The sequence below is a fragment of the Hypanus sabinus genome, chromosome 15, assembly GCF_030144855.1.
Source record: "Hypanus sabinus isolate sHypSab1 chromosome 15, sHypSab1.hap1, whole genome shotgun sequence".
Classification (NCBI taxonomy): domain Eukaryota; kingdom Metazoa; phylum Chordata; class Chondrichthyes; order Myliobatiformes; family Dasyatidae; genus Hypanus; species Hypanus sabinus.
Genome location: NC_082720.1, coordinates 48,393,059 through 48,523,556, shown reverse-complemented (window position 1 = coordinate 48,523,556; position 130,498 = coordinate 48,393,059). Strand labels below are relative to the sequence as shown.

Below are 130,498 nucleotides of genomic sequence, written 5' to 3'. Positions count from 1 at the left end.
GCTTAAAAGTGAGGCTGAAGATTTCGAATAAAGTTTTTTTCCTTCGACTGCAATTACCGACTCCGTGTCGTAATTTTAGCGCTGCGTGTAGCACACCGCTACAATAAGATTAGCTCTGTTTGTCACGTCTACATTGAAACCTGCAGTGCAATGCGTCAAAACAAAGCATCAGGATTTTGCTGGACAACCTGCAAGTGTCACCACACTTCCAGTGCCAACGTTGCATCTTAACTTTATGTCTTTGGAAAGTGGGAGGAAACCCTTGCAGTCACAAGGAGAATGTACAAGCTCCTTACAGACAGTGGTGGGAATTGAACCCTGATCTTACTGCTGGCACAGTAAATCATTGCACCAACTGTTATGCTGCCAATGCAGCCCACTGGATCCACAAGACAACATCCACTGCCCTAATCTCATCTCCCCTCCTGGTTACTTCTTCAGAAAACTCCAAGGGATTGGTCAGGCATGATTTCCCATTGCAAAGCAGTGCTGATTGTCCTGAATCAGATTCTGTTTCTCCAAATGTTGTTAGACCATGCCCATTAGTACCCCCTCTAGAAATTCACCAATATCAGACTCACTGATTTGTAGCTTTATGTTTTGTGTTTGCCACCCTTTTTAAATAAATGCTACTACATTAACTGTTTTCTCGTTCTTCAATACTTCACCTGTAGTTAGAGATGAAGCAAAAACCTCTGTAAGGGCCTCTTTTAGTTTCTTCTCTTGCTTCCCAAAAGATACAAGAATAAACCAAGTCCTGGGGATTTATCAACTTTAATGCATTTTAAATTATCCAATGCCTTGTCCCTGCTCATTTTATGTGATCCAAGACAACAGCACTCATTTTCCCCATTTCCTCAGCTTCCATTGTTTTCCACACAGTAAAAACTGAAGAGAAATGTTCATCAAAAATCTAACCTATTTCCTTTGGACCTTACATTGGTGGTCATGCTGATTTGTAAGGGGATCTATTCTCTCTCTGGTCACCCTTTTAACATACTTACAGAACCTCGTGGGATTTTGCCTTGCTTTGCATGCCTTCTCATGTCCTCTTTTTACTCTCCTAACTTCTCTCTCCAGTGCACTCCTGCACTTCTTGTAGTCGTCAAAAGGCTGATAGGTTCCCCATTGTTTCTGTGCGGTGTATGTCTTCCTCTTTTTCTTAACCAGAATCTCAATATCCTTCATCAACCAGTCTTCCTGAAACCTGCATCTTAACTGGAACATGTAGAACATGAGCTCTTGACATCATGCTTTAACACTCTCATTTGGTAGATACTCCTCTCCCAGCAAAGAACCCCACCACAAGATCCTACCTAGTGACTCCAAAATATGCTCTACCCCAGTTCAGGGTCTTACCAGTCATATAATTCTCCATGTCTATTTAAAAACTAATAGAATTATGGTCACTGGACCAAAAGTGCTCACTGACAATTCTATTTCAATTTAAACATAAAACATAGAACAGTATATTAGAGTAAAGTCAAGGCCTGTTACCTACCTTTTAACCTACTCCAAGATCAATCCACCCTTCCCCCTTACATAGTCCATCACTTTTCTGTCTCAAATGTCCCTAACGTATCTGCCTCTACCACTACCCCTTGCAGTGCGTTCCATGCACTTACCACTCTCTGTGTAAAAAAAACTGCCTCCAACATCCCCAATGTACTTCCTTCCAATCACCTTAGTTCTCTCATACTAGCTATTGCCACCCTAGAAAAAAGGCACTGGCTGTCCCTCTATCTTATACATCTCTGTCAAGTCTCATTCATCTTTCTTCATTACATAGAGAAAAACTCTTGCTTGTTCAATCTTTCCTCATAAGACATGTTCTCTATTCCAGACAGTATCCCAGTAAACCTCCCCTGCACTCTTTAAAGTTTTGATATCCTTTCTATAATGAGCCAACCAGAACTGAACACAATACTCCAAGTGTAGACTAACCACAGTTTTATAGAGCTGCAACATTAGCTTGAGGCTTTTGAACTCAATCCCCTTGACTAAGAAAGGCCATGCATTAGGGTTAGGGTGAGAGTTAACACCTTAACCACCCTAGCATCTTGAATGGCTACTTTGAAGGATCTATTGTTGGCCATGAAGAAATTAAAATATGGGAAAAAATACATCGAACACGGCCGTGGTGGGTCTCATCAGCAAGAATGACAAGTCAGCAATACAGAGAGGAGGTGCAGCGGCTGACGGACTGGTGCAGAGCCAACAGCCTGTCTCTGAGTGTGAACAAAAGAGATGGCTGTTGACTTCAGGAGGGCACGGAATGACCACTCTCTGCTGAACATCGACGGCTCCTCAGTAGAGATCGTTAAGAGTGCCAAATATCTTGGTGTTCACTTGGCGGAGAATCTCACCTGGTCCCTCAACACCAGCTCCATATCAAAGAAAGCCCGGCAGTGTCTCTACTTTCTGCCAAGGCTGAGTAAAGTCCATCTCCCACCCCCCATCCTCACCACATTCTACAGGGGTTGTATTGAGAGCATCCTGAGCAACTGCATCACGCCTGGTTTGGAAATTGCACCATCTTGGATCGCAAGACTCTGCAGTGGATAGTGAGGTCAGCTGAGAAGATCATCGAGGTCTCTCTTCCCGCCATTACAGACATTTACACTACACACTGCTCTGCAAAGCAAACAGCATTATGAAGGACCTCAAGCACCCCTGATACAAACTCTTCTCCCTCCTGCCATCTGGGAAAAGGCACTGAAGCATTCGGGCTCTCACGACCAGACTTTGTAACAGTTTCTTCCCCCAAGCTATCAGACTCCTCAATACCCAGAACCTAGACTGACACCAACTTACTACCCTCTACTGTGCCTATTGTCTTGCTTATTATTTATTGTTATGCCTGCACTGTTTTGTGCACTTTATGAAGGAGTAGATCTGTAGTCTAGTGTAGTTTTTTTTTGTCTGTGTTGTTTTCACGTAGTTCAATGTAGTTTTTCTACTGTTTCATGTAGCACCATGGTCCTGAAAAACATTGTCTTGTTTTTACTGTGTACTGTAAGAGCAGTCATGGTCGAAATGACAATAAAAAATGACTTGACTTGAATGATCAAGGACAGTGGAAGTAGACAAACTAATTGCCTTTGTTCTTGCCATGTGGTTAAAGGAATGGACGCTGCCATTTTGTGAAGCTGCTCCATAATGCTGCATTTTATGAGCTGTCTTGTGAACTGGTTTTGCTCAGGAATAGCTTTATCAAAGTGCCAATGGGAAGCTGACAGATCAGAGCCAATGAGATCGAAGCACAGAATTTACACTGATAAGGATAGAGTATACAAATGACGGTATCCAAATGCAAAGCAACAAAAAATCCATAGACTAACTATCACAAGGAAGACAACCCCCACCTCCCCTCACTCCACCCGGAGGCTAGGAGAAGAACCATCAATCATCTGGACAATAGGCGATCCCCTATTTGCGCTATAAATTGGAAAAATAGTCTGAGTGAGAATTGGTACGGGGGAGCTGTCAGATACATGTTTTAATTTGTTGACCCAGGGTCAACATAGCTAAGTTAATGTTTGAGCAGAGGTAAGGAAGTGTAAGCTTTGATCAATTAGTGAACTGCCTAACCTACTGTAGATCAATTGACAGAAATCAACACTATAGACTTTAAGATTACTCGGTTCCTCCACTCTGCTAAGAATCCTTCCGTTAACTTTGTACTCTGCAATCAAGTTTGACCTTTCAAAGAATACCTCTTTGCTCTCTTTTGTTTAGAATTGATCTAAAACTGATGTATTTTAGTGTCAGCAGTTTATTTAGTGGAGTAGAAACTCAGCAGACTGTTCTAACAATACAGTGGTTCAAATTGCACCGGGGCAGCTGTGGAATGTTAAATTCAGTTAATAATGACTTATCTGATGTATTAATGTGCTTCAGGAGAGAAAATCAGCTGTCCTTTCCCAGTGTTGCATATATATAACTTCAGAGCCTCAACAATGTGACCCTAGCAGTTCACTCAGCTTGATAACTATGACACATAGAACCTGTCCCAAACCAAAAGAAAGAAATTAATTTCCTCAACATTGATTCTGGTTTATTGTCACATGTACCAAGATGCAGTGGAAAACTTGCCTTACATACTATTTATGCAGATCAAATCATTACACTGCATTGAGCTAGGATAAGATAAAACAGTAACAATACAGAATAAAGTATAAAGGTCACCAGAGAAGTATAGTCCAGGTAAACAATAAAGTTCAAGATAACGAGGTAGATTGTGAGACCAAGAGTGTATCTTCTCATGCAAGAAGTCATTATAATATCCAATTATATGAAATGTACGTTATAATATCCAAAGTGCTTTTTCTTGTTAATGCTGTTTTTATATGTTTAGCATCAATTCTTCAATCCTTCTCTTGCAGAAATTTCATCATCTGTGTTAAAACTCTGAAATTTTTATTTTGGTTTGACAAAACTCAGATATTGTGTGAGAGAAACTCAAATATGGAGCAAGTCCAAACAGCTGCTGGATTCTTACTCCCTTTGTGTCTGCAGCTTATAAAGAGCTGTGACTTTGTGTGGATTACGTACATTCTCTTCTTGTGAATGCATGTCCTACAAATGGAACATAAACCCAATGACATTTTATTTAATTGAATACTAGTACACAATTGTTGCGTTGGTGTAGGAACATGCACTGAAGTTGTTACCATTTGTGTACAACCCACTTTCACAGAAGCATCTGAAATGACCAGTCTTCCATAACATCCTTCTAAAAACTTGTATAATTTTTACTGGCTGATGCTGAATGGCACAGATTTTCAGAAGTATTGTCCAAGAAATGTGACAGATGTTAGATTGCAATGTCTACCTACTCTTGGAGATTACTTTCAAAATTAATTTCTAATTTCTCAGATCCTGTAGGCTTATATAACCACATCTTCAGTTGTTAGAGCATATGAATTTGGAGTGGGAATAGGCCACTCCATCTCCCAAGCCAGCTATATCATTTAATACATTTATGGATGATGATATTGTAACCTCTAATCTTCTATTACTTATGGTAACATTTTTTTGTACTAACTACCAATTTATCATAGCTTTAAAAATATTTCAAGAACTTCTGCTTCCGCCATCCCTAGTTCTACATTCTTTCATGAGGAAGCATCTCTCCACATCCACATTGTCACGAATCCATAAGAGGTTTTAATCAAGGCCTTTCTCACTCTTAAATACTCCAGCGGATACAAGCATAGCTCACTTTAAGCACTCTTTATCTTGTTATTTCATATTTGTATTATTTATTTCTATTTATTTATAGTTGCTTTTCAACAGTTTGTTTTCTATGCTCTTGTTCTTTCATTGATCCTGTTTACAATTACTATTCCACAGAATATGCTCACAAGAGAAAGAATCTTAGTGTTATATGTACTGACATGTATGTACTGTGATAATAAATTTTATTTTGAACGTTGATCTCCCCACTAGTGAATTCTATTCCCCTTGCGATAAACAATAACATTCTGTAAGCTTTCATAATTCTTTGCAGTTCCCACCTACTATGTTTTTGCAAATCATGTACTAAACCACCCAGAGCCCTCAGATCTCAGAGCACTATTATCTTTCACCACAAAGATAACTTGCTTTTGTTTTATTTTTCTTGTCAATGATAATTTCACATTTTCCAATATTAAACTCAATTTGTCAGTTCCTTGGCCATTCACTGAAAGAGGGCCCAAAGGTTGATAGGTAGGTTAAGTCCTCTTCACAGGTTACTTCTCTTTTCTTCATGTCTTCCGTAAGTTAGCAAAGGATCAACATTTAATTATACAGCACAAATCCCCATGGCACAGCATTCTTTACATGTTGTCCATTCATACCACTTCATATCAATTCTGTTTCCTATTAGCCAATCAATCTTCTCTCAATATTACTATAAGGGATGGCAAAATTCTTTGTAACTATACAGGTTGCTAATGAGACTGTGCTTGGAGTACCTGGTCTCCATATTTAAAGATGAATAATTTGCTTTGCAAGGAAGGTTCATGCCATTGAGTCCAAGAATGAAAGGGCTGATGCACCATCAATAACTCACTCTGAGTAAGGCGAGATATCGGCTTTTATTGACTGGAAGAAGGAACCAGGAGTGAGTGTCCATCATACTATGACCTGGAGACTGAGGCCGAGCATAGGCCTCAGATCGCCTTTATACAGGGGCCTGTGGGAGGAGCCACAGGAGCAGTCAGCAGGGGGCATGTCCAGACAGGCACATAGTTCACCACAAGGGCTGACCTATAAAGGGACATTGAGCAGCTTGGCTCTTCACACGCTGGAAGTGAGGAGAGTGAAAGGTGATTTTATTGAAACACATAATTCTGGGGAGACTGATAGGATGGACGCTGATAGGCTTTTTCACTTAATGGGGTTATATTGAACTAGGGGACATAGTTTCAGAATAAGGGTGGCCAATTTCAGATGGAAGTGAGGAGGAATTTCGATCCCCAGAGGGTTATTGTAGAAATTCCACCTTGCAAACATCTGGGGATAGAAGGAAACATGAAATATATTCTAGGTGGAGAATGGGACATTTGAACCACAAGGAAGTTGTGGGGTGTGGGGAGGGAGTAGAAGAGTAATGGTGAGGCTAAGATAAGGTTAGTAATTGTTTTGTTGAATTGCTGAGAAAGTTTGAGGGGCTGATTGGCATATTGTTGCTTCTGTTCCTTATATTACCTTCGCCCACGTCAACCTTGATTCAGCTCTTTCATTCAACTTATCCTACATCATCACTGAATTACAAAAAACACTATAGTTATTGGATAGATTAAATATCTGGGAGATAATGTAACATCTATTTAAAAAAAAAATCATTCTATCAAATAGTATTTTTACCAGGAAGAAGTCTGTCCTGATTAGAAGAGAATCAAAAAGTTGCTGTAGTGTATGCTATACTATTTAATAATGTCATGACTTCCCATGAAAGGAAACATTCTCTCATCATTTGGCCTGTCAAACCCCTGAATAACATTGTATATTTTATTAGGATCACCTCCCTTTCTTCTGAACATCAAAGAACACAAACCCAATGTGTCAATCATTCCTTATGAGGTAATTATTCCATACTTGCAGTTATCTTAGTGAATTTTCTTCTGTAATAACATATCATTCCTCAGATAGGGAGACAAAAACTGCATATGCTATTCTAGATATCACCTCACTAGTGCCTTGTAAAACTGTAGCAAGATCTTCCTATTTTCCGATCTCTTGAAATAAAGGACTTTGTGATTATGTGCTGCACCTCTGTGCCAGTATTATGTTTGATGCGTGAAGATCCTGATATACCTATAGTATGCAGGGCAGCAACTGGCAGTCTTTCTCTATTAGAATGATATATTTTGTCATCTGTTCCTTCTGTGTGAAGAAACTTACACTTTGTCCTTATCAGCACTTCATTTGCCAACCTTTTGATCACTCAGCCTAGCGATACAAATCTGTAAAATATTTATTATCCTGATCACAGCTTGCCTCTCCCTACACCTAATTTTGGCTACGGTGCTGTATCTTTCATCTTTCTTCCTCCAAATCTTTAACATAGTTTGTAAATGGCTGCAGTCCCAGTACAGACCCCGTGGCACCCCGAGTTTGCTCATCTGAAAATGACACCCTTATCCTGTTTAACATTTATTGCTACTTAGCTCTTCATGCTAAGTATTACCTCCAAAACACGAGCTCTTTCCTTGTGAGATTATCTTTTGTGTGGTACCTTTATAAAACAACTGACAATCCAGATGAACTACAGTACCCCAATTTGCATTTAGTTATGCATCCACAAAGAACTCCAATTAGTCAGAAATAATTTTCCTTAATGAAGTAATTCTGACTTTGCTTAATTAGTTTTTGATTTTCCAAATGTTGTGTTTTAGTTTTCTTAATAATTGATTAAATATTTTGCAACAATAGACATTAAACTAATTGGTGTATAGTTATCTCTTTTATAAATAATGTTATCACATTGGAAGTTTTCCAATCCATTTACCTCTCCATAATTTAAGAATTTTGGAAAGATTATGAATAATGTATCCACCATCTCCTTTACCACTCTGTCTCTGATCTCAGAATGCAAAATGGCCCCCATTAGGGCCAGGAGTCTTACCAACCTGTTGGTTTGCCTTGTATTAACTCTCAAGTGATGGTGCTCATATTTAAGTCTTCTATTGCTTTTTATTTGTATTAAGGGTATGTATGTAATGTATGTTTCCATTGAGACTTAACAGATACTTAACAGTAATTTTCCACTGCTCTGTTTCAGTCTGATGTTATCTGCCGAGCTTCATTCTCTAAGGGTCCTAAGTTCACTTGGACTTCTCTTCACTATGCACATAAAGAAGTTCATTGTGAGGATTTGTACTTCTTGCCAGCCTGCCTTTTTGGTTTATTTTTGCCTTCTCAAACTTTTTAATCTTACTTTGCTCAATTCTGAATTTATACTAATCTTTGTCACTGTGAGTTTTCTCCATAATGCCCTCCTGATTTACTTGGTTACACCGCTTGGTTCATTTTCTTCCCCTTATCTCCTTACACCCCCTCCCAAAAGAACAATTACAGGAATTGCTGGATTTGAATAAGAAGCATTAGGAGGACATGGTGACGTAGAGCAGATGTTTCAACAGCTCCAGGGCCGACTTCTGTTGCCTGCATGCCCTTCCAGTGCTCCCATCTCATGCATCTGTTTTGCCTGTGAGAGGACATACTGAAGGACTGTGATGATGACCTCTGATAGATTGAGATACAATTCTGCTCATCATCCTCACCATTTTAGATGTATATATTTTGGGATATATTGTTTGATGTCAATTTGGATTATCTATTCAACTGTCTGCCATTGCTTGTCCATTGTCTTAACTTCATATTTTAGAAATCTCTATATTCAGTCCTTTGTAATTCATCTAACTTTATGCTTAATAGAGTTGTTACGGATATAAGCTTCTCACTCTCTCAAACCAAATGATGAATTCTAGCATACTGTGTCATTACTTCCAAAGGATCTTTTGCTCTGAGATTATTCATTAAGTCAATTTTACAGGCTCTGGGCCTGTATTCTCTGGAGTTTAGACAAATGAGAGGGGATCACATTGAATCCTACTAAATATTGAAAAGCCTAAATAGAGTGTACATGATGTATCCAATAGCAGGGAGTCTAGGACCAGAAGGCACAGCGGTAGAATTGAGGGATGTCCCTTTATAACAGATGAAGAGGCATTTCTTTAGCTAGAAGATGACAAATCTGTGAAATTCATTGCTACAGAAGGCTGTGGAGGCCAAATCATTGGGTACATTCAAAGCAGAGGTTGATAGATAGATTCTTGATTAATAAGGAAGTCAAAGGTTATGGTGAGAAGGCAGGAGAATGGGGTTGAGAGGGATAGTAAATCAGCCATGATTGAATGGTGGAGCAGAATCAATGGGCCAAATGGCCTAATTGTACTCTTATGTCTTATGGTCTTAGGGTTACACACTATCAGATCCAAAATATCCTGTTCCTTGGTTGACTCTGTAACAGCTTCTGAATTTACTTTATAGATTCATTCTTGTAGTTAGCATTTCCATTTGGATTAATTGAATCTGAGTGAGGATTAAAGAAACCTATAATTAATGCACTGCTCTTTTTACAACCCCTTGTACACTCATCATTATTTCTTGATTTATATTCTTTCCTTCATTGTGGCTACTGTTTGGGGATCTATGCGAATTCAGTTTTTTTGGCTTCTTTTTTTTTATTTCCACCCAAATGGATTCACGTCTTCCAAGCATAGAATACTTCTCACATCTTTTATTGGCAGAGGTACATCAGCATCTTCCCAGCCTGTCCTTTCTAAAAGCCAAATATCCCTGTCAATTAACTTGACAGTACTGATCTTCTGCTAACCATATCTCGGCAATGACAATCAGATCATACCCATTTACTTCCATATATGTATTGCTGATTCACTTAGTTTCTTTCAGACTCTGTTCACATTTAGATATAGAGCTCTTCAACTTTTCTTTTTACTATCTTTCCTTGCATTACCTCATCTGTTGGGCCTATTGTACTTTGCTTGTTGCCGCTTTTCCCTTCCTTTTGCTTTTTATTTTTCTGTCTTTCATGTCTATCCTTGTTTCCTTTTCCTCTATATTCCATCCACTGTTGTACTAATTTAAACCCTCCCCTAAAGGAATGGCAGGCACCCTCATGAGGGGAGCTTCCACGTTTCTCCCAGTCTCCCAATCTCCTATTGACCATAGCAATGGGCTAACTGGCTACAGAGTTTCCCGATTCCTCCTTTCACCTGCTAAATCCCGACTCAGGACTGACTCCTGGGTGCTACATTTTAAATCAAAAAACATGCATCGAGGGGGACCAATATCCTAGCGGGAAGGTTTGTTAAAACTGCATGGTGGGGTTTAAATTGGAGTTGCAGGGGGATGGGAACCAGAGCGACAGAACAGTTAGTGGAGAGGTTGTGGAAGTAGATGTTGGTAAGACCTCAGACAAAGTTAGGAATCAAAAGGTTGAGCACGGCGAGACCAGTGTCTGAGCTGCGTAGATTTCAATGCAAGAGTATTGTATGATAGTGCTGAAGATGAGGTAGCTGGTTTACAAACAGAGGCAATATGTAGTGAGGAGAGACTGAAGAAAGGAAACTATAGGCCGGTTAGTCTGATCTCAGTGGCTGGTAAGATGTTGAAATCGATTTTTAAGGACAAAGTCTCATGTTATTTGGATTATCAGAAGGCCTTTGACAGGGTGCCACACATGAGGCTGCTTAACAAGCTACGAGTCCATGGTATTACCGGAAAGATTCTAGCATGGATAAACCAGTAGCTGATTGGCAGGAGACGAAGAGTGGGGAATAAAGGGAGTTTTTTCTGGTTTGCGGCCAATGACTTATGGTGTTACATAGGGGTCTGTGTTGGGACTAATTTTTATGTTATACGTCAGTGATTTGGATGATGGAATTGATGGCTTTGTTGCAAAGTTTGCAGGTGATATGAAGATAGGTGGAGGGGCAGGTGATTTAGGAAGTAGAGAGGCTACAGAAGGACTTAGACAGTTTAGGAGAATTGGCAAAGAAATGATGATGAAAACAGTGTTGGGAAGTGTATGGTCATGCACTTTGGTAGAAGAAATGTAAGGGTTAACTATTTTCTAAATAGAGAGAAAATACAAAAAAAACTGAGGTGCAACATGACATGGGAGTCCTTGTGCAGGATTCCCTAAAGGTCAATTTGCAGGCTGAGACTGTAATGAGGAAGACAAATGTAATTTTAGCATTCATTTCAAGAGGACTAGAATATAAAAGCAAGGATGTGATGTTGATATTTTATAAGTCACTGGTGAGGCCCTGTCTTAGAAAGGATGTGCTAAAACTGGAGAAGGTTCTAAGGAGGTTCATGAAAATAATTCCAGGATTGAACGGCTTGTTGCATGAAGAGCATTTGATGGCTCTGGCCTGTATTCATTAGAATTCAGCAGAATGAGGAATGACCTCATTGAAACCAATTGAGTGGTTTAAGGCCTTGAGAAAGTGGATATGGAGAGGATGTTTCCTATGATGGTAGAGTCTAAGATCAGAGGACAATAGAGGGGCATCTTTTTAGAGTGGAGATGATGAAGAATTTCTTTAACCAGAGAATGGTGAATTTGTGGAATTCGTTGTCACAAGCAGCTGTGGAGGCCAAGTCTTTATGTACATTTGAGGCAGACGTTGATAGATTCTTGACTGGTCAGAGCATGGAGGGATACAGGGAGAAGGCAGGAGATTGGGGCTGAGAAGGAAATTGGATCAGCCATGATGAAATGGCAGAGCAGACTCGATGGGCCAAATGGCCTAATTCTGCTCCTATATCTTATGGTCTAATGGAATTGTCCTAGTGGCAAGGGCAGCATGGTAGCGTAGCAGTGCCAATGACCTGGGTCTGTAAGGAGTTCGTATGTTCTTCCTGTGATTGGTTTCCTCCTACATTCCCAAGTGATGCAGGTTACCAGGTTAATTGGTCACATGGATGCATTTGGGAGGCATGGGCTCAATGGGACAGAAGGACCTGTTGTTGTGCTGTAACTCTAAATTAAAACTCCAAACTTGAAATTTCTGGGAAATGGTTAATGGTTCATCCCACTACAATACCCTCAGTCTCCATACAGAATCTCGGTTCCTCTCATTCCTGAAAGGGTCAGCTTTATTTACAATGGGCTCAATTAAAGCCAGCACTGTGCAATTATCGAGGGAAATTTCTTTCTGATTCGCAGTACTTGAAAGCAAAATGGAGAACATTTTTTGAAAATGGAATAATTGCAGTTGGCTAAGTGGAACATCTCATCAAACCACTTGAAAATTTGTGATAAATGTTTTGAAGTAGGAATAAATTGCTAAGTTTGGCAGTGCTGAGGATTCAGTGAGCTGAGGAACTGATGGATTTGGGATGATTTGCACAACATTGGCAGGCAGTGCCGCAGGTAATTGGGAAAGCGCGTAGAATGTAAGAACAATTGAGTACACAAAGCAACTTCAATTACCTCAGCATCGAAAAGGCCACTGTCTGGAGTTTCTCACTATCCCGTAAGGAGTACAATATGTTGTTGGAAGCAGTGTAGAGGGAACTTGCTACAACAATATTTGGAACGAGTAGATTCTCATGAAGTAAGTTTGGATAGGGTAAACTTATATCCACTGGAGTTTGCAAGTGTGGGTGGGGTCTTAAGCCAACCCCAATAATCCTGAGGACTCTCAGTGCGATGGTTGTAGAAAGGATGTTTCCTCCTTTGTTGGAACCTCCTTAACATAGATAATTCTGTCTTGTCTAAGAAAGTATATTTCAAAGACTGATAAGAATCTTGAAAGCAGAGTCTTTGATGTTGTCCAGTTCCAGTACTGTCTGTAAAGAGTTTATACACTCTCCCTTGACTGTGTTTGTTTCCTCTGGGAGCTCCTGCTTCTTCCCACAGTCCAAAGACATACTGGCTGGTTGGTCAATTGGTCATTGTAAACTGTCCTGTGATTGGGCCTATGTTAAATAGGTGGGCTGCTGGACAACACTGCTCATTGGACCAAAAGTGCCTGTTCCATGCTGTATGTCCATAAATAAATAGCTATTAAAGGAGGGGCAAAGGATTACTGTAGGTAGATGGGAATGTAGAAATGAGCTTGCAATCGTGTCAGTCAAGACCACCTTAAATAGTGGAACAAGCTCCAGGCCAGTTGTTGGCTCCCACTCCTAATCCATATACCAGCATGCAAAATAGACTGGATGCAACAAAATGTTCCCAATTGTTTCATGATTATAATGACTCACTTCATTTATTAGAAGAATTTAAAACATTCACAACTATGGGTACAAAAATTAGAAATTGATAACCATTCAGCCAGACTGTTAGAACACAGTATAAATCACATATAAATTCTATGCACAGATAAATTAGCCGGTATATTATGAACAATATTTCCATTAATAATCTCATACAGCAGTATAAAAACAAACAAATTTCAATTACCACCGCTGCAACTTTATTTATTTTCACCAAATAAAGAATACAGCTACAAAACTGTGGAAGGAAACATGCTCTTTAGACTAATTACAGGGACTATTTTACAATAGATTTTCAAGTGTGGAATGTAGTAATGAAACATTAGAATGTCAAGTATGACCAAGCACAAAAATTGTGCACATTAAATTTCAATAACACATGTGTCTAACAGTAGACAGTAGTTTGGCCACATTTACCGCTACTTTGAGGCTAATAGATATGAGTTGCATTGATTTGGGTGATCTTGGTAATTCTAGTTTAATAAAATAATGAAAACAAATTATTTAAAAAACTGTAAAACAATTAGATGCAAGACAAAGAAGATCAGAATATGTATGCACTTTTCAGTAATCAGTGTGATGACATTATAATTCCATTTACATTAACATACTAATAAAAATATCCATTTAAATTACTTTGATCAAATGCCATTTTTATACATATACACTACAAAGTGTATTATGAATGGCTTCAATTCCTAGACATTTAAGTAACACTGTAGTATAATCATACACAGCAGACTTTTTTGTAATACAGTATTCTTTATCAACATGTTTGTTCAGATGATAGCTAACAGTACTTACCAGTATTTCATTGTTTTGTGAATTATAAAGGTTACTGGATGTGAAAAATATATTTTTTTAAAAATATCACTACATGGCATGCTTCTGTCCCACTTAAATCTCAATGGTAGACTGTTTATGGAAATTTTATAGTCATTGTGTATTTGCAGTCAGCTAAGTCTCCATGACTTACTATAATCAGTTTTCAATGTGTTGTATTAAACAGTGATTGTAATGTGGATTTGATATACTGATAGATGATATTTTACAATCTCACAAGTGAAATAAGATAGAACTTGATCAGATTTATATATTCATTGTGCATGTTTTTCTTGTTTTAACAGTGTTAGTGATGAATTATTTCATCTTGTCCTGCTAAACAGCAAGGTTAAAAATGACACAGTAATTTAAACTTTTTAAGTGAGACATTTAACTTCATGCATATGAGCAGGTCATGTACGCACTGAGTAAAACATTACAACACAGTAGAGTTAACAAGTAATGTACACAACTGAATATCAGTCTAGTCGAATCTCCCTCCCTGCATATGGAAGTGTTCCATTCCAGTTAAGATAAAGATCACAGTGAACCCACTGTTTTTTGAACATAGCTCATATATTCAAACCCAATTCAAGTAGAGTTTAAACATGAGAAATCCAGTGCCCAGATTATAAAATCAATATTTACTAACATACTAGAGTTGATTGACACAAAGAAGATTTGTGTGCAGGCTGTTGTTTTGACTAAATCAATGGCAGACTTATAACTGAAGTATTTATGTTTTCAGTTTCTTCTGTAATTCAATATTATCCCGCTTTCCTTCAACAGCAGCTGCACAACTTAAATACTGCTTTTGTTCAAAGAGGAGTTTGCAATGTGGGAATTATTCCCTTTGCATCAATATAATTTCAATTGATGAATCCTGCTCATCAAAGTTCATAAGAAAACCCACGACTTTGCTGGTTCTATGAAGTCAATAGTGCAAGCTATACTACTGGAAGAAAAGAATCTTCCTGTTTTCAGATCATCATGTCTTTCCCAACAGAGTTGATCTGAAATAGAAAAATCAGAAAATCTATAATAGGAAAATCCAAACAAATAAATAGAATTAATTCAAATTGCTCGAGTTATCTATAAGCATTGGAAGCATATTACTATGAAATGAATATTCAAAAACTTAATTCATTTGCTAATTCAGTTGTTTAGAATCATAATTATACTTAAAAGACATGTCCTTTACATCTGTGGTAAAAACAGACTTTTTTCTGTTTTGTTGGAGTTCAACCCACTGAATCCTTGCTTTCCACAATAAAACTTAGATAAACAAGAACTTCGGATTTTGGTGCTGCACTGGCAGATTTTCTGGACTAACAGATAAACAAAAGTTTTAATCACTTAAAAAAAATGGCACACTGGTATAATACATTTTCCAGTGAACCCGTAAGCTTAAAGCTGTGGAGACAAACTCATCAGGATCCTAAAGGTACAGCAAATGATGCACAATTGTGCCAGATGCTGAATCCTCTCAGATTTTACCGTGATTCTGGAGTTATCAAACTTCAAACATTGAACTGGTCCCTTACTTTGATACTTATATTCTACATTTATACTCTGTGAAATTTGGGCACCACCTGATGACATCTGTTCCTGGCCAAAGGTCACAGTTAACTCAGCAGGTAACTGAAAAGAGCACTTTTATGTATGATGCAAGTGACATCTGGCTTGCCAATTACTTCCAGGTAAGACTGGATGGCAACCGAGAAAGGTCGGAGACAATGGAAAGACAGCTGACCTCCAGGAAAGACTGGCATGGGCACAGAAGCCTAGCAACCTTGTGTGCAGCACTCACAAGAGGGAACCATGCCAGCTATGGATGAACTAAATACATAATGCCCAAGTCTCCTGAGGGGAGTGGGGAGGATGAGAGACACAACAGGATGGACATAACGGCAATGACCAGGACTGGAGATATGATAACACGAAGGCTCATGCAAACAGCACTGACCAGGAAGACAATCATTGCCAAGTGCCATTGTGGCAAAATTTGCAAAAACATCAAAGGCCTCACGATACCCCAAAATAGGTCGAGCTGTGGAACAAAGGCGAATCCAGTGTAAGGCACAGACTCAACATCTGGTGAGCTGATGGAGAACTCCAGCCAGGGAGCACCCCACACAGCTGAAGATCTTTCCAAGCCTGAGTCACCCCAGTGCCAAAGAAGGGACCAAGTGAGTGCCCCCTTTGATGCCCTAACTCATTCCTCAAGGAAAGAGAAGATCAGTGGTCCCCAACCACTGGGCTGCAAATCATGTGCTACCGGGCCGCGAGGAAATGATATGAGTCAGCTGCACCTTTCCTCATTCCCTGTCACTGTTGAACTTGAATGCACATGAGGTCATCAATGGCCTGAACGCAGTGATACCCTCGCGCCAGGGGTCACTGGTTGGCCTCGGGTAACCAGCCACCTCGCGCGGCTGGCGAGAAGTGCCGTTGCTACCGGCCTGGAGTGCCTGCCGCCTCTAAACCTGTTTACCACACCGAACGTTTGTGGGGAACCCAGTGCTAAAACATTCGTAGACTACCTAATTTGGGCTCAGGGTTTCGTATGTAGCAGAGCAGCTACCTCGCTGCGATCTACTGAAAGTCAACCCTCCAGCCAAACTTTTGTCGGCCGATAGATCCTACCTACCTATAAAGGAGGGTGGGCACGTGCCCTGTCGCACTCCTCGCTCGGACTGCGACCGCCGCGGCCCTGGCATGGGGACTTCTGGCCCTGACCTTGTCCTCTCACTGGTGTGTTGCAATGATTTTATATGTTCATATGAGGAAAATATGCGCTGTGTGTTTAATATCCAAACATTACTTAAAATGTTATGATGCTATTGAATATAAATGACTTATTATTGACTTATCACTATATTCATGCGAGGAAAATATGAGCTGTGTGTTTAATATTAAATGTGTTAGATAAATCCTTTTAGAAATGAAATTGAGTGTATTAGCCACTTATAAGTGACTTATAGTTGGCTTATCACCTATACTCTAGTCGTGATTAAAACCACCCCACTCCCCCCCCCCCCCCGTCAGCTGGTCCGCAAGAATATTGTCAATATAAAACTGGTCCGCGGTGCAAAAGAGGTTGGTGACCTCTGGCCTAGATCACCAGAAAATGTATTGTGGAAGCCGTTTGATGATGACTTGGATTGCATCTTGGAAGCTACATTGGCAGGACTTGTCTACAGGAAATGTGGCTCCCTCACAACCATTGTGTTCAATTTTGCTAAAGGGTGATTCGGCCCAATGGAGAAGAAAGGGGACTTTAAACCATCTCAGCAAACAAACAGGAGGGAAAGGGAGATTCACCAGGGTCTTTATCTCACTCTCAGGTGGTGAATCTCCCTTTCCCTCCTGTTTGTTTGCTGAGATGGTTTAAAGTCCCCTTTCTTCTCCATTGGGCCGAATCACCCTTTAGCAAAATTGAACACAATGGTTGTGAGGGAGCCACATTTCCTGCAGACAAGTCCTGCCAATGTAGCTTCCAAGATGCAATCCAGGTCAAAGATCTAACCAGCAAACTGCGGCAACCGCCATGTAAGTTCAGGAGGGTTGGGCAGCTGTGAAAGCGAAGAAGGGAGAAAGAGAGAAGGAGAGTGGTTTGTTAAAAACCCATCTGGTTCAGCAGGGCTCTTCTCTACCAGCAAACATCTGACACCCCAGCCAGCTCAAAGCAAGAGATGGAAGAATTTCTGTAAGAATCACACAGAGATCCCCATAGGACTCAGGGACTAGAATTCAATCCAAAAGTCCCCCAGCTGATTGTGGCAGAGCCCACGCGGCAGGAGATCCAGGATTTCATCAAGAGAGCAAAATCATCTGCTGCCGCAGGACCAAGTGGTATACCCTACAAGGTATATAAGAAATGCCCAAAATTCCTTTGGAGGATGTGGAAGATAATGATGAAGATTTGGACCAGTCCCACCATGCCTGAAACTGTTCCCAAGGAAGAAGATTGCTCTACAATCACCCATTTTATGACAATCTACCTCCTTAGTGTGGAGCACAAGATATTCTTCTCAGTGCTTGAGAGAAGGCTGACCTCTTACTTAATGGAGAACCACTACATTAACACATCCATCCAGAAAAGTGGCATCCCAGGTTTTTCTGGGTGCCTTGAACACATCTCAATAATCAGCCAATTTATCTGTAAGGCCAGGCAGTTGAAAGATGACCTAACAGTCATCTGGTTAGACCTAGCCAACACTTACAGATCAATTCTACATGTCCTTATCCAGCCAGGCCTGGACCACTACCGTATCCCACCAAGACATGATCACCAGCTACCTAGGAAGATTCAAGCTATGCTACACTTCAGCCCTCTTTACAACCCAGGTGGCATGACCCCCCAAAATAGACTCCAACTGGCTGTACCATCTCCCTCATCTTGTTTGTCGTGGGTATGAACCTCATCATATCAGCAGCAGCAGGCTTAACCGAAGGTCCAGCATTGGAGCCCAGCATCTGACAACCTGCAGTACGGGGGCTCATGGATGAAATCGCAATAACCACTGTGACCCATATCCAAGCAAGAGGGATACTGGAAACCCTGGACAGTGTGGCTACTTGGGCTAGGATGACCTTCAAGGCCGGTATGTCCAGATGCACGATGATCAAAAAGGGCAAGGTTACTAGCAAGTTCAGTCTGCAAGTATGGGGGAGAAGTCATTCCATCCATAGAGGACAACCCAGTAAAGTGTCTTGGAAAGTGGTTTAATGCAGCAATGATGAACAGCGCCAACATCACCAACACTGTAAAGCAGACTGAAGAGTGGCTGAAGGTTGACAAACCCAGACTCCTTGGTAAATGTAAGACATGGCTGTACCAACATGGTCTTCTACCAAGGCTGCTCTGGCTTTTCACGTTTTACAGGTTCCCCATGACCACTGTAGAAGGCATCGAGAGGAAAGTCAAAAATCACCTGTGGAGATGGCTGAGGACCCCCCCCCCCCCCCACTAAGTTCTCCTTCAGTGGGGCTCCACACAAGATCAGGTCAGCTACAGCTCCCGTTGTCATCGGTAAAATGGGAAAGCGTAGATTTGTGTTAACACTGAGGGGCTCCAAAGACAAATTAATAAATCAAATAGGAGTCACACCAAGATCAGGGCAAAAGTGTCCAGGCAGAGCTACAAAACCATGAGGATGGAAAGGGGTTATCAAAGGCAGTGGAGTTGGGGGGGGGGGGGGGGTCACAGGACACCTGGATGAAATGGGATTTTCCCCAAGTGCAAGATCACTTGAGCAGAGCTTTGGAAACAGGAGCCCTTTCACATTCCTTTCCTTCTGCAGTCCTTGTATGACACTCACCCTACACCATTACAGCTGCCTACATGGGGGCTGAGAGAGGACCTAACTGCAAGCTGTGTGGTCAGGATGCAAAACAGTTTTTTCACAAGGATGGAATAGGTGGTGCCATGACAAGGTCCTGCTGTCCCTTACTGACACACTGGAGCAGGAGAGGTGTTAAAAGAGACCAGCTGGCAGAGAGGCCAACAGGGCAATCATTTCCATCAAGGAGAGGGCCACACCAGTCATATCAAAGAGGCCTAAATCCAATCTGCTGCCAACTGCCAAATCATGGGAGATGGGGGTCAATGTGGGCAGGAAGCTCCAGTTCCTGGAGGTGATGCAAACCACACTTTGACCTGACATTGCTCTATGGTTCATTGAAGACAAGAAAATCTTCCTGGTGGAGCTCACAATACCATGGGAGGAAGGATGTGAGGAGGCTCACCAGACGAAAGCCCTGAGGTACCAATCCTTAGTCCAGGAGTGCAGGCACAAAGGATGGAAAACGTGGCTATTCCTCATGGAGATCAGCTGTAGAGGGTTCCCAGCAAGGAGGTTGCTGTCTGCAATGGGCCTTGATGAAAAGAGCAAGAACCAAACAGCTCGCAGGATGGGAGTGGAAGCAGTAAGAGCTTCTGGCTGGATATTGGGCAGATGAGAAGAGTTGAGCAAGTCCAGAGCAGATGGTCAGTGACTTGGCCACCACTGCTGACTCACCAACTGGAGAGTGTAGTGGTATCAGGGTCCGTGAAGGTTGGGCACCACCTGATATCTGCCCCTGGCCAAAGGCTATGGTTACCTCATCAGGTAACTAAAGAGAACACCCCGGTGTATGATGCAAACACTTTCGGTCAAAAGTTGCTGCAGTTTGAATCATCCAGTTTATGTGAAGTAATAAGTACAACCACAAAGTGCTACTAAACAGAGTCACTAATAAACAGAGAAAAACTAAGAAAAATCTTCTTTGGTCAAAGAATGATAAAAATGGAGAGCGTATTCCCGCCAGGATCAACTGACCAACTAGCAAAGCTACAGCCAGATAAACACAGGAAGAATTTGATGTCCACTATTGTTAAGGAGCATAAACATCAAAGTGGCCATGGTGATCCAAAAGACTTGTTTATCTGCTACAATTACTGTGTAGGTTCTGATTTATACAATTCGCAATGCAAATACAAAATTATATTTTTGTCAGCTGTTGGAACTAATGTTAGACAATTTAAAAAATATATTACAGTTCAAAGATTTGACAGCTTTTGAGCTAGGAAGAAAATAGAATGGGATTTTTACCTTAAAGCTTTCCATCTTTCCTTTTCAACCTGATTTTCGGGACTTTCACTTTCGTATGATGCCAAATACAAGCCTTTAGAGTAGGAATGGAATGAAAGCTCTGTTATTTAATTTCTTTAGAGCTATGCAAAAGAGCTTAATTTAATTTTAATTTAATTTTTCTGTCAATGTAAAATCTAATTTAAAATGAAATAAAGTCCTAGTTAGTATTACACCTAACATGGACCTTATCTTGTCGAGTCTTGAAGGAAATAAATGGACTGAGCCAATTTTAGACTGGTAAAGAACAATATTTAAAATCAAGTTAACTTCAGATTTCAACAGCACTGAAACTGTGTGGAAGTGGTTTTGTTGTGTTTTCTTTTGAAGGCTAAAATTCCACAGTATGAAACACCTTATTCAGCCAATTATAAAGGCCCCAATAAAAATGAGTTAATATTGCAATATTAACCTACTAACTAAATTTCCTTCACAAAAAAAAATCACATTTTTACCATCTAAAGCTTTTGTAAGAGGCCAAGTAATGGCATCTTCTTGCTACTCTGTCCTTGCACTGAAAGCAATCTATAATTTTGGGAGGAGATAGCTAAGGATGTGAAGTAGGATTATTTGTCAATAAGCCGCCACTCCAAGGGTATAAAATTCTTGCAGTTAGCTTTATCAGATAAATGCATGAGGAACAATACATTACTTTCTCAGACAGATTATTGTGAATAGCTTGCTGTTGACACCCCTCCCCCTGTACTACTAAAATTTGTTTCATCGTCTTCGAAGAAGATCGACAAAAGGTACAGTGAAATATTACCAGCTCTACTGAGGATCTAACTTTCAGTTGTTTCATTGAGAAGGACAGAAAAAAGAAATTATGATCTCTACAAAGATCTTGAATAGAAAACTGAGCTTGGGCTGGGGAAGTCTTAGTTTCACTTTCCTTGCTAGATCTACCAATTTATTATATAAGTCTTCATGGCTTAAGAACACCCAGCTTATGGACACATCTACATATGGACAAGCTCCCATCATTTTATTAAATTCTGAAGTCCAACAAGCATACATTAGTTACTATCAACACCAGAACTAGTTTTCCCCCACACACTCTCCACGATCATTGTTCTTTCTTATCTGTCTTCTGCCTTTCAGGCCATCTATTATGATATTGTGGAGGTATGGTTAGTATATTGAATGATTTTTGTGTACATTCCAACCAATGGACAAAGTTGACTTATAGTCATCTGCAAAAGTGGAATCTGTTCAATACCTGGAGATGAGCTATATAGTGATAGATTGTTGGAGCCTAAATATCAGACAGATTGGAATTTAAACTTGGGCCTTACACAAGGAGGTACTTCACCAGATTTTAAATTTTAATAACATAGGATAACAATTATTTGTTGACAGAGTAATGAAACAACTTACCATCCTCGGAGAAGACAGGAGCAGTGTGAAGGTAATGGATGATATTTTGATCATCTTCAAAAGGACATGTCACCTGCTTCCACATCATAAACTCTCCTACTTGTTTGGCCAATTCTAGAAATTTCTACAGAATAAGCTTGTTATTATTCATCTGGTGAATATAACCTTTCTAAATTTATGTATTTTGAAAATAAACTTAAAATACTTTAAGCATAGGAAAAATAATTATTTAACAGTTACAAAGCACGCTAACAATTTTTTTGTTCTGAATGTAGTTTTCATGTGTATAAGGAGTAAAAGAGAGGCAAGAGTGGATATTGGACATCTGGAAAATGGCGCTGGAGAGAAAGTAATGGGGGTCAAAAAAGTGGCATTAGTTTTCACTATGGAAGACACTAGGAGAATGTCAGGAGGCAGAAGTGAGGGCAGTTGCTACTATTAAGGAGAAGGTGCTTGAGAAGCTGAAAGTTCTGAAGGCAGATAAGTTACCTGGACCAGATGGACTACAGTCCAGGGTCTTGAAGGAGGTAGCTGAAAAGATTGTGGAGGCATTAGTACTGATCTTTCAAGAATCACTAAATCCTGGAATTATTCCAGAGGACAGAATAAAGGCATAGACTATTTTCTAAATGGGGAGAAAATTCAAAACTCAGAGGTGCAAAAAGACTTGGGAGTCCTTGTGCAGGATTCCCTAAGGATTAATTTGCAGGTTGAGTTGGTGGTAGGAATGGCAATTGCAGTGTTAGCATTCATTTTCAGAGGACGAGAATATAAGAGCAAGGACGTGATGCTGAGGTTTTATAAGACATTTGTCACACTGTAGTGTGAGTACTGTGAGCAGCCTTGGGCCCTTTATCTAAGGAAAGATGTGCTAGCATTGGAGATGGTCCAGAAGAGGTTCAAAAGAATGATTCCAAGGAAGAAAAGGTTAACATATGAGGAGCATTTAATGGCTCGTCTGAACTGGCTGGAATTTAGAAGAATGGGGGGGGGGGGGCATCTTATTGAAACATAATAAATATTGAAAGGCATAGAGAGAGTGAATGTTGAGTGGATGTTTCCTAAAATGGGTGAGTTTAGGACCAAACAGTGGTCAATCTGTGGAATTCATTGTCACGGATGGCTGTGGAGGCCAAATCACTGAGTATATTTAAAGCAGATATTGATAGGTACTTGGCTAGTCAGGGTGTCAAAGGTTACAAGAAGACACCAGGAGGATGGAGTTGAGAAGTATAATAAATCAGCCACGATGGAATGGTGGAGCAGACTCGATGGGCTGAGTGGCCTCATTCTGCTTCTGAGTCTTATGGTAGTCTTTTGAAAATGTTATCTAATTTTACTTCAGTGGCTGAATCATAGTTCAACAGTTTTTAACAGCATACTTAAGATATGGTGAAATCTACACAAATATATTGGTCAAGATGAAGTTAGTTATTTCTTACAACCCAATTTTTTTCCCAAATGCACATTCAATCCAAGACTTTACTGAGAACTTTCTGACAGGTTTCTATCCACATTGCTTGACATTTGAATGGTGTAAGTGCATGGGGAGAACCTTTCCGCCAAGTAACTTTCTGATATTCTACAAGCTCTCATCCTCATCCTAGTCAGTGTTTTCAATGGATTCTTTACTTTGCGAAGTTCTATTCATATGCAAGGAATACACTATGTGACACCATTTTGTAAAGTATTAAATTAAGTCGGGAACTTTTCACTTGAACTGCTTGCTGATTACCTCAACCAGTGTTTCATAATTATTGGTTATTCCTGTTCTATGCTGATCATACCCATCATCAAGTAATGTCTTAAATTGAATAGCTTTTCTTAAAGTTACTTCACTTGAAGTTTGGCAAATATGTTTTTAAAACATTTAATGCATTTTGTTGATATTTTTCAGCACTTATCCATTAATGGAATATACTGATTTGTTTTAGCTTTTAGACATAGACATAGCATGGCACTTCAAATTCCTATTGGCATTGAGAAGCGCAGAATAACTTCAAAGAATTAGTTACAGGAAGGTCAACAATGAAGTTGGTATCAACATATTAACCAGGTAGGTCCACCTATTCTGTTAGAGCCCATGTGCATCTCGAAAACACGTTCTCTAGGTTGTGATTCTCGAACATGGAACAGTACAGCACAGGAACAGGATGTTCAGCTTGCAATGTTCAAGATTCAAGAGTCAAGATTACAAGTATACAAGTGTAAAGAAGAACAAAATAATAGTTTTTCTGGTTCTAATGCAGCACATAAAAAGAATAAGATAAATAACACAATAACAATAATAAAAACACAATAAATATAAGTACATAAGATAGCTTTTATATATATATATTCATTGTATGTCCATAAAGTGACGCCAGGCACAGGAGTCTGACGGACAGGAAGTGATAAAATGGTAGGGTGTGTTAGTGGGTGGAGGTGTTGATCAGCCTTACTGCTTGTGGAAAGTAACTAATTTTGAGTTTGGTGGACACTACTTAGTCACCTTACTGATGGGAGTGGGACAAGCAGTCCATGTGGAGGTGGATGGGATCCTTCATGATATTGCTGGTCTTTTCCCGGTACCTTTCTGTAGATTGGTGTCAGTGATGCACGGGGCAGTTTTGACTACCTGTTGCAGAGCGTTCCTGTCCACTGCAGTACAGTTTCCATACTGTGCAATGATGCAGCTGGTTAGGATGATCACATAACCGTAAGGTCATAAGTATTGATCTGCATAGTTCAAGGCCCTTCATCCTCCTCAGAAAGTAGAGTCATTGATGAGCTTTCTTGATTATGTAGGTTGTGTTCTGGGACCGAGAGAGATTGTGTGAGATGCGTACACCCAGGAATTTGAAACTGCTGTTTTTTTGACTTTGAGTAAGAGGTTATTTGCCTGGCACTCGGCCATGAGCTCTTCCGCCTCCTTTCTGTAGGCCATCTCATCATTGTTGGTGATAATCCCCACCACTGTCATGTTATTGGTGAACTTGACAATGAAATTACTGGAGTGTTTGGCCGTGCAGTCATGTGTGAGCTGAATGTACAGCCATGGGCTCAGCACACAGCCCTGGGGGGGGGGGGGGTACCTGTGTTGATGATGGGGAGGGAGAAGCAGTTGTGCATCCTACCAGAGATCCGTTGGTTAGGAAGTGCAACACTGCGTTGCACAACGATGTACTTAGACTGAGGAGTAGGAGTTTGTTCACCAGGGTCTGTGGGACAATAGTGTTGAATTCCAAACTGAAATCCAGAAACAATTTTCTGACATAAGTGTCCTTGTTTACTAGGTGTGTCAGGGCCAGTGCATGACAGATACTATAGCGTCTGTCGTAGAGTGGTTCTGTTGGTAAGCACAGTAAAAGAGCACATGAACAGTGACTGATAGATACACAGTTTACACATCAATGTGGACATTGGTAAAGCACTGTAGAGCAATCTATCTTTCTGCCGCAGAATGAGTTGGAGGGTTATGGCTTTGGACATTTCCAGCTTTTCAAATTTAAGGCATTCTAAATGCCTATGTTGGCAAATTACTCAAAACTAGATTTGGAGGTAATATGTTTACATGTTATGGATGAGTACAAATGGAAATGGCAGTAATTGGGAACACATTATAGATTTATCCACAGAATCTATTGTCATGTTTTCTTTCCAAGTTTCTTCCAGCCATCTCTCTTTTACACCTGTTCTTGAGTCCTGAAAGTAACATACTTGTCTTTACTTTCTCGGGAGGTTAAAGAGGCCGAGCTTGTCACCGGATATTCTAACTTCTACCAATGCACGTTGAAACATCCTGACTGGTTGCATCATGGCTTGGCATGGAAATTCCAATGCACAGCAACACAAGAAGCTGCAGAGAGAAGTGGATTCTGCCCAGTACATCATGGGCGTATCCTTTGCTGCCAGTAGCAATAGATACAGGCTGTGCTGTCTCAAGAAGGCAACATCCATCATTAATGACCATTCCCATCCCGACCATGGCACCTTTTTGCAGGAGTATTGAAGCCCGAAGTCCCACCCCACCAGGCTCAAGAACAGCTCACACAAAATGCTGGTGGAATGCAGCAGGTCAGGCAGCATCTATAGGGAGAAGCGCTGTCGATGTTTCGGGCTGAGACCCTTTGTCAGGACTAATGAACGAAGGGCCTCTTACTATCTTGGTCCTATCTTACTACCTGGTCCTATCAACCCACAACTAGACCATAGCTCCCCCCCATATCTGTCCCAAATATGCACTTGTCCAAACTTCTCTTACATGTGGCAATTGAATGCATACCCATCACTTTAGCTGGCAGTTCGTTTCACACTTGCCCCACCCTCTAATTGAACAGGTTTTCCCTCAGGGTTGCCTTAAATATTTCACCTTTCACATTTAACCTATAGCTCTAGCCTCACCCAATCTCAGTGTGAAAGCTTGCTAACATTTACCCTATCTGTACCTCTTATAATTTTGTATAACCCTATCAAATCTCTTCTCATTCTCCTACAGTCAAGGGAAAAATATCCTTACCTATTCAATGTTTCCCTGTAACTCATATTTTCAGGACCTAGCAATATCATTGTAAATTTTTTCTGTACACTTTCCAACATATTGTTATATTGTCTTTAGGTGGGTGACTGAACTGCACTCAATACTCCAAATTTGGCCTCACCAAAGTCTTATACAATGTCAGCATAACATCCCAACTCCTACACACAACACTCTGATTTATGAAGGCCGACGTGCCAGAAGTTCTCTCTTTGACCCTACCTACTTGTGATGCAAGGAATTATGGATCTTTATTCCCAGATCCCTCTGTTCTACTGCACTCCTCGATGTCCTACTGCTCACCATGCAATTCCTATCCTGGTTTGTCCTTGGAAAGTGCAGCACCTCACACTTGTCTGCATTAAATGACTTTGTCAAGGGCCTTGCTAAAGTCCATGTAGACAACATCCACAACCTTTCCTTCATCAGCTTCACTGGTGACCTCCTAGAAAAACTCTATAAATTGGTTCAACATGATCTACTATGCACAAAGTCATGTTGACCATCCTTAATCAGGCCAAATGTGCTTATATCCTATCGCTTGGAATACTCTTCTTTGTTCTAATTATGTTCTTACTAGTAACAATTATGCATAATTGATGTTTAATTTGCTTTCCCAATGAGTGCTGTGTATATATGCCTGTGATGCTGGAAGATTTTGTGCATATGTGTACTTTGACTTTTGATTTTTCTGTGGTTCTATCCATAGATACCATCTCTAGCAAAAGGCAAAACTCTACAGAAGAAAAAGTAATTGTGTTTTAAAATGTATGATTCTCTGTGATCACTGCCACTTATCTGAACAAGTTGTTATTGCTTTGATCAGAATTTTTGCAGCTCAAACTTTTAGTTGGTTGCCTCAACTATGTTGAGGAATTGGATAGCAATCATGCAGCAAACTTCTCCCAGTGCTCTGCCTTGGTGTTACAGTGTCCAGTAATAAGGTAATTGAAGGACACAGCTGAGATAGTGTGTTTAACTTTCTGGTCCCTCAAGTGACCGCAGGCTAGAACAACCACCAATGCAGGATTGTTGCTTATTCAAAGTTATTTTTGAACTACAAAAATGTAAATACTGAATAATTTGACATTGGACTTAAATAGAACAATATTCTAAAGTGATTTGAATTGGCAGAAATTGTTAATGAAATTACTTTGAATGAAGAGTAATCTGTACCTTTGCACAGAATTCATCTATCTTCCATCCCTACATACAGATAATTAAAGACAATCGCCGTCCACCTCACTTCCTCTTCCCACTGGGAAGGAATTAAAATAATCAGCATTTTAGAATCTAAAATGCACATGCCATATACTTTCAAAATGGGGAAACACTGGTAAATAAAATTTGAGTCAAGTCATTGTCAAATAATTCCTGCTAAATGAAATAGATTAAGATCATCCAGAAACAATGCAGTTGCATTTTGAATTGTATATTGTGATTGTGAGAAATGGCAACAGTGGTTCCTTCACTGGAATTGGATACAAATATAAATGTGCTTGTTAACTATGCCGATCTTCAGGAGACATTTTAACAGACCTTGCCAACTGTAGGATGATGGTGGAAAATGGGTTCAATGACTGGGAGGAGAATATCATGTTATAAAATCTCCTGAGATAAATACATTAATTGGTGTTGGCACTCCTCAATGATATGCCTGTAAATTATATTATGTGTCGCTGTTCAGAGTTAGCAGCTACAAAGCTTCAGGCTTTGTAGCCAGGAATGTGATACACCCACTTTGGTACATTATTGTTTAATGTTTGCAAGTGTGGGAAGAATTTATGAGCAATCTTAAACATTTTTGCTACAATCATCACATTGTAAAAACTGAGTGTTTGTCAGCGCAACAGAAGAACCTACCTCAAAATTGACATGTCCATTAGGAAGGCGGTTTGCACAACCCTCATTTAAGAAATAAATGTCTTTTATCAGAAGGCTAAAAAATGGGATAACAATCTGGAAAATAAAATAATTACACATTTTCCATTTTTAAACATAATTGTAGTTTCATGATTAAGGATTATTACAACTGATAATTCAAGACTACTGTTGTTCACAATTCATATTAACTATTTTGAGTCTGGAATCAAAAACACTGCAAATTTTTGAATGGTATTGAACTGTGGATAGTCAATCTCATCTAATGAATTACATTAATAAGCTTGCAAAATGTTTAAGTATTTGGCAAATAAAGCTAAAGACAAATAAACAAGATAGTACATTTTGGTAGGAAGAATAAGACATTACTAATTACTTGGAAGTTGTGAGTCAAAATGGAATCAAAATAAACAACTGATCTAACAGTACAAATAACCATAGTTATTAAAAGTTATACTACTAGTTAGAAAGGTTATATTTTAAAAAAGTCAAGCAAAGGATAGAACTGAAAAGGAGGAATATTTATGATAAATCAGTTCTGAATTTTGGATACACCAAACTTAGAGAACTGCATGCAATCATGTTTGCCATCTTATAAGAATGATGTAGAGGCATAAGAAAGGATGTAGGGACAATGTGAAAGTGCACACATAAGTAAAGGAGCTCTCTTTTCCCTAAGGAAAGGTAGGTAAGTGGTGATCTAAATGAGGTCTTTAAACAGAATATTTCCTGATGGAGAGAATGTTTCCATTGATGAGAAAGAGTACAACTAGACATTTTCAATATAAGATAAACAACAAGATATACAACAGAGAATTGTTAAGAAACTTCTTTTATCCAGTGAATATGTAGCAGAATAGGGAAATTACTACAGCAGGAAATGGTTGAAATGGATAATGTGGTTACATTTAAGGTGAGGCTGGGCAAGCACATGAAGGAGACTATGCTGACACGTTTAGCTGAAGAAATATGGTAGGAGGTTCAAGCAGAACATAAACACCAGCATGGATCAGTTGGGCCACTGGCCTGTTTCTATACTGTACACCCTACGGAATGCATTTCAGGTTGTTGCTCTTTATTTCTTGATTGTAATAAATATAAATATGGCTATCAATAAGAGCAACCAGACAAAACATTTACTGCACATGGAAAAATGTGTATTTACACCCAACCCAACCTGAACCACTGGCTTGTAGAAATAAACTCAATGTTCATATCATGCTGTTGATTTAATCTAATTTAATTAGAATTATCACACATGGTCAAAACAAATCAATGTAGACTTGTTTCCTTTGCTCAGAATGCAGTTTGATAGTTTCGTAACAAGTTGCCAACATTGCTTTGAACTTAATATATTCTGAATTTAATTATGAAAGGGGGACCAGAATCTATGTACTCAATTAAGTTTGGATCTACATAGTTCTGCAGAACCTACTGAAGCAGTTAGGGATTGATTTTGTGCCTCAGTATACAGGTGGAGGAACCTGGAGTTTTCTTTTCCTGTGAGATCAATTGCAAAATTCTCACTTCAGCTTCACAAGGATGAATACATTACATGTAGATGATGGCAAGGAAAAATATAAAAAATAAATTTCCTTTGTTGTGCAGCAGCTCTTTTACTTCAAGTATCTTGCTGGACTTACCTTTTCTTGGTTACTGTGTGCGGTCAGTGACCGATGAGCAGCTCCACGAAGTGCTGTCCTATAGTTGTAGAAGTTTCCTGTAGGATCCATTTGATGCTGAACACAAATTAGAAAAGTTCTGATATTAGGATTTTCAGAGCTGGAATAAGAGTTGATCCACACACTAACCTAATTTTACTGTACTGACCTCAAGAATGAAAAATTTGGCTGTCTTAACTTTGCCCCATGTTTTTTTTAGTCGTGAAACAGGGCTCATGTTCATACCAGCTGTAGAAGGAAACCAAAACACATCACATTTTGGAATCATAGGAATTACTTCCTCAGCTTCCAGAGCAAAACAATGATTATTAAACACAGATTGAGTGATTGTTTCACAAAGCGCATTTATTCACTCAGCAAGAATAATTCTGACCTTCCATTCACCTGCGCTTTAATCTCCATCCCACCCTCACTCTGACTTTTTCACTTGGTTTCCTACACCATTCCAGTGAAGCACAGTATAAACTCAAGAAAGAGCAACTCATCTTCTTTCTAAGCAATATTGCAGCCTCTGAATCTCAATGTTGTATTCAGTAACTTCAGAAAACTGGTCTTTCCTGTTAGTGTCAGAACTGGGTAGGTCTACTACAAGGTCATCTACCAATGACCTTTTAGGTTTTGTGTCATTGTGTTATTCACCTTATACTTTCAGCACAGTTTATCTTCCTCTTTTACTGCTCTCCATTCCTCTCTCCCTATCTAGACAGATCAGTGATGGTTAACCAAATCACACTGAAAGCAAATGGACAACTTGGACAATGTTTGTCTCAACCCTTGGTCCTCCATATCTCTGCAAATCTGCTTGTTTTTTCTCACTTTTCCAGGCACTGACTTGAAATGTTTGCTTGGTTTCTCTCTCTACAGATGCTGCCTATCCTGTGAGGACCCCAAGAATTTGTGTTCAATTACTCTTCAAAACAATTGTTATACTTACATATAATTGCCATCAAGGAATTGAAGTTGCCGATATTAAAGCACTCCCGAGCGACATCAATAAAAAATTCTATTACTTGTGCTCTGTGTTTCTTCTTTGCAGGCTGAAATTTAAAACAAATTTAATAATGTCGTGCTACATATAATTTTATTAATTTTGATTTTATTTAAGGATATTGAGCCAAGTATTATTTAAAAATCTTGGGCAATATATTGTAAAAATAAAGTGCACTCACCATACATATTTCTGTAGCTACCAAATAGCAGAGTCTGTTGAACCATTTAACGTAAGCTTCAAGATTCTCTGTTTTCTTTTGTTCATTGAAGCAAGACTAACGAGAGAAAGAGTAAAGGTTCATTATGCAATGTAAACTATATAGCCAGAACAATAAATTGAACATCCTGAATTTTGGAGTCAATACGAAGTATATGATGTGTAATACACCATGCAGACAGTTTCCCAAGTTCTAGCAACCTTTTGAGCAATTGAGCAACTGCCCTGCACAGGGGATCGGCGCTGTTTGTGAGAAGCACCTCAACCAAATTGAATATTCCTCACTGAGATGTAGTATTGTAGGAAAGGCAAATGTGCTCAGAGCATGGATCAACACAGGAATTATGACATTGTAGCCATTAGTGATACATGGTCGCTGGAGGGGTAGGACTGATAGCTCAGTATTCTGGGGTTCCGTTGTTTTAGACGTGATGGAGCAGGAGGGATTAGTGGTGCTTCCAGTCAGGGAAAATATCATAGCAGTGCTCTGTCAGGTCAGACTAGAGAACTCGACCGTTGAGGCATTATGGGTGGAGATGAGAAATAGGAAAGTTATGATATACGGGGCTATATTACAGGCCACCCAACTGTCCTAGGGACTTAGAGGAACAAATTTATTAAGAGATCACAGACTGCTGCAAGGACCATAAGATTATTATGGTCATCAACTGTATCTGGTAACCCCAAACAGTCCTTCCAGGTGAGGCAACACTTCACCTCTGTTGGGATCATCTACTGTAACTGGTGTTCCCAGTGTGGCCTTCAGTATATCGTTGAGACCCAACATAGATTGGGAGACTGCTTTGCCGAGCACTTATGCTCCATCTGCCAGAACAAGTGGGATCCCCCATTTTAATTCCACTTCCTATTCCCATTCTGATATGTCTATCCATGGCCTCCTTCACTGTCGCAATGAAGCCACACTCAGGTTGGAGGAACAACACCTTATATTTGTCTGGGTAGCCTCCACCCTGACGGCATGAATGTTATAGGCAATAGACAATAGACAATAGGTGCAGATGTAGACCATTCGGCCCCTTGAGTCCGCACCGCCATTCTGAGATCATGGCTGATCATTCACTATCAATACCCAGTCCCTGCCTTGTTCCCATATCCCTTGATTCCCCTATCCATCAGATATCTATCTAGCTCCTTCTTGAAAGCATCCAGAGAATTGGCCTCCACCATCTTCCGGGGCAGTGCATTCCACACCTCCACAACTCTCTGGGAGAAGAAGCTCTTCCTCAACTCTTATTTAAATAACTGACCTCTTATTCTCAATCCATGCCCTCTGGTACTGGACTCTCCCAACATCTGGAACATATTTCCTGCCTCAATCCTATCAAATCCTTTAATTATCTTAAACGTTTCAATCAGATCCCCTCTCAATCTCCTCAATTCCAGCGTGTACGAGCCCAATCTCTCCAATCTCTCTGCGTAAGACAGCCCTGCCATCCCAGGAATCAACCTAGTGAATCTACGCTGCACTTCCTCAATTGCCAGAATGTCCTTCCTTAAACCTGGAGACCAGAACTGTACACAATATTCCAGGTGTGGTCTCACCAGGGCCCTGTACAAATGCAAAAGGACATCCTTGCTCTTGTACTCAATTCCCCTTGTAACAAAGGCCAACATTCCATTTGCCCTCTTCACTACCTGTTGCACTTGCTCATTCAGCTTCATTGACTGATGAACTAGGACTCCGAGGTCTCTTTGCATTTCTCCCTTACCTAACTCTACACCGTTCAGACAATACTCTGCCCTCTTGTTCCTGCTTCCAAAGTGGATAACTTCACATTTATTCACATTGAATGACATCTGCCAAGTATCTGCCCATGTTGATTTCCAAATTTCCGGTAATGCCCCCCCATCACCATTTCCCATTCCTATTTCCCTCTCTCAATTTATCTCCTTACCTGCCCATCACCTCCCTCTGGTGCTCCTCCCCCTTCTCTTTCTTCCATGGCTTCCTGTCCTCTCCTATCAGATTCCCCTTTCTCCAGCCCTGTATCTGTTTCACCAATCAACTTTCCATCTCTTCACTCCTCCCCCACCCCAGTTTCACCTTTCACCTCATGTTTCTTCCTCCCCTCCCCCACCTTCTTACCCTAACTCCTCATCCTTTTTTCTCCAACACTGATGAATTGTCTTGGCCTGAAATGTCCACTGGATTCTTTTCTATAGTTGCTGCCTGGCCTGCTGAGTTCCTCCAGTATTTTACGTGTGTTGCTTGGATTTCCAGCATCTGCAGATTTTCTTTTGTTTGAGGTTGTTATAGTAGGTGATTTTATCTTTCCATATATTGACTTGGAATCTCAAACTGTAAAAGGACTAGATGGGATAGCGTTTGTCAAATGTGTTCAGGGATGTTTCCTTCATCAGAGTGTAGAAGTCCCAACAGAGACCATGCAATACTGGACCTGCTGTTTGGGAATGAGACAGGGCAGGTGACAGAAGTTTGTTTAGGGGAACACTTTGTATCGAGTGATCACAATGCTATTAATTTCAAAGTAAATATGCAAGAAGGTAGGTCTGGTCCATGGGTTCAGATTCTAAACTGGAGAAAGGCAAATTAGATGGCATCAGAAATGACCTGGCAGGTGTGAATTGTGACAGGCTGTTTTCTGGCAAGGATCACCTAGAAACTGGGAGAACTTCAAAAATGAAATTCTGAGAATACAAAATTGTGTATACCTGTCAGAATGTAAGATAAAAATAAGAAGTGTAGGGAACCTTGGTTTTCAAGAGATATTGAGGCCGTGGTTAAGAGAAAAAAGGAGGTGCATAGCAGGTATAGGCAAGCAGGAACAAATGACGTGCTTATGAAGTACAAAAAATGCAAGAGAACGCTTAAGAAAGAAATCAGGAAAGCTAAAAGAAGGCATTAAGTTAAAGAAGACATGAAGTTGCCCTAGCAGACAAGGTTAAGGAGCACCCTAAGGGATTCTACAGGTACGTTAAGAGCAAAGGTATTGCAATGGATAAAATCAGTCCTTTGGAAGACCCAAATGGTAATCCATTTGTGGAGCCAAAACAGATGGGGGAGATGGATACTGAGAACATAGAAGCAAGGCAAAGCGGCATCAACTTCATGGACCTTGTGCAGATTACAAAGGAGGAGGTGTTTGCTACCCTGAGCATGTCAGGGTGAATAAATTCCCAGGGCCTGACAAGGTGTTCCCTCGGACCCTACGGGAGGCAAGCGCAGAAATTGCTGGTGCCCTAACAGAGATACTTAAATCATTCTTAGTGACAAGAGAGGTCGGAGGATAGCCAATGTTGTTTTGATGTTTAAAAAAGGCTCAGAACAGAAACCAGGAAATTATCGGTGGTGAGTCTGACATCAGTTGCGGAAAAGTTATTGGATGGTATTCCAAGGGACTGTTATTTGGATAGACATCGACTGATTAAGGGTAGTCAGCATGGCTTTGTCCATGGAAGTGACCAGGAAAGTGGATGAAGGCAAGGCAGTGGATGTTGTCTGGGCCGGTCAGGAAGGTTCAGCCGTTTGACATTCAAGATGATGTAGTACATTGGATAAGGCATTGACTTTGTGAGGTAGTAGAGGGTTGCCTCTCTGACCGAAGGCCTGTTACTAGCGGGGTACCATAGGGATTGGTGCGGGGTCCTTTGTTGTTTGTCATCTATATCAATGATCTGGGTAATAATATGGTTAACTGGATCAGCACGTTTGCAGATGACACCAAGATTGGAGTTGTAGTGGACAGTGAGGAAGGCTGTCATGGCTTGAAGAGGGATCGGCATCAGCAGGAAAAATGGGCTGAAAACAGATGGAATTTAATGCAGAGAAGTGTAAGCTTTTGCACTTCAGCAGGAGCAGCCAGGGTGGGTCTTACACAGTAAATGGTTGGAGTGCAGTAGAACAAAGGGATCTGGGAATACGGGTCCATAATTTGTGAAAGTGGCATCACAGTTAGATAGGATCATAAAGAAAACTTTTGGCACACTGGCCTTCATAAATCTATGTATTGAGTACAGGAGATGGGATGTTATATTGAAGTTATCTAAGACATTGATCAGGTCTAATTTGGAGTATTGCGTGCAGTTTTGGTCACCCACCTACAGGAAAGATGTAAACAAGATTGAAAGAGTACAGAGAAAATTCACAAGGATGTTGCCAGGTCTGAAGGACCTGAGTTATAAGGAAGGATTGAATAGGTTAGGACAGTATTATTTTGAACGTAGAAGATTGAGAGAAAATTTTAATAGAGGTACACAAAATTATGAGGGGTATAGATAGGCTAAATGTAAGCAAGCTCTTTCCACTGAGGTTGGGCGAGACTACAACCAGAGTTTATGGGTTAAGGGTGAAAGGTGAAGAGTTTAAGGGGAATATGAGGGGAAACTTCTTCACTCAGAGGGTCCTCAGAGTATAGAATGAGCTGCCAGTGCAAGTGGTGCATGCAAGCTCAATGTCAACATTTAAGATAAGTTTGGATAGGCACATAGATAAGTATGGAGGGCAATGTTCCTGGTGCAGGTTGATGGGAGAAGGCAGTTTAAATGGTTTCAGCATGGACTAGATGGGCCAAAGGGCCTGTTTCTGTGCTGTACTTCTCTATGACTCCAGGAGACATGTGGAGTATAAAGAAGAATTATAAATTACACTTAACAAATTTCATGTCACACGCCAGTGATAATAAACCTGATTTTGATTCTGAAACATGAACACAATGTGAAATAAAAATGGAAAAGACACAGGAGTGAGAAATAACAGAGAAATACAGAAAAGCCAACAAAAACATTTGAAAAGCATGTTCAATTGATTAATTGATTAATTTTGAAGGAAAATAGGGTTTACATTTCACCTGAGGATTGTTTGGCAGTAACAATGACAATATCCTGTTGAACAATTGAGCAAGTACTGCCATTATAGAATCAGAATCAGGTTTCATATCACCAGGATATGTTGTGAAATTTGTAAACTTAGCGGCAGCAGTACAATGCAATACATGATGATATAGAAATAGATAAATAAGTAACTGTAAGTTTATATGTATATTAAATAGTAAAATCAAAAATAGTGCAACAATGGAGAAAGGTGAGTTAGTGTTCATGGGTTCAGGAATTGGATGGTGCAGGAGAAGAAGCTGTTCCTGAATCTCTGAGTGTGCACTTTCAGGCTTCTATACCTCCATCCTGGCAGTAACAGTGACAAAGGGGGCATGTCCCGGGTAATGGGGGCCCTTAGTGCTGGACGCTGCCTTTATCTGGCATTGCTCCCTGAAGATGTCCTGGATACTACAGAGGCTAGTACCCATGATGGAGCTGACTAGTTATGCTTCTTTCAATGCTGGATCTGTGGGCAAAGGAATTTTGGAGATCGACCTAAAATGAACAACTTGGAACTGAGCTTCCGGATTTATTTAAGTAGCAGTGCATGCAACTTATCGCAACATAATGACAGCTATTTATCACATCATTGATTCATCCACTGCATGAAGCTGACAATTCAGTGCATTGCAGGCACAAAATACAATCTATTATGTGGAAGATGAATGGCTTAAAATGTACATTGAAATCATGAAGCACTAAGTATATAGAAAATACGGCATTTAGGAATATTATGATCTAAACAATATCCAATTCCCTCAATTTGCCAATACAATTCTTTTATTTTCCTTGCTCAGGAAAGGCACATCAGACTAAAAACCATTGGATCTCTTAGATGTGAACGTAAACATCTTGTGAAGTTACTTACGATTCTCATAAACAATATTACAGGGTTCATTTTTTCTAAATACTCAATGGCCACTTTATTAGGTGCACCTGTACACCTGCTTGTTAATGCAAACATCTAATCAGCCAGTCATGTGGCAGCAACTCAATGCATTAAAAGCATGGTGAAGAGGTTCAGCTGTTGTTTAGCCCAAACATCAGAATGGGGAAGAAATGTGATCTCAGTGACTTTGATTATGGGGAATGAATACTGGTGCCAGACAGGGTGGTTCGAGTATAACAGAGTATATGCTGAACTCCTGGTGTTTTCACATTCAACAGTCTCTAGAGTTTACAGAGAATGACGCAAAAATTTTTTTTAAAAATCCAGTGAGCAGCAGTTTTGTAGGGAAAATTGCCTTGTTAATGAGAGAGAATGGCTGGAATATTTCAAGCTAAGAGGAAAGTTACAGTAACTCAAATAACCATGCATTACATCAGTTATGCGCAGAAGAGCATCTCTGAAAGTTCAACACAGCGGTCCTTAAAGTGGATGGGCTACAGCAGAAGATTACTACAGTGGGTTCCACTTCTGTGGCCACTTTATTAGGAACATTCCTGTACCTAATAAAGTGGCCATTGAGTGTATATGTAAAAATAATTCTTGCTTTCTCAACGAGGCAGTGTAAGATTAGATCATGGAGCTTTTTATAATTGGAATGATGAGATGCTTTAAACATTCAGTTACTGTCTTCAGTTTTAGGCATCTTTCTCACAAATTACAAAGAACAGCATTAAACACTGCATTAATTATGCCGCATCAATGTCAAGCATACGTAAGGCAGTTTCCTTTGCCGGCAAATTTGAATAAGGGATCGTGTGCTGTAGTAGTATTTGAGCAACTCTAGAAAGAATGGTGATTCTATCCTTGACCCAGTTAACTTCAACAACTTTGTTATAATTAAAGAACACCAATTGCACAAAGTATTCTGAGTTTGGCTTTGATAAAATACAGATCAGAAAACAAATCGAAAATGAAATTTGTATTATTCCTCCTTCTTCCCACAAAGGAGTTAATAATGATCTGTCACTTTGCAAAACGCCCACTAGATGGTATAATGCTAAGGCTTGAATTCTAGCACATTTGTAAAAAATCTGTTAGTAGTGAATTATGGTTGTTACACTTTGTAATTCAACAGCATGCAAATGCTGTCTGCCTTTACTTGTCTTAAGCACAGATTATATACAATGATAAAGAATAAGACAAATGCAAATTGATTTAGAAAATATCTTGCATACAACATACCTGCACCTTACTGTCTTCTAAAGCATCTTTATTTACAAATGCTTGCACAAACTCTTCAGGTCCAATAAGGCTCAGTTGTTCCTTAGGAAAATTAAATAAATGTTAACATATTTAAGAAAGAAACTGATCAGTTATTTTTTATTGGCATTTGAAAAGCAAATTATGGTTTAAAAAATCTCACTTTCAATAAAATCTCTTTTCTTTCTTTCTAAATCTTTTTATTAATATTAATAATATGGACAGAATACAAATGATATATTGATAAAGAAATTACCAACATATAAATTCCATTACATATGAAAAAAACATACATAATAGTTACAATATAAATGAGTTTACCAAAACATAAGCCATAAAATATATGTATGAACATAATAAGTCTAAATATTTCATTATATGATATAAAGAAAACAGAAAAAAGAAAAAAAAACCAAAAAAAATATAATGCCAAACTAGCTAATCTAATCTAATAACTAATAACTAATATAGAAGAAAAAAGAAGCAAAAAAAAGAGAGAAAAAAAAGGGGGCTGTTTATAATATCTTACAAAAATAAGTATTCATCAATGCCGTCAGTTCCGGTCCTCTCAAAATACATAAGCTAAAAGCTGGGAAATCAAATGAACTTGGCACAGGGTCATATTACATCATATGAAAATGTTGAATAAATGGTCTCCATAACTTTTCAAATTTAATAGAAGTCTCAAAAGTACCACTTCTAATTTTTTCTAAATTTAAACATAACATAGTTTGAGAGAACCAATTAAATACAGTGGGAGGATCAATTTCTTTCCAATTCAACAATATAGATCTTCTAGCCATCAGAGTTAGAAATGCAATCATTCGACGGGCAGAAGAAGATAAATGCAGTGAGTCTAAGATTGGTAAACCAAAAATTGCGGTAATTGGATGAGGTTGTAAATCGATATTCAAAACCACAGAAATAATATCAAAAATATCTTTCCAATATTTCTCCAAAAATGAACAAGACCAAAACATATGAGTTAAAGACGCAATTTCAGAATGACATCCATCACAAATAGGACTAATATGAGAGTAAAAATGGGCTAATTTATCCTTGGACATATGGGCCCTATGTACAACCTTAAATTGTATTAATGAATGTTTGGCACATAACGATGATGTATTAACTAATTGAAGAATTCTATCCCAATTCTCACTAGAAATACTAAGACTAAGCTCTCTTTCCCAAACCTTTTTAGTCTTATAAAGAGACTCTGAACGTATCTTCATAATTATATTATAAAGTTTTGAAATAAGCCCTTTTTGAAAAGGGTCTAATTCAAATAAACTCTCCAAAATATCTGAAGGCACAAAATTTGGAAACGTAGAGAGTACAGAACTTAAAAAATGTCTAATCTGTAAATATCTAAAAAAATGAAATCTAGGCAAGTTATATTTGTTGGATAATTGCTCAAAAGACATGAAACAATTATCTAAAAATAAATCAGAAAATCTTAATAATCCCTTAGTTTTCCAAGCCGAATAAGCTTGATCTATAATGGAAGGGTGAAAAAAACAATTAGATACAATAGGACTATTTAAAACGAATTGAGTCAACCCAAAAAATCTCCGAAATTGAAACCATATACGCAAAGTATGTTTAACTATCGGGTTGTCAATTCGTTTTGGCAATTTCGAAAGAGCAAAAGGGAGAGAAGTCCCTAAAATAGAACCCAGAGCATAAGCTGATACCGATTTAGTTTCTAAACTCACCCAACAAGGGCCAAAAGATCCACCCCCATCTTTCAACCAACATAACAAATATTTAATATTAACTGCCCAATAGTAAAATCTGAAATTAGGTAATGCTAACCCGCCTTCCTTTTTTGTCTTCTATAAATATGTTTTACCTAACCTGGGATTTTTATTCTGCCATATATATGAAGAAATTTTAGAGTCAACATTAGTAAAAAAAAAGATTTCGGGATAAAAATTGGTATTGCTTGAAAAATATATAAAAACTTAGGTATAATAACCATCTTAATAGCATTAATCCTACCTATTAGGGATAAAGATAAAGGTGACCACTTAGTAAACAAACCTTTACTCTGATCAATTAAGGGTAAAAAATTAAATCTAAATAAATCTTTATGGTTTTTTGTGATTTTGATCCCTAAATAAGTAAAAGAGTCATTAACTAATTTAAAAGGCAAATTTCCATAAATTGGGACCCGTTTATTCAAAGGAAACAATTCACTTTTATTAACTTACACCCAGAAAACTCACTAAATTGAGCCAATAATGATAAAACTGCTGGAATGGATTTCTCCAGGTTAGAAATGAATAGTAATAAATCATCTGCATACAAAGATAACTTATGAATATCTGTCCCATGATTAATACCCAAAATATCCTGTGATTGTCTGATGGCAATTGCCAAAGGTTCTAAGGCAATGTTAAATAGTAATGGACTAAGAGGTCATCCTTGTCTAGTGCCCCGAAATAAGTGAAAAAAGGGAGATCTTTGATTATTGGTAAACACTGAGGCTACTGGAGTATGATAAATCAATTTAACCCATGATATAAATATCAGACTAAAATTAAACTTCTCCAACACATTAAATAAGTAAGGCCATTCAACTCTATCAAATGCTTTCTCCGCATCTAATGAAATCACGCATTCTGAAGTGTCATGTGAGGGAGTATAAACAATATTCAACAATCTCCTAATGTTAAAAAAAGAATAATAATTTTTAACAAAACCAGTTTGATCATCTGAAATAATTTTGGGTAATACCTTCTCCAATCTAGATGCCAGTAACTTGGAAAAAATCTTGGAGTCTACATTCAATAAAGATATAGGTCTATAAGAAGCACAGTTAGTAGGGTCTTTATCTTTCTTCAATATTAAAGAAATGGAAGCTCTATAAAAAGATTGTGGCAAATTCCCCAATCTAATGGCTTCCTCAAAAACCTTACCTAACCAAGGGGAAAGAGTAGCGGAAACATTTTTTAAAAATTCAACTGTATAACCATCTGGACCCGGTGCTTTCCCGGAATTCATTGAGGAAATAGCCCCCTTAATTTCTATATCCGTAATAGGAGTATCCAATATCAAAAGATCATCAGATGATAATCTTGGAAAATTTAATTTCCCAAGAAAATCAGACATGGTATTATGATCTTGAGGAAATTCAGATTGATACAGGGAGGTATAGAAGTCTTGAAATGCCTTATTTATCTCATCATGATTAACTGTCAGACTCCCATTCTGCTGACCAATCTTAGTGATTTGAAGTTTAACCAAAGAATTCTTCAATTGACTAGCTAATAGTTTACCAGATTTATCACTATGTATGTAAAAATCAGATTTAGATTTCAATCGAGGATGTAAGTAATAAACTATGTTCCATTTGAAGTTCAACCCTTTGTTTGTAAAGCTCCTTACTAGGAGCAATCGAATATTTCTTATCAATCTCTTTAATTTTATCAACCAATAAGAGAGTTTCCTTCTTAGTACGTTTCCTCAAACCAACAGAATAAGAAATAATTTGTCCACGTATATACGCTTTAAAAGTGTCCCAAAGTGTTCCGCAGGAAATATCATCTGTAGAATTAGTTGAAAAGCAGAAGTCGATCTGCTCCTCCATAAATTTTATAAAGTCAGAGTCTTGCAACAAGGTAGAGTCAAATCGCCATTGTCTAGCATTAGAAGCTGTATCCGTAAATTTCATAGAAAGTAATAATGGAGCATGATCAGAGATAGCTATAATATCATAGTTACAACCGATTACCAATGGAATAAAACAAGAGTCTACAAAAAAATAATCAATTCTCGAATAAGAGTGATAAACGTGAGAACAAAGAAAACTCTTTGTCATTAGGATGCCGGAATCTCCAAATATCAAAAACTCCACTGTCAGTCAAAAAAGAGTTAATACAAGTGGCCGACTTATTAGGTAAAGTCTGAATAGATAAAGATTTATCCATCAGAGGATTTAAACAACAATTAAAGTCACCACCCATTATTAACTTATATTCGTTTTGATTGGGTAAAGAGGTAAATAAAGACTTAAAAAGTCAGGACAATCCACATTTGGAGTGTAAACATTAACCAAAGCAACCTTTTTATTACAAAGTAAACCCGTAATTAACAAAAATCTGCCATTCGGATCCGAAAAAATATCATGTTGAACAAATGAAATAGAGGAGTCAATAAAAATTGAAACTCCTTTTACTTTAGCATTCAAATTTGCGTGATACTGTTGACCCCGCCAAAATCTAAAAAAACTAAATTTGTCCTCCTTCCTCACATGAGTTTCTTGTACAAAAATGATATGAGCATTAAGTCTTTGGAATACTTTGAAAATCTTCTTTCGTTTAATTGGATGATTTAAACCATTAGTATTCCAAGACACAAAATTAATGGTCTGAGCCATAATTCTAAAATCAACCCTTTGGTATAGAAAGGGTTAACCAACTTATAAACTCATGAACCCGGAAGAGGAACAAAAGTAAAGAGAAGACCCGGAAGTGACGACAACACAGACATATTTGAAGTTCAAAAACAGCCCAAATAAAAAAACTTAACACAAACTGGTACAAAAAAAATAGAATTAGAAAACAGACCATCCCCCCACCCCCCGAGAAAAAGAGAAAAAGCCAAAATATGACTTAAAAAGGGAAAAAAGTAAGACTAATCCTACCCCCATGTCAGCTGAAGAACACTCCATAGATAAAGGATATATATAAAAGAATCACCCCAACTTTAAGAACTAAAATTGCTACAATAAAAACCATATTTCTAAGTATAGTTAGTTGTAAGAAGAATAAAAATACAATCACTAAAAAAAATTATCAATCGGGCTCTAGCCCAGACAAAACAAAAAATATTTAAGCTATGATAAGCGATGCATTGTAGGAAAAGGCGAAAAAAATAAAAACATAACGCCATCTTAAGAAAAACCAAAAATCTTTTTCAAAAAACCACCATCTTAATCAAAGAAAAATTCACCTTCAAAGAATTAAAAATATACCTTCGAAGGAACAAAGTTAATGGACAAGTATGTAGTTAAATGATTAAAGTATATAAGGCAAAACAATTAATATGACGAAAACACACTTTAACTTAAGTATAAAGTATAGGATGAACCTACACCAATAACCAGATTTTAATTCTGGTTTAAGAGATCGAGAACCATCTTACAAGATCAGAATCGTTCATTTATTAGAGACTGGTGTCTGTAGCAGTAGGGAAGTTCTCCTCCAGATATTTTCTCGCTTCTGAAGTTGAAATGAAAACCTGTCGTGGAGCATTCAATGGAGAAATTCGGAGCTTCGCAGGGTATAGAAGCGCAGGTTTCAGATTTTTCTCATAACATTCAGCCATCAACTGTTTAAAAAGAAGCCTTCTTTTTAAAAGGTCAGGACTAAAGTCTTCGACCAGGCGGAAGCAAAATTCTTTGAATTTAATCATTCCTGCTCGACGAGTTGCTCTTATAAGTTGTTCTTTGTCATGTACATAATGAAACCGGACAATTACCACCGAAGGTTTGTCTGTAGCACTCGGTGATTGACGCCAAATTCTATGTGCCCGATCCAATAAAGGAGGGTTATTCGGGAAAATCGTCGGAAACGCTTCTTTTAAAAGTTGAGCAAAATATTTCGAAGAGTCATCTTTTTCTATGCCGTCTGGAAGACCAAGTATACGTAAGTTCTGTCTTCTGGACCGATTCTCAAAATCGTCACTCTTGGCTTTAAGGGCTTCCATCAGCTTAATGGTCGAAATTAAATCCTGTTGCAGTTTTTCAATAGTCAAATCTCGCTTCCGAGCATCTTCTTGCAGAGACGCAATAAGAGCTTGTTGCTGAAAATCTCATGTTTCTTTTGCTGTCATAAGTCAATTCTATAACTGGACACTATCATCAAGTTCAGAAATAAAAAAATACAACAAAAGTAAACCTGTTAAAATTGTCTTTAATTAAATGTGCCGGAAATACTTTTTGGTAGATTTACTTTCTCATGGCAGCTCTCTATCATGACCTACTTACACTGACTGTAACCCTGGTATTTTCCCCCTCTACCCTCCACACCGATCATTTTCAGCATTCTATACTCTCCAACCCAGGGCTTTCAGATCCCAAATCAATCTTGACTGACCTTCCAAGAAGCTGTTTTAATATCTTAGTTAAATGTGTAAGACTTATTCTATTGTTCATGCACCTTGGGCCTCATGCAGAATAAATTTTGCAGCAGCAGGCCCTCAAAAAAGGCACATTTTATGTCATGCCAAGCACTGCCTATCCTGCACCAATGAGATGCTAGACTGCTTTTTTACCCTGAATTTTTTTTTAAATCAGCGGTAATCAAATGTGCAGGATGACAAATCTAGTGGAAGTGAATGCTGGAAAAAAGTACGAGATTTTACATCAACTACTATTCGAAAAACAGGAAGCAAAACATACCTCACACACGAGCGTAATCTAGAAAACATTATATGTGACAGACTATAGAACAATACAGGAACATGCCTTTCGGTCTACTATTTCTGTGCCAAACATGATGCCAGTCTAACTAATCCCATCTGTGTGCACATGGTCTATATCCTGCTGTTATCCTGCCTGTTCATGTGTCTGTCTGAATGCCTTTTACTACATAACTTGCTAATATATCTGCTTCTCCTGGCAGCAGGTTCCTGGTACCAATCAATCTCCATGTAAAAGAAACTTGCCTTGTACATCTCTTTTAAACTTTCCTGCTTTCTCCTTAAACCTAAGCTGCCTAATATTTGACTTTTCCACCATGGGGTAAAAGACTCTGACGACCTACCTCAACTATGCCTGTCATGATATTATATGATTCTATCAGGTCATCCTTCGGCCTTCAATGCTCAAAGAAAACAATCTAAGCTTCTCCAGCCTTTCCTGGTATCTAATATACTCCAATCCAGGCAGCATACTGGTGAACCTCTCCTGCCCCCTCTCCAAAGCCTGACATTTCTCCTATGATGTGCTGACCAGAACTGCACACAGAACTCCAAACATGGCAGAAACAAGGTTTTATACAACTGCAACAAAATGATTTGCTGATTATTTGGCAAATAATACCCAGCCAATGAAGGCAGTATACCATGCACCTTCTTTACTGGCCCACTCAGACAGCATTGGACTTAAATCTCAAGATTCCTCCGTACATTAATGCTCCTAAGGATACATACGTGAATAATATTGCTGAAAATGCTTTATGAAAGTAGTTATCCTACTTACCAGTTCTATACGAGTTAGCTGTTGTGCCAGTGTATAAGGGCCATTGCAGATGCTCAGTATATCTCTTTGAATAGATGGGGGTTTTGTTTTGATAACAACCAATTTATCATTCATGCTAGCATTAACCTTGACTGTATTTTCTTCACCTTTATTTAGGTTTGCCAATTTTTGGTTCAGGGTTTGCAAAAGCTGATTCATTGTCTTCCAATAACTCTGGGAGAGAATAAAAAGTGGCATGTGAAATATGAAAATAACTATATATACCAGCAGGAAAAACATTAATTGCTGGAAATACTCAGTAGGGCAGGCAGCATCAATGGATGTACAACAAAGTCCAAGAACACCAACACTCTACTTGCTTTAAAATACCCAAAAATATCCATCAAAACAATAATGTAATCATTCATAGTTGGTCACTGGATTGCAAGAGAACTTTGGCTGTTTTTCCATCCGAAAACTTGAGTGTGCCACATTATATCCTGTCCCAGTTGAAAGAATAACACATTTTATATCTATTTCAATACAATTTCAGAGTAGAACACTTTAAATGCTATGAACAGTATGAAATATGCTAATTAAACTTCATAATTTTTAGTAGATTGGCGTTACAACCATGTCTGCAGTTCTGTTCTTGTCCTATCATTTTCTACTTGAATTGTTTATCAGATACTGTGAAATAGGTGCTTTGATAGGAGCCAAATTTTTGCACCGTTTTCAGTTGCTTTATTGCTTATTACAGCTACCAATTCCTTTCTGATATACGTAAAGCATTTTATCAGTCATCAGGAGCAAATAAAGCACATGCATTTTAATTGTTCTGTAATCCTCCTCAATGATGTGATAGATATAATTGGATGCCGTCAATTCATACAGCATTGAAAACAGGTAATAAACTCAAAACAGTAAACAAATAAATTTCATTTATATTGTACCATACTATCAATTCAAAAGTGCTTCACCCTTTGAAATGGAGTCATTATTGCTCTGAAGGCCCCCAAGCAATCATTAGAATAACAATTTGATACGTTCTAGATAAACATTTTCTTAAAACATTAATGAGGGCTTGCTGCTCTTTCACTGTTGCCAAGAGATTGTTGACATCATGTGGTGAACTATGTGCCTGTCGGGACACGCCCCTGCTGACTGCTCCTGTGGCTCCTCCCACTGGCCCCTGTATAAAGGAGACCTGCGGCCTGAAGATCGGCCTCAGTCTCCAGGACCTTGTATGATAGACACTCACTCCTGGTTCCTTCTTCCAGTCAATAAAAGCCGATATCTCGCCTACGTCTCAGTGTGAGTTATTGATGGTGCATCACATCAACTTGAAAGGGAGCTTAACATCTCATTGAGCAACAGAGTACTGCATCAAAGTGCATTTTCACCAAGTCTTGGCGAAAGGATGAACACAAAAAAATTGTAACAAAGCAAGCGTGCTATAATGCTATCTGCTGCATATGAACTGTCTTAAACCAATGGCAGAAAATAGATTTAAGACCAAATATGTTTTTTAGATTAGCAAGTACAGTATGAGTCAAATAACCAATTTCTGTACTCTAAATTTCTAGTAATTATGTGATGATAACAGTAACTAACAGGAAGTGTTTCAGGGAAGCTGCAAAACCCGGTAAATGTCAAATACATTCTTTGATAGTTTGCTTTTTCTACCTGATAGTAACAATTTTTTTTCATTCCCTGACAGTCTGTGTGTTTATTCAAGTCTGAAAGCCAATGGACTGCGGTCATAAATCTTTTGCAGTGGCAACTGTAGCCTAGTTAGTAGCTCTCTTGTCTATGCATCAGAGAGTTGCTGGTTCAAGTCTCTTTCTTGGGAAAACAAGACTGACACATCCGTGCACTACAGAGAGAGTTTGCCATTGTGATAAAATGTTATTTTTGGATTAGATGTTAAAACTGAGATACTCGCTGTTTCTCTGTGCTGCATATAAAAGATTTCATTGTAATATTTTAAAAAGCACATTTCTTGCAAAATATTTTAACTTTGCCCAACCTTCAACGTCAGTTTACCAAACCACTGATGCTTGCTGAACCTTACTTTGCATAAATTGATTGGCATTTTCGGATTTGATTTACAATACTTCAGAAGCATTTTATTAACTGTATAGCATTTTGTTATGTGTGTTCTTTCAGAAATGTAGAAAAAATTGTTTTCTTATTCTCACTGCAAAAAGATTTTAGATGCAGATCTCACAAACTATTAGAATTACTGAGGCCATGTTCTTCACCGACTCTGAAATATGCAGTTGCTAGGGTTTTACATCACTTGGGTTGGGAATGTGCACGGTACGCTTCTGATGCAGTGCAGAAACAGTTTTGAAAAGGTGCATGTCCTGGCCACTTTATCAATGCTATGCATTAATATTAATATTATATTAAAACATTAAGCATTTATTTTACAGGACAGATCTATGTGCTCATGTATGAACACTGATACGTAATATTCTCTCCTAGCTTACAGTAGCAAGGGGGGGATCCACAGTAATGTACAGATGATGCCAGCTGTATCTTGCACCACAAAATTCCATCATTTATTGACCTTATTGACTTTATTTCTTACATCCTTCATATACATGAGTAAAAATCTTTATGTTGCGTCTCTGTCTAAACGTGCAATTTATAGTAATTTATAATAAATAGCATGTACAACAGACTAGTCACTATAACATAAAAATACAGTTGGGTCAGCATGAATTAAGCAGTGTGATGGCCTGGTGGAAAAAGCTGTCCTGGAGCCTGTTGGTCCTGGCTTTTATGCTGTGGTACCGTTTCCCAGATGGTAGCAGCTGGAACAGTTTGTGGTTGGGATGACTGGGATCCTTTTTCCACACCTGTCTTTGTAAATAGTGGGGACTGAAGTGTTAAACATTTAGTATTGTGTCTCACCCATTGCTATATTGTACATAGGTGCTGATGTTACAATTGATAGGGTAAGTGGCATTCATCTAGCTGTGAGATTTAATGAAGCACATCCATCGTACACTTCCATGGATTGCTGCAAGTTTAATCTGCTCTCAACAATATTTGCTATGTTCTAAATGCCTTTCTATCTGCTTATATGAATCATGATGCTTGTTTTCCCTTTATAACTTTATTCATGCAAGTGGTAGTTTAAATTTAATAGTTTTTAATTGTTAAAGAGTAGGACCCAAGTATATATTGTAGACTTCTATTAACATAATCATCAATCTTTATTTCACAAGATTTATTACTACTTTTAGTTATAGAGGGTACTAAATATAATTTAACTATTTTGGAAATAATTTCAGATACAGAAAACAAAATTATAGCAGAGGTTGTAATTTTTCCAGAAATGTTACCTCATCACAAGAAGCTATCCTACGGATCATGTCCTTCAGATGACCAATCATTCCTTCATCCCGAAAATCAGAAGGGAAAGTTTCTGTCCATTCTGTCAGCAGCTGCATTATCTTAGGTCCAAATTTTCTAATTCTTCCCTAAACATCATCAAAATAACACAATTAAAGTTCAGTCAGAGGTTCAAGTATCTGCAGGCCTCTGAAGCCACAATTCCCAGAATCCTGGAATAGACACAATTATTGCTTTACTAATGAGGTTAGACTCTTACAATTAATATGCGTTTTTGAATGCCCATATAAAGGAGTAGTAAAGTAATTGATAAATTAAAGGTAGAATCTTACACTCTGGTCACTGACCTCTTTAGAGGGAAAGGGCTGACCTAAACTTCAACTGTTGTGTGGACCAGCTGCCTGGCCAATCTTAGACTTGGGACAAGAAAATTCTCATCCTGGATTTGTTTTTTGTTTTGGCACGAATGCCCATGCCTGAAAAAAAGGAAGTTTGACCTCAAGACGATAGATTATGTAGCAAGCAGTTGGTGCTGCTGCTTTACAGCTCCAAGAATCTGGTTTCAATTCCAACCTTGGGTACTGTGTTTGGGATTTGGATGTTCTCTTTGTGACTACATAGGTTTCCTCTGCATCCCAAATATATGTTGGTAGATTAATAGCTACCATAAATTACCTCTTAGCTCAGGTTACTGGCAAAAAGAGTTGATGGGTTGTGTTCGAGAATGATTTACCAGGGTGCAAGAGGAGAGAGGAGAAGTGAGGAGAAATGGGAACAGCGGGTATGCTCCTCTGGAGAAAGTATGGACCTGATGAGGCGAATGGCCTCTGTACCTTTATAAGAATAATGCCCTATGCCAAACGGCATCACCCGGCCTTCCACTATTCTGATCTGATCAATTCAGAAAACATGCTGAAAGTTCACGACCACAGAATGAGGAAACTGTGTATAGGTTTTAAAATCGTGCTCTGACCATTTGCACTTAACTATTTTCCACTGAGCACACCTACATGGAGCGCTGTCTCAAGAAAGCCGCATTCATTATCAGGGATGGCAACTGTCCAGGCCATGCTCTCTTCTTGCTGCCAGCATCAAGTAGGTACAGAGCCTCAGGACACACGCAGTTATTATCCCTCAGCCATCAGGCTCTTGAACCCATGGGGTTAACTTCACTTGCCCCATCACTGAACTGTTCCCACAACCTATGGACACACTTCCAAGGACTCTTCATCTCAAGTTCTCAATAGTTTTTGCTTATTTCTTTTTCTCTTTTGTTGTTTGTACATTGGTAGTTTTCTGCCCTGTTGGGAGTGGTCTTGCATCGATTTCTTGTGGTTCTTGGACTTACTGAATATGCCTGCATGAAAATGAATCTCAAGGTTGTATATGGTGACATATATGTACTTTGATAAAGAATTTTACTTTAAACTTTTAAAAACTTCACCTCTCTCGCAGACTGCAAACATGCTAAAATTATGCTGCAAAATGGTAGAAGAATGACAAGCATCCCCAACTAACCTATTACTGACCAGACAAAAATTTGGAAGGTCAGCCTCATTAAGCTTTGATCAAGTTTCCCAGTCTTATTTCCAGTTTTGCTCTGAGTCTCCATGAAATGGCCACAGGAATCATGGACAATTTAAATAAGCTCAGTGACCTTGGGATTTTGAAAGATTTTATGATTCAGGTTCATAAAATAATGTATTCTACTGACATAGAACTGCCATTTTATCTTTTTCCATTCCTTTGTGTATTTCATTTGTAGAAAGTCTAAAAATTAATAATTAATAGGATTAGCATTTCAAAGGTAAGAGTTATATTGAAAAGTCAAAGGGAATTTGGGCCAGTAGCAGTGAAGGATGGAGCTTGAAAATATATCAAATACCATAAATTAATTTCAGCTTCTGTGGTCAGTTATTTAACTTACTGAGATAATACGTCACATTTTTCATTTTCCAGCATATTTTATTTGAAAAGATGTTTCAACTATCAATGTTAGATCACTAGCATCAGGCAGCTTTGGTATTTGTAATTAAAAAAATGTTTTGATGTCACTTGTACCACGACAGTTCACTACATCCATCTATTTTTGGCATTACTTTGATATCTCCTGTTCTGATAGAAAATACTTTAACAGAAAATGGTGAATATTCACTGTAATCTCAGTTGTTATCCACATTTCCATCCACTTACATGCCCCATTCAAGTTATTCAACCAACCAGCAGAAAACTATCAATGGCTATCTGACTCCTCTGTTTTCGATCCATCATTCATCTCAAAATAATCCTCAGGCCCCCAGTCCTCGGGGTCATGTTGCTGATGACCATTAGCGGGGGCGTCATAGTGCGCTGGGCAGAGGATGGTGCTCAGAGAAGCTGTGCCGGAGGGGATGGTTGGAGGCTCAAAGTCCGCTGCGGTGGGGGCACTTTCATTGTGTGCTGCATCTGCGAGGCTGAGTCTGGCTGCGCCGCGCAAGTCCATAGCTGGGGGTACTCCTTTCTGCTGCCTGTGTGGGATGATGAGTCTATCGGGACCCTGAGGACTTGTGGAAACTGTGTGGTGGTTTCTTTCAAACTTATAGTCTTTTAACATCTTTGGACTATTTTTACTGTGCCCATGGTCTGTTTTTTTAAAATCAATTATAGTGTTGTCTGCCCTGTTGTAACTATATGTTAACTATAACTATATGTAACTATGTGGTTTTGTGTAGGTCTTGTAGCTTTAGTCTTTGGTTTGCTGGATGGTAGAGTTGGTCTCCTGACTTGGTGTGCCTGGGTAGTCTTGTTTTGTCTGGTGGATTTGGAGCTCCTTTCTGGGGAACGCACTAAGTTGGTAGCACAAAATTAATATGCAGCAGCCTCTTTGGACTCTGGATTTGGGGATTGCCAAACATTATGTGGATTTTCTGGTGTAGTCTGTTTTGTCACGTACTTTTGTGATATTCTGGAGAACATGTCTCATTTTTTAACTGCATTGTGTTTGTGGTTTCTAAGTGACAATATACTGAACTGAATTGAGGAATTCCTCTAGAGTGCAACTCATTTGCAACTTTCCATTTCTCCCTAACAAAAATGGTCAATACAATGGCCTTGAACATAATTGTTACAAACTTTTCTATGATTCTGCTTTTATGTAACTTCCATTATTAAGACTGCCTATTTTCAGATCTACAATATAATCCACCCCACCTGTAATGTAATCATTGCCATTTGTTCTGTGAATTTACTGTGCCAGTAGATGAAGCTGTAAGCAGACATGAAAATCAATAAAAATTACCTTCCTATCTGCAGGTTGATTGATTAGTAACCTTTTTTTACTCATGTACAACAGGCTTTAGACTAATGGAGCTTGTATTGCAGTAGATGCGTAATTGATGAAGCTCGACAATGTTGAAAATACGACAGTGTGAAGGAAACTTTGCTGTCTGATCATCTGTTGCTGCTGCTTGGTGCCAAATTATTTGCATTAGCAGACATGTGATTAATGCCAGTTAAATCATGTGTCAGCTTGTAATGATCATACTAAATTAATTTGTAGTCATTTCAAAGCCCTGAGAAAGGTTGTACATATGGTGAATTATTCCTATAGCTATCATTTATGAGATTCACAAATCGGTAACTATAAACCTAACTAACTGCACACCATGCAATAGGTGCTCTGTAGATTGTCAGATTGTCAGTTGTATCAAATTCAACTCTGAGATCTGCACTGATGCACTAAACATAAATGTTACCACATGTATTTGTTATGCATTATTAACTCTGAAGTACAAGTATCACGTTCAATGGTGGAGTGGAGATTTGAATTTGATGGAAGAGACCAAGATACAAAACTACATATTATTTAAAACATGAAAAAAATCACTAAAGGTTATAGATCTTGGAGAAGACAGTAATTTGTCTGTAACAATGTAAGTTTAATTTAGGTATGGCCATTATGTTCAATTATTTACAGTTCCCTTGCTTCAATACTCTAAAGCAGAGCTACAACTTCTTAATTTATTAACAGCCCAAGACACTGCAGATCATGGTTCCTTCTACACTACACGGGTGTGCAACTGCGCAGTAATTGGAATGCCCCCACACACATAGCCTTTGTTGTTGCACACCTGGAATTTTCTTTTATATATTGTTAATATAATTTTGAAATCTATATTAATATAATTGTGAAATACCCTGTAATTCATTATGTGTTAATAAATATAATCCGTAATTTTTCTAAATAATAAATACACCACAACTTTTACTTTGAAACATTTTAAAGCTTCAATGTATTTATATTGCTAGAGTTTCAAGTTACAAATTGTAACAATAAACACAGAATGGAACTCAGTAGCTCATTGTTAATAAACTGCTGACCCGCTGAACGCTGATAAAAAAAACTCAGCTATTATTACAAACTACTATGAAGGTGTTGCCTCAAAAATATCACAACAATACTGTGATTTCAAATTTGTTGTTTCTGAGAAAATTATTTTGGGTTCAATTATGACGTTACTGATATGTTGAACTACATGCTTAGAAACAACAAATTTGAAGAACTGTCAATTCTGGTTGCCATCATTGGAACATTTCAAACTTCTAATGCTGATAGTGAATGTGGTTTCTGTCTTATGAATTCAATTAAATGTAAATCCAGGAAGAGACTAGAAGTGGAACATTTGGATGATGTAGTGAGGATTATGGTGCATCTTTCATCTTGATATGAAATTAGTCCGGACAGTGTTTATAGGCAATGTATTTGTAATAAAGACAGACAAGAAAAAGACATGTAAGATTTTTTGTTGTACTGTATTTCATTATACCCTTCAATTAATAAATAAAATCAAAAGTGTGTGGTTTTAAAATTTTCATTCTAAATATTCATAGTACGCACGTTACAAAAAGAACCACTTTCAGTGTCATAGAGTGTTCAGGCCACGTAGAAATGTCCTGCTCTGAGCAACGGTTGGTCCATGCAACAGTAAAAAAATTAGAAGGAACATTGCTGCAGATGCTGAAAACTGGAGCAATGACAATTTGTTTAAGGAACACAATGGATCAAAAAGCATCTGTATGGGTAAAAGAACTGCTGATGAATCAGTTGAAAACTCTGTATTGATTTTATTAACTAGTTAGATTCTTAAAACATATTCTTATTTTGACTGCAAATAGGCAGCAATTCTACTTGCATCATATTGCTTCATTTTTTTAAAAAAACTGGGAAAACTGGAAAAATGAAATTAAAAGTGCTTGAAATATTCAAATGAGTTGGCATTTGTGGAAAAAGAAACATTTAACACTCTGGGTCACTGACCCTTCATCAAAGCAGGGTTGGATTAAAATAAATGTTTGCTATAAGGTCCCCCAGGTAAAACAATGTTTTTGGAGCCATTTATGGAAGTTAGAGGAAGAATAAAAAAACAAAAGAACATGCTAAAGCTGTGAGGGGTAAAATGCAAATGTTGGTCACTGTAAATGTGAAAAAAAATTAAGTGCTAAAAATGCCAGGCTCATACATTTGATTGAGCTTTTTTGAAGAGGGGACCCAGAGGACTGACATGGACAGGGCAGTAGTTGTTGCCGACATGGACTTTAGCAAGGCCTTTCACAAGGCACTGAAAAGGAGGCTGATCTGGAAGATTAAATCATATGGAATCCAGACTGAGCAGAGCATTTGTGTATAAAATTGGCTTGGAGGTAGGAGTCAGGAGGGTGGTAGTGAAGGGATGTTTTTTCCAGACCATAGGCTTGCAGCCAATGGTGTGGCACAGGGTTTGACACTGGCCCCATCTATTTTAATGATTTGGGTGAGAATATAATTAGCATGATTGGTAAATTTAGCTGACACCAAAATAGATGCTATAGTGGACATTGAAGAAGGTAATCCAAGACTACAACAGAATCTAGATTGACTGAGAAAGCTGAGCAAGGAATAGAAAATGGAATTTAACTCAGACTAGTGTGAGGTGAAACATTTTAGGTGAATGCACAATGAATACCAGGACTCGAAGGATTGTTGTACAACAGAGAGCAAGGACATAGCTCCCTGAAGGTGTCAAGACAGCCAGACAGGGTGGTGAACAGTGTGCTTAACACACTCGCCTCCATTGACCAAGGCACTGAGTACAAGAAATGGGACATCATGATACAGCTGTACAAGATGCTGGTGGGACCTTACTTGAATACTGTTTGCGGTTCTGGCCTACTAGCTCTAAGAAGGCCGTCATTTAGCTGGAGAGTGTGCAGAAGGGATTCACAAGGATATTGTGGAACTAGGGATCTTGAGTTATAAGGACAGACTGGAGCAATTGATAAAAGGCATAAATCGAGTGGATAGCCATATACTTTTGCCCAGGGCAGAAATAGCTAATACATTCGGGTAGAATTTTTTTTTTCATTTTCTTTTACGCCCCCCCGGCAATAGGGTAGAATTTTAAGGTGATTGGAAGAAAATGTAGAGGGGATGTCAGGAGATAAGTTTTATTTTAAACACAGAAAGTGGTCGGTTTTCTGCCAGAGGTGCTGACACATTAGGGATTTTTATGAAACTCTTAAATAGGCACATGGACGATGGAAAAAAATATAAGAATAAGTAGGAGGAAAGGATTAGATTAATCTTAGAGTAGGTTAAAAGGTCTGCACAACATTGCGGGCTGAAGGGCCTATGGTGCGGTATGTTCTATATCTTCCATTTTCCTTGGAGCATGGGATGCTGAGGGATGACCTTAAAGATGTTTATAAAATAAAGAAAGTGTAGAAATGGTGAATGGATATAGTCTTCATCCCAGAATAGGTGAGTCCAAAACTGGAAGGTGCAGATTTAAGGTGAGAGGGGAAAGATTTAAAAAGGACACGAGAGGCAAGTTACTCACACAAAGCATAGCGGGTATATGGAACAAACTTGAGAGAAAGTGATAGAGACTGAGTCAAATACGATGTTAATCAGACATTTTAGACAAGTATATCAATAGGAAAGCCTTTGCGAATTATTTGCCAAATCCCCGCCAAAATAATTAGCTCAGATGGGCACTTTGGTCAGTGAGGAGGAGTTGGCCTACAGGACCTGTTTCTCTGCTGTATAATTCTGCGATTCAATCTGGTGAGAGGGAAAATTGAATTAATGTTATGGGTGGGTGACGTTACATTCAAACTGGCCAGTTCTGGCACTGACTGGGGAGGCTGATTATCTGAAATTGTTAAATTCAGTCTCGAGTCCCAAGGGCTGGAATATGCCTAGGCAGAAAACAAGGAAATGTTACTTAAACCCACTGTTGACTTCACCAGTAGAGTGTTGAAGGCCAAAGACAAAAGTCAGAGTGGGAGTGGGATGGAGAATTAAAGTGACAGGTAAACTGGTAGCTCACGGACACCCTTACAGAATAAGCAACATGGTTCTGCAAAGTGTTCACGCAACCCATGTTTAGTTTGTCCAGTATAGAGGTAGAGAGATCATATCATAAACCAGAGTGCACTACACCAGACTGGATTCACCTGCACCCTACTCCGATTTTATATTCAGTTCTGTTCATTTCAAATTGGCAAAAGTAAGAACTTATTCTCCAGCCAAGAAGACATATTTGTTAAACTGTTTAGTTAAACAACTCGAAGTATGGTCCCACTTTCTACTTTCATAAAATCCATTCTAGGTAGACTTCTCCTAAAAGCTATTTATCATGTAACTCCCTCCCACCTCAAATCCCGTAGGTAGTTTGGTTTTCTCTCATATTCCAAAGTGTGGTGCGTGGCCAAGTGGTTAAAGCATTGGACTAGCGATCTGAAGGTCGTGAGTTTGAGCCCCAGCCCAGGCAGTGTGTTGTGTCCTTGAGCAAGGCACTTAACCACACATTCCTCCAGTTCACCAAGCTGAAAATGGGTACTGGCAAAATGCTGGGTGTTAACCTTGTGATAGACTGGCATCCTATCAGAGGAGAGGTAGTCTTGTACTCTCAGTGGCTTCACACCATGAAATCGGTATAAGCACTGGCTCGGGACAGATTTTAACAACCATATTCCAAAGCCATATGGGTCAGTAAGTTACCTGGCTACTGTAAACTACACCTAGTACAGAGGTGTGTAGTAAAGTCTGGCATAAATTGATGGGGATGTGGGGAGAATAAAATGAATGAAGGACGTACAGGAGATGGAAGGCACACACTCAGTGATTCAGGAACAGCTTTTTCCTCTTTGCCATCTGATTACTGAATGGGCATTGAACCCATGAACACTACCTCATACTTATTTTTTATTTACTGTAATTCATGTTTCTTCCCCATTATTATGTATTGCATTGTACTGCTGCCACAAAGACAACAAATTTCTTGATCAATACAAAGAGTTGGTTTCCATCATGTATGACCCTGAGATTTATGTGATTCTCTTCCTGTATGAGTTAGGCAAATCAGGCTAACATCAGAAACAATAAAATGGAGTAAGTTAGCGCTGACAAATTAACTGCTGATGGGTGAGTAATCTTATTTAAGGTTAGTTAACATGGAGAACCAAATATCTCTGTGGAATATTAAATTCTCTTTCTGATATGGAAATGGTGCTTTTTGAAAGTGCAAATGTCAATTTTGTTCACTTGGTAACAGTTAACTCTGCGATAGAAGGTTGTAAATTTTGGAATTTGAGCGCTTAATTTAAACTGACATATTAGTGCAAAAATGATGGAAGAACCGCATTGTCAGCAATACTGAACTTTAACTGAGGTTTTAACCTATTGCCATTTCCTCCAACTGGAACTGATGTTAAAAATCACATAACACTGTTTTTCCTGATAATAATTACATATAGTGATTGTAGTTTTCCTCAGTCAATATTCCACCTGCAACAATCATCTACATCAAATTGCCAGTGTCTATTCACATGTAAAATTCTAGCCAACACTCTTGGCATTTGTGCAATCTTGCCATGTGGAAAACGGCTCAGAGGTGCACTTTTGTAACAGTCACTGCCCTTCAGAGTAACTCAGCATTCATAATGGATGCAAGAAGATCACGTGAGCATTCGTATTTAAACAATACAGAATGCAATATTAAGTCGAAAAATTGCCTGATTTACTGGAAGTTATTAACTCACCTCACTAGTGAGTTAAGTAAAATCCACCAAAGTGGAAAATGTTTGGAAGAGACTGGTACAACTTTATCCTCTTTCCTTTATAGAACCAATGATTTGCAGCATGGTCAGACCATGGAATACGACGACAAAAACATGATGAAGTTGCATAATTACTTGATTTTTTGTATAAATTTAACATTTTTCTCCAGACTACAACTCAGAAGCAGGTCTTTTGGCCCATCTAGTTCATGGCAAACTGTTATTATTCCTAGTCCCATCAACCTGAACCTACACAACAGCCCTTCATTTTCCTCCAATCCATGTAGTTGACAAACTTGGCTGTGGGTTAGGGGGTGGAGGAGAGAAAAAAATGACAGGATATAGGAGGAAGCAGACACCCAGTTAGAAGACAGGGTCAACTTAAATGTACTGCAGTGGCTGTTATCTTGCTTCGGCAGGATCTGTATGTGCTGAGACACAGGACACAAACATGCTAAGTTCTACACAAGGTCTGCTGCTGAGGTAAGATGTTATTGGGTTGGGGAACAGACGGTATTGATTGATACACACAGCATGCATTGGGCACTCTGCCTAAAAATCTGCAACTGGTACTGAGGAAGACCAAGGAGCAGGAGGGAATCACCTGAGTATCAGCAGCCTTCTATGAGCAGACTCTGAGACAGCACTGCACAAAAACGCCACGCTAGTCATAGAGAATCAGAATTGAGATCTGATTTTTGAACCGGTTTTGGGCAGGAGAGGGCTTTCCAAGTTGTTACTTTTTTTCTTCTTCTACATCCTTGTGCTCTTCTGATTCCTGTCTGGCATTAAGGGCAGCTCTCTCATAATAGCAAAGTTGTGCAGAAAGAAGTATTCTATTACACATTTTAGACCCTTTCTGCTAATTACTGCAGTGTCTGAACATCTGTCTGGATGGAGCCAGATCCATACATATTTAGAGATTTGGTCACCCTCATAGCCATTTATAAAATTCTCAGAGGCTGGAGATAAGACATCAGTCATAATTGTCCAATCCGCTAGCCTCAAATCATGTCTCCTTAGCCAAGAGAAGCGACCATTTAACATTCACTAATTTCAGGAAATTATATGGTTCAAAGAGATCATGTCTCATTTAGTTAAACTTATCTGAAAATACAGTTAGTTTAACCACTCTTTCTTCATAATACAATCTTTTCATTTCCAGGAATCAATCTGAAACCAAATTCTTCACAGCACTGCCTCCAAAGTAAGTAAATCCATCCTTCCTGAGGTAAGGAGATTAAATTTGTATTCAATACTCCATTGTCAACTTTAGTAACTTTACAAATTTAACACTATTGCATTCAATCTCCATTGATAAGACCATGAAGAGGTATTTCAGGTTTGAACATAAATATTAGACCATAAGACACAGGAGCAGAATTAGGCCATTCAGCCCATCAAGTCTGCTCTACCATTCCATCACTGCTGTTTTATTATTTCAATCCCATTCTCCTGCCTTCTTCCCATAAAAAAACTGAATGTAGTTCTAATGTTACATCTAGCCTCATGAGAGGGGTAAAAAGGTAGGCATTTTTAAAGTTTTCTCCTCAACAAAAAGAGCACTCACTGCCATCTTGCCATCTACATTTGATGTTGATGGTTTTTAAATAAATTGTTGACGCTTCTTGTGGCTGAATCTGGACAAATGGATCTAGTTTAAAAATTATGGTCATGGTAGGCTGAAAATGCCTCTTTTTATCTTGTATAGCTGACTCAAATTAGGCCAAGAAATCATTTAGCTCCCTAATTATGTGCTGCACCTGCATATTAACTTTGCGATTCATATGCGAGCAACTCACATCTGGCCAAGCACCAATATTTAATGGAAGCTCTCAATTAGAAAATTCTTATTAAAGTGAATAATTTCACATCTGCTCACATAACTATCTTCCCACCTTATTATCACTTAGTATGTCCCTTTGCATTCACTTCTCAGCTTGTCTTCTCACTAGGCTTTTTGTTATCAGCAATCTTGGAAGCAGGTCCCCTTAAATTTACTAATGTAGACTGTAAGTACTTGAGACCAAATCATTGATCCCATTAGTTAAAATTCAACCAACCTACTCCATGGTTTTAGCTGGTTGATTGATTAATAATTGTCCAAAATGATAGCGTTCCCATCCTTACGATTTTTTTTTCTCTTCAAAAATAATGTTTTATATGGCAGTCTATCCAACATCTTAGAGAAAATGTAAATATACTATCGTATATCTATTGATTTTATTCTCTTTTACGTACACTGATTGTTAAATCCTCAAGATTACATATTTGTCAAACACCATTTCCTTTTCATAAAGCCAAACTGATGGTTTAACCAGGTTACTTCCTTAATAATAAACTTCAGTATTTACATGACCTTAAAGTCAGGTTAACTGGCTTGTTTTTGGCTCTGTTTCTTCTCCTGTATTGCTTGAATACTGGTGCTGCATTTGCTTGTCTAGAAACTTAAAGCACACAATTCAAGCCTTAGGTGCAGTTAAGCAGACCTTGCACAGTTTCAGCATTAAAACAAATGTATTTGCTGCTTCAGAATAATTGGTAAATAATGTGTTGTGGGCAGGAGGTGGTGATGAGAAGCCAGATCAGGAGGAGGTGGAGTGGAAATAGTGTCTTTGGCTCAGACGAACGTGGGTTTACGGGAAGCCAGATCAGGGGCTTTAAGGACTTTGGCTCAAGCAATCACGAGGAGGGAGGGAGTATGCAAAGAAGTTTAGAGATGTGAGTGGGGTGAAGCTGAAGATAATTAACACACTAGATACAATCTCAGTCTGTCACTGTATTAAGTGTGACATATTGTCCTTAGAGTACCCAATGATAGGTTCTCCAGGAACAACAATCACCCAAATTTCTTATGGTGCTCCAAAACCAATGTTGCATGAGGAATGGGAAAATTTCATGCATTCACAATAGCAAAATTGTTTTAGGAGTGTAGGAGTGACTGACACTATGCCCTGTAAAATTTCTAGCATGGCACAAGATGGCTCAGAATTGTTTATTATATTTCATTCCAGAAAAAAATGAACATTCTTATTCAATTTAGTAAATTGACTCTTTACTCTTTACCAGTTAATTTTTGTTACATGTGAAATCGGTCAACCTGGACCCAAAGTTTTATCTCCTTTAAATCAGATCACAGACATTCATCATTTACAGGTCAGAAATACAAGAGACTTTGCTGATGCTGGAAACCTTGAGCAACACACAAATTGCTGGAGGAACTCAGCAAGTCCAGTCCACTGTCCTCTCCTATTAGGTTCCTTATTCTCCAGCCCTTTACCTCTTCCACCTATCAATGCTTCAGGTTGAAACCATGCATTGGTCTTGATGCAGGGTCTCAACATGAAACGTCAACCAAATCTCTGCCTCCACAGACACACTTTGACTCACTGAGTTTCTCCAGCAGTTTGTTTGGTGCTCCAGGTTCTAATATTGATGGTCTCTCCTGTGTTGATTCTTTAAAAGATCTTCTTTTTGGTAAACCATTGAGGAGAAAGCAGAAGATGAAATCCGATTGGATCTCAATTTTTTTTTAATTTAAAAGAGCAACATTGCTTTGAGTCTGTTGCCACATATGAACTGAATTGACTTTATTTCTTACATCCTTCACATATGTGAGGAGCAAAAATCTTAATGTCGTGTCTCCACCTAAATGTGCAATCATAGTAATTTATAATAATTTATAATAAATAGAACAGTCAATGTAACATAGAGCACACTCAAATCAGTGTGAGTTAATTAGTCTGGTGGCCTGGTGGAAGAAGCTGTCCTGGAGCCTTCTGGTCCTAGCTTTAGTGCTGCGGTACCATTTCCGGAATGGTAGCAGCTGGAATAGATTGTGGGTAGGGTGACTAAGGTCCCCAATCATCCTACGGGCCCTTTTTAAACACCTGTCCTTGTAAATGTCCTGAATCATGGCAAGTTCACAACTACAGGTGCGCTGGGCTGTCTGCACCACTCTCTGCAAAGTCCTGCGATTAAGGGAGGTATAGTTCCCTTACCAGGCAGTGATGCAGCCAGTCAGGCCACTCTCAATTGTGCCCCTGCAGAAAGTTCTTGGGATTTAGGAGCCCATACCAAACTTCCTCAGATGTCTGAGGTGAAAGAGGTGCTGTTGTGCCTTTTTCACCACACAGCTGGTGTGTGCAGACCACGTGAGGTCCTTGGTGATGTGGATGCCAAGGAACTTGAAGCTGTTCACTCTCTCAACACCAGATCCATTGACATCAACAAGGGTTAGCCCATCTCCATTTCTCCTGTAATCCACAACCAGCTCCTTTTAATTACTTTTATTCAATATTGAACCAGGATTATTGTGAAAGCATTAAAGACATGAAGACATCATAGAGCTTCAACAATTTCTTTCAAATTCTACTACAAATCATTAAAGTATAACAGATCATTGTTAACTATATTTTATGTTAAGTTCAAACTAGGAAGAATGGAAATAGAATTGGCAATAAGAAGTATTTTTGTCATGAGAACCGCAGCTGTCCCGTCTCCCCCCCCCATGGTACAATTAGGTTTCAATAGGTACATTTAACGTCAGAGAAATGTATACAATATACATCCTGAAAGTCGTCTTCTTCACAAACATCCACAAAAATAGGGTAGTGCCCCAAAGCATGAATGACAGTTAAATATTAGAACCCCAACCCACCCAGCTCCCCACTCCCACACACAAGAAGCAGCAAGGCAATACACTCCCCCACCACAAAAAAGTATTTGCACCTCACCAAGCACTCAAGCATGCAGAAAAGCACCAAATATGGGTACTGTTAAAATAAATTCTAGACACGTATTTAAATATAACTGACCTTGTCAAGCTCTGGCTCATCTAGACTTTGCTGCTCAATGCATATGTGACAAACTTTTGATAAAAGTTCTTGGGGTTCGATGAATAATCTTGAACTTAGTAGAAATGTAAATATATATGCTTTCTGTAATAAAAAATACACATCATAGCATTATAGAAGTATCTGCGGTGCATGCACGTTCTGTCCCATTGCTAGCTGAAGCACAACAGGGTCTTTTATATAGCAACTTTAACAAGACAAACATCCATATCGTTTCACACCACAGAAACTGTATGAGAGGGAATAAAAGGTTAAGGGATGTTTGGAGGAAAAAAATTGAAAGCCCAAGTTCACAAGCTGCAACAGAGTTTAGAGGGAAGAGCTTAGAAAATTGGGGCAAAGATAGCTGAAGACTCTGGTACTCATGCTGGAGTGCATGGAGAGAAGTAGATGGCAGTTAGAGGTTAGGAGCTGGGGAAGGTTGTAGAGGAGATTTGAAAATGAATTTCTTATACAGTAATATGTTCTATAATTTCTGCCAGCTTGTTGAGATTATGGTGATGATGCAAACAGCATAGAAGCTTCTGTTTCCTTAGTTCATGACTGTATACCCACAAGCTTTTTCCAATATTCTGAGAGCCTTTTATTTGGAGTGTCCAACAACTGCTCTGCCAAGTGGGGAGTGAGACCATGTGATGGGGGGAAGGGAGGAGCTGAAACATTTGTAAAAGGGGTTTCTTCTTTTTTCTTTGTTACTGTGTATGTAATCAAAATGGCTTCTTTGTTTTGTTAAAAGCAGGAATGCTTCTTTGTTGTGAGAGAGTGCTGGAAGCTTGTTTGGGTTAAAATTTACTGATAACGAGAATTGTATTCCTTTGTAAACCAATTGGGATTAATGTTGTTCTTTCTTCTGAGTCTGTAAGCTATTGTTGGCGGGCTTTTGGGGAGATCGGCGCGAGGGGGTGAGAGAGAGAGAGAGAGGACGCGATGCTGTAAGCTGGGCGAGGAACGGACCCCAAGCGGGGGTCCCAGGCCAGGAGGTACTCCGAGGAGAGGAGATGCAGCTAGATGTGCTTGGTTGACCACTCGGAGGGTCCTGAGCTGCGAGTCGAGGAGTTCGGAGGGGATCGAATGGTGGCCAGAAGACTTCAGTAATTGAGCTCCAACAATTGTGCATGAAATGGTTTGGACTTCGATAAGTTTGGCATCTTTTCTTTATTTTTTTTTCCATATATAAACTGTATCGTTATTAATCACTTAGTTATAGTAACCTTTATTAATTGTACTCATTTAATCGCTTATGGTGTACTGTCTGTTTTTGGGTGAGGCGGGGACATCACACAGCATCCACACCAGCTGATTACCCAGTTTGGCAGGGCCGAAGGCTGCTCCCCCTAGACGAGAACGAGCTGAGTGAGCCTGAGGCGACCCGGGGGTTACACATTAATAACTAGTCTTCCTGCTGTCGCAGAAATCTAGATACTTACTTCAGGATAATAATCAGCTGTAGGGATGAGATGCTCAATCAAAGCCTCTAAGGATGCAGAGATAAGGTTACCATCCTGAAATATCAGCCTTCCGTGTTCATTTTCTTTGGTTGGGTGAAGTTGATGGCTAAAGCCACTGGTATTAAACATACTTGTAGAGGTCAATGTTTGTGGCATGCCTTCCTGTGAATGGAGGCAAATCAACAAGAAGAAAGTAAAGTGTTTATTTGCAAATTTCTTTCAATGTACAGAAAGCATTATTTTTCTTCTACATGAAACGGTTTCAAACTGTAAAAGTAAAGTTGTTTCACACTATTCCTTTCTATTTGTTACAATGTCAATTTTCAGCTCCATTTCAAAACACTGTTTCACTTTCAATTGCACAACCATTGAGAGTTAAACAAGCTCCTTCTGTTCTTCCTACTAATAGGCACATCACCAGCATTGAAATGACACAATGAAGGAACTATGCTGATACAATTTTGCTTTTGTCTCTTTTCTGCCATACCAGATATTACTCGAAACAATACAGTTAGTTACTTGTATGCTTATTACCATTAGGGTTGAAGTTTCTTTCGAATATTTGTACATTTGGATATCTCAAGTTAATAAAAGGCATTCCTGCATCATAATCATTCTTTCCCCCTTCCAGATGTACTACTGCTAATCCATATGCCATTTAACATCCAATGAGAATCTTAAGTTGCAGTTAAACAATCCAATGGAATCCCCTTTCAGGGAGAAGAGGCAGGTAAAGTTGCTCTTTGATTCAGTTGATCTACGCTGGTATTTATGCTCCACATTAACCTTCAAGCTCTCTTCCTCCATCACCGTTAGCATGCCCTCTATCATTTCTCTTTGATGGCCTTCTTCAGATACCCCTCTAATCAGAAAAAAATTGTCTTAACTACTCTTTGTAGTAGCAAATTGCTCATTCTTATCAAATTTCTGCTAAATTTCCCACTAGATTTTTGACAATCATGTTTATAGTCCCAATTTGATACACAGTGTTTGGAAGCATCCCTTTAGTTGGAAACGTGTGATGGTTCGGTGACAAGGTTTCTGAAACCTGCTAAATGATTGATACCTATTCTTTGACTGGAAAGGAATCTGGTTAGTTTCTTCAAAAATAATTAAAAATTTCCTTCATTCTTTATATATTATACCAAGTAAATATTGATATTTCTGGTCCTGTATTTTAACTCAAAAAAGCTAATGTTGAAATAAATGTCTGTTTTATGTTATGGTTTTCTTAGAATATTTATCAGGCAAAAATAACAATAAACTGATGGTATGCACCGTTGCAGAGACACACTGTCAGTACAACGTTGGTTTCCTCTGGGTGCTCTGGTTTCCCCTCACATTCCAAAGACGTACCATTTGATGGGTTAATTGTAACTTGTCCTGTGATTATGCTAGGGTTAAATTGGGGGTTGCTGGGTGATGTGGCTTGAAGGGCAGAAGGGCCTACTCTGTACTATAACTCAGTAAATAAACATTGATGCTGAACATTATAAAACACTGGTTTAAAATGGTGTTTGGAGATGTGACCAAAAGAGGCTAGGTTTAAAGGGACCTCTCAGAGGAGGAAGGATGTAGAAAAGTTCAACAAGGGAAGTCCACTGCTCATGATTTTACATAGTTGTAGAAACGATTGCAGGCACTGGCGAGGTGATTAAATACAGAGTTGAACGAATGACTGTAATTAGACAAATGCAGATATCTAGGAGATTATGGAGTTGAAGGAAATTACAGATATAGGGAGATAAGACCCTTGGTGGATTTGTAAACAAGAGCAAGAATTGTAATATCAATCTGTTGTATAACCTGGTGCCAGTGTAGATCAGCAAATTCAGTGGGGTGGGGTGGGGAGGTGGTGAATAGGACTTCAATTACCTCAAGGTTATGAAGTGTGGAACAAGTGGTCAGACAGGAATGTGTTGTAATTGTCTATTCATGGCTCTGACATGAGAACAGATTATTAGGCACAGGAATAGATTTGTGGATGTGCTTTCCAAGCCTCCTTAAAGAAAGGCAGCATCCCCACTTATTCCTGGGAATCTCTGACCCAGAGCTACTGAAAATGAAGAAGGAAGGAGGAGTGATATTGACAACCCCGAAGTCATGTTTAAATGGAAGGTCTGGACAATCTTACAAACCCTGTCAGCCACCGTCTGCATTATGTCTGTGGTTCCCACAATGGTCTCATTAACCACCAGAGAACTTGCCTAGAGACAAAAGTAATACTTATGTCTAGAAGTAACAGTGGGGTTAGAGTGAGACAGCAACACAGGCAGGTGATATTACAGAGGGCGATTAAGGCAGTTTTAGTGACAGAACTAAAACTCAACTCTGAGACAGATATACAGGTACAGACAAAGATCCACACCAAGATACAGACAGCCTGGATCAGTTGCAGATGTGACCATTATAGTTAATGAATAGTTAATTTAATTCTGAATTGTTTTTCTTTTGAAACTTATCACTATCTTCATGAATGAGTCTAAATCTAATGTCCTGACAAAGGGTCTCGGCCCAAAACATCGACAGTGCTTCTCCCTATAGATACTGCCTGGCCTGCTGTGTTCCACCAGCATTTTAAGTGTGTTGCTTCAATCTGCCTTGATTTGGAAAGACATAGATGAACCAGAGAAAACAAGTTTATAAACTGACCTATTTGAAGACAGGTAGGAGTGCAACTCTTACAACTCAAGCTACAGCCAGCCATTACTGTTGAATGCCTCCATCAGTAAACGCTTGGACATTTACACTGCTGCATTTGGCACCATCACTGGAGATGCGGATTGAAGTGATAGTCCTGACCTGCAATGACAAGGACATGATTTTGTTTACTTCTACAAGTTGTTACTGAATTTTTAGACCTAGAAACTCTCCAGATTTGACATGGAATTGCTAGTGATTTTCAAAAACTACAGGTGCTCAAGAGATTTCCTGGGGCTCAGTTTGTTTCACAGATAAAACGGCTCCAAGATGGCGCTGTGCTGTGCTGTCCTGCTGTCAGCAGGGACCACATACAGTAGGCATCATTCCTGACACATTCTAAACATGGGAAATAGAGTCCCTCATGTAGTGCATTACAAGTACCAAAAGAGCAAGGTGTTCTTTTTTAATAGTTCACAAGCTGTCCCTTTCAACTCCGTAATACTTAAATATTCATGCTTAACCTACAATATTATAGAGAATCAAAAGATGAAATCAGCGAATATTGCATTAATATCGATGGAAATGAATGTGTGGAGGTAAGTGTTACTGCGTATACTGTATAAGCAAAGGGAACTTCCTTCCCGTTAACAGGCTGTATTGTGAGATAATTTGGAGATTGCCAAATTTGTGAGGCCAAATTAAATCACAGCTTCAGTTCTTCACTAAAGTACTTCAGATGATCGTAAACTCTGTTGTGTCTGACTTATATAAAGATATTACTGACAATAGCAAACCTGGGAGCACAGGATTATTCATAAAGATGCTTTATAAATGGAACTGATTGTTCTTGTTATAACACAAGTCGAGAGAATGCAAAGTATTATGATCAACCAAATGTAAACATTCCCAATTATACATTTTTTACCAAGGTATTTGACATTTTGATATACATTTTCATAACATTTAAATCAGGAGACCATGAACTCTAGCACTTTGTGTTATAATTCTGTACATTAATATATAAAATTATTTACTTCTTTTTCCACAATGTATTTTTAACATTATCTATTCAACATGTACTCTCTCACAATAAGAACCAAAATAAAAGAAAGAACCCAGATGAAAAAAGTAAGTCTAAGGGAAACACTTGATCGCTGCAACATGTTGACTAGACCGGCAGCTTTGCCATAATCACCAAACCCTCTGAGGTTTGTCCAAGTTGCATGCCATCTTGGACAATGTCTCCCATCCACTCCATTATGTACTGGTTAGGCACAGGAGTATGTTCAGCCAGAAACTCATTCCACCGAGATGCAACACTGAACGTCACAGGAAGTCATTCCTACCTGTGACCATCAAACGTTACAACTCCTCCCTCGGAGTGTCAGACACCCTGAGCCAATAGGCTGGTCCTGGACTTATTTCCACTTGGAATGATTTACTTATTATTATTTAAATATTTATGGCTTTATATTGCTATATTTCTACACTATTCTTGGTTGGCGCGACTGTAATGAAACCCAATTTCCCTCGGGATCAATAAAGTCTGTCTGTCTGTTTCAAATGCTGTTTGCAAGTGGTTCCAGTTTAATGAGTTCTAAATTATATATATATACATAAAATATTTGAGTTTAGATGAATGAGGAATGATATTATTGAAGCCTACAAGATCCTTAATGAACATGACAGTGTAGGTGTGAAGATGTTTCCACTAGTTGGAGACAATCAAATAAAGAAAAAGATTTACAAGATTTAAAACTGAGGTGCATAGGAACTCCTTTAGATGGTGGTGAATCCCTGGAATTCTCTGCCCTAGACAGTCTTGAGGCTAGATCAATGGGAATGTTTAAAGAGAAATTAAAAAAAGCTTTGAAAGGTCAGAGAATTGAGGGCCAATTGGTACAGAAGTGGAGATGAAGCCTTGGGCAGATCAATCATGATCAGAGTGAAGGGAAGGCAGGCTTGAGGGGATGAATAACCTAATCTTGTTATATTAGTGTGTTGACACATTAGCAGACTAACTTGATGTGATCCTCACTATTAGTCTATTAAATGCCAGCAGAATCGCACATAGTACAATTAAGAGACAAGTGCTAATCAGAATCCTGAAGCTGTTTCGGAACAGAACTGATATATTCCATCTTGCTGCAGCAGGTATAACCACCTTTAGCTTCATTTTTAAGCTTGTTTTAGATTTGGTCTAACCTTAAATGGAAATTGTAATTTCCAAAAAAAGTCCCAAGTTCTGCTTATTTATTTGGTACGATTTCAAATCAAGGCCTTTGGAAAAGTTTTTATAAATGTGGACTCATATATATTTCCCAAATATAAGTAAGGTTAATGCATTCTTGCATGTTGAGGGAGTGTAGAGGTAAGGCAGGAAAATACTGTTAAGATAATGATCAACCATGATTTTATTGAAAGATAGAGCTGGCTTGAGGCAGACAGTATCCAAGGAAATGAACAAACAGACAATGTTTTGGGCCGAGACTTCTTCAGGACTGAAAAGGCAGGGGGAAAATAAATAGATGGGAGGTGGGGAAGGAGGATAGCGAACAGAAGACTGGTGGGTCGGAAAGATAAAGGACTAGAGATGAAGGAGTCTGATAGGAGAGGAGAGTGGACCATGGGAAAAAGGAAGGAGTAGGGGACCCAGAGGGAGGTGATAGGCAGGTGAGAAAAGAGGCCAGAGTGGAGATTAGAGGAAGAGGGGAGGGGGAGGGAGAATTGTTTTTCACCAGAAGGAGAGATTGATGCCATCAGTTTGGAAGCTACCCAGACAGAATATAAGGTGTTTCTCCTGCACCCCGAGGGTGGCTTCATCATGGCACATTAGTAGGCATGTTGGAACAGGTATAGAAATCAGAATTAAAATGTTTGGCCATTGGTAAGTTCCATTTTAGGTAGATGGAGCAGAGGTGCTCAACGAAGCGGTCCCCCAATTTATGCCGGCCTCACCAATGTAGAGGAAGCCACATTGGGAGTACTGGATTCAATAGACAACCCCAGTATATTTGCTGGTGAAGTGTTGCCTCATCCTGAAGGGCCCTGAACAGAGAGTTAAGGAGGAGTTGAATTGGCAGGTGTACTACTTTGGCAGCTTGTAAAGATAAATGCCAGGAAGGAGGTTAGTGGGGAAGGACGAACTAACAAGGGATTCCCTGTATAAAGCAGAGGGTTGGGTGGGCGGGGGGGGGGGGGGGAGGTAAAGATGTGTTTGGTTGTAGGATCCCTTCAGAAATGGTGGAAGGTGCAGATAATGATGTGTTGGATGCTAGGTTGATGGGGTAGCAGGTAAGGACAAGAGGAACTCTATCACTGTTGAGGAAGGTGGGGTGAGCGCAGATGTCCCAGAAATGGAGGAGATATGGGTGAGGATAATATCAATGGTGGAGGAAGGGAAACCCTGATCTGTGAAGGAGGAGGACATCTCTGATCCTGGGAACAGAAAGGGTGTAGCATTTTTACAGGAGACAGGATGAGAAGAGGTATAGTCAAGATGGCAGTGGAATCAGTAGGTTTATATAAGATGTTGGTCAGCAGTTTGTCCCCAGAGATGGAAACAAAGAGAGGGGAGAGGGTGTCAGAAATGGACCAAGTTAATTTAAGGGCAGGGTGGAAGTTGGAGGCAAAGTTGATGAAATAGATGAGCTCAGCATGGGTGCAAGAAACAGCACCAATGCAGTTGTCTATGTTGTGTACAAAGAGTTGGAGAGCATTACCAGGGAAGGGTTGGAGCATGGAAGATTCTACATAGCCAAGGAAAAGGCAGGCATAATCCTACTCCTATTTATAATGGATGTTCTTATTTAAGTCTTGTCATTGATGTGAAAATTGTGCAGTTGAAACTGATTATATCACTTTAAGTAGAAGTGCCTTCGGAGCGTACATTAATACTTCCAATAAATATTTATGCCTTAAACCATTAAACACTGAGTCATCTTTTAAAAACAATAAAACTTAAAGAAGCTGATATAAATAATAAAACTGAAAGACAGAGAAAAATGAAAAAGGAGAAAATGCTAGAAGTGTCAAAATGTATTTTAAATGTTCACGTAAAAGTGGAAAGTAGAATTTTGAAAGTAATAGAATTGCTTGAAAATGGATAGAAAAGTGACAAGTTTGTATTTTAAAATAGTCTAATGGTTTTGTTTTCAGAATATAACATGTTGTATATTTCAGAATATACAAAAAACAAATTGTATTGCAATTTGCATTTATTAATAACTGAATCAGCAAACAAATGTACTGATCATTTGTAATACATGCTTTCACAAAACCAATTGTAACTACATGTTTATGAAAAAATAATTTTCCATTTAGCATATTAAATATTACTTTGGGTGGTGTTGAATGCCTTGGCAATACTGTAGTGAAGCACAAGGAATACTTGGCACTAACCAAAGGCCTGACTGCAATGCAGAATACAAGTGGACAAGAACTACAAAATCTTCACAGTGATTGGAGACTGCTGGAAATTTTTGAACTAGATTTTGACCTTAAATTACAAAAATGTGAAGTCCACTCTGTGGAAGTGGCCATGTGTAATCTTACAGAGAATGCATTGGTCACTTAAAAAATTCTCCCCTCCTTGGAAAGACAACTGACCAGTGTGAATTCTCATCCAAATGACAATACATCATACTTTAAGAAATAAAATGTTATATGACCACAACTTTTTCTAGGTTGTCATCCTAAAATGCAGGAACAAATTGATTAAGATTTGAAGAAGTGAGTGTAGATATTTCAGACTGAAAATCCAGTGTGTGTTCATCAAATTAGAACATTGGTAAACAGTTTTTAAAGCTAAACTTATTTACTGGCCCTAAATGACATTACCAACATGAAATCCATAAGTGAATAAATTGTTCATTTACCTCTTCAAAGACAATTGTGGAAAGTGCAAATATCATGGTGAAAACTCACTTCATAGAATCTTGGAAAAATAATGAGAAAATTATGGTAAACAAAAAAATCTGTACAGCTATTAATGTAACAATGCGTTGTTTGTGCGCCTCAGCCTTAAAGCAATCCAACTGGTTGGCTGTAGTTTTGTCATATTGTGGACAGCTCATATAGATTTTACTTTAATTAAGTTAGAATAACCCACATGACCTATCAACTGGTTTTTCCAGTTTGGATTCTACTCCACATCAACATCCTACAAGACAGTATCTTTGAAATGATTATATTGTGCTCTTTCTGCCACACACCCCAAAGAATGAGGAACATTATCCAGAGCATGTTGGCATGAATCATCTGTTGCAGAAATTTCTCATAATCCTAGATGGATTTGTCTGATATATCAGAGTACACGCTAATGGTCAGATCCCTGGTAATCATGTGAAAACAAATAATGAGGAAGGTGCAGCCACGGGGAAAACCTGCTCATTTCTGGAGTATGCAAACTAAATGCCTCCTGTCACCATAGCTACTCCTCTCACTTAAAATACTTGATTCACTTAAAGAAGCATCACATACATCAGCAAGGGAAACTATGTGTACAAGACTTAGTTACTTGTAAATCTCACGTAACCGAAACTGATGCTGTTCTTTCTCCATTGGGTTATATGGCCCGTTAGTGGAATGCCAAACGTACTGTATTTAATCTTTATTCAGTTGTTAATTGGGATGTCCTAGGTAAATCACAAAAAAATCCTTTGAGTATTCCACCGCAAATATTTACTTTTGTCGTGAGAAACTTGCATGATGCTTATCAAAATTTCAAAGAAATAAAAATTGGCCAGGATAAAACAATTTCAACAATTTTTTCCATATTTAAATAAAATGCTCAGGGAACTAACATTTTACTCCCGAGGGAGTACTAACAAATCCCAGCTTGAATCCAGTCAGCTCTCTGAAAATGGGAAGTCCATCAAATCTCATAATAATAAGTTGGCAAAACATAAATTATTTTCCACTTTGATGTGGTTAAAATGGTCCACCAGTCAAATTGTAAACTTCATTACTTAAAAAACCTCCATTCTGAGAATGGTATATAATGAAACAGCATTTAACGAAACCATGCAATTACTCGGCTAAGATGTCCTTTCCGTCCTGCAGTGACCAAAATGTGGTACTCACATGCAACAACTCCACGGCAGGCTCAAGTGGTAGCCCAGATGTTAGGAGTAAAATGGAAAAAAGACTAAATTTCCCCCTCAAATCCTATATTTTTAAGTTAATAAAATAAAATTTCACTTGAAGAATGACTGCAACCTGCATGCTTGGTCAATAACCTCTTTTGGCCAATAAAGTTATTTCTTATCTTGGAATCCTCAAAATCTGGAGTGATGGCATCTTAAAAGAGTTTCTTGCTTGAGTAAATTCAAGCCCTTTGACCTAAATCTCCATAGTGACCATTGACTACTTTCTTTTATGCCACATTTCATCCCTATTGTGCTCGCGTACGCCTTTCCCACAAAGATGCCGATATCTGGGCATTGTGCTATTCTATCAACAAGTGATATTAAAAAAATATATTTCTAATGTTCTCTGGAGGAATGATTACATTCGCTATGAAAATGCCTTTCCGTGAATATCCAGTCCCTCCCCCTTACATTTTGCACATGGTTGCAACAAATACGCCGATCTGAATGAACCACAGAAAGAGGAAGGAATTTTTTAGGATCCAACACGGAGCTCGGTTCAATTGTGAAAAAAACACAACTTGATGCACCGATTCATTACAACAATCTCCACATATAACGCGACAAATATACCAATAATTGCAATATGGACATGTTTTCTCATTCGCTATTTATATAATGTTTCTTTGAACAATTTACTTGAGTAAATTAAACCGAATAGCTTAAACTGATTAGAACCCAAGGCTCTAGTAATTGCTTGGCGAAAGGAAAAATTACACGGATGTGTAGAACTAAAGATACGCAAGGTGCCTTCTTTAAATATAGACTGCTCCGGCAATTGACTGGTTTTACGTCCGCCAATAAATAGTAAAAACAAAAAAAAGCAAGACAACATACAACTTTATCCAGACCGGGGAAAGTAGAAAAGGGGCAGAATATTAAAAGTAATGAAGAAGAGCGCGTCAAACGATTAATCAGTTAGTAAAATGCAGTCACCCAGTGAAGAGAAAACCCATGTTCAAACCACCGAGAAACGCTCTCCTACTTTTCCAGCTTTAGTTGAAACTCCGTCAGAATTTGTTTCTATATTAACAGATCATTGTTGTAAATTAAAAGCCATTACTGCGCCGGCTACTTGCGCATCGTTTCAGCTCCAGTTTAAACTCTTTAACAGTCACACTAATAATGGAAAGAAGTTGAAAAAGCCGGCTTCAGTCGTACCTGTAATCATCAATTCGCACAGATTCGTTTGCTGTTTAATAGAATATTCCAGCTCTAAGTAAGTGACTTTACCTATAAGTCGCTCCTGCCGATTATTGTGCTTTCCGGCAGTCCTTTCGGTCCAAATTCTTCTCCTCGTTGTTGTTCATTCAGCAGTTTAATACATTCTCGCAGCCTTCCAGCAATGGCTCACTAAAATGGCTCACCACTGCAATGGGAGCAGAAGCGGAGCGGCTCAAATTTGCGGAAGGGAAGGAGCAAGCTCACCTCCAGGAGACAGCTCAGCTGCGCGGGCAGCCAGACCTCCGAAACAGGATACTGTGAAGGAGCGCTGAGCCGGAGGCAGATCGCTCAGAAAACGAACACAGCCCAGAAGCAGATGTATTCACATGTGGGCGCTGAAAGGACGAGAGAGAAATCAGCAGGGAGATCGCACCTCCGAGCAGCCCAATGTTTTATGCCGATCACAGTATTTCGAAGGCAGGTGCGATTATTCCTCACAAACATCAGCTGAGAATCCACAAGCACTTCCCTGCGCGCCTGCCCACTCCTGAAACATGCATTCAAATAAGCTCATGCCTTTAGGGCAAAGGTTGCTCCACAATGGCCGTCTCGCACACGCACGGCACAATTACACAGCGAAAGGCAGTTGAAAACTGATTATGTCAGAGTGTTTTTAATGGCTGGGGTAGACTTCCACATAACAGATGAAACCAGGAGCTGTCCACAAAATGGTATCCTGTTTTCTGTGCTAACGCCAGCACTTGTTATGAATAAATCAATATTTCAGCAGTTTTAACACCTTTGTATGCTAGACGCAGAGCATACTGTGAGAGTAGATAAAGTGAAAATACCCGAATTTACCAATTCAAAAATTACTCGAGAACTCTAGATATGTGTTAATAGAAATTTTTTTTTAAAAATTTGGAATTGGATTTGTTTAAGACAGACAAGAATGTTCGCAACGCTTGTGCTTGCAAAAGGCTTAAGATCTGTAAGTAAATCTTAAGCAAATATTTGATTACATTTTAACACTATCATTTCCCTTTCCAGCAAGAGCGCTGCATGTCTCAAACTTCAGCTGAAGTGCAATCAGATTACTCATTTATTTAGTTCCAGTTCATTAAGCATTTACCTCAGACTAAATTTCACTGTTTGTTAGCGGTATATAAAGGGACATCTCTTTGCATTGATTATGGTAACCATAATAAAATTTTTAATATATTGCTCTGCAGGTTATAAATACTGGCCGTGAAACTAAACCACTTATCATTGCTGTTAGATTGTACTAATGAAAATTAATTTTTCCCCTAGAGTGAATAAAAATAGCATGGATCCTGAATCAAATTGCATTATTCACTTCTTGTCCTAAGCTACACATGCAAAATGCTGGAGGAACTCAATGTGTCAGGCAGCATTTTGGGCTCAGAACCTTCATCAAGACTGGAAAGGAAGGGGGCAATAAGAATAAGAAGCTGGCTTCTGCCCCTCCCTTCTTTCCTTCCATAGATGTTGCCTGACTGGCTGAGTTGCTCCAGCACTCTGCTCATGATTTCCAGTATCTGCAGAATCCCCTGTGTCTCTCACTTCCCCATCGTGAAAAGCATTTGCACGGTCTCCACTTCAGAATCATGAGTAATGCAAAAAAAAAGACCAGCCGGTGAAATAAAAGAAAAATTTGCTGGAAACATTCGTTTGTGGACCATGTTCAGTGTTCAGTTTAATCAGGTGACATTAACTTGATTAATTCAGCACAGCAGTGTGGGCCAAAGGTCCTGCTCCTCTGCTGCATGCCAGGTAGCATCTGCTGAAAGAGAAATGAAGTTAAAGTCTCGGGTTGAAGACCTTCTTTAGAACTGACAGGAGATTCTAAACACAAGATATTCTGCAGATGCCTGAAATCCAGAGCAACGCACAGAATGCTGGAGGAACGCAGCAGGTCGGGCAGCATCTATGGAAATTACTAAACAGTCAACGTCTTGGGCCCCTCGTCAGGACTGGAAAAGAAGATGTCACAAAATGGGAATGGCATTCTTACAGGGGACTGGGTGGGAAGGGGTACAGTCTAGCAGGCTGCGGGAATGAGTAGGCATAAAAGATATCAGTAGACAGTTTGTCTCTGGAGAGGGAGACAGAGAGAATGAAAAATGGGAGAGAGGTGTCAGAAATGCACAAAGCGAATTGAAGGGCAGGGTGGAAGTTGGAGGCAAAGTTGATGAAATTGACAAACTCAGCATGGGTCATGAAGCAGTACCAATGCAGTCATCAATGTAATGCAGAAAGAGTTGGGGAGTATTACCAGGGAAGGCTTGGAATATGGACTGTTCCATGTAGCTAATGTAAAGGCAGGCATAGGTGGGGCCCCGGGGAGTCTTCTGTTTGAAACATTATCTCTGTTGCTCTTTCCTCAGATGCTGAATGACCTGCTGGGTAGCTCCAGCATTTTCTGTTTTTGACTCACCACGACCTAGGCAATGTTGCAGTAAAGTCATGCAAGCAATAGATCCTGACAACAGGAAATTCATTCAGGTGAATTCCTTTATTTATCATCTTTGCTTTGGGCTCATTTTCCTCATCCAGGATAACTCCCCTCACTTGATCATCCCTCTCACTGATCAAGTCACCTGCACTAACCCCTCCACACCCATTCACCAATGGTCACCAATACATCCACCTGACTGCCAATGTCAAGCCTCCAATCCACCATCTACCCATCTCATTACACTTTGCAGACGACTGACACCACCTGTGTTCATCCCCCCTACCTGCCCTCACCCCAACACCAGTCGTCTTCCACCAAACTTACAAATCCCCCTAACTCATAGCCCACAGGAACCTCCCTATCCCCTCTTCTGCTCTATGGCCCTCCTCATCCCATGACCTCTTTGAATTGCAATCCATCTTGACATAAAATATAGCTATTTAAATTATTTTCCTTCACGAGCTCTGCGCTGACAAGGTGCGAGAAGAAATGACTTTCTCCTTGTGCAAGACCTTTCCAACAGCATGAATACCACAAGCTTCTGGTGCAGCCGTGGCCCGCTGTGGTAGGATTGTTTAATTCAGGAAGGTAATGATACAGCCCTAGACTAGAGGGTCCTCACAATAAAATGTGACACTTTTACCTTATAACTACAGTGACAAGTACAAGGGAATATCTATATATATATATATATATATATATATATATTTAATTATTATACACATCTTGATAAGAGAAAAGAATGTTTTGTATTAGTTTACCTGCTAATGAGAGAAACACATCGACCCAATTAACATCCATTTCTACCTTAAGGTTCTGACACTTGTCAGAGTCTTAAGGCACTTACAAATACTGATGTCTGAAAATAGTAACATCGACATGCCAAACTGAGTGATGAGGTACAAATACTATATGCTTCTGTGGACTGCAGCACAATTTCCTGCACACCGGCAATCAAAAGTGTTCCACAGTTTTGTTGCTGAAGTCCACTTGTCAGGAGAGTGTTAATTAGAAGCCAAGTCATGCAGAAACCGCACAAAAAAAAAAATCACTGATGGTGGGAAACTGAAACTGAAGCAGAAAATCACAAACAAGAGAAAATCTGCAGATGCTGAAAATCTAAGTAAAACACACAAAATGCTGAAGGAACTCAGCAGCTATGGAAAAGAATATATAGTCGACGTTTCGGGCTGAGACCCTTCAGCAGGACTCTGAAGGATCTTAGCCTGAAATGTCGACTGTAATCTTTTCCATAAATTCTGCCTGGCCTGGTGAGTTCCTCCAGCATTTTGTGTGTGTTATTAAAACAGAAAATGATGGAAGTAACCAACAGACCAAGTCAGCAGATAATTGAGGAAGACAAAAAGTGGTGCTGGGTGTAATGGAACATTTAATACTTCTTTGCTCATTGTCACTCTAAAACAGACTGCTCTAGGCTCTATACAATTTAGGCAATTTCATTTACTTAGTGGCTGCTTTGTTGTCTCCAATTAAACATATAAAGAAATGTTGATATCATGGAATGAATAACAAAGCAAAACATACAAGGATTCAGTCTTAGAATTTACACCAAATCAGTTAAAAGTTTAAAAAACAGTGTGGTGCTGCTGCTTCAAAGCTCCAATAACTTGGATTCGGTCCTGACTTTAAGTGCTGTCAGTAGAGAATTTACACTTTTAACCTGAATTTCCCCTCACTGATTTGATTTCCTTCCACGTCCCAAAGACACCTGGTAGGTTATTAGCCTCTGTAAATTAACTCTAGTGTGGGCAGTTAGTGGGAGAATTATAAAGTTGCAAATGAGAGAGGCTGGGTTACAGGAAGAAAATAAGTAGGAGAATGGGATTGCTCTGAGATACAGCATGGAGTCACCGAGCCGAATGGACTCCTGCGTTGTGAGGAAATAAAATTTAATTGAGGATGTTACAAAGAGAGGTGGAGAAAAATGTTAAAGAATAGAGCTCCCCAGGCAGGCAACATGAACGAGCAAATGGCTTACTTCAATCTAGTCTACAAGATGATGTTCTGTGAATTTGTATAGTTTATATTTGGCTTTACCCACATCAACATACAAGCAACTGAGCAGATGGACAAGTTAAAGGAAAAGGGTCATTTATCTGTTTATTGTTGACTTGTCTGGATTCAATTGCCTTCAGTTTTAAATTCCTTTTCTAAACAAGTAACAAAACCTCCTTAAAGTTGACCTTCCTTCTTTAGGTGAACAGAATGGAGCTTGTGTGCAATTGGGTGTCGGCCAGAATTTTACCTGCGGCCCAAATTAGGAAGTTGTCACTTTCCTTTCTGGTAATGTTAAGCTTTAGACTTAACAAGAGCACTGACCATACAAGAGTTGGTGTTAAGAATCAAGCAACGTTAGTGATAACAAACTGATATTTGGGAAACATACTACATAACAACCATAATTTGATTTAAGAATATTCAGGCAATCTTTGCAGATTATACCAAATTCTTCTAAATCAAACCTCCAATGTTTTGTTATTGAACCAGCAGCAGACCTAGGACTTCTGCTAACGAGTTATCAATTTCAGATGTCTCTGAAAGATTTGGAAATCTGACTCTTGGGTTCACTTTGTGGCAGAACCATCTGAGGGGCTTAGTGGTCAAGCTCTATCGTGATAAGATGCCCCAACACTTTCGTGATGTGAAACTACCGCGTAAATCCTGGTTTAGGAGACAATTAGGAAGGCAAAGTGCCTTCTTAAACTGCTTTGCTTTGGTTCAATTATTTTAATTATCAGCGGTTAGTTTTATATATTTTTTGGTTAGCGTTTAAAAATTGTATTTTTTATATTTAAAATAATTTGTTTTAATTTTAACGTCTGTAAATATCAAAGCTTTTAGAGACAGTTCTGTGTAGGGCAGCTTTTCACAGTGAGGGGAACTGGCTCAGCAAGATATTGAATTTTGAGAGACGAGGGAAAGAGGCAGTTTTTAGTTTATTTGTGCTGTCAAAGGAAACACAGCAAAGGAACTGATTATTGATACTTATGCCAATAATTGATTTTTGGCATAAGTTCAATTCCAACAAAGGCAACTAGTGGATTTAAATAAATTAAATGATCTGAACTTTTCTTTAAATGAAAGTTAGACTTTGTACTTGTGACCAGACTGTCTTTTGACCGTTCTTCCATGTGCTTTAGATAAAGTTATTTGATATGTTTACTCTATCTGATCTATCCTTCTTCTTCGGTTGTCCATTGGAATCTGATGACGACATCCACTCCTTTAACAGTGAGATCTTTGGTGACTATATGGTCCTATTCTGGACCCACAAGTTCTGTTGCAGGTGGGACATGTATATGTGGTAGTGGTGGTAGTGATGGCAACCATGGCTGCATTTCTCCTGGCTCTCTTCTGCTGTCTCCTGGTTGTTCTTTCCATCTCCAGAAGACGATCCCCGTCCCTACACAGCTGTCACCAAGTGTTATGGTCAGCAGCAACATCCTCCAGGTCCTCAGGTCTGATCTTGCCCATCCTTAAAGCATTCTTCATCTGATCCTTATAGCACTTCTTCGGCCCTCCAGCTGAGCATTGACCATGATGTAGCTGGCCGTATAACACTCTGCGGGGTAGCCGACATGGGGGCATCCTTATCACATGCCCCAGCCACTGCAACTGACGCTGGGTGATCACGGCCTCAATACTTCTGCATTTGGTCCTTACAAGTATTTCAGTGTGAGGCGCCCGCTCAAGTCAGGTAATTCCCAGGATACGCTGAAGGCAGCTTATGTGGAAGTGCTCCAAGGACTTGATGTGACAGCTGTAGATTACCCAAGCTTCACAGCCATAAAGGAGGGTGCTGACACAGACCGCTTGGTAGACAGTGATGGTTGTGGAGGGACGAAGACTCCTGTTCTGAAAGACTTTACGCCAAAGTCTCCCAAAGGCAGCTGATGCCTGTTTAATGCAGCTCTGGATGTTGTTGTCAATGTCACTACCCTCAGAGAGAATGCTCCCCAGATATTTGAAAGATGACACCACTGACAGCTTTTCATCACCAACAGTGAAGGCAGGTAGGGTGGATGGGACACTAGTACTCCATCGGCAAGCCACTTCTGTCGGTGGTATTGACTGTCAGCCCCATCCTGCTGTACACTCTCACCGCCACAGCAAGGACAGTCTGAAGATCCTCTGGAGTATGGGCCACAAGAGCACAATCATCTGCATACTGCAGCTCCAGGACCCGTTCTCTACGGAGTTCGGTGGTTGTGTGGAGCCTCCTGATGTTAAAGAGGTTGCCATGTAATCTGACGTCCACTGCCACACCGCTGCTGTCTTCAATCTCATTGTGGAGGAGATTGGTAACACACAAGAGGAAGCTGTTAAAGAGCACTGGTGCTAGCCCACACCCCTGCCTCACCCCTGTGCTTACAAGGAAGGGCTCAGACTCCTGTTCTATGGTCACCCGAGCAGTCATCCCATCATGGAACTGGCGGAGGATGTTAACAAATTTATTGCGACAGCCAAACCTGAGGAGGACATCCCATAAGAGCTCTCTCTGCACAGTGTTGAATGCTTTGGAGAGGTCAACAAAGGCCATGAACAGGTCCTGATGTTGCTCCTGGCACTTTTCCTGAAGCTGCTGGGCTGTGAAGATCATGTAGATCATGAAGATCTGATCTATAAGTGACTCCAGACACACAGCGTTGTGGTTGAATCTAGAATGGCCTCTGTAATGACCTAGCACAGTTCAATGGTTAATTCTGGATGGATAATATTTAGTACTGGATGAACTGCAATTTCCTCTCATTAAAATATTAATGCTGAAGCCATGAATTTCATTTTATAATCAATTACATTCTTAAAATTAAGAGCTTCCTTCTTCCCAAGCATAGTCTCATACAGAATTGGAATCTTCACAGCCTTAATTCCTATTTAATCTCAAAACCAAATACTATATAATCTACATCACCAAGGTCGTCCACTTCCACTTCATGTCTCAATCCACCCAAGACTAATGCTTCTGGCCACACTTTTGTTGTGCCACTTCTCTTCCGCATTTCCTTTCAGCTAAACTCTACTGTGCTCCTGCACTCAGTTTAATTGTATTTCTGGCTTTGGCAGAAGTTTCAGTAGTTGAGGAAGGACATACTGGCTTTGGAGGTAGTGGAGAGGAGGTTCACCAGGTTGATTCCAGATATGAGGGGGTTAAGACTATGAGGAGAGATTGAGTCACCTGGGACTGTATTCACTGAAATTCAGAAGGCTGAGAGGATTTCTTGTAGAAACATATAAAATTATGAAAGGGATAGATAAGATAGAGGCAGGAAAGTTGTTTCCACTGATTGGTGAGACTAGAGCTAGGGGACATAGCCTCAAGATTTGGGGGAGTAGATTTAGGATGGAGATAAAGAGGAACTGCATTTCCCAAAGTGTGGTGAATCTGTGAAATTCTCCGCCCAATGAAGCAATAGAGGCCACCTCAGTAAATATATATGTATAATAGGGAAGGTAAAGGTCATGGGGAAAAGGCAGGTGGGTGGAGATAAGTCCATGATCAGATCAGCCGTAAGCTAATTGACGGCAGAGCAGGCTCGACAGGCCAGATGGTGTACCCCTGCTCCTATTTCTTATGTTCTTACGACATTGGTTGACAACGTTTGCTATTGCTGCCTCTATAATGTCCCATCTGGAATTCTAAGCAGCCTGAGAAATTCATAACTGATTCCTCCGCCCCCCCCCCCAAACAACCAGATTAACCACTTTTTTTTCTCCAATTGCTAAGTTTGGGGCCATGTCACACAATCACTTCCTCAATTGAACTAAACTAAAACTTAAACTAAATAATCTAATTTAATTAAACATAATTAAAGGGATTCATTGGCCATGAAACTGTTTAGCACAATGCAAAGATGTAATGAACACCATTTAAATGAGTTCTTTCTACCTTTTAACTTTACAAATGCTCATAGTCCGCTGTTCTCCATCATTTCACCCACATTCACGTCAGTTGTGATTAAAAATAGCATTTTCTACTGATGCAAAAGGATGCAGGATTGACTGTCTTCCTACCAGAACGGTCAATTTTGGAGTCTACAGTACATCTGATGTCAGGATAAAAGTGTGCATTGCAAGAGCTACTGATGCATACTCATTTTCTAACTATACCCAGAGCTAAAATACATTTTACATTAATACCACAGTGATGAAATATGTCAAAAATATCTTGTCTTAAAAATAACAATTCATAACTTATAAATTGTTATTTCTGACACTTATTGTTAAATTTACAAGTGTGAATTCAATAAATTTTATGATATATATGGTATTATGGTATTTTAATGTACACCAATAAACCTTGTCCCTGATATTTCATCAAACTTAATAAGACGATGGAGACACAGACACTCTGGAGAACAATCGGCTGTAGGGACTCTGCGAATCAAGCCGCATCTGTGGAAGGTAAGGGTTCCTGATACAGGGTTTTGATCCAAAACATCAACAATTCCTTTCTTCCACAGATCATATTTGACCCACTGATTGTAAGTGAGTGGCACAGGGGTAATAAGGGTGGGGGTGTGAGGTAGTCATTCCTAATGGAGAGAAATCTTGAATATTAAAGAGAAAAGGCAAGGAAATGATAGGATGGCGAGTGAGGAAGGCTGGCTCAGAACTTCCATTAATGAGTCCCGATTGCAAAGATGATAATAAGGCAATCCTGGTACAAACTAATGTTAAGATTTTGAAGATACTGTTATATTTAAGATATTTTTTCTTATTATAAGACAGACAACTTAACAATCCAAGTAAAGGTAAAAGGATGTATTTTATTGCTATTATGGAAACTTGGCTACAGAGTGAGCTAGTTTGGAAGTTCAAGTTTAATCGTCAGTCAACCATTCATGGATACTCATGAATACAGCCAATCAAAACAGTGTTTCTTTGGGGTCAAGGTGCAAAACACAGTACCAACTGTCATACACAACACAAGGCACATATAGCATATATAAGATACTGTCACACAAAAAAATATAATATTGTAGCGATGTGCTACACACAGCGCTGAAATAACAACACGCAGTCGGTAAGTCATTTCGAGACTGGTTTATTCAAACTTCGTGGCACTGGCATTTAATCGCTAGCGCCCGCCCTCTCTGGGTGGAAATGACGTCAGAGGTGCATTACCAAAGTCTCTCCCCGCGCGCTGGCTATCTGTGAGCCAGTTCGCCTGCGCAGAAAGTGGGTCGCCACATAACCCCCCCCCCAAGAACCGGCGATACACCCCCCAATGTCCACAGTCTGGATCAGCCTCTGTTGGGGAGGTCTGCCTCTGCGCCGCGGTGCCTAAACCTCGACCAGCTGCACCAAGTCCACGTGGGCTGGTTTGAGTCGGTCCACCGTGAAAACTTTCTCTTTCCCCCCAATGTCCAGAACGTACGTGGACCCAACCTTGAACGGCCCCCCCTATGGCCGCTGTAGCGGTGCCCGGTGTCTGCCCCTTCGTACAAACACAAACTTACAGTTCTGCAGGTCTTTGGGTACATGGGTCGGGGTCCGTCTGTGCTGTGAAGTCGGTACGGGGGCCAGGTTGCTGAGCCTTTTGCGTAGTCTGTCCAGGACAGTTGCGGGTTCTTCCTCTTGCCCCCTTGGGGCTGGTATGAACTCTCCTGGGACGGCCAGGGGTGCGCCGTACACCAACTCGGCCGACGAGGCGGGCAGATCCTCTTTGGGTGCTGTGTGAATTCCAAGCAGGACCCAGGGAAGCTCGTCCACCCAGTTAGGTCCTCTCAGGCGGGCCATGAGAGCCGACTTCAAGTGACGGTGGAAGCGTTCCACCAGTCCGTTCGACTGTGGGTGGTAGGCAGTAGTGTGGTGTAGCTGCGTTCCCAACAGGCTGGCCACAGCCGACCACAGGCTGGAGGTGAACTGGGTGCCTTGGTTAGGGGTAATGTGGGCCGGTACCCCGAAGCGTGCTACCCAGTGCTCGGGCGCAGGAATCGGCAGATGTGTCGGTGAGCGGGACCGCCTCTGGCCATCTCGTCAACCGGTCTACCATAGTTAGGAGGTACCGCGCTCCTCGGGACACTGGTAGGGGGCCCACAATATCCACATGAATGTGGTCAAACCTTTGGTGGGTGGGTTCGAACTGCTGCGGCGGGGCTTTAGTGTGCTGCTGCACCTTGGCTGTTTGGCACTGCGTGTACGTTCTGGCCCATTCACTCACCTGCTTGCGAAGTCCATGCCACGCAAACTTGCTGGAGACCAGCCGGACAGTTGTCCTGATAGATAGGTGCACCAAACCGCGTGTGGAGTCGAAAACTCACTGCCTCCAGGCCGCTAGGACGATGGGGCGAGGTTGGCCGGTAGCCACGTCGCACAGGAGGGTCCTCTCACCTGGGCCTATGAGAAAGTCCTGCAGCTGCAAACCCAAGACTGCGGTCCTGTAGCTGGACATCTCGTCGTCTGCCTGCTGTGCCTCTGCCAGTGCTGCATAGTCCACCCTCAGGGACAGGGCCTGGACAGCTGGTCTGGAGAGTGCGTCCGCCACGACATTGTCCTTTCCCGAGACATGCTGGATGTCTGTCATGTACTTGGAGATGTAGGACAGATGTCGCTGTTGGTGAGCCGACCAGGGGATCGGACACCTTTGTGAACGCGAATGTCAACTGTTTGTGGTCCGTGAACGCAGTGAATGGCCTGCCTTCCAAGAAGTACCTGAAATGCCAGATTGCCAGATACAGTGCCAACAGCTCCTGGTCGAAAGCACTGTACTTAAGTTCGGGTGGTCGTAGGTGCTTGATGAAGAACGCCAAGGGTTGCCAGCGCCCCTCGATGAGCTGCTCCAGCACCCCACTGACTGCTGTGTCGGATGCGTCCACTGTGAGTGTAGTCAGAACGTCCGTTCTGGGGTGCACCAGCATCATGGCATCTGCCAAGGCTTCCTTGGCTTCAACAAAAGAGGCCGCGGCCTCCTCATCCCAAATAATGTCCTTGCCTTTACCCGACATCAGGGTGTACAAAGGGCGCATGATACGGGCTGCTGAGGGGAGGAAACGGTGGTAGAAGTTCACCATACCAACAAACTCATGTAGGCCTTTGACCGTGTTGGGCTGGGCAAAGTGGGAGATCGCGTCTACCTTGGTGGGTTGTCACATAGCCCATTCCCCTGAGTTTCATAGTGTTGTCAAAAAGTACAGCACAGAAACAGGCCCTTCCACCATCCAGTCCATGCCAAAGCCAATTAAACTGCTTACTCCCACCAACCTGTACTAGGACCATAGCCATCCATATCCCTACTATCTAATTACCTATACAAAATGTTAAAACTGAGCTTGCTTTAACCACTTGTGCTGGCAGCTCATTTCACACTCTCAGGACCCTCTGAGTGAAGAAGTTTCCTCTCATGTTCCCCTTAAACTATTCACCTTTCACCCTTAACCCATGACCCCTGGTTGTAGTCCTATCCAACCTTAGTGGAAAAAGCCTGCTTGCACTTACCCTATCTATACCCCTCATAATTTTGTATATCAAATCTCCTCTCAATCTTCTACATTATAAAGAATACAGTCATAACCTATTCAATCTTTCCTTTTAACTCTGGTCCTCTAGACCTGGCAACATCCTTGTAAATTTTCTCTGTACTTTTTCAACATTGGTTACATCTTTCCTCAGGTAGGTGACCAAAACTGCGCACAATACTCCAAATTAGGACACACCAACATCTTATACAATTCAACATAAGATCCCATCTCTTCCTCTCAGTGCATTGATTTATGAAGGCCAATGTGTTAAACACTTTGTCCATGATCCTATCTACCTGTGACAACACTTTCAACGAATTATGAATTTGTATTCCCAGATCCCTTTGTCCCAGCAGTGCCTACTATTCACTGTGTAAGACCTACCTTTGTTGTTCCTAAAGAAGTGCAAAACCTCACACTTGTCTGTATTAAATTCCATCTGCCATTTTTCAGCCAATTTTTCCAGCTGGTGCAGATCCCTCTGCAAACCCTATCCCAGTGTAGAGTGATCTCCTGCTTCAAATTATCCACCATTGTCCCTGTACCAACAAAGACCAAGGTAACATGTTTGAATGACTGGTGTCCTGTTGCGCTCACCTTCATAATAAGCAAATGCTTTGAGAGGCTGGTCAAGGACTACATCTACAGCATTCTACCACCCAGACTGCACCCCCCACAATTTGCCTACTGACACAACTGACTGACAGATGACACAATAGCCACAGCTCTACATACCGTCCTTACACATCTGGAGAAGAAGGATGCTTATGTGAGAATGCTGTTCTTGGACTACAGTTCAGCATTCAACACCATAATTCCCTCCAGGCTCAACAAGAAGCTCAGAGACCTCGGCCTTCACCCTGCCTTGTGCAACTGGATCCTGGACTTCCTGTCAGATCACCAGCAGGTTGTAAGATCACCTCCAACCCTGTTACCCATAATACAGGAGCCCCTCAGGGCTATGTACTGAGCCCTCTCCTCTACTCCCTGTATACCGATGACTGTATCGCCACCCACAGCTCCAATCTGCTAATTAAATTTGCTGATGACACTACATTGATTGGCCTTATCTCAAACAATAACAAGGTGGCCTACAGGGAAGAAGTCATCTCTCTGACACAGTGGTGTCAAGAAAACAACCTCTCCCGTAATGTCGCAAAAACAAAGGATCTGGTTGTGGATTACAGGAGGAATGGAGACGGGCTAACCTCTATTGACATCAGCAGATCTGGAGTTCAGAGGGTAAACAGCTTCAAGTTCCTCAGCATCCACATCACCGAGGACCTCACGTGGTCTGTACACACCAGCTGTGTGGTGAAAAAGGCACAACAGTGCCTCTTTCACCTCAGATGTCTCTGAGGAAGTTTGGTATGGGCCCCCAAATCCTAAAACTTTCTACAGGGGCACAGTTGAGAGCACCCTGACTGGCTACATCACTGCCTGGTATGGGAACTGTACCTTCCTCAATCACAGGATTCTGCAGAGTGGCGCGGACAGCCCAGCGCATCTGTAGTTGTGAACTTCCCATGATTCAGGACATTTTCAAGGACAGGTGTCACCCCAATCACAATCTATTCCAGCTGCTACCATCCAGGAAGTGTTACCACAGCATAAAATCCAGGACCAACAGGCTCCGGGACAGCTTCCTCCACCAGGCCATCAGGCTGATGAACTCATACTGGTTTGAGTGTACTCTATATTACATTGACTGTTCTATTTATTATAAATTACTATGATTGCACATTGCACATTTAGTTGGAGACGTAACATAAAGAATTTTACTCCTCATGTACGTGAAGGATGTAAGCAATAAAGTCAGTTCAATTCAATTCCTTCCTCGCTGTCCACTATACCCTCAATCTTGGCATCATCCACAAATCTGCCGATCCAGTTAATCACATTATCATCAAGATCATTGAAACAGATAACACACAACAAAGGACACAACACCAGTCCCTGCCGCACAGCACTAATCACGGGCCTCCAGTCAGAGAGGCAAACCTGTACTACCTCTCTCTGGCTTCTCCCACAAAGCCCATGTCTAATCCAATTTACCACCTCACACTGATGGCTGAGCAACTGAACCTTCTTGACCAGCCTCCCATGCAGGATCTTGTCAAATGTCTTACTAAAGTCCATGTAAACAACATCCACTGCCTTGCCCCTATCTGCTTTCCTGGTAACTTCCTCAAAAAACTCTATAAGGTTGATTAGGCATGATCTACCATTCATGAAGTCATACTGACTATCCTTAATCATTCCTTGTCTATTCAAATACTCATACTTCCAATCCTTTTGAACACCTTCCAATAACTTTCCCATAACTGATGTCAGACTCATCAGCCTATAATTTCCTAGTTTCTTTTTAGAGCCTTTTTAAAACAGTGGAATAACATTAGCTATTCTCTAATATGTCTCCTGAATAAATACAGCTGCAAAGAATTCATTTAAGATCTCTCCCATCTGTTTTGGCTCCACTCATGGATTACCATTCTGGACTCTAGAGGACCAATTTTGCCCCCTGTAATCCATTTGCTCTTAGCATATCCTTAGAAACCCTTAGGATTCTTCTTCACCTTGTCCTGTAAATAAATGATGCACGGATATTGTCGGCAAGAACAGGTCCTCAGCAATCCTCAAGCGAGCGCATGCATGCATGCACACACTCCAGCTTGTCTTGTACCGATCACACTCTGGAGGGCAGCTGCAACAGGAGGGGCCTGACCCCAATCTAGCATGGATGCACACCATCTCCAGTGTCCCTTCTCCTGGGTGGCTGCAACAGGAGGGGACTGACCCCAATCTAGCATGGATGCACACCACCTCCAGTGTCCCTTCTCCTGGGTGGCTGCAACAGGTGATGCCATGGCACGAAGCCCAGTTCATAGTACAAAAGGCTACACAGCTCCCTCGACATCAGTTTCTCCAATAAATCAGTGAACTGGACTTGCAGTATTCTACGCTGCCAAGGATTATCAAGAAGTTGAATATCCAAGGATATTTCATATTTAGGAAGAACAGGCAGAAAATGAATGGAGTAGGAATTGTATTGTGGGAAGGTTGAAATCAGAAAAATAGTGAAGGAGGATATTGGAGCAGAAGATCATGGTGCAGAATCAATCTGGAGTTAAGAAGCTGTAAGGGGCAGAACACATTGTTGGGAGTTATCTACAGGCTTCCAAACAGTAGTGGCAATGGGGGTGGCAGTGTCAATCACAAAATTAGAAATACATGTAACATGAATATTAAAGAAATCATGAGTGACTTTACTCAAACCAAAAGAGCCATTGTACTGTGAAGTGCAAACTTTTAAGGTTGTGGATACAGAATCTAGCAGTGCATTGACAAGCTAACAAGGTTGCCTATCTGAACAATACAAAGCATGATGTCATGAGGAACTAGTTGGATTTTATAGATGGGCAATTTATTGAAAGGCCAGAAAAAGCAGCAAAGAAATAAAATGTGAAAGCAATTACACAAATACTTTGGTTCCGTCTTTGCGGAAGAGAAGCCAAAAAACTTCTCAAAAATGCTAAGGAACTAGGAGTCTAATGAAACAGAGGAAATAAAGGAAATTAGAACAAGATATTGTTTGGAAGAAATTAATGCCACCAAAGGTTTCTAAATCTCCAGGGTCTGATAATCTACATCTTGGAGAGGGGAAAAGAGGTAGCTATGGAAATAGTGAATGCTTTGGTTGTCACCTTCTAAAATTGATCCCTGCAGATTAGAGAGTGACAAACGTAACCCCACTAGGGAGAGAGAAAAGAGAACTGCAGTCTAGTTAGCTGAACATCAGTATTAGGGAAAATGCTAAAGTCTGGTATTACGGATCTGATAACATAAGAATTAGGAAATATTAATGGGATTAGACAAAATCAGCATGGATTTATCAATGAGTATCATGTTTGACAAACGTACAGCAGGTTTTTGAATATGTAACTAGTAGAACAGATAAAGGAAGAACAGTGAATGTGGTGTATTTCAACATCCAGGTATTTGACAGAACTCCATTCAAGATGTTAATGTGCAAAATTAAGGCTCATGGGTTAAGGATAATATCATATCAAAGAATAAAAGCTGATTAGATAGGAATCAGAAAATAGGAATAAATGAGTCTTTTTTTGGAGTGGTAGGCAAGTACTCTTGACATGCCACGGGAATCAGTGGCTGCAGCTACTCACAATAAATATCAATGATTTGTATGAGGAAACTAAATGTACCATTTTTACATTTGCCACTGATTATAAAGTGGATGGAAAGTGGGCTGTGAGGAGGATGCAATAAGGCCTCAAGGCGACTGAGGCAAGTTGAGTGAGGAGGCAAATTGACAGTGGATGAAGTACAGCATGGATTACTGGGAAGTTAACTCTTTGATTCCCAGAATCATTCTTGTGAACCTCCTCTGGACCCTATCCAATGCCAGCATATAGTTTCTTTGATTAGGGACCCAAAGCTGCTCACAATACTCCAAGTGTGTTCTCATCAATGACTAACAAAGCCTCAGCATCACATCCTTGTTCTTATATCCTAGTTCTCTCAAAATGAAATCTAACATTACATTTGCCTTCCTTACCGCTGACTCAACCTGTAAGTTAACCTTTATGGAATCCTGCACAAGGACTCCCAAGTCCCTTTGCACCTCTGATTTTTGAACTTTCCCCCAATTAAGAAAATAGTGCTCATCTTTATTCCTTCTACCAAAGTGCATGGCCACATCTTCCCTGCACTATATTCCATCTGCCACTTCTTTGACCATTCTCCCAATTTATCTAAGTCCTTCTGCAGACTTCCTACTTCCTCAACCTGCCCTTCCACCTATCTTTATGTTGTCTGCAAACATGGCCACAAAACCATCAATTCCATCATCCAAATCATTGACATGTGACATAAAAAGAGGTGGTACCAATACTGACCCTCATCAGAACACTGTTGATCCCGACAGCCAACTAGAAAAGGTGTACTTTATAGCTGCTCTTTGCATCCTGCCAGTCAGCCAATCTTCTACCCATGCTAGTATCTTTCCTGTAATATCATGGGCTCTTGTTACGCTGTCTCATGAGTGTAACATGACGCTTGTCAAAGGCTTTCTGAAATCCAAGTAAGCAGCATCCACTGACTCTCCTTTGTCTATCCTGCCTTTTACTTTCTCAAAACTTCCAACAGAAGGAAATCATGCTGACTTTGATCTATTTAATCATGTGATTCCCAGAAACCCAGAAACAACTTCTTTAATTTAGACTCCAACATCTTGCCAACCACTGAAGTTAGGGTAGCTGGCCTATAATTTCTTTTCTTCTGCCTCCCTCCTTAAAAAATGGAATCTTCCAGTCCTCCAGAACCATTGCAGAATCTAGTGATTATTGAAAGATCATTACTAATGCTTCCTGAATCAGACCCTGGGGTGTAGTCTATTGGGTCCAGGTGACCTATCTACCTTCAGAACTCTCAGTTTCCCAGCACTTTCCCCTCAGTAATAGCAACCACACTCACTTCTGCCTCCTGACACTCTTGAATTTTTAGCACATTGCCAGTGCCTTCCACAACGAAGTGCGATGCAAAATGCCTGGCCTGCTGAGTTGCTCCTGCATTTTGTTTGTGATTAAATTTGTCTACATTTCTTTGTTTTCCATTATTACGTTCCAGCATAGTTTTCCAGCAGTCTATATCCACTCCTGCCTCATCTTTACATTTCATATATCTGAAAATACTTCTGGTATTGATGCACCATCAATAACTCTCGGAGACGTGAGGCGAGATATAGGCTTTTATTGGCTGGAAGAAAGAACAAGCAGCAAGTGATCACCACACTACATCCTGGAGACTGAGGCCGGGGCTGTGCCTCCAATCTCCTTTATACCGGGGTCCATGGGAGGAGCCACAGGAGCAGTCAGCGGGCGGGGGGGGGGGGGGGGGCGTGTCCAGACAGGTATATGTAGTTCACCACAGGTATCCTCCTTTATATTATTGGCTAGCTTCCCTTCATGTTTCATCTTTTCACATTGTATGGTTTATTTAGTTGTGTTCTGTTAGTTTTTTTAAAGCCTTCCAATCATTTAATTTCCCACTAATTTTTGCTATTTTTATGCCCTCTGTTTTGCTTTTATTCTGTCTTTGACTTCCTTTGTCAGCCACAGTTGCCTCAGAATATTTCTTCACCTTTGGGATGTACAAGTATATCCTGCACCTTCCGAGTTGCCCCCAGAAACTCCAGCCATTGCTGTTCTGCTGTCATCCCGCAGAGTGTTCCCTTCCAATCAACTTTGGCCAGCTCCTCACTTTCGTACCTCTGTAATTCCCTTTACTCCACTGTAATACTAATAATCTGACTTTACCTTTTCCCCCTTTAAACTGCAGGGAGAATTCTATCATATAATGATCACTGACTCCTAAGGGTTCATTTACCTTAAGCTCTCTAATCAAATCAGGTTTATTATACAATACCAAATCAAGAATTACCTTTCTGCTAGTGCGCTCAATCACAAGCTGCTCTGAAATGCCATCTTGTAAGCATTCCATAAATTTCCTCTCTTGGGATCCAGCACCAACCTGGTTTTCCCAGCCTACCTGAATATTGAAATCTTCCATGACGATTGTAACCTTGCTCTTTTTACGTGCCTTTTCTATCTCCCATTGTAATTTATATCCCACATCCTGGCTACTGTTCAGAGGCCTGTATATAATCCCTGTCAGAGTCTTTTTAAACCTGGTTTCTTAACTCTACTCACAAGGATCCTACATCTTCTGATCCTGTGTCACCTCTTCCTAAGGCTTTGATTTCAATTTTTACCAATAGAGCCACCCTACCCTCTCTGCTTATCTACCTGTTCTTTTGATCCAATGTGTATCCTTTACACTTTGTGTGGGATATTATGCTCTCAACTGTGTTTCAGCCATGACTCAGTGATGCAAATTGATTTCTCCTTCAGGTAATAATTTTTCTCTTTTTTTCTCTACACCCCTCCCTTCCCTCTATTCCCCACTCTGGCCTCTTATTTCTTCTCACCTGCCTATCACCTCCTCCTGATACCTCACCTTCTTCCCTTTATCCCATGACTCCCTCTCCTATCAGATTCCTTCCTCTCCAGCCCTTTATCTTTCCCACCCACCTCACTTTACCTATCACCTTCTAGCCTGTCCTTCGTCCCCCTCCCCTCATCTTTTTATTCTGGTATCTTCCCCTTCCCTCCCAATCCTGAAGAAGGGTCTCTGCCTGAAAATTTGACTGTTTATTCATTTCCATAGATGCTGCCTGACCTGCTGAGTTCCTCTAGCATTTTGTGTGTGTAGCTTTGGATTTCCAGCATCTGCAGACTTTCTTGTGTTCCTTGGATGTTAATCTCCCAACAATGTTCCTCTTTCAGCCTCGACTCAGTGATGACCATAATGTCATTCCAAACAATCTCTAACTATGCTACAAGATCATCTACCTTATTCCATATACTCTGTGCATTCAAACATAACACCTTCTGCCCTGTATCCATCACCCTATTTGATTTTGCCCCCACGGTACACTTCAACTCATCCCACTGACTGCAATTTTGCCCTCCCATCTGCCTGTCTTTCCTCACAGTCTTACTACACAATGCAACAACTCAATTGCTTCAGTCTTTGTCTGTTTATAGTTTTTCGTAAAATTAGACTATGTTTGATTTTGTCTAAAAATGCCTTCAAGGAAATGAATCTCAAGGTAGTATATGATACCATGTATGTACTTTGATAATAAATTTATTTTGAACTTTGAAACATTATAGCCATAAATTAAAAATGATGTATACCTGAAAAATACAGTTATTTAAAAATACACGTGTCATATAATTTACAAAAAAATTAATCAAAATAGTCTTTTATTACATATACTCTAAGTGCTTACAAACAATGTATAAATTCAATATTTTCAAATTTTATAAACATTTATCTTAAATTACAAATACAGATTTTAATGTTAACATGGATGTGATAAAATCTGCAATATTAGCATCATATTCTTCCCCATTTATAATGGGATCAATTCTGGATACATGTTATGCAATTTAAGGGAGGAAAGATGCTGAGGTCTTTGATAGGGCACAACAGAGATTTAAGAGAATAACTGTGAGGAATTTCAACTACGTATGTTGATTGACTAGTTGCCTGTTCTAAAAAAAGAGAAGGTTAAGTGAAAAAGTAATGGATACATTAAAGTGGGGTAGTTCCAGATGAATTGTTTTCATTGGCATGAATGTCAATAACAGGCAAAAATCTATGATAGTTTCCAAATAATCAAACATAAATTGAGAAAAGCAGTTTTTCTGCAATAAATTACTCCCACTTGCTTCCTGACAGGGTGGCGGAAGCTGATTCAATAATAATTTCCTGGATTAAAAACTCAAAAAGGTAAATATTACAGGGTACGGTAAATAAAACAAAACAGGAATTGGAATAATTTGGACATTTCTTTCAAACATCTGGTGAAGAGCTTAACAATATTGAAACACAAGGCATGAAAGGCACGTTGAGAGCATGGAGACAAAATGAGTCAACTTCGACAATAGAGGGTCATGGGGAATGGTTGTTTTATGCACTGGAGGAAGACGAACAGTGATGCTCCCGGGAACTGATGAAGAAAAAGGCAAAGGGAGATCTGACAGAAGAATATAAAGTGATAAGGTATCTGGATGAAGCATCCATTTGATGGAGGGGTTAACAACTAGACATCAGGGACTAAAGGTCACAAGTATGAAATAAAGAGAAAGAGGGCTAATAGTCACTTAAGGAAAAATCTTTTATTTTTTCACAGTACGTGGTCTCAGACAGGAATACATTGCCAGCAGCTGTGTGGAGGTGGCTTCAAGAGGGAATTGAATAAATATATGCTGTTATTGAGCTACTGAGAAGGATACAAGAGTTGAACTAATGAGCTGTATGGATACAACGGGCTGAATGCCTCCTGTAACCAGTCTAAGACTCCATAAGTTAAAGTGGGCTGAATGATTCCATTAACTGAATCATCAAAAATAACCTAAGAATTGGTAAGATTGTTGGTTTAAATAGATTGGACATAAATAATTCAAATTGGAGGCAAAATTTCCAACCAATATTTTGACGTCCAGATGCCCAAATTTATCCATTTGATTTCAAACCCTGGTAGCAGAAAGTATAACTCAGACTGTGCTGAGAATATCAATTCCTTGATTTTTTATGGCTAAGAGCTTGCCTCAAAAAATACAAAATTACAAATTACACAAGGTCAAACTAATACACACACCGAGCTTTTTCATATTCTTTGGATACGCTGGCAGTCACATATAGCATCAGTGAGTCATTCTGAGATTAAATGTTAATAGTTATTATTCATCAACTCTGGAAAATCGCAGGTGTGATATCTTTAATCACTTTAGCCACACATGTATGATATTGAGCTTTATTAGAATATTGTCAACCCTCCATTTTGCTATCACATTGGTGCATTGAATCCCCACACTGAAAATAGTTAATGAAATTGATTTTAAGGTGTGATCGTTTTCTCAACAAACTGTCAATTCTGCAAATTATTTTCTCAATTCCGATGGCAGTGAGTTTACTGATTAACAATGGAGTTTTCACTTATTAACTTTTCCTCTCGCCATTAAACAGCCTCTACAATGAATGATTGCTGGCAATGGATGAAATCAGTCTTAACATGAATATTCAAATACTGCTCAACTTCTCTTCCTGCCTCGTTTCGGAGTACAGTCTCTGATGCTTTTAGTATGCAAGACCTGTTACCCCATGAATTATGAAGGAGATGCTACGAACAGATGCAGGGCTATCACAACTGCACTACAATTACTTCTTGATGCGACTATGTTAAAGTGCAGGAAGTTTGAACGTCCAGATATTTTCAGCCACAAATTCTACATAGGATGCAAGATATAGATCATTCATGTACAACACAGCTGATCACCACACTGTATTAAGGTTATGGATAATTAAAGGCTATTTTAGTGTGCAAATTTGACCATTAAAATCATTGTGAGAAAAGATGCAATTTAAAGAGGGTATGATAATGCTCTAAGGAACGGGGGAAAGGAGAGACATTTGCGTGTATATGGAAACATGTATGCATGTCACCGCAAAGAAGGAATAGTAATACCTAGTGTCCACCAACAAAGAGGAACAATGACTGGTACCCTGGCAAACAAGAGGCAAGTTATGCCATTTATCAGATTTTTTTTCCTCCCATGAATAGCCAGTCTGCTGTCTTGATAAGAACAGGCTGTTGCCTTTATTTTTGTTTGAGTGGGGGGCACAAAAGCCATCTGGCCACTATGGAAAGATAGTGCCTTTGTGAAAGAGTGTTTTATTTCCAGTGGCAATAGTTCTACAGACGCCAAACAATAACTGACCTCCCAAATAAAAAGACCTCTTGTGCTAGCAATGAACGCAGTGTGTAACACAATGTATGTCACTGCAGAGACTAAGTGGCGTGTGTGAGCATTGGCTTTTACAATGCACGCAACCGAAAGGGATCAAAAAAAATGATGGATGCGACTTTTTATAGAATACAAAAAAATCCACACATGAATAAGATTAATATTTCAACAGTTTTTCTATCATTTAGAAGATCTTGGGAACTGAAATTAATCACAAAATGTAAACATTTTACAAAATAAAATAAAAGGTAATAAGTCTATGTGAGTCTCACTAACTTACCTGCGAGTTCTACCCTCCTGCTTCTCAGACTGTTTGGCCATTAGGATTATGCTGCTACTATTGGCCTGCTCAGCCTTTTTCTTGTGTCCAACAGTCATGACTTGCTTTTAATTTTACGGTTCTCCGTGGGGACTGTCATTTTCTTCAGTCGCTCAGTAAAGTGTTGTAAAGTGGAGTAAACCTCATGTACAACGATGCTCTTCGTTACCAGATATAGCTTAATCAAATAAAACACAAATATAATCTTCACATTTTCAAGGAGATGGAGGATATCCTTTAATGCATTTTTTCTATCCTCTGGAAATCGCTCACCATCATCACCTGTTAGAGCATGTTGATTGTGATCAGAGCTTCATTGCTGGGGAAGGTAGCATAGGAGATGATGCTGACTTTGCTTTGCCCATCGTGGAACACAGGACATTACAGAACAGGAAGCAGGCTGTTGAGTCCACAATTTGAAAGACATTTATGATTCCAATTTAAACTTTCTCACCTGTTTGCACTCGGTCTGTATCCCTTTGTTTCCTGCCCAGTTCATGTGTCTTTTAAAATGCTTCTTAAAATTTGCAATCATATCTACTTCCACCACCTCCCCTGGCAGCTCATACCAGAAGACACCTACCATTTTCTGTGTAAAAAAAACTTGCTCATTCTCCTTTAAATTTCATCCACACACCTTAAAGCTATGCCCTTTAGTATTTAATAACTCCAACCTGGGAAACAGTCTCTAACTACCTAACTTATCTACTTGTATTAGGTTGCATTTCATCCTCCAGAGAAAACTCCCTAAGGCCAATACTCCCTAATCCAGGTAACGTCCTAGATGTTACCTTCTGCAGCCCTGTGTCAAAGATTCCACATTCCTCCTGAAATGTGGTGACCAAAAATGCATACAAATCTCCAAATGTGATCAAAGCAAAGTTTTATACAGCTGTAACATGACTCCTCAACCTTTTGACTTCTCCACTAAGCATCCCAACAGCGACAGCAAGTATGCTGTATGCTTTCTTTTCTAGCCTATCCAATTGCGTTGCCATTTTCCGGGAACTACAGACTTGCACCACAAAATCCCTCTGTATATCAATGCTCCGAAGTGTCCTGCTTTTTTTACCACATCTGTCATTTCCCCTGCTTATATTTCTCACTGGTCCATGTCCTGCTGAGTCGTTTGACAATTTTTCATACTATCCAGAACATAGCCAACTTTCTTGTCAGCCAATCTATATTTCCATTAATATCATGTATATACTCTCTGCCTTCTATCTCCAAAACAATTTTGGATTAGGTTTGGCAAAACACCTTGGAACCCATGTGATCCAGTAGATTTCTTATTACTGACATAAGGTTCTTTGGTCTGTAGTTTCCTGGCTTATCACTGCCATCCTTTCTGAATGTGGGAACTACATGAGATACTTTTCAGTCTTCCGGTATCTCATCCATGGCTAACATTGAAACAATAATCTGCTTCAGAGCCACTGCAATTTCCTCCCTTGCTTTCTGGGATAGAGTTTGTTAGTCTGTGTGGATTTGCCCATCTTAATGTATGTCAATATCTTTAATTTTTTTCTGCTACTTACATGTTGCAGCTACTGAGTTGAACAGTCTCTTGTTCAGTTCCCGCACATTTTCCGCACATCTTCTCTGGTGCGAGATGGCGTTAATGTTAAAGCAAGGAAGACTGAGGAGGAAGTTAATTCGCTGATACATCCTTGCTTGACACTAGTTTGTACTCACCACTGGAAGTGTACTGGATAGAGTCACTCTTTACATGTCAATCTTGTAAGAGGCCAAGAATGTAACACATTATTGAAGACAGTAAAATTTGAGAAGGGATCTCTACAGTGGATGAGAATTGATGGAGTCAAAAGATTTTATGAGACTGAAAAAGACCACGTGCAGTATAGATTGCTATTTTGATGTTTTTCATATCTCCCGAGAGACTCAATTTCTCCCTTATTTATCACTGGCCAGCAACATTCCCTCTTGATCAGGGGATGCTCATTGTGAAAAGTATTTTAGCATCCGAACATCTTGGAGATGGACTTACAGCTCATTGTAAATCAAACCAAACCAAAGCTGCAAAAAAGTGATAATAAATATTCTTCCAAAATATCAATTATGTTGACGCTTGATTTAAAAGAGCAGATTATTCAAATAAGTCCAGGAAATATGGTTGAACTGATCTTTTGCACAAAGAACTTTGAAAATGAGCCACGGTGGGTTTGAGCAAATGCATCTTTGAATCAATACACATGGTTAATGATTCATGTTCAACCATATTCCTGTGTAAATCCTCATTATATGAGCTGTATGTGAGTTCCTTCTGGATACAGTCAAATCGAACGCTTACAAATTACACCTCACATGGCCTGAAACAACAAAGCAATTGTATAAAACCAGACTGCTGGGTATTCCTTTCATACTTCTCTCAGGTAAAATATGCAAAATATCATTATGCTTTATTAGTTGTTTCATTAATTAATTTACTATTCATTTAACTTAGTAATTACTGAAGATGTTAACTCGCTTACACCTCTGTAAAATGAATTTCACTCACATTCAAGTAAAAAAAAGACTGGGAAGTATATTGGGTCATCAACAATGATCTAAAGATGAAAGATTTGCTTCATTTGTCACCATAAGACAATAAGACCGTAAGATGTAGAAGCAAAATTAGGCCATTTGGCCCATCGAGTTTGCACCATCTTTTTCCCCAGTCCCAATCTTCTGCCTTCTCTCTGTATCCCTTCGTGCCCTGACCAATCAAGAATCTATCACCTCTGCCTTAAATATGCATAAAGACTTGTCCTCCACAGCTGCCTGTGGAAAAGAATTCAACAGATTCACCACTCTCTGGCTAAAGAAATCCTTTCTCACCTCTGTTCTAAAAGAACACCCCTCTATTCTGAGGCTGTGTCCTCTGGTCTTAGAGTCTCCCACCATAGGAAACATCCTCTTTACATCCACTCTATCAAGGCCTTTCACCATTCGATAGGTTTCTTCTGAATTCTAGTAAATAGAGGCTTGGAGCCATCAAACGCTCTTCACATGACAAGCCATTCAATCGCAGAATCATTTTTGTGAACCTCCTTTGAACCGTCTCCAGTTTCAGCACGTCCTTTCTAAGATAAAGGGCTCCAACTGCTCATAATACTCCATGTGCGACCTCAGCAGTGCTTTATAAACTCTCAACATTATATCCTTGCTTTAGTATTCTAGTCCTCTTGAAGCCAATGCTAACATTCATTTCCTACATATTGGTGAGATCTGACACAGACTGGAAGACCGCTTCGCCGAGCACCTACGTTCTGTCCGCCAGAACAAGTGGGATCTCCCAGTGGCCATCCAATTTAATTCCGCTTCCCATTCCCATTCCGATATGTTGTGATGAGGCCACACTTAGGTTGGAGGAAAAACACCTTATATTGTATTCTGTATGGGTAGACTCCAAGCTGATGGCATGAACATCAATTTCTCAAACTTCTGGCAATGCCTCTGCCCCCCCTTCGCCTTTTCCTTCTCTCACCTTATCTGCTTACCCACCCATCACTTCTCCCTGGTGCTCCTCCCCACTCTTCTTTCTTCCATGACTTCTGTCTCTTTCACCAATCAACCTCCCAGCTCTTTGCTTCATCCTTCCCCCTCCAGGTTTCACCTATCACCTTCTGTTTCTCTCTCCCTCTACCTTTTAAATCTACTCCTCAGCAATTTTCTCCAGTCCTGCCAAAGGGTTTCGCTCTAAAACATCGACTGTACTCTTTTTCTAGACGCTGCCTGGCCTTCTGAGTTCCTCCAGCATTTTGTGTGTGTTGCTTGGATTTCCAGCATCTTGTTTGTGATTGCTTTTGCCTTCCTCACCACAGATTCAATCTGCAAACTAACCTTTAGGACCCCAAAGTCCCTTTGTGCCCAGTTTTTTGTATTTTATCTCCATTTAGAAAATAGTCAACACTTCCATGTCTTCCAGTGAAGCGCATGACCATATGCTTACTTTATTTCATCTGCCATTGGAATGCCCATTCTGCTAATTTGTCGAAGTCCACTGTGACTTTCCTCTGTTAGGTCAACCCCCCAACAGTAACCAAAGTGATATAAAGTGACACACCTTTCATTGCGAGGATGGCCGTGGGGGTGCTCTGCACTGGCTCCTTAACCCCTTTCCCTTCCTGACTGTCAACACTGAAACATACAATGAAATGTGTCCTTTGCACAGTACCTGAAGGAAACCCATGTGGTCATGGAGAGAATGTAGAAACTCCTTTTTGACTGTGGCAGAAATTGATTGATGATTTGGTAAAGGGGTTTTTTCACTTCCTGAAAAAACATCTCAGGCAACAGTTTAAGGATGTGCTGACATTTTTCAATATTATCCTTGCTGACACTTTGGGTAATAATAGAGCAACGACATTCTGTTTCCATGACAACATATAGGAAACTTTATCTGCACTGCTCTTGAGTTTTTTTCTGGCCTGTTCTCCATCCCAGAAACTTGCCCAAAGGTCAGGCACAGAGGTGTTAGATTTTCATTTCCTGGCCAACCCGCAGAGTGCTGATGGAGGAACTGGGGAACTAATGCAGTTGCTGTCTTCTCTGGCCTGCATTTAGGCTTCCTGAGATTGGAACTGTCAGGGTGGTTGTGGAATTTATCTAGCTGGGAAGAGCTTTACCCTCAGCAGCTTTGTCTTTTGAGAACCCAGTGGACCTTCCAGCTGGCAGAAGGTCTGAACACCACCAGACCCGTTTCACTGGGCAGTCCAGTAAGATGGAGATTGTGACAGAGCAGCCTAGGGGTAGCTCCAGAAACCACGAAACAATTCCCAAAGGGCTGAGCCCTCATGTTTGCTACTTACAGAAATGCTTCTGCAATGTTCCAACTCCCCCAGGAAGTCTGGGACTTTGTGTTTATCATCAGGTTGGCAGAAGCCCTATATTTACCTCTATCAAAATAGGTAAGATCAAGACCACTGTGTTTTTTTATTTCAAATATAAAGTGAGAAAGTAAGCCAAGGAACAAACAGTGCACTTAAGCGATATGAGAATAAATATTTTACAATTGTTATACATTCGCTCAGTTAGTGAGACAGCTCCGTCCCTCTTCTTTTTGCAGCCATCTTCTTGAATCCACATTCACTACTACTTGTTTGCTTTGAGAGTGAGTTTGCCCTTTAAAAGATGCTATCTATCCCAGAAAGTTAGATGCACTTAATGTCTGGTCTGTTCCAGTCAAGATGGCACTGTGCTGCAACATCCGCTTATGTTGTGGCTCAGCCTTAGTTGTTTTGTTTAGCTTTGTAGAGATGGTTTTGGGAGCAGTGTGGGGGTTAGGGTCAGGTCAGGGTTCAGGACAGCATTGAGAGGGACTTTGAGGTCAGAAGCAGGAAATGAAGAGACTGGGCAGTTGCTTCTAGTCCAGCTTGGGGCATTCTGCAGTTTGACGTCAGCAATGCTGGAGGTCTGGTTGGCAAGCGCTGAGGAAACCTGTGAACCCCATGACAATGAGTCATGGTCCACCTCTATGGCTGGGAGTCATGAGGGCTAGTAATCCGTCAGGTCACTGGGGTGAGAGGTTTGTGTGAGTCCAGAAGGTCAAACCTGTGATCAATGAATCTGGGGTTCATATCAAGTTGTAGGAGGGCAAAGCTGCAGGTCAAAGTCCAGAGCACAGAGGAGGTAGAAGCCTGAAGATCGAAGAACAAATGTAGAGGCCCAAAGGATTCATGAGAATATGGGACACTGGGGTCGGAAGCCCCTGTGAGTACAAAAGTCAGAGCCCAGAAGTCACAATCATGATTGGTGAGTCGTGGGTGAAGTCTAAAGTTGGAGGCCTGAAGCCTGTGAGCTTGAGACCCTCAGGTCACAGAGTGGAGAACCAGAAGTGGCTGCCCTGGGGTTGGAGGCCTGTTTGTGTGTGTAAGATGGGCAGGTTGGGAAGGTTGGAAAAGGGGTTTGTTTTGCTGCTGTTGTTTTGCTTACAGTTCAAAGGACATTCTGCTCTGTTGCAGGAACTCTCTCTCTCCCACTCCCTTGCTGGTGAGAGAGAGCCCATCTGAGATTCTGAAGTGCTGAGTTATGGATTGTAGTTCTGATGGACTCTAGATCAAGGTGCCTTTGGGGGCTTTTGCAGTTGCTTGTGTGGTGGGGGAGGGGCTTCTGCTGGTTCAGGTGGGGGAGGGTCGATGCTTCTGCTGTTGCTTGTGTGCGGGGGAGGAGATGGCTTGGCGGTTCTAATATGACTATCATTCATTTCTTGTCTCTGTGAAGAGTAAGAATTTCAGTTTGCATACTGATACTAAATTGAACCATTCGAATGTTCATTATCGAAGCATGTATGTAGACATTACATAACCTTGAGAGTTGTCTCCTTACAGGCTGCCACAAAACAAAGATTCCCCAAAATATACGTTAAAAAAAGACCATCAAACACACAATGTGCAGAAAGAGGGGAAAAAACATGCAAACAATTAAAGTAAACAAGCAGTATTCAGAATGAAAGAGTCAACTGACACGAAGCCTGGAGCAGCTGGAGAAGGCCGCAGCCTCACTTCAGCACAGAGCCAAGTAAAAGTTGCAGAACAACACGCAGAACCAGCCCGACCCTCGGCTCTGGTCCCAACACCCTGCCTTTTCAATCTGGCCTGCTGCTTAAATCATCCAAACAGCGGGTCGTTCCTTGCTCTAGGACCTGAACCCTGTCACTTTCAAACACTCTGGGCCTGGTCCTCGTCACCATATTTCAGCCTGTATCCGACTTTTCCAAACTGGCCTGGCACTTAGATCAATCAAACCTCGAGTTTTTCCTCAGTCTCGGTTTTGGTGGGTGGGCCTCCACTCGCCCCAACTCTGCCCAACTCCGATTGCCTCAATTCTTCCTCAACCTCATCTTAACTCTGCCTCGCATCCGCTCGCTTCAACCCTCAACTCAGCCTCACCTCTGCTTGTCTCTCCATTGTTCACAAGAAATTTTACCAGAAAAAGTGTTATTAATAAAATATTTAGTTGTACTCTTTGTTTTATTTGCTGCTGATAAACAGTGGCTGGGATTCACTAGCGGCATCTTAAGCTGGAAGCTTATTTTGTTGCTCTGCATGCCACATTGGTGCTGGAATGTGTGGTGACTCTTTCCGGCTGTCCCAGCACATCCTTCAGTTGTGTTGGTTTTTAATGCAAAGGACACATTTCACTGTATGCTTCATGTACACATGATAAATAAATATGAATCAGAAATTCAATCAAACCCAAAGATCCATGCAGGTGGTGAAGAGTGCAATGGAAATGGCAGGTGGGATAAATGTTAAATGCTGCTCAATTTAACCCCAGCAGACCAGAGAGTACATACCCCCTTTTAGTTGGTCCCCAACTATAAAGGTCAGGTTGTAATCCTGTATTAAGTTATCTCAAGACCATATTTGTTCTCAATTCCTTTTGGATAATAGGTTCACAACATTTGTGAGCTTCCTGCACTTTCTGCTGGCCGCAGAAGGAAATTCACATTTACTTTATTCAGTCCTGCTGAAACCTGGACATTGACTCTATTACCCTCCACAGATGATGCCCAGTCGCTGCCAATTTCCAACATTTCAGATTCAGGTTTATTATCACCAGTATGTGTCATGAAATTTGTTAACTTAGTAGCAGCAGTTCAATGCAATACATGATAATATAGAAAAAAATAGGTAAATCAATTACAGTAAGTATATATATGTATATTGAATAGATTAAAAATAGTACAAAAACAGAAGTAATATATATTTTTAAAAAAGTGAGGTAGTGTCCATTCTAGCCATGGCCAACCTCTCAAAGCATTTAATCACCGTAAATATGAGTAATGACTACCGGACAATAGTCATTAAGGCAGCTCACACTACTCTTTTTAGGCACTGGTATAATTTTGAAGCAAGTGGGAACTTCTGACCATAGCAGTGAGAGGTTGAAAATGTCCTTAAGTACTCCCGCCAGTTGGTTGGCACAAGTTTTCAGAGCCTTACTCGATTGGGGCCTGCTGGATCGCAAGGTTTCACCCTCCTGAAAGACAGCATAACATCAGCCTCCGAGACAGAGATCGCAGGGTCACCAGATGCAGCAGGGATCCTCACAGTTGTAGTTGTATTCTCCCTTTCAAAGCAGGCATGGAAGATGTTGAGCTCAACTGATAGTGAAGCATCACTGCCATTCACACTGTTGGGTTTTGCTTTGTAGGAAGTAATGTCTTGCAAACCCGGCCAGAGTTGACAAGCATCTGATGTCACCGCCAACCTCACTTGGAATTGTTTATTCACACTTAAAATAGCCCTCTGCAAGTCATCCCTGGTTTTCTGGTACAGACTTGGGTCATCAGACCTGAATGCCACAGCTTTAGCCCTCAGAGGAGGATGTACCTCCTGGTTTATTTTTGCTGTTCTTTACACTTGCATGGATTTTCCAGCCTTCAGTGGGTTTCAGGTGTCTGTGCATCCTTGCATGCATGCAGCGCCTTGCAGAACTTAACTCCATCACTTCAGCCCTGCCCACAAGTGCAAACAAAGCCTTTGCTAGTTCCAGATGAGCAGTTCTTGCCTGCTTAGCTTGAATCTTCAAAACGTTCAATGTTTCAGGGTGATGGAATCCAACAAAAATAAAAGTAATTGTAAGCTATTTACACTATAATTTTATAAAACACATGCAAAACACTGAGTATTTAAATATACTGAAGCATTAAAAATATCTAAATTAACCACCACTTAACTCAGTCTCTTGCAGTCCTCTGCCAAGTCTAACCTGCGTCAGGTTGCACATGCAGATTCTCCACAGCAAGTAATACAGGCTGTTATAGATTTAGGCTTCTTTCTGAATCATAGTAGAGAAGGCAACCAACCATGAACAACGACTGCATGGACATATATCACGTGCTGAGGTTCTAACTGTTCCCTGATCCAAGAAAGCAGGGTTTGATCATGTCAACCGAACAGAGGTAGGGTGTCCCAGAGTTGGCAAACCAGTGCCTGCAACCTCCAAATCTTTCCTGCCACTTTTCCCAAGTAGGGATGTTCCCAAGGAGCAATCCCTTTGATCAGCAAGATTACAGTCTTGAGGGGAGAGAGGAAATTTAAACTGATTTCTTTGGGATGGTGGTGAATATTGGTAGCTTGGGTTGAAGCATTTGCTGTTGCTGTGTTTGCCAAGCTTGGCAATTAGCTTGCAGACATTTCATCACTGGTCAATGTGACATCCTCAGTGTGCAGTTGTTGGTGTTTCTTTCTGGGAGTGCTTGTGTTTCTATAGGCCCCCATTCACTTGCCTTGGTCCTGATTGGCTACCCCTTCAGTTGACCTTTGAATTCTATTGGCTCACACTTCTTTGGCTCTTAGTGGTTTCTAGATAGCATCGATTTCGATATGTTTGTTATGGAGTTGTCAGAAGAGAATCGATTTCTCTTTGACCACGCAGTCAATGATATTTAGCAGAATACCTTATCATCAGAACTGTCCAATGGCTCTTGCTAAGGTGGCGGTGAGGAAAAGCCCATCTTGTGTAGCCCTTTCAGAACACTTGGAACTTCAGAATCATCACAAGGTGTCTTCAAAAGCTCAACAGAGAAGTGACTAATATCCATTCACTGCTGAAATTTCTTCCCTAGCAGAAGGTGTGGAGAGAGACATGTTGGTATACTTCTTGGAACATTCCCAGTTCCTTGATAGTACAAGCCTCTCTGTTATGGACTGTTCTCTGGGATGTGCAAAACCTGCCCTTTTTCCAGCAAAAGGAATGCTCTACAACAAGACTAGCACTCTCTGGCCTGGAATACATAAAACAGGACCCACTCGAGCAGGATATAACCAATGGGGAGGAGCTATATCCCAGAGTTATTTGCAGGAAAATATAGCCCATGGAGACAAAGATGCTGCAATCTGGAGCAAAAAGCAAGCTGCTGGAGGTACTCGTCAGGCTAGACAGCATCTCTGGAGGTAAATGTTCAGTCAATATTTTTGGCTGAGACCCTGCATCAAGATTGTCAGGGTATAATCCGTGCTGATGATACTACACTGATTGGCCTAATCTCAAATAATAATGAGGCAGCCTACAGAGAAGAAGTCATTACCCTGAGACAGTGGTGTCAAGAGACCAACCTCTCCCTCAATGTCGCAAAAACAAAGGAGCTGGTTGTGGACTACAGGAGGAATGGAGGCAGGCTCACACCTATTGACATCAATGGATCTGGGGTTGAGAGGGTAAACAGCTTTAATTTTTTTGGCATACACATCTGTACGTACTGCCTCTTTCACCTCAGATGGTTGAAGAAGTTTGGTATGGGCCCCAAATGCGAAGAAATGTCTATAGGGGCACAATTGAGAGCCTCCTGACTGGTGACATCACATGGGAACAGAACTTCCCTCAATCGCAGGACTCTGCAGAGAGTGGTGCGGACAGCCCAGCACATCTGTAGATGTGAACTTCCCACTATTCAGGACATTTATAGAGACAGGTGTGTAAAAAGGGCCCAAAGGATCATTGGGGACTCGGGGCACCCCAAACACAAACTGTTCCAGCTGCTACCATCTGGGGAACGGTACCACAGAATAAAAGCCAGGGCCATCAGGCTCCGGGGCAGCTTCCTCCACCAGGCCATCAGATGGATTAATTCATTCAGATACAACTGTATTTCTATGTTATATTGACTGTCCTGTTGTACATACTATTTATTACAGATTACTATAAATTGCACATTGCACATTTAAACAGAGACATAACGTATAGATTTTACTCCTCGTATATGAAAGATGTAAGTAATAAAGTCAATTCAATATTTAATATTCCATGCCATTTTCTCCAGATAAATATGAAAACAAGATTGCATAAAGTATTATGAATTGTCTGTAATTCTGTAATGTGGTTAAATGAAGCATGTGCTTAAATAAACCATATATTCTCATATTTTACTGTGTATTTTTTGTGGTAAAAATGTTAAGAAAAAGGATTTTTTTTAAGTAGAAAGAAAAGCTGCATGGCTTTGGCTGGTGAAAAACAGCCATGCTCCATTCGTAGCCATCCTAACTACTCTGACACTGTCACTGTTGACAATAGATTTTTATATAAAACATAACATGCAATCAAAAAGTAGAGTTGAAATCTAGTACATGCCCTTCAGAGCTGGCCCACATCCTTGTGGAGAAGACGTGCTAGCTGAACAGGTCTCCCATGCCATAAAGCCATTTTAAGCATGATCCTCAAAAGCCGGCCAGCCACTCAAATTTTTTTTAAGGGCACGCATCCCACTTTATACCTTTGAAAAGCTGGCTGTCCTACAACAATCCTGAATACATCCTTTACTGTGTGCTCCAGATTCCAGGTGTAATTGCTTTTGTAGGACCTTATTTTTATAGTGGTAGTGTTTAATCAGTAACTACAGTGGATGTTTCTGGATTTCACCACTCCAGATGACATCATTGCCAATAATAAGCAGTTACGCATGCTGCCAGACAATAGTCATCAGTTGATGAACTGAAACTAAGTGAAGAGCATTGCAGTGAAGTATTTGATTTACTGATATCATCGATTCGGCTGAATATGTTGTGTGATGAATTTTCATGTCACCATTAATCGTGAAAAGAAAACAGTATATTATTTCTACTTGTAGCAGTTACAATATATAGTGCAGTACACTGATTCTTTTATCTTCTGTTGATAATGGTAATTACAGAGCACAGAAAGGGTGCTTTGTTTATCATGGTGCAGTTTACAGCTCAAGGCCACAACCCAACAGGGAAACTCTTGCTGCATGAGAGATTTGTGAAGTTGTTTGTTTAATGCATGGGAGAACACAATTCATAACCAAAAAAATGCCAAGCACCATCTTTGTTAGAATTACTGCCTCCTTTTGCTTTGAATGATCATGAGGCACTTCTCTAAATTTATAGCTCAATTACTTTTCACTAGCTATGACTATTTCTCATTGCTGCCTATTTGAGTATGTACTCAACACGCAGAGCAAGGAAACTGATCCACGGTAAAGATATTTCCAGCTCATTGCCCTGGAACAGTAACAAAGCCATGACAAGTCCGTAATCTTGATCTAAACATTGTATAGCTCGGTGATTCTTCAATGTATATGCTCCAGATTTACTTTAGCATTATAGCACATACTTTGTTTTACCAAGTGTTCAGAAGTGTGTAAACTACGTTTGGAACACTCCACAGATATGCTGCTTGTAAAATCAATATTTAAGATTGGATTAGGCAGTTTAAAAATAATTTTGTTGTGTTGACATTGTTGCTATTTTGAGCAACAATTTAAAATATGTCTTTGGTGCCAAATCAGTAAATAAAAATAAATTGCTGAATATTCCACATCTAATTCACAATGACATAATGTACAATGACAAATACATCAAAAAATATTGTCTCCAACATTTCCAGTTCTATATCATAACAACATAAGAAATAGGAGCAGGGGTAGGCCATCTGGCCCGCTGAGCCTGCTCTGCCATTCAATAAGATCACGACAGATCTGATCATGGACTCATCTCCACCTACCTGCCTTTTCCCCATGACCTTTAACTCCCCTACTATACATATATATTTACTGAGGTGGCCCCTGTTGCTTCATTGGGCGGAGAATTTCACAGATTCACCACACTTTGGGAAAAGCAGTTCCTCCTTATCTCCATCCTAAATCTACTCCCCCAAATCTTGAGGCTATGTCCCCTAGCTCTAGTCTCACCAATCAGTGGAAACAACTTTCCTGCCTCTATCTTGTCTATCCCTTTCATAATTTTATATGTTTCTACAAGATATCCACTGAGACTTCTGAATTCCAATGAATACAGTCCCAGGTGACTCAATCTCTCCTCATAGTCTAACTCCCTCATATCTGGAATCAACCTGGTGAACCTCCTCTACACTGCCTCCAAAGCCAGTATGTCCTTCCTCAAGTATGGAGACCAGAACTGCACACAGTACTCCAGGTGTGGCCTCACCAGAACCCTGTACAGTTGCAGCATAACCTCCCTGCTCTTAAATTCAATCCCTCTAGCAACAGTGGACAACATTCCATTTGCCTTCTTGATAGTCTGCTGCTCCTACAAATTAACCTTTAGCGATTCAAGCACAAGCACTCCCAAGTCCCTCTGCACAGCAGCATGCTGCATTCTTTTGCCATTTCAATAGTAATCTGGTCTTCCATTTTTCCTTCCAAAGTGGATGACTTCGCATTTACCACAGTATTCTCCATCTGCCAGACCCTTGCCCATTCACTTAACATTATCTATATCCCTCTGCAGACCCTCCGTATCTAATGCACAATTTGCTTTTCCACTCAATTTAGTGTCATCAGCAAACTTAGATACACTATACTTGGTCCCCTCTTCTGGATTGTTAATGCATATTGTGAACAGTTGTGGGCTCAGCACTGACCCCTGTGACACATCGCTCACCACTGATTACCAACCAGAGAACACCCATGTATCCCAACTCTCTGCTTTCTATTGGTTAACCAATTTTCTATCCATGCTAATACATTACTCCCAACTCTATTCATCCTTATCTAATGGATATGTCTTTTATGTGGCACCTTTTTGAACACCTTCTGGAAATCCAAGTAAATAACGTCCATGTGTTCCCCTCTATCCACTGCACTTGTTATATCCTCAAAGAGCTCCAGTAAGTTTGTCGAACAGGACCTGCCCTTTCTGAATCCATGCTGCATCTGCCTGATGGATCCATTTCTTTCCAGTTGCCTTGCTATTTATTCTGTAATGATAAATTCAATCAGTTTCCCAACTACAGATGCTGAACTAACTGGCCTATAGTTACCTGCCTTTTGCCTAAATCCTTTTTTGAACAGTGGCGTGACATTCGCGTTCTTCCGATCTGTCTGGACCAGAGTCCAGAGAATTTTGGTAAATTATCATCACAGCATCAACTATAACCTCTGCCATTTCTTCAGGTCCAGGGGCTTATCTATCTTTAGGCCCACAAGTTTGCTCAGCACCACCTCTTTAGTGATAGCTATTGCATTGAGGTCCCCACCTCCCATCGCATCCATATCATCTCTCTTTGGCACATTAGATGTGTCCTCCACCGTGACAACTGTCACTAAATAGACAATCCAAGCCTCGGCCATTTCCTCATTACCCAAAATCAATTCCGCTTTCTCATCCTCCTACGTCCACTTTGCCCACACTTTTCCACTTTATATAATTATAAACATTTTTACTATCCATTTTTATATTTTGTGCTAGTTTATTTTCATATCTATCTTCCCTTTCTCTATTGCTGGCTTAGTTGTTACTTTTCAAAGTTTTCCCAGTTATGGTTACGATTATGGATCCCACAACCCGGGAGGGTTGTAGGGGCACTGTACAGATGACACTACACCAGTGGCCTCCATCTCTCATGGTTGTGAGCAAGTGCTTGGAGTGCGGCAAAATTCTTTCCAATCCACCCTGCAATGTCATCTGCCCATTTCTTCCTCTGCCTGTCTCTTTTTCTTTTCCCCAGCACCATTCCCAGAAGAATGGTCTTTGAGAGTCTTCTGGATCTTGTTATGTGGCCATATCATCTCAGTTCCCTCTTCTTTACTGTGGACAGTAGATCTTTGTAGTGTCTCATGAGCTGGGTGATGGTTCTTAGCACTTTACTGTTTTGAGACATGATTAGTATAGCAGCCTTCTGAAGGATCGCAATTCTACTGCCTGGATCTTCTTTTATAGTTCTGCTGTCGAAGTCCATGATTTGCATGCATACAAGTACATATAGATTCTTGTTTACTGAAAGATTTTGTTCCATTGCAAGGAAATCATTCTCACGGCATTAATTTGATTGATAAAAAGCCATCAGCTATTCAAAACTGCTGAACAATTTAGAGAATAAAAAAGTAAGTGAAACTCCTTATACAAACCACCACTGCTTAATCATTCAAAACACAGCTCAGAAAAATTTATCTTTCATGACTTAACTATCACTTGCCAAGAAAGAGTTCTGTGGAAAAGTTAATTGGTGTAAGAATATTAATAGTTCCTGAGAATGAAGATTTCTGGAGCATTTCTTATATTTTTTTGTACTTAAGCAACTCCAGACAATTTGAAATTCGGAGGTAAATTCAAACTAACATTTATTACCATTTTAGAAACAGGCAGCACTGAAGAACATTAGTTTACCCTAGTGCTGGTTATTTGAAAGAGCTCTCAAGTAACTCTCACTCCCTTATTGTTTCCCCTTATCTTCTGCAATTAGTCCCTAACATTATTTATTCTAAACTCCTCTGTAACTTATTAGCAAGTCTGTTTTCACCATCCTTTCTGATAATACATTTTAGATCATAACTTTTTGTTGTATAATACTAAATATATCATCTCCCCTCTGGCTCTATTCCCTGCTACCTCAAATCAATGCTCATATTTTACTGATCCTACTGCTGTTGGAAACAGCCCCTCTGTACTTATTCTGTCAGAGCAATTCATAATTATAAATCACACAATAACCTTTACTGTTCAGTGGACTACAACCCCAGTTTCTCCATTTATTCCATACAAATGAAATCTTACATCTCTTGTAGCATTGCAGGAAATTTCTTTTCTGGTCTTTCTAACACCCTGACATCCTTTTAAAATTGCAGTGCCTGGATTGGATAAAATACTCGAATAAAACCAGAATAATAATGTTGAATGGTTTAGTCTGACTTCCTTGCTTTTGTAACCCATGCCTATTGAACAAAAAGGACATCAACAATAAGCTGCGGGCAGATTCTGAGGCAAACCTCTTGATTTGTTTTGTCATCTTCAAAGATCTTTTTCCCTGCATGCCATCTAAATTTGTACTATATATACTTTATAATCTGCATTCTTTGTCCTTAAGAACCCCCCCCCCTCCATAAATATAGCATTGAAATTTACAGGACTGTAATTTGTACAAAAAACGACCTTTCCCATTTATTGAAATATATAGTATGTGCTCTGTTTTAAATACACTACAACAATGTATTCACCATTAGTTATTTTTTTGATGTCATCTAGCATGGAAAGCAATTCATTTTCACATCAAAGCCAAACTTATTTACTGTAAGCTATAACACCCACAAAGTGTTGGAGGAACTCAGCAGATCAGGCAGCATCTCTGGAGAGGAATAAAGAGTTGTTGTTTGAGGCCAAGTGCCTTCATCAGGACTGGAAAGGAAACGGGAAGAGGCCAGAATAGGAAAGTGGGAAAAAGGGAAGAAGAGCAAACTGGAAAGTGGTAGGTGATTTGGCAGTGGAGATCACAGAGAGGGAGCAGTGCAAGAGGGTCTCACTGAATTCCCATTGGAGAGAAGAGAAAGACCCTGTCTTACTGCTCCACTGTGATCTCTGCAGCTCTCTGATTTCTTGCTTCACCTATCATCTTCCTGCCTGTACTCTTTCCACTCCTCCCCTCCTCCCACTTGCTAATCTGGTTTCATTCCCCTTCCTTTCCAGTCCTCATGAAGAGACTTAGCCTGAAACATCGACTTTTTATTCCTCTCCACAGATGCTGCCTGACCTGCTGAGTTCTTGTTGCTGTAAGCTGGATGTGAGGAAGCAAACTGGGACTCTTCACATTAGGGATTTTGAAAAGCTTTACCATCTCCAGGGAAGGAACAGATTGTGAATTTGGGCTACACTTAAACTTTCTGATATAGTTCAGCAGCAGAATGCTTGCAATTGTGCACCACCATTGAGTAAATCGACAATAAGCGCTGACACAAGAAAGCAGCAGCCATCATCAAGGGCCTTGCCATCCAGGCCATGGTCCCTTCTCGGTGCTGCCATCAAGGGGGTGGTACAGGAGCCTTAGATCCCACACCACCAGGTTCAGGAACACATATTAGCATTCAACCATCAAGCTCCTGAACCACAGTGGATAACTTCACTCATCTCAACACTGAACAGATGCCACAACTTATAGACTCACTTTCAAGGACTCTACAAATCATGTTATCAATGTTATTTATTTATTCATCATTTTGTTCTTCTTTTTGTTTTGGCACAATTTCACAAATTTTGTGCATTTGTTGTTTGTCCGTCTTTGTGTGTAGTTTTTCATTGATTGATCTGCGCTCCCTTGTATCTACTGTGAATGCTCGCAAGAAATTGAATCTCAAGGTAGCAAATGGTGCCGTATCTGTACTGTGAAATAAATCTACTTTGAACAGTTGAGAAAATTCATTCTTAGTTAATCTACTTTCTTTCAAGGAATACTGGATATTTTAAAATAGCCAGGTTTGCAGCAGGGTACTAGAAGCCTCAGTCTTTTGGAAAACAGAGCAAATCTACAATTAATTAATTAAACTTAAGGATCTCTAATATTTCCCTTTGAGATGTGTTGCCAGGTTTTGTCTGCTGCTGCTTGTTGAAACGTACTCTCGTGATGATGGAGTAGTGATGATCCAAGGAAGGCAGACACCAACTGTGGTCGTGGATTTTCATAAACACAAGAGGTTCTGCAGATGCTGGAAATCCAGAGTGACACACAAAATGTTCGAGGAACCCAGCAGATCAGGCAGCATTGAATATTAGTAGATTATCTGTTTCTGAGACAAAATGTTCTGCGTTGGTACAGAGTCAAGTTAACTCAAAATTATTTTGCAAGATGACCTTTGTCAGAAACAACTAATCAATTACGTATCAATTATTCGCTCATTTTGTATTCTGTTGTAGGTTCTGCATTTTAACTTGCTGGGCTGGAAACCCTAGGATTTGTATGCAGTCTACATTTGACATCACCATGCTCAGAGAATGCTAAACCTTGCAAGGATCAGGCAACTTCGGAAAACAACGATTAAGAAATATGTGGATATCATATGCTTTAGCTATCAAAAACTTGATTTCCTGTTTGGACAAGGAAGAAAGAAGAAAACAATAAATAAGACTGCAGCCTTAGCTGTGGCTGCACGGCTGAGTTTTGAAGGAGCTATGCTTCTTCTTGTAATGAATGCTGAGCATCCTACCAGAATGCTGATGACATGAAGACATCGATATTCTGATATCGTCCGTTAGAAACAGTGTATTTTTTGTTCTTTTATGGTGCTTCTTATTCCTAGTACTAAAATAAGACTGTTCGTAGCACATGCTTGAACTTCAGTGACACTGTTGACAGGTCTGGACAACCCTCCTCCTCTATGGAAATGAGATCTTAGGCTCAATATTCACTCTGTCTCCGGCCTCCCAAGTCAAGCTCGAAACCACATGCCTAACTATGCACACTTCATAACTACACACAATAATTATGAATGCTAAGACCCATTTTGAAATTGTATTATTGCTATGTTAAAAGAGTTATTTTGTTTGTACTATTAAGCTGCAAATTATAAGAAAATAGTTAACTGTAAAATTATGCTCTTTAAAAATTACTATGAGAGTAGAAGCAGTGGATATTTTTAAAATTCAGTTGTTTGAGGTCCTGGAAGCCTCTGATTTTAAAAAAAACAGGGTAAATCCATAATTAATTAATTTAAACTTAAGAAATTTTCTTTTGAGATATGATGCCAAAGAATTTGACTTCAGCAGAATATAACGTGGAAGCCACTCTACAAATATCAGAGATATATTTTGAGAATCACTGGTCTTAGACAAATTTGAATTCATTTATTATTGGAAACAGATCCAGTTGCATCTTTTAAGATGAAAGATTGAGCCATTTTTAAATGCATATGCTTTTGTAGATGTCAACATCTCTCTCATTTTAGAAATGAAAACTTAGTAATTGTGTTGCTGTCAGCACACTGGGAGGACATCTGATGACAATCTCCCATTCTGGGAAAATAAAACTTGCCTATCATCAAGGGGATAAAAGTAACATAACCAATGAGCTGTTTACACATCGTATTTATTTAACTCTAAAATCTATTTAATTTTGATATGATAGTTGCACATAAGTCATCTTGGTTATATGAACTACCGAAAATGCTGCCTTTTTTAAAGCTGTAACTTTGTAAAAACTATTAGTATTCATTATAATTCAATGTTTGCCATCCTAGTGATTTTTGGAAAAACAGATGAATGCATGAAATAAAAATAAATTAAAACCCTGAAGTCTGCAATAAGTAACATTAAGTTTTGTTGACACAAGAGATTCTGCGGATGTGGGGCATCCAGAGTAACACACACAAAATTCTGGGGAAATTAGCAGGTTAGGCAGCATCTATGGAGAGGAATAAACAGCTGATGTTTCGGGCTGTGACCTTTCATCAGGACTGGAAAGGAAGGGAGAAGAAATCAGACTAAGAGGTCAGGTGAAGACTGAAGTACAAGCGAGAAGGTGATAGGTGAAGCCAGGTGGATGGAGGAGGCAGGGGGCGGGGGTGAAGTAAGAAGCTGTGAGGCAATAGGTGGAAAAGATAAAGGGCTGAAGAAGGAGGAATCTGAAAGACAAGGAGAGTGGACCATTGGAGAAAGGGAAGGAGGAGGGACACGAGGAGAAGAGAAGAGAATAAGTAAGAGGGGTACCAGAGTGGGGAATGAAAGAAGAGGGAAGAGGAAGGGGAAAATGATCAGAAGTCAGAGAAATTTATGTTTGTGCCATCTGATTGGCGGCATTAAATTTTGTTGATTCTTTTTCTACTGGTTAAATCATTTTAACTTGAAAAGAAGCTTTCAAAAATGTCTGAAAATATCAAATGAAATTGCAAGGAGCATGTTTCAGTAGAAATATATTTATTTTCCATAGTGATGACTGTTTTAGTGCTCTTGTTGGAACCGTCCTTATTTTCTAATAGTTCAAATGACAGATGCTTTTAGCACAGCACAAGAAAACTGCATCAGCAAAGCCTTGTCTAATGTTTCATTATTCATCTTTAGAGACACACCAACTCCTGACCTGCATTTTAAATCCACTTCAGTTAAAATGAACTGGTTAAAAAAACTGTAAGGGTAAGCAAAAGACTAGGCTAAAGGAACCCAGTTCTATTCATTGTCATCTTGATCCATTGCGGCAGCTTTTTTCTACTATTGAAGAATATTCATAAAGAAATATTCTATTCAAAGATTTAATATTCTATTAAATTTATGAACTGCTGAATATTTTTCAAAATTTTCTCCCTTTTAAGACTCCAAAGAAAACCTTGTGGGAAGTCTGGGCAAATCATGATGAATCCAAACACAGAAGGCTTACTGTATTTCTTATGGGGGATTTACCGTCTCAGTTTAGAGTAAATCTGGATGCAATCATTTCACAGCAAAAGCTTTTACTGACATTGCATTTGCAAGTGTACTGAAAGACCAACATGACAGGAAACTGGCAGCATGCCAATGGACCATTTGCTTTCCATGTAGCTGGAACAATGTAACATGAAATGACCTAGCCACAATGTCAATTTTGTCTATATGTTACTACATTTTTCATTTCTGATTATATTTGCATGGTGACTTGGCAATTGTGTACATTGGAGCCAATAAACCAAAGAGCTCCACATCATTAAAACAGAGCATTTCATGACTTAATAAATTGCACACAAGGCTTTGTTCAAAACCTTTGAAAAACACTGGCTAGTGCATACCAACTGGCCCCCCAATAATTCATCCTATCACAAACTAATTATTGCTTTATGAAAGTAACATTTAACTATTTTCCACTTTCAATATGGGCAAAAGTTCCCAAGGCTCTTCTTAGAAATATAAATGAGGACATTGAGCTAGCAAAGAGATATTGGGAAGGGCAATGCAAAGGTTAGTCTAGATTTAAGAAAGGCCTTCAATGAGCAGAAAGACTTTGACAGATGAAAGTAGAGAGGTTATGACTTCCAAAGTTTGGAGCTTGGATGGTTTGACGTCAAGCCGTGAAATGTGCTTGAAATAAATTGAGAAAACATGAGTCCATTGTCAGTGGAACAGCAAGCTTGGGTTAGGAGTTAACTGTGGCACCAAATTAGGCCCTCAGAAAATGAGAATAGAAAACCTGAACAGAAACAAATAAAAACATTTTTTGAGATAAGAGGATAATGTAAGTAGGCAAGGATCTGTATGATGGAAGACATAAAAAAAAGGTTGCTGGTGTGGTGAACAATGATAAGAGTTGTCTAAGGTGAAAGCAGGGTATATAGATCAGATCAGATCAAAAGTTGAGTGGAATTGAATCTCAACAAGTGCAAATTAATGCGTTCTGTGAAGTCAGATGGGGATAGGACGTGTAATAAACTGTAGGATGCTAAGGAATGTTGAGGAACAAAAGGGACTTTGAAATACCCTGAAAGTGGCAGCACATGTGGGGGGGGGGGGGTAGAGAAAAGGCATTTGGCATCCTTAACTTCATAGGTCAAGGAACAGAATGCAAATGTGGGGGACATTATGTTGCAGCTTTACAAAACACTGGATAGGTCACACAGTGTATTGCATGTCATCCTGGTCAGTGATTGGTATTTGCTATTAACTGCTAGAGGAGCTGATGCATTTGGACAGGGAGTGCATGGCAAGATACAGGCATGGATAGCATGGGCTGAATGGCTAGCCTCTATGACACTACATCTGTATGATGCACTGCAGATATTTTTGAAGAAGATGAAATTTCACAGAAGGGATACGAGGCTAGAGAAGGGGGAGTATCATAGGATGGAAGGCTTTGGAAGAAACAAAGGGGGAGGGAAGCACCAGAAGAAGATGAAGAACAGGCAAGGAGTTATTGTGAGAGGGAAAGAGAGAGAAAAAGAAAGAAAGAAAGAATAAATAAATAGGTAGATAAAAAAAGTAGATAGATAGATAGATAGGGATGGGGTAAGAAGGGGTGGAGGGTCATTAAGGAAAGTCAGAGAAATCAATGTTCATGTCCTGATGAACTTCTTCTGCACCCTCTGCAAAGCATCTACAGTATATCCTTCCAACACGTGGCAACCAGAACGGCGAACAATTTTCTCCACTCAATTTTCCAACTGGATCCATATCCTACTATATACTTTGACAACCTGCCTCACTATCAACAACTCCAAAGTGTAATTTGCAAACTCACCCATGAGACCACCTAGATTTTCAGAAATTTGAGTGGGTTAGGGGGCAGAAGTGAGTGAAATAGCCATTAATAGGGAGAAGATGCTTGGGTATCTGAAGGTAGATAAGTCACCTTGACCAGACAGTTTACACCCCAGGGTTTAGAATGAAGTGGCTGAAGAGATTGTGGAGGCACTTGGAATGATCCTTCAAGAATCAAAAGATTCTGGCATGGTTCTGGAGGACTGGAAAATTACAAATGTCACTCCACTGTTTAAGGAAGGAGAGAGGCAGAAGAAAGGAAATTGTTTGCTATTTAGTCTGTCTTCAGTGGTTGGGAAGATGTTGGAGTCGATGTGGTTTCAGAGTACTCGGAGGCACATGATAAAATAGGCCAAAGTCAGCATGGTTTCCTTAAAGGAAGTTTTTATGTGACAAATCTATTGGAATTCTTGGAAGAAATAACAAGCTGGACAGATAAAGGAGAGTCAGTGGATGTTGTGCACTTGGATTTTCAGGTCTCTGGCGAGATGCCACACACGAGGCTGCCATGGTATTACAGAGCCCATAAAGAGCCCATGGTATTACAGGACAGATACTAATGCAGATAGAGCATTGGCTGATTGGCAGGAGGCAAAGAGCGGGAATAAAGGGAGCCTTTTCTGATTGCCTGACGGTGACTAGTGGTGTTCCATGGGGGTCTTTGCTGGGGCCACTTCTTTTTAAATTATATGTCAATGACTTGGTTAATGGAATTGAAGGTTTGTTGCCGAGGTTTCAGATGATATGAAAATAGATGGAGGGGCAGGTAGTACTGAGGTAGCATGGAGTCTGCAGAAGGACTTAGACAGATTGGGAGAATAGACAAAGATGTAGCAGATGGGATATAGTGTTGGGAAGTATGGTCATGCACTTTGGGAGAAGAACTAAAAACACAGACTATTTTCTAAATGGAGAGAAAATTCAAACAGCTGAGGTGCAAAGGGACTTGGGAATCTTCACGTGGGATTCCCTAAAGGTTAATTTGCAGGTTGAGTTGAGAGTGAGGCAGGCAAGTGTAATGTCAGCATCCATTTCAAGAGGACCGGAATATAAAAGCCCTGATGTATTGCTGAGGTTTTAAAAGGGACAGGTGCGGCCTCACTTAAACTATTGTAAGCAGCTTAAGGTCTCTTTTCTCAGAATGAGCTGACATTTGAGAGGGTTCAGAGTAGTTTCGCGAGAATAGTTCTGGGAATGAAAAAGTTATCATATGAGGACTGATTGATGGTTTTGGCCTGTACTCACTGTTATTCAGAAGAATGAGGGGGATCTCACTGAAGCCATCGAATGTTGAAAGCTCTCGATAGAGTGGATGTGGAGAGGATGTTTCCTATGGTGGGGCGACCTAGGACCAGAGGGCACAGACTAGACAATAAAGGGACATCCATTTAGGATGGAGAAACGGAGCAATTTCTTTAGCCAGAGAGCAGTGAATCTGTGAAATTCTTTGCCATGGATGGCTGTGGAGGGCAAATCATTAGGTATGTTTAAGGCAGAGGTTGATAGATTCTTGATTAGTCAAGGCAGGAAGAATTTCTGGGAGAAGGAAGGAGATTGGAGCTGAGAGTGAAATAGATCAGCCATGATGGAATGGTGGAGCAGGCTCAATGGGCCGAATGGCCTAATTGTGCTCCTATATCTTATGGTTCTTATACTCAGTTGGTCAGGCCACACTGTGGAAAGAGAAACAGTTAATGTTTCTGATCAGAATTCCTTCATTAGAACTGGGCCTCTGGGTGTTTACACCACAGGCTGCATCCGCAAAGCAAACAGCATTATGAAGGACCCCACGCACCCCTCATACAAATTCTTCTCCCTCCTGCCGTCTGGGAAAAGGCACCGAAGCATTCGGGCTCTCCCGAACAGACTATGTAACAGTTTCTTCCCCCAAGCTATCAGACTCCTCAATACCCAGATCCTGGACTGACACCTTACTGCCCTATTGTCCTGTTTATTATTTATTGTAATGCCTGCACTGTTTTGTGCACTTTATGCAGTCCTGGGTAGGTCTGTAGTCTAGTGTAGTTTTTTTTTCTCTGTGTTGTTTTTTACGTAGTTCAGTCTAGTTTTTGTACTGTGTCATGTAACGACATGGTCCTGAAAAACATTGTCTCAGTTTTAGAATGTACTGTACGTAGCAGTTATGGTCGAAATGACAATAAAAGTGACTTGACTTGACTTGAAATGTTGATTCTGTTTCTCATGCCTCAGATACAGGCTGACCTGCTGAGTATTTTCAGCATTGTCTGTTTTTTATTTTGATTTCCACCATTTGTACTTCTGTGATTTTCACCTACATTTTCATCCGTAACAATAATATACATTACAAACAACACTGGTCAAGTACTGATCTGTGCAGAACACCGCTGGTCACATGCCTAGGGTCAGAATAATATCACTTCTTCCACTACCTTCCGTCTTCTATGACCAATCCAATTTTGGATCCATTTACCAATTCAGTGTAGATACCATGTGACTCAATCTTCTCAACCAGCTTACCACGAGGGACTTTGTCAAAAGCTTTATTAACGTAACATCAACAGCCCTATCCACATGCACCATGATCACATCCCCAAATAACTCAAATCAAACTCAAGAGATAGGACCTTCTGCGTACTAAGTCAAACTGACTATCCCCAATATGTCAGTGCATGCTCAAATGCAAGTAAATCCTGACCCTAAAACTCTTCTCCAATAGTTTCCTGACTACTGATGCATTGCTTATCAGTCAGAATCAGGTTTATCAGCACCAGGATGTGTCGTGAAATTTGTTAACTTAGCAGCAGTTCGCTGCAACACATGATAGATAAGAAAAATATATAAATAAACAAACAAATCAGTAAATCAATTTCAGTGTATGTATAATCGTGCAAAAACAGAAATATATATTAAAAAGTGGGGTAGTGTTCATGGGTTCAATGTCAATTTAGGAATTGGATGGTTGTTCCTGAATCGCTGAGTGTGTGCCTTCAGGCTTCTGTACCTCCTACCTGATGGTAACAGTGAGAAAAGGGCATGCCCTGGGTGCTGGAGGTCCTTAATAATGGATGCTGCCTTTCTGAGACACCACTCCTTCAAGATGTCCTGGGTACTTCGTAGGGTAGTACCGAAGATGGAGCCGACTAAATTTACGACCTTCTGAATCTTCTTTCAGTCCTGTGCAGTAGCCTCTCCATACCAGACAGTGATGTATCCTGTCAGAATGATCTCCACAGTACATCTATAGAAGTTTTTGAGTGTTTATTTTGACATACCTAATCTCTTCAAACTTCTAATGAAGTATAGTCACTGTCTTGCCTTCTTTTTAACTGGATCGATATGGTGGGACCAGGTTAGATCCTCAGAGATCTTGACACCCAGGAACTTGAAGCTGCTCACTCTCTCCACTCCTGATCCCTCGATGAGGATTGGTATGTGTTCCTTCATCTTACCCTTCCTGAAGTCCACAATCAGCTCTTTGGTCTTACTGACGTTAAGTGCCAGGTTGTTGCTGCGACACTACTCAACTGGCTGGTATACAGTATCTCACTCCTGTACACCCTCTCATCTCTATTTGAGATTCTACCAAAAATGGTTGTATCATCAGCAGGTTTATAGATGGTATTTCAGCTATGCCTAACCATACAGTCATGGGTACAGAGGGAGTACAGCAATGGGCTTAGCATATACCCTTGAGGTGCACCAATGTTGATGGTCAGCAAGGAGGAGATAGTACCACCAATCTGCACAAATTGTGGTCTTCCAGTTAGGAAGTTGAGGATCCAATTGCAGATTGGATTACCCTAACCCTAACCCTAACTGGGTACAGAGGCCCAGATTCTGTAACTTCTCAATCAGGATTGTGGGAATGATGGTGTTAAACGCTGAGCTATAGTTGATGAACTGTATCCTGACGTAGATGTTTTTATCGTCCAGCTGGTCTAAGCCAATAACTTTCCTGGTTTCTTGCTGTTTCCTTTCTTAAACAAATGAACAATAATGGCTGTTCTCCGATCTTTGGGCACCTTGCACGTAGCTAAAGAAGATATCACATTTCTGTCAAGGCCCTAACAATCCCTCCTCTTGTGTCCCCTTGGTATTATGAGATAAATTCCCATGTCCTGGAAATTTATCTACTCAGTGTTTCTCAGGATAGATAATACCTCCTCCTTAATATTGACATGCCACCCTAATGTCAACAACATATATTTTTGCCTGGTAAAGACATAAAGATGAAGCAAATGATTAGTTTCTCAAGCTTGATCCAATATTGCTGATTAGTACCATAATTCTAGGTACCAACTTCATTCTATACATCTGAGCTCTGAAAAGTTAATTTGACTGAGCATTTTGGAGAAATAGGCCTCAGACTTTCACTAAAGCATTCGTGAAGAAATATTCTGATTTCTTTCTTAAAATCTCTGAAGTATGATCACTCATTCCAATCTCAAGTGATGCACATAAACTGCTGGAGGAACTCAGGAGGCCAGGCAACATCTATAGAAAAGAGTAAACAGTTGACTTTTCAGGCCGAAACCCCCTCATCAGGACTGGAAAAAAGAGATGAGAAGTAGACTAAGAAGGTGGGGGGAGGGGAGGAAGAAGTACAAGGTAGTAGGTGGTAGGGGAATATGATAGGAGAGAACAGAAGGCCATGGGAGAAAGGGAAGGAGGAGGAGCATCAGTGCGAGGTGATGGGAAGGTAAGGAGATGAGGTGAGAGAGGGAAAAGGGGGCGGGGAATGGTGAAGGGCAAGGCTGGAGAGAAATTACCAGAAGTTCCAGATATAAGGTGTTGCCCTCAATCTGACTGCTGCCTCATTGCGGCAGTAGAGGAGGCCATGGACTGACATTTTGGAATGGTAATGGGAAATAAAATCAAAGTGGGTGGCCACTGGGAGATCCTGATTTTTCTGGTGGACAGAATGTAGGTGCACAGCGAAGCAGTCTCCCAATCTACGTCGGGTCTCACCGATATATAGGTGACCACACCAGATACAGTATTTGACTCCAACAGACTGACAGGTGAAGTGCCACCTCACCTGAAAGGACTGTTTGGGGCCCTGAAAGGTAGTGAGGGAGGAAGTGTAGGAGCAGGTGAAGCACTTTTTCTGCTGCAAGGATAGGTGCCAGGAGGGAGATCAGTGCAGAGGGATTGATGGATAAGGGAGTTGTGTAGGAAGCGATCCCTGCAGAAACCAGGAGGTGGGATGGGGGGGGGGATGTGCTTAGTGGTGGGATCTTGTTGGAGATTTCCCTCTCCTCTACTTCCCACATTTCCCAGGGATCGCTCCCTATTCGACTTCTTTGTCAATTTGCCCTCCCAAATGGTCTCCCTGCTGGTTCCCATTGCAAGCAAAACAACATCTTATATTCCGTTTAGGGTAGTCTCCAACCTAAACGGCATGTACATCAATTTTTCAAACTTCCGGTAATTGCAAACCCCCACCCCACCCCACTTCACCATTCCCCGTTCCCATTTCCCTCCCTTACTTTATCTCCTTACCTGCCCATAACATCCCTCTGGTACTCTTCTCTATTCCTTTCTCCCATGGCCTCCTGTCCTCTCCTACCACATTCCCCCCTCCTCCAGCCCTGTATGTCTTTCACCAATCGACTTCCCAGCTCTTTACTTCACCCCTTCCCATGTGTTTCACCTATCACCTACTACCTTGTACTCCTTCCTCCCCTCCCCCACCTTCTCACTCTACTTCTTATCTGTTTTTCCAGTCAGCCCAAAACATCGACTCTTTACTCTTTTCCATAGGTACCACCTAGCCTGCTGAGTTCCTGCAGCATTTTGCGCACATTACTCTGATTTCCAGCATCTGCAGAATTCCTCCTGTTTGTGATCCAGTTTCAAGTGATCTGTGGTGTACAACTTTTCCCCCCACCTCCTCTCAGCTTCCTTTACCCTAGCAAGGCACAGCTTGCTCACCAACCTACTGGTATTCAGCAATCCTTCCCAACAAAAATTATTGGATAAAAATACACCTGGCCCCTAATGGATAAGAAATCTCACAACCCTAATTCCATCTCACAAACACAATTTCCGGCTCTCCTGCTAAACACCGGTTTCTAGTCCTAGTCCTGCTTCCAGCACCAAGCCTCAAACATGAGTCGATAGTCTTTCCCCAACACTGATCTCCTATCTCCACTCTCACGTGCTGCAATTTCAACTTCCTGAAGCAAGGGATCAGGGAAGCTAAAAAACTCAACACACTACTAAAATCAGTATTTATAAAACGTGATTTAATCCAATTTTGAACCTTTGAAATGCCTGGAAACAATATATAATATTTTTGATTTAAAAGCAATGAGGTAATGTCAATGAAAACCTAAAAATTCCATATCCTTCCTAGTTACAATGAGAGAAGGGGGGTGGGGATGAATCAATTTTCATTTTAATTCATGAAAAATGGTTTGAAAATAGTTTTGGTGCAGCATATGGGAAAAAATGAGAGCTGCATATAGGTAGGATACTTCTATTTATTAAACTGTACAGAGGATGAAAAAGAAAATCCTATTCCTGTACTGTTCAAGGTGATGATGCAAAAGTGCTCCCGCCGTAATTCTCAATGGGCCAGTGGTATTTGCTGACGGAACAGGAACACTGGCAGGTAGTTTTGTTTTACATTTTCTGGTGTAACATTGTTGATGGAACGGGGTTAAAATTGAGATCTTTTGTTGAATTTAGCCATCATTTATACTTCAACTAAATTATAGATAGGATAGATTCTAACAGAGATATGAGCAATTTATTTTGAGAAGAAGGGAAAGCAGAAGTGTGCAGCTGGTAGAAACCTTGCTTCGTGATCTGAGAGAGTTTCTAAGTAAGCTATTTATGGTTCTCAAAATCATTGCCCTGCAAAATAGATCACTTACACCATTCCTTTTCTACAGCTGATTGGCTGGTGTGTCTTACATTGTCTTGGTTTATGGTTTTTGAACAGAGCTAATCAATGTCTACATGACACAGTCTGAGAGCTGACAAAATGCAGTCACCAAGATTACATTTTTATTAAAAGAGAAAACAAATCAATTAACAGATCGTATGTGAAGCTGTCAGCATGTTCTTATGCTCCCAAGAAAACCAGAAATCTCTGCTTACAAATTTGTGCTCCTGCCTGTTTGCAGGTGTAAGTATATAAATATATAAATCAAATGACTTCAACTCCATTGATGGAAATGTGATTTGTGAATTAACATGGCAATGTGGAATTATAAGGTTGCTATGAGAAATACAAAGATAAAATTTCATTATAAAATTGAGTAGTTCCACGATCTCAGTACAGCTGACTTTGCTATTAATTTTGCATGCTCTGGTTCATTTAACCATGACTAAATTTAATCAGCTTTTCTAGCCAATTTTATTCATGCACAACTGAAAAAAAGACTGCTAAATTTTATTGCTTTCTCCGAGCAGTAGCGATAAGGAATCAAATGGCATTTATGAGATCCTAATATCCTTGCAAACAGATTGGTCAGCATATTACCCCATAACATGGAATTTTTGATTTTCTTCATTTTTAAAAGAGCTTTTTGTGGGATGGCTGCAGCATCTGTTTGCTTCAGGCAATGTGCTTTGTAATATGCAATGTGGGTGTTGGTAATGGCATTGGAGGGGCAAGTGGCCCCACTCCAAGGTGTTTTTCTGACGGACAGCCTTTCACTAGTTTTAGTGCTTTTCAGACACTGGCAGTCGTTTTGTTTCAAATTTATGTTTTTGCAACAACTGTTTAACATCATGACAGTAATCAGATGTTTGAATTATCTCAGGGTAAAGATTAATGATCTGTATTTTGAGGCCTACCGATGGTTGGGGTCGACCATGGATGTTGCTTCCCAGCTGTCTATATGATATGCAAGCCAGCGTGCAAACCAGGGCAGTACGACATAGAGAGCATGCTGCTGTTCTTGTAGTCATCTTCCCTTCTCCACCCAGCTGATGACTCCAAAGGAATGGCAGAGACCGAAACATTTTGGCACCAGTGGCATTACAGGAGTTGCCAGTCAGCGTTGAACTCAATGTAGGACTGCTTTAGGGACTTCAGCTCCAGATTTCTCCTAGATGAGCTACCAACCACGGCTGACGAGCTCCATCTGCCCCAAGCGACAGGTATCAAGGTGCCAGTAACCCACCTTTGCCTCTTCTCCTGTTGGTAGAAACAGTTCAGCTGGACTTAGTAGCTAAACCACTCATGAAGGCCAGGAAATGGACTTGGTTTTCTGCAGCTTTTGGGAGAATTTAATAGATAGTTGAAGCTTATCCCACCACCACCCCGGCTAACAAGCTTAAGGAATCATGATCTGTGTATCACTTATTTAAGTAATAAGATCAGGATCAATACAGAATAACTACATTTAGATCTTGAAAAAAATAATAATGTAAATTGGATTTCAGAAAGAAAAATATGTAAGCATGCTCTGACTAGCTGTCTGACAGGAATATTAATCAAAGACCTGCACCAAGAAGCCAAGGAGTTGTTGTAAGAGGACCAGATGGCCCAAAAACAATGCTCGGTTAATAGAAATGTTACTCTATTTTGTAACTTCCCATGTCAGAGGCTCACCTTGCTTCACAACCTGAAGATGCTTAGGAACATGCTCCTTATGGTGATGTCTGAGAATACAGAACCTTTCCTTCAATCCCCAACAATGTCCTTCTGCTGCTGATATTGCATTTCCACCTGCTAAATCTCAGTTGGAAGGGGGTAGGATAGGGACAAGTCAAGGACTATCTCTGTCATAAATGTGCCATAATATTTTGCAATTATCTTTGATTTTGGATGTACAGTGCCCATTAAAAGTTTTCATCCTCCCCTCGGAAGTTTTCATGTTTTATTGATTTACAGCATTGAATCACAGTGGATTGAATTTGGCATTTTTAGGCACTGATCAATGGAAAAAGACTCTTTCATGTTAAAATGAAAATAGATCTCTATAAAGTGATCTAAATTAATTACAAATATAAAACTCAAAATAATTGATTGCATAATTATTCACCCCCTTTAAAATGACACAGCAAATCATCACTGGTGCAGCTAATTGGTTTTAGAAGTTACATAATTAGTTAATGTAAATCTTCATGTGCAGTCAAGGCGTTTCAATTAGTTGTAGTAAAAATACACTTGTATCTGGAAGGTCCAGGCTGCTGGTGAGTCAGTATTCTGGCAAAAGCTACACCATGAAGACAAAAGAACACTCCAAGCAACTCCGCAAAAAGGGTATTGAAGTCAGGAGAAGCGTACAAGCAAATTTCCAAGTCACTGAATATCCCTTGGAGTACAGTTAAGTAAAGACAAAGAATATGGCACAGCTGTAAACCTGCCTAGAGCAGGCCATCCTGAAAAACTCTGACTGTGCAAGAAGGGGACTAATGAAAGAGGCCATCAACAGACCTAGGACAACTCTGGAGGAGTTACAAACTTCAGTGGCTGAGATGGGAGAGACTGTGCATACCACAACAGTAGCCTGGATGCTTCTCCATTTGCAGCTTTATGGGAGAGTGGCAAAGAGAAAGCCACTATTGAAAAAAACTCACATGAAATCTCAGCTAGAGTTTTCCAGATAGCAAGTGGGAAACTCTGAAGTCAGCTGGAAGAAGGTTCTATTGTCTGATAAAACCAAACTTGAGCTTCTTAGCCATCAGACTAAACACTATGTTTGGTGTAAGCCAAACACTGCACATCATCAAGAACACACCATCCCTACTTGAAGCATGGTGGTGGTTATAGGGATGTTTCACTGCAGCAGGCATTGGAAGGCTTGTGAAGGGAGAGGATAAAATGAATGCAGCAAAATACAGGCAAATCCTGATGCAGTCTGCAAGAGAACTGCAACTTAGGAGAAGATTTGTTTTCCAGCAAGACAATGACCACGAGCATAAAGCCAAACCTGCACAGGAATGACTTAAAAACAACAGTTAATGTTCTGGAATGGCCAAGTCAGAGTCCAGACCTCAATCCAACTGAGAATTTGTGGCTGGACTTGAAATGGGCTATTCACTCACAATCCCCATGCAATCCGACAGAGCTTGAGCAGTTTTATAAAGAAGAATGGGGGATAAATTGCAGTGTCCAGATGTGTAAAGCTGATAGAGACCCACCCACACAGACTCAAGGCTGTAATTGCTGCCAAAGGTGCATCTACTAAATACCAACTTGCAGGGGATGAGTAATTATGCAATCAATTATTTTGATTAATAATTTTAATAAATTTAGGCCAATTTGTTTTCACTTTGACATGAAAGTGTCTTTTCTGCTGATCAGTGTCAAAAAAGCCAAATTAAATCCATTGTGATTCAGTGTTGTATAACAATAAAACATGAAAAGTTCCAAGGGGGGGTGAATACTTTTAGAGGCATTGTGTATTTAGTGACGCATAGATGCTGTGCTGGAAATGGGCAGAAATAATGATTCTTCTGTTACATTAAATTACAGGAATATTTGATATGATATGTACACTTTAAAACTCCCCTCTTAGACAATGAAGACTCAGTAATTCAGAAATGTTAAGGATTTGATGGCTAACTGTAGAGGATGTAAATTTTACTTGGTATCACTGTACTTCAGCATTAAACAATATTATGAACTAACCCTTTCCTCCAGAGGCCGCAGAAGATGTCAAATCTGAAGCTTACAAGAATATTCCATCATGTAGATGACAGGGAAACACTTGCGTGATATAGCAACACTTCCCCGCACCCCCACAGTTTCTCAAGATTGATAGACACATGCAAAGCAATCTCACTTCTGCAATTCCCTTTCATTAAATACTTCTCTCTCGATACAAGGCTTCAGGCATTTGTAGCAGTGTTGTTGGGAATAACCACAGCTTCTAACTTACCAAATGAGATTCAGAAACTCTGCAAAAATATGCTGAAGTATTAAAATGGGAAGCAAAGCACAATTGGAGGAAGCAGCTCAAAAATAATAATGTGGTAGATAGATGGAAGTTCAAGTTTAATTCAGTGTTGTACAGGTAGGATGGAAAACTAAAGAGCAAATGTTTTTAAAGAGTGTGTCAGAATAGCTGTGAATGCATAGAATCCAGTCAGTATCCTTGGTCTCTATACTGGCCATGTTCACAAAATCAAAACAAAAATTACCAAAGCTAATAGGGAAACGAACCACATAGCTAAAATAATCAAATATAAATCAATGGAAAGCATGATCAAATTGTGCAGTTCTCTTATAGATCACACTTCAGGTATTACATCCATTTCTGGTCATTGAGACTCATAGAATACATTCAGTTGTAGGAAGGGAAACTGGAACAATGAATCCTGAAATGAAGAGCTGGAGAGACAAAGAATCTTGGCCCAAAACTTCAACTCTTTATTCCTCTCCATAGATACTGCCTGACCTACTGAGTTCCTCCAGCATTTTGTGTGTGTTACTCCATTTTTCCAGCATCTGCAGAACCTCCAGTGTTTATGAACTGGACACATCTTCAACAGATGCTGCCTGACCTGCTGAGTTCATCCAGCTTTTGTACATGTTGATTTGACCACAGCATCTGCAGTGTACTTCGTGTTTATGAACTGGAGAGATCTGTGCTTTCATACCTAGGAGTGACATATTTGAGATACGCTCTCATAAAGACATGCTATATACAA

General features: G+C 40.0%; 1 protein-coding gene across 5 annotated transcripts; it reads right to left on the bottom strand.

The window, feature by feature from the left end:
- Positions 1 to 13,488: 13,488 nt before the first annotated feature.
- LOC132405492 (ras-GEF domain-containing family member 1C-like) lies at positions 13,489 to 74,952 on the bottom strand. Of its 5 annotated transcripts, XM_059990340.1 has the most exons (16): positions 74,391 to 74,949; positions 71,886 to 71,944; positions 67,018 to 67,167; positions 64,345 to 64,527; positions 62,879 to 63,001; positions 48,974 to 49,111; positions 45,639 to 45,851; positions 38,411 to 38,491; positions 31,388 to 31,483; positions 31,153 to 31,255; positions 30,367 to 30,446; positions 30,180 to 30,275; positions 28,519 to 28,614; positions 22,140 to 22,263; positions 20,724 to 20,796; positions 13,489 to 15,140 (listed from the first exon to the last, which is right to left on the bottom strand). In XM_059990340.1, the coding sequence occupies exons 4-16, from the start codon at positions 64,519 to 64,521 to the stop codon at positions 15,116 to 15,118; spliced, it is 1,425 nt and encodes a 474-aa protein (XP_059846323.1). In that variant the 5' UTR covers positions 64,522 to 64,527; positions 67,018 to 67,167; positions 71,886 to 71,944; positions 74,391 to 74,949; the 3' UTR covers positions 13,489 to 15,115. The 5 variants fall into 5 exon arrangements, with proteins under 5 accessions (XP_059846323.1, XP_059846325.1, XP_059846322.1 ...); XM_059990342.1 differs by lacking the exon at positions 71,886 to 71,944 and having other exon boundaries at positions 74,319 to 74,949; XM_059990339.1 differs by lacking the exon at positions 71,886 to 71,944.
- Positions 74,953 to 130,498: the final 55,546 nt, after the last annotated feature.

Excerpts from the sequence above, each read along its gene's own strand:
- LOC132405492 (XM_059990342.1), bottom strand. The coding sequence starts at position 64,521 with ATGCCACAAACATTGACCTCTACAAGTATGTTTAATACCAGTGGCTTT. Across the intron at positions 63,002-64,344 it reads CAGCTGATTATTATCCTGAA|AAAGCATATATATTTACATT; the intron begins GTAAGTATCTAG and ends TTTTTATTACAG. Across the intron at positions 31,484-38,410 it reads TAGAAGACAGTAAGGTGCAG|TCTTGCTTCAATGAACAAAA; the intron begins GTATGTTGTATG and ends TTCTCTCGTTAG.